Source organism: Acanthopagrus latus, chromosome 4, assembly GCF_904848185.1.
Source record: "Acanthopagrus latus isolate v.2019 chromosome 4, fAcaLat1.1, whole genome shotgun sequence".
In the NCBI taxonomy this organism is placed as follows: domain Eukaryota; kingdom Metazoa; phylum Chordata; class Actinopteri; order Spariformes; family Sparidae; genus Acanthopagrus; species Acanthopagrus latus.
Window position 1 is genome coordinate 29,455,778 of NC_051042.1, and position 144,179 is coordinate 29,599,956.

General features: G+C 44.2%; 1 protein-coding gene across 5 annotated transcripts; it reads right to left on the reverse strand.

Moving 5' to 3' along the window:
• Positions 1-4,722: 4,722 nt before the first annotated feature.
• Positions 4,723-106,964, reverse strand: zgc:158464 (uncharacterized protein LOC791139 homolog). Of its 5 annotated transcripts, XM_037095751.1 has the most exons (8): positions 105,863-106,962; positions 89,426-89,570; positions 35,257-35,475; positions 34,336-34,434; positions 23,051-23,197; positions 16,872-17,046; positions 16,570-16,689; positions 4,723-8,297 (listed from the first exon to the last, which is right to left on the reverse strand). In XM_037095751.1, exons 1-8 carry the CDS (start codon positions 106,292-106,294, stop codon positions 8,111-8,113), a joined length of 1,524 nt encoding a protein of 507 aa, XP_036951646.1. In that variant the 5' UTR covers positions 106,295-106,962; the 3' UTR covers positions 4,723-8,110. The 5 variants fall into 5 exon arrangements, with proteins under 5 accessions (XP_036951646.1, XP_036951647.1, XP_036951648.1 ...); XM_037095752.1 differs by lacking the exon at positions 34,336-34,434 and having other exon boundaries at positions 105,863-106,961; XM_037095753.1 differs by lacking the exon at positions 23,051-23,197 and having other exon boundaries at positions 105,863-106,960.
• Positions 106,965-144,179: the final 37,215 nt, after the last annotated feature.

A 144,179-nucleotide genomic window follows, 5' to 3' on the forward strand; every position in this document is an offset into this window, starting at 1 on the left:
CCGAGCCCCCCCCCCTCTACGTTCCCCCTCCCGGCCTTATTACAGAGGGCTACATTTGCTTTGTCTCGTTGTCTCCCATCAGGGTATTTTAGGGGAGGACATATTGAGCACCCCCCCAACACAGACACACACACACACACACACACACACCCTCCTGCCTCCACTACCTACTGTTCTCCATCTACAGTAATTGCCCTGCTTAGTTTTATTACTGCATCTGTGAATGTGACAGCTCAATCAGTGGATTGCCCTTTCATGAGCGCAGCACCCAAACAGCGCTTTGTGTCCGTCTGTCCCCATTACCATTTTATATGCATGCGCACCTGCGGGCAATTTCCACCTCCAACTGCCTCCAAGGGTATTTTAAAAGTGAAGCATTCGCGCTGCGCTGAAGGGAACGGCGTCGCAGCTTCAGCCAAACACAACAGTGACTAAAAGTGTCATCGACTTTCCTGCGAAATTATTTTGGAAAAAAGGGAGACAGTTGCTCTCACCCAGATGAAATGGTTTAATTTTAAGCCGATGCTGAATGGCTTTTACATCGATCTCCATTTAGACTTGTCATCATGTGCTTTCGTTTTGCTCCTGAAGTCAGATGTGGAATCCACAACCATTTCTTTTTTTTTTTTTTTTTTTTTTTCAGCTGCCATCACAGGCCTGATAACCGCAACCTTGAGTTCAACTTTGACAATCCACGGTGGGAAATCGTGTGAAGTTGTCATGGAGACACTCGACGGCTCGTGAAATGCCGTCACACGTGCGGTGTAGAAGACCAGTTATTGCTCCATGTGTAGATACCTTTTGTTGTCGGCCTTGAGAGAGTTATTGACTGCGCGTGATCTCTCAGGACCCCGCCTGATATTAAACCCTCTACATCCAGCTGAATGTCATAAGAGTGCTCAAATTACAGCTCGGGGGGTATGAACTGAACCCTTTCATCAGCTCTCCACCGATGTAAGCCATCCTAGAAACACCAAAAGAGTGTATTTAATCCACTAAAATTATAGGAATGAAGATGATGTTGTCATGGCAGCGAGTCCCAACACATAATTGCGAGGGAGAGGTGAAAAGCTCAAGAAGCAAACTGTCATCTCTTCCTCTGTCTAGCGCCTGCACTTCGACCTGCGGTCAGAGAGGTTTTGAACAGGTGTGAAGGTGTGTCACACACTGCTCTCTGCTTGTTCTTTTAATTTTAACACAGTGGTGGATGCATATCTGTGGGGGGGGAAAGAAGCCTCCTCTTAGCAGGAACAGGAAATGGCAATGACAAACTAGAAAGATGCCTTCCTAAGGAACAAATCAAGCCCCGGAGCTTTTGAAGCTGGCACAGATCTGCCCAATTACTCCCACAGTGACCCGGGATTCAGGTAATGAGCAAGGTTTTGCACCGTCTCATTATGGGCAATATGTTAAGCCAATAGAAATCACCAGCGCCAGACCTTTTGAGACGGTGTAAAAGCCCCCTCTAATCAAGTCTTCACAGACAAGAGGAACAATACCAACTCCATTCTCTCCAGATGAAATCCTCCGACGTGCCAGAGGAGAGGGGAAGGATGGAGTTGGTATAATGCCCTCCATCCGCTTTTGTCTTGCTGAAAGGAGGCAACCCACGTGTTATTAACATAAGGTCTGTTACCTGAGATTGCTTTCTGCCCGGCGTGACTGAGCGGAATATGAAATGAGGGTTTCTGATGGACACCGAGGCCATTTTATCCCCTCGTGGCCCATTCATTGCTTTCAGGCCATGCTTTTATTCTTCCCCTCTTCTTTTTTTTTTTCCGCCACTCTTTTCTGTCCACAAAAGCTTCTTTGATGCATTTCATCCCAGGTGCTTTAACCCTTGATGGAGCTTCTCTGGAGGCGAGCAGAGCCGCTGCAGCAGAGGGAGAGACAAAGATCGAGCACAAACCAGCGGAGGGAAACTTAAAATAGCAGCTTCACTCTCTGCGCTGTCTGAGGCTGTGGGTTTGATTCAGTCGGCCGAGATGAAACGAAAAACTTCTGTTAAATTCAAAGTGACTTTTGAAAGAGAAATTTTCAGAGTTAATTCTTGTCATAAATGTACAGAAGCCCTGAGGCACGTGAAGACATTGTTTAATCTCGTGATCCAGTTTCTAAGTCTGAGCTAATTGTTTTCTCCCGTGTTTGTGACTTCAGTATGGAAACCCTGAGCGGCAGGTGAAGAATTTTTCTTTTGGTGATCCGTAAACTAAGTTTTTTTTGTGTGTAATGTTTAATCTAATTGAAAAAATGTTTTACTTGTCTTCACACATAAACTCATATACAGTAGTAATCTTTTATTAACACCAGTTCTCAAGTCATGAACAGAGCAATTTAGAGCAAATCTCCCTTCCATCGTGGGGCTTCTGTACAAGTGAAAACTACTGATTTTTTCAGTTTTGTTTTTTTTTCCTGATTGTCAAAAAAATGGGAGAAAAAAATACACATGACACATTGACACATTTCACACATGAAAAAAAAAATTCTTGTCATGTTTTTCATGTTTGCACAGATGGGGGGGAAAAATGTTTGAAGTAAGATCATTCTGGAAAAACATTTCTTCACTCCCGTTCTAAAGTTATAAAAAACAGAGAAAACTATTTAGCTCAAACTTAGGTAATGGATCGAAAAAAAACCAAAAAGAAATCACAATTGCCCCTCAGGGCTTCCGTACCGTTTTCATCTGTTACTACCTTTGGAGGGGGGAAAAAAACCTAATGAAACCTAGTGATTTTTTTTTTTTTTTTCTTTTTAATTATGTAAAACCTGATTGACAAAACAGAACATATCAGGAGAAAAATACAATTCCACTTCATTTCACTCATGTTTTTTTTTTTTTTTCTCCTGGAAAACAAACTTGTGTGGTCAGTGCTGTTATGGAAAAATATTGTTGTTGTTGTTTTGTGCATGTTTTTTGTTTTTCTCTTTCAAAGTAGAATTCCTGAAGGAAAATGGCCAGTCAACAAACAAAATATCCCCCTCATGGTCATATCATACAAACGCTCTCAGTTGCACATAGACAAAGGAAGCTGAAAACTGTTTCTGTGTCGGGGCCTCACAGACAACGTCCTCACTGTCTGGCTGTCAGACACCGTACCAGCCAATCTCCAGGTGTGTGTGTTTTCAGATTCTTCTGCCTTCTATCAGACGAGTCAAGAGGCTGTGAATGTTCGACGTCTCTTTCCATCAGCGCCCTGCCCGAGCTCCTCCTGACTGCCCGCCACATGTTCTGTGGCTGAGATGAGCCGTGTGAAAACGTGTGTTTTTGCTGTCAAAATTTAACGGCTCTGAAAGAGACTTTAGAGATTTCAATACTGACTGCAGTTTAATTTACATGTAAAAGTATGACAGCTTAAAAGTATTTGTGTCTGGCTGAGAGGTGTCCAACACCAGAAAAGAAAAAGAACGTACACGTAAACTGACAAAAAGCTGGTTTAATACTGCACAGAGTACTGGAGAAGTGTAAGAAAAACAATTCAAATGAGAAACTGGAGCTTCTCTTGATGTTGTCGTGGCAAAGCATCCATGAAACATGGATTTGCTGGGGTTTTATTTTCTATGTCGACGAGGTGATGTAATTCAGCACTAATTATAGGGAAAACACTGACAGTTCAGTTGGTACACTTCCAATTAATTATTTCAGAATAATTGGTCGCAGTGCACAGCAGGTCATCTGAACATGGAAATGTAAAAGTTTGTCTACAGGCGAGCATACAAGCCATAAATATGGAGGATTACGTTTTCACAAAAACATTAATATTAAGTGCTTTGTTGTTCAACTGCATGATTTTAACAAATGCCACGGGACCTTGAGTACCTTGAGTGGAAGAATAAGATGTTTAAATAAAATGTTATTACTATTAAATTAAAGATGAAGTATGTGAAAATTTGCCACTAGTTAGAATTCTTCCTACAGAGGCGCCTATTAGCTCAGTTAGCAGAGCAGGCGTCCCGTGTAAAGAGAATTTGTCCTTACTGCAGCAGGACGTGGGTTTGAGTCCCAGCCTGGGGCTCTTCAAAGAAAAAAAAAAAAAATCATACCCTGAACAAATAGGCAGCTGCATATCCCCAGAGTAACCACTGATGGCCATACACTTATATATATATATATATATATATATATATATATATATATATATATATATATATATATATATATATATATATATATATCCCACTATTTACATTTACTTATGCTACTTATCTGTCTCCTCTTGGTTGGCACAGAAGTGTCCTCTAAATCATCTGTTGCCCGAGGCAAAGACTCTCTTCAAATGCCAAGAATCATTTCTGATTTACACCTTGTTAAGTTTACGGCGCAGACAAAACGCATTAAATGCTGCTATAAACTATAAGAGGGCCGCAGGCGTGATGACTGGAAGCAGTGGGACCCACGTGTAGGAAACGTGGTCCGGCGATCTTCCAGAAAAGATGTGCGTTGAGTGAACTCTGCCGGGACGTACAACAGAGCGAGAAAAAATATTGCAAGTCAAAGTGGATCAATAGGGGACAACAAGTGCTGGAGTACTGGTCTGATAATAGCTGCAGCGTTCTGTCCTTGACTCAAACAATGGCCGCTCTTCACTATTTATCGAAGGGCTTCACCATGGCAACCGGGGGGGATGGCGAAGATACAGACAGGAGCTCTTGTCTCTTGTTTCAAAAAGGTACCAGTTTGCGTTTGTTTTCTTTCGTGTCAGAAAAGATTCACAGAAACGGGACTCATAAACCCAATTTTTTATTTATTTTGAACCTTGATGCCTCTATGTCCCCATACAATACATTCAGTATATACATTTGGCCATGAGGGACTGTACAGAGATATGTTATAGTAGTGCATACATACGTGGCACGAAAATGTACACGAAAAGGAAAACTCACACATGCCACTTTACCACAAGTAAAGTGATACACAAGATACACACGGGGCAAGTCGATGGCTGATGGTTGCTTACACCAGTTCACGCACACGCACGCACGCACACACACACACACACACACACACACACACACACACACACTCACAACCACACACACAAACACTGTTTCATGCTTGCACAATATTTGCGTACACACACACACACGCACACTCTTTAAGACACTTCTGAGGGCGGAGAAGGGCTCTTTCAGGTTAAAGGTAATAGTAATATACGAACGCGGGGAGTGTGTCTGCTGATTGCAAGCGAACCCCCCCCTCACCCTGTCAGAACACCCTCCCCCTCCTTATTCTCATTTTTCCCTTTCCCCAGAGCTAAGGCCACTCTCTCTAGGCAGTGTGGCCATCACACGCAGGCTCTCTCCTGTGGCAGAGCAACACCCGTCAGCAGCAGCAGCAACCAAATACAAGAGCCTCTACTGTCAACATTTGATCTCTTCGACAGGGAACATTCTGAACATACATCACACATAATAGTTAATTTTTCACTTGCATCTCTTCTTAGGATATCTTCTCTCAAGGAAATACATAGGTCCACTTTCGACAACATGCTGTTTCCCCTAATAAAGCTGCAGAGGTCGCCTTATCACGAGGAACAGGCGTCCCGCGTACGACAGCGACGTCCGTCTGCTCCCTTACCGCCCCCCGGCAAAATAAAACATCTGTATACATCCCACTTTCTGAATACTAATCAGGTCATTCTGCTGATCACATCTCTTACCGGTAGACGTCTTTTTTTGTACCATCGCATTTGTCACCAACATTTGGTGGAGGCACACAATCATTTCCCCTTCAATGACTGCAGTTCATAGTTGCATAGCACTCGGCGGAGAGATATAGTCAAAACCAAACCATGTTTGACTTTGTATATTGAGCGGTTCTGCTCGTTTAATTCCTAGTGTCAGTCACTTTCAGCTTGGACGAAAAAAAGCCCCCCCGTAAATCTCCATTTTGTTTTGCTTGGATTTGCTCATTAAACCACACAATTTGGCCTCTCATAAGACTGACAAAGTTTCCTGTGAAGTGGCAGTCTGATCATACGCGCATTAGGCGCTCTCATTAGCACCAGCTCACGGCGTGGATACTGCTTCTTCTTCTTGCTGTAATTGGTCAGCGATATTAGATGCTGTCGGCGCGAATGTTATTGGGTCCGTTATATTAAACCACAGAGAGCATCATTCGTATGAGCTGCTAAAATCCAATGTGGTTCGACGAGTGAATGCAAGAAAGAAAATGAGAATTCGCGAGTCACGAGGCTGGATTCTTCTTTCTTGAATTCAAGGGAGAAATAAGAAAAAAAAACAAACAAAAAAAACATTTAAATTTAAAAAAAAAAAAAAAAAAAAAAAAAGGCGCTGACACCCAAAGAGGTTCAAGCGAGGGCCGTCACCAGTTTGTACCAGCACGGGTAAGAAAACACACATGTGCACACATAGTCACACACACACACTGTACACATGAACAGGCTGCACACATGCGTACTCACTCACACACACACGTATGCACATCTGGTAGTAAAGGGTAGATGACAGAGAGATTTGAATGCAAAGTGGAATCAGGCTGAAGGTACATGTAGGTGTTTATCCAGGTCAAACAGGCTGCGCCGTGATTGGTCCGGGGCAGGGGGGGGATATGCGATCGTCTCTCACGTGAGGCTTCACGATCCCCTGCTGGGTCAGGAGACGCCGTGACTCCCGCCCCGGAAGTCAGGCCACCGAGGCAAACGTGCATTTAGAAAGCCCAAAAAAAAAAAGAAAGAAAGAAAGCAAAGCACCACACTAAAAAGAGGCTGGAGTAGTCCCGAAAAAACACGATCACATCGGCACAGAACGATGAGGGCGAAGGGAGAGCCCGACGGGCCATCACGGAGGAGTAACACATCAGTAATAATCACCCCAGAATAAATTACAGTCACAGAACAATCGTTAAAAGCGGAATTGGAAATCGGCTGATCTAGCGGACAGATTTGAACCCATGCATTATAAGGCATTAACCAAACATTTTCTTACTGACATCACACAGTATCATATTAGTCACAATACATACAATTGCTGATCTGGAAAAATGCTTCTGTTTTCATTAAAAAGAATCTTGGATTAACTGTATTCAAAAATCATATTCCTAAAAAACAATGATGCAATTTTTAAGAGGATCGGGAATGTCAAAGGGAGGGCGGATCGATGTCTGCAATTCCATTGTACCTATCGATCTGCAGATGGGCGAATGAAATTGATTTTTCTGAGGTAGACAATGCAGGCGTATTTCATTCTCCCGATGCAAAGCCTCTCTAAGCAGGAGCAGCGGGGGCTAATTTGGTCCATTTGGACAGGCTCTGGTCTCCAGCCTCAGCCAATTGTGCTGTGTCGGATAGGTTGACCCATCCATCATGCTTTCCTGCCTGTCTCACCACCACGCTACTTACACTGTCATTGGTTTGATACGACCGCTCAGTGATGGATAGCAGACAGCATGCGCTATGACAAGATAGAGAGATCAGTCTGCGCTGTTCACAGGCCTGTTATTTCTGCGCAGCTGGGGACACACCATTCATACAAGGCCGGTTTATTCAATATCCCGGCGACTGAACGGGGCCCACATGGACAATATCCCTCAGCATGCCTCATAAATGTCTCTTCCCTCACACGGCTCCTACAATCTTCAAGTTCCCCTTGCAAACAATTACAGTAACAGCAGAGCCTTAACCAAATGAGCGAAGCGTGTTCCTGCACAGTTTTCATGACGTGCACCGTGAAGGAAAAAAGGTACAACATTTAAAGAGAGAAGCGACGTATGTCACAATGTTGTACCTTTCTTTTTTTCTTTGACTGTTAAGTGCTAAGGGGAATCTGCTCAAGATATCAATGAAATGATCATCAGATAGTCAGTCTGTGATGGAGTGAAGTGGGTGTGAGTCATAAATAAAATAAAATAAAATAAAATAATCAAGATTTCTGCAACATTGAGTCTGTATGTCTAAGTATGCAGTAGGCCTTCGCAACAGGTCTGGAATCTGTCGGCCAGTGAGGTGAGACGGGATCAGCAGTTTTTTGGACGCCACCGTTCATCTTCCCATGAGTCTACTGGGCTCTGTCCAGACGGACAGGGAGCGTGGGGGGCCTCAGGGTGGCCCGGCGAGTGCTGCAGGGGGCCGACGTCTGCAGGTGACCCGGAGCACTATAGTGTCCTGATGGCTACAGGGTAGAGCAGGGACATGTGTTCAGCACCTTTGATTGGCAGCTTGCGGCTGGAGTAGTAATGGATGATCTCAGGCACGCTGTCAAAAGGGCAACTGTTCTGGCCCAGGATGTACTTGTTCTCCTTCGTCCGCGACAGCTTCATGTGCATGAAGCCCTGGCTGCTCCTGGGAACACACGACAACACAAGAGAGGGACAGAAAACATGTTGTTAGTTCAATCAAACAAACAAGACTTTGCAATTTAAATGATATTTTTTGAAGCGACAATATACAGAAAAAAAAGACCAAGAGGCTTCAGCCACACTGATGTCTCCAAGCTAAATGCTTTTGTCAGCATCATGGATGTATTAAAAGAGCTGGATACAGCGCAGCCTCCCAAAAAGCATTTTACCCAGAAAATATTAGAAAATAGAATTGTATGAAACTTTTGACGGAGTAAACAGAATTGCAAAGAAGATTGATTAATATTCTTTGTTTAGAATATAGTGTGCACTAAATCATGACCTCGGTTGAGTGCTTTACAACGCTTATATTTGCAAAATAATGTTGTATAAAATAGCAGAGGAAGCTGGTGAAGTCATTCATTTTGCGGGTCTTCATTAACACTAAACTACACTACAGGCACTACAGGAAGAGTCAAGGGGCCATTCGGGATGACAAGACATCATATGGGAACCATGAATGTATCAACAATAATTGAGTGCCAATCCATTATGTAGATGTTAAGTTATTTCCCTTGATAAACCAAAACTTTGACCTGCTATAGACGCTACATGAAGGGTTTGTGAAAGTCATTAGACCAAACGACTGTCACCGGTGAGCCTGGAGCCACGTCACCAGCACGGCTAAGAACTAATTTGAAGAGAAAAGTACATTAGAAGCCTGAATATATGGGGGAAAAAAAAACTCAACAAATCAGCTGCCCTGACAGCCCCTTTCTCATTTACTCCTGCTGTAGTTGCTCCCTACAGTGCATGACAGCGCTCTGAAAGCTGGATTACCTCTGATAACTTTGGAGCTGTCTGGGGAGGAGACTAAAAGGCAGGTTGCTTAAGGTGCTGAGTTTCACATGCGGAGCATGAGGATGAGGCTAATGAACCCCCAGGATAAATCACTTAAGCTACAGCAATAAATGCGCTGCAAATTAAAAGCTCCCTGTGTGTTCCAAGGAGCCGCCGATCGATACATTTTACAGCTTGCCAGTAATCTTCTGCTTTAAAATAGAAAATTACTTTTTTTTTTGTTTGTTTGGAGTTAAGTGATGCTACAGTAAGTTTTGGCAAGGAGCCTATACAAAACTAATGGCACCTATATTCTGCTGTAAATATACTGTTTTGATACTTTGTCTTTATGAAAAGACATTAGCATAATAGCTTCTTCAATCAGCAGCTAATGCTCATTGTAAGTTATGATTGCTGTAGGCTCAAATAGTATCCGCTCGCTTCGCAGCAAGTGGGCATTACGGCCCGTCATCAACATAATGTGCATCACTTGTTTCTGGCTCACTGAGCTCCAACCTATTCTATTCTGTGTCATATGTTATTATACGTCCCTGATATAAAAATGTAACCCCCCTGTTGCTGAAATGAAAAAGAAACGGCGAGGAGGATAACAGTGCATGTTCCATTACACTTGGAGAAAAGAAGGAGAAATACCCTCAAGGATTACGATTTCCCTACAACCCTTTCTGCGACATCAGGCAAGTATAAGAGCTTCGGATCCATCGGCTTGTGGGGCCGGTTAATGTTATCTGCACTATGCATTCTGTTTGTGTCAAAGATGGTGTGGAAAACAGGATTCTCGTGAGGACGATGCTTGTGGAGGGTAAGTGTGTACGAGGTGTTAAGTGGAAGAGATATAACAGGGTTCCCCGCGGCTCCAATAAAAGCCTTAAAAGGCCTTAAAATAAAATCAAGGGCGTAATCGTCTTTAATTTACCGCAAGTTTGCTTTAGGTATTAGATCAGCAGATGGTGCATTTGAGGCTGATAAGAAATCTGTCACACGGTAAATACACAGTAAGTGTTATTAGACAACTTGTGGCTCAACCATTAATGCAAGTTCTATTCTCATGTTTTTGTTACATTAGCTAGCTACAGATGTTGGCATCTGGCTGCAGGTTATTTTTTTCATTGTCGTGAATTATGATTGCTTGCTCGCTAAAGCAAGACACGAGCCATGGTGGGAGGAAGAAGAGTTTTGGAGAATATCTGCAACAGCAGGCAATGAAGTGTAATTTATGAAGACTTGTTCCCATGAGGGACCATAGTGGTGGAAGTCATTGAATCCCACATGATATCTGAAAAACACCAGTGTTATGCATCCACAGCTAACAGAGCTATGCTAATGCTTGAATCGCTTCCATGTAGCGTCGGAAAAATTCTTCTGACACCTTCACAATTTCTTATCGTATCACCGCAGGAGACACAACCGGCTGAAGTGCCGTGAGATCCTCACATGATGAGCTAGCTCCATTCTTGTGGGTTGAACTAGTCTACAATATACAGGAGGAATGAACTGGTGCTGTATAGATACATTTGATTTGACTCCATACATTGTCTCTCTTCCATCAAAGATCTTTAAGATCTTAAATGCTATTTGTTGAGGTCTTAAACATACATCAATGCGCTTTTTTAATTTGACTTGACAAAATCTGCATGAACCTGGTTTCAATCATTCATAAACAAAAACATTTATATTTGGATTAGATGCAGTGAGAACAGGATGGTCATGAGCACCGATGACGTTCCAAACCATGCTCCTCTTTCTCACTTCTATCCACTACTGATCATTTTATGAGTCCACGACAGTCACACAGACCAATGAAGCAACTACCATGAACAAAACATATATTCCTGAGGTCGTTGAATATATCCCCAGTGTAAATATATGCACATATTTGTGGATGCACCCATTATCTGTGATGAACAGGAGCCAGAACTGGGGCTTTAGGCACCTTTAAACATCAGGCCATTCTTTAGTTATCTGGTAATTGCATGTGTAAAGCCTGCGGATGCGTTCTCTCCATGATGCACAGAGATCCTCCCGGCACATAGATAACACTGAAGTGGGTGGAAAAAAAAAAAAAAAAAGCTAAGAATGCACAGGGTTCAATTGAGGGACATCCGCCAAGAATGGGAATAGATTCAAGCAGATAAGTGGTGGATCCTTCCTGTGCGATTACGCTCAGGGAACCTATTGTTATTTTAAATATTATCGTCATTATAATGGGTATTAGAGAAAATCAAATTAGGAAATCTGTGAGATTTTGGAGTCCTCAACAGCGTGTATGCCAGGTGACGGGGCCAAATGCAAACATAATCTTTTATAAGCGAGGGGAGGTGAAGAGCTGCCAGCTTGCAGAGCTACAAAACTGAAGTAAACACAACTATCAGACTTCTCCACCACCCTGCCTGTGGCCTCGATATCTGAGCATGTCATTAACAAGTTCATCGGGATTTGAGACCAATTTGCCTTGCCACGGGTCTCTACGTTTCTGCAAGTGATGCCAGGAGAGCTAATTTAAAAAAAACAACAAAAAAAAGGAGGATGAAGAAGAAGAAGAAAAAAGAAACAAAAATCCTCCCTGCAAAGTGCATTTGATGAATCTTCACGCGGGGCGCTGGGAGACGGGTGTCAGGTTACACAGAGCCACACTTAAAAAGCCAAACACATCAATAGCATCATTTTTAGATTCCCGGCTGATTTTCCAGTCGGTGTTCAGGGCTGCTTATCACGTTACGGTCCTGCAGAGACCAAAATCAGGACAGCAGAGCAATACGGCTGGGCTGATGATAAAAATGAAATCGGGGTTTCTTTCTCTCTTTTTTTTTTCTTTGAGGAGACAGGCCTTTGTGGTGTTATCATATCCGTGTTTGTGGGGCTTCTGTAAGTCTAATCAGGATTAATCTCGCATGGGGAGGTCTCCTGTCCTGTGTACTGAGGTTTATGACTTTGATTTGAACCCTGTAGTCCCTCAGAGCAGGAACAGCCCTGACAGCAATCACGGCTTATCTCCACCTTCAACATATTGGTTTGCTCCGTGAATGATGCTCTCTCAGCGTTATGAATCTGTGGCACCAGAAAAGGCAAAGTCATCCGCCAAAGTGATAATGATCCTTGGCAGAAGCAATGACCCTTTTTTTCAGCATTAGTGGGCATCAGATATCCTGATCATGCCCATTATTTCATGCGAGTGCTAACTGAATGAGCCCATCTGGGATGAGCTCTACCGTTCTGTAAGGAGCAGCTGATGGAAAAAAAGGAAAGTTTAGCTTCAATTTGGCTAAAAACGTTGCAAAAACATGGTCTTGTGTCTCGTCTGTGTCAATTAAAGGAAATCTGATCTCTTCCATCTAAATATGATCAAAGACAGCATACAAAATGTGATGTGTCTTTCGTCTGACTCAAATTTCAGGCGTAAAGAATTTTCGGTTGTTTTATCAAGTGGCCATTTATATGTCTAGTTCTTTGTTTACTGGCTTCAAACAGATTGTGGTTGGGTGCATTTTTCTCCTTTCACCAACAGTTTCTCGGCTCAGCCAGAGGAAACATGCCGTGCAGGGCTCTGTCGCGAGGTGAGAAACAGGATGACACAGTGCTCTGAGAGACTTGTGAAGGGTTTAATATGTTTCAAATACCTCTCCACAGAGAGAGGGGAAAGAAACGGTGGGGGGTGAGGGGGAGGGGAACAGAAAAAAGAAGGGTTAGGAGGGCAAAACTGACTGAAAACGCTTTTCCATCAGGCCGGAGGACTCCTGAGGCTGGAGGTCTCGGCGATGGCTGTCTTTATCAATAATGCAATACACATACGTGCCACCTCATGGCCTTATACATTTTTCAGCAACCTCAGACATGGAGGATCTTCACCTCGGGTTTCCACTCATTTTCAGTGGCAGCAGGGGGGACAGCCAGGCTGAACTCACGAGTTAACCCTGCCTGCAGTGCTGCGGCACCTGTCATTCCCCTCAATTGGCCGGCTGACTGTTTTTGTTGGGCTTGATGTGATCGACGCCAGAGGCACAGGATCCGATGTTCTGTGACAGGAGGCGACCGGCACAAATACACATGTGGCTGTCTGCGCTAACACAAAACACATAAAGCTTCGAGGAACAAGCTCTATGTTGCTGATTCTGCTCACAGGTGCTTTTCACTGCCAGCTAGAATGGAAAATGATGAACAGTTTGATGTTTTATTACAACATTGTACAATTTGCCATGCCAAGAAAAGAAAGGAGGAAAATCTAACCAGGTCCATTGTCCTTGATGCCAACATTTATCTCTGAAACTCTCTGATACCTGACACCTTTTTCTATAGCGAGTGAGTTGTTTCAATGAAAATGATATCTGGCCCAATGACTGTACTGACATGTACTTCCTACTGTGATGAGTCCCATGTTAAAGGTGATATATGTAAGAACAGGCCACCTGTCAAATTCATACTTAAAACAAATAGGGGGAAACATATCAGAGTTACAGTTAATGACACGACTGTCAAAACTGTCATTAAACTAAAACGTGAACATGTCGCACCTTTAAAACTAATAATTTCATCCAGTCAAGAGTGCTCACCAGCTGAGAGTTCTGGGCTTTCCTGTCTGAAACAGATGAAATCATTTGTTGCAAAGCTTCCACTTTTTCAGAGGCAAATCAGACTTCAGCTCTTACCTCCAATGCCAACATTTGTATGACAACAGGGGAAACATGTGAAGCCGCTGTCTTATTGCTGAGCCCAGAGGTTAACCTGTGCTTTCAAGATTTTGCAGCCACTGAGGAGGACATGATCCTGCTCTCAAACCCCGTTCTCTCTCTTCATGTGGAAGGAGTAAGGGGAGGCGGTTGCGGTTGGAGCTTACTGAAATGCGATGTGATTACACTCTCTGAAGTCTCCACCAGCAGCTCCCACCATCGGCGGCTGTCTACAGGTGTCTGGGAAACATTTCCACGAGTGATGTGGCGTGACAAACAGATCCTGGGGTTATCTCCGTGGATCACAGTGCTGTGCACTTTTTTGAAGGTCGTCACCGAAAGTTCATACATATTGCACCTAAAACAGTCTGAACAGGGTGTACTTTATTCTTTGTGTTGCCCCCAGCATAAAAAAAAAGGCTTTGACACCCCTCCCTTAGTGGCTCCTTTCTTTATAACTTTGACCTTATCAACTATGAGTTTTTTCCCTGAGGCATAAGCAAGCCAACAGTCTGCTCAGGGACAAATCTCACTCCGCTCAACTCCCCAAAAACCTTAAGAAGAGTAACCTCTGCTGGTCATGGCCACAACATGAGAGATTAAACATCGATAGTAACACGATCTCCTCAGCATTCTCTTTTCCTCATCTCTCTGGACGTCATCCAACAACTTGCTTTTTGGGGGGTTGTAGACAGAAGCCTTTAGGTCGGTAGTAGCAGGTTTTTGCGGCAAGTGTGGTTTGAATTAATCAGCATAAATAATCATGGCAATAAACTACCTTAAGTATAGCTTCCTTCTGCCTCACCAACCGAGCTGCCCATTCGTGAAACACTTTACCAACTGCAGTCCTCCATCATCAGCTCTAATAGTGCAGCTTATTATGGAGGGTGGAGGAGGTGGAGGGAGGGAGGGGTGGCTGGACAGCTGCAGGATGTGAATCAGCGTGAATACATGAATGAAGGTTAAAACCATCTTTTCACCAGAGAAATCAAATAAACGCGGTTATTCAAGATGAAATGCCCTGCTGCTATTATTACCATGGTGAGAAAAAAAAAAAAGAAAAGAAAAAAGAAAAGAAAAGAAAGAAATCTTGGTTTTTCATTCAATTGATCTAGCTATTTCATTTGCGGAGTAAAACCTCCAGCATTAGGCAATCTCCGTTTTTGGCTTCTAACAGGGAGATGGATGGATTAATTCTCACAAGCTTCACTTAAAAAATATCATTAAAGGATCTCGCCCCAAATTTGAACTAGTGCTTATTGGAGGTGCATTCATCAACGTCTCTCTCTGAATTATCACTCCCTCCTTTCGGCTAAAAACCCTTTTTTCTTCTACATACATTTGAGATATGGGTCTATTCCACTCCAGGTCTTACTTTCTAAGCTCTTATAAATCTGTTAATACATTCTGGCATTCTACAGATATCGATCACGTATCCTCTTTTTATGAGCGCTAAATGATGTACTCCTACTCGACGCTATTTAAAGCGATGTTATTGGACTGCATTTACATCCCTTTTAGCTCCAAGGAAAATGTATTTGGCTTTCTCTGCTACTTCACATTTCATACAATACAAACAGTCCCTTAGACTACTTTAAGAACAGAATAAATACACGGTGTTTAGTACTCAACCAGTCATTCAGCCGTTTACACTGTTTGGTTTATAGTCACTCGGTTTGGTTTGGCGGTCCAACAGTTAGTAAGTCAGGCTTTTTTGTCAATCGGTGGGGCAGAAAAAGACGCGGCCGCACAAGCGTAAGCAGATGATCAGTCAGTCGGGGAAGTTAGACTGGCAGTCAGCTACATTTGGCATCAAGAGAACTGGAGCAGTGGAAAGCATCATGTTTCCCCGCCAAGATATGCAAGCCTGCAGCAAGATGAGCTCTGCCGTAATAACGCTGGGCTAATCAATGTCTCTGAGCATATTAAGAGTTTCATCTCATGTGATGGTTGCCACGGTCGAAGAGATTTCTGTAAATGTCACGTCGGTTGAGTCGACATTGGACTGTACACAAAGGGAAGATGAAGAGCTTAAACCTGATGGCCTGGAGAACGCTACATGTATCTGGTTATGATCGACTCCGTTGCCATGACTCCAACAAGTAAAAATCCTTGATCTGACACCCGTCAAAGGCGCACATTCCCATCAAAAGAATGGGGAGTGACTGCACCGTGGGCCTTCAGGATAAAGTAACCTCCACCTCCACCTCCACCAAATGCCAGACTACACTAAACCAATCAGAGTGGCTCCCTCTGAACCCCTCTGCTGGACACGACAGGGATCAGGGGTCGTTGATGGAGGCCACCATTAACTGAGTTGTGGGCACATCAGCGGATCGAGCGAGACGACGGTGTCAGAGGGGTTACTGGGGAGGGTGGAGGATGAGGGACGGGCAGGATGTAGGTGGGAGATAGAGGTCTGAAAGGTGAGAATTATTACCATAATGGAAAGGCAGAGTCAGCAGGCTAGTGGGGCGCAGGTAGACAGGGACCTTTGTAAGCAAAGATGTTTGATTCTCTACTCCACCAGTGAGCATATGCAGCTGCTACACTTTGTCTTTGGTGTGTGTGTGTACGGAAAAATAAAATGTATGTATAGAATCTACTTAAAAAATGTATTCTCAGATGCTTTAAGAGGCTAAATCATACGGGGCAGTTGCGATTACTCTTTCGCCCAGCTGTCATGTGCACTTGTGTGTGTGACAACAGTGTCTGTGGCTTTGTATCTACGAAAGAAGAGAGTTGTCTTACTTGAGGGAGAGGGAGTAGTCGTTCTTGCTGGTCTCGCTGTTTCTCACCAGGTAGCTCGCCTCCTTGCACAGCCTGAGCAGAGACTCTGCATCTGTCCGGCTGATCGCTCCGTGGTACCAGCTACAGAAAAAAAAACAAAAAAAACCCAACAGGAAATAAAAATGAGAAAGGAGAAGAAATAAAGGAAAGCAGAGCAGAGGAAATGAAACAACACGGGTCAAATCAACACATGAAAACAGAATGACACAAGTGGTGCATCTCAAATGAAATGCAGTCATAATAATGAAACAACTCTGACTCACAACTGGCTTTCTAGGGGCATGGTGGGGTCAATGCGCTCCCCGAGAGAGGAGCTGCAGTGGTCCAGTGAGGTCATTTTGGTGTTGACCAGACATCCACTGGAGTGCCGCTGAAGCGGGCGGGTTTTCCCCTCCTTGGTCGGGGACATCCGAGACTTCTCCACACCATCAAACTGGACTGTAAAAGAAAGAAAAATGCAACAGCTGAAACAGCTTATACTGGAGTATGATGGATATTCTAAAACAGTGAGACCATTCACAGCTCATAGTAACACAACATAGTCCTGTACAGTTAGTATACTTCAGCTAGACTTCAGGTTAAGGTCACTTGGGAAAAGCTAGTGTGCTTAACAGGAAGTAGAAATGTTGAGTCCAAGTTAAACTGTAGTTAAACTAGAGAAGTGCAATGAGGTGTGTGGGAACATAAATCCATACACACATACACACACACACACACACACACACACACACACACACACACACACACACACACTCTGTATCACTTTGTTTAACTCATTCAACTGAAGGACATGCACACACAGTTGAGGAGGCATAAATCAATCCCTCCACACTGTGTACACATTCCAGTGAAAGAAAACACACACACACACAAACTTCCTCCAAACCACTAAAACAAGCATGCTTGTAAAATTCATTTGCCCACTCACACTTGCGTACACACACACACACGCGTGCAGACACACAAGCAACTCTGTGTTAAAAATTAAACTGGCTTTCCAAAAACTCTCACGGTCGACTGTGGACCTGATAAGCTGTCTTGGCAGCCTCACAGGGAAGTGTTTGATGGTGTGTGGGGGGGGCTGGAGGTGACCTGCACTCATGACATGACTGGCAGAGGTCAGTGAGAGAATTCACAGCCAATCGGCACACAGAAAAAAAAAACAAAACAACAAAAAAAATGTGCCGTCATTGACATAAGCTAACAGGGGAAGAGAAGATAATGTCGGCGAGGACGAATGAAAGTGAATTCTCACTTCTGTCCGAGGGCTGCGGAGGGTAAAACAAAGAAACACTGGCTGGAGTAGCGGTGAGGTCACGTTGTGTGTGTGTTTTAGCTGTTTTTCGCTCCCTCATCCATCACTATAATGGATGTCGCAGGCACTTGGCTTTGGAAAGGCCTATTTAGAGCTACCGGCAAGCTTCTCGAGTAATAACAGGAGCAACGTATGCAACGTATGACGAGCTTTAACTGGAGATCGTTGGCTGCTCAAAAGGTTCAAGATCAACACTTTTCACTGAGCCTTTGAGGGAAGGAGTTAATGTGGTATGAAGCCGGAGGATTAACTGATGGCCTGCCTCGCATCTGACGTTTAATTACCTCGGGTGAACACAGCAGGCAAGCGCAGAGACAGACAGGCACTGTGATCTTCACAACACGTCAATGGAGACGCGTCGACAACCGTCTGGACTCAGCATTCCAGTCACAGGCTTGCATTACGCTTTACAGTTTGTGAGCTCGCCAAGTGTTCCCTGCACCAGCCTGAGTGGAGGGGCTGACAGTATCAATCAATCAATGTGAACGACACGAGACAACACCGTGTCAACAAATTCTACTGGGCTTGTGGACGCCAGTAAGTGGGGATAAATAGTGAAAAGGGGCAGACTGGTTGAGATACTGTATGAGTGACAGTACAGAAACTGTTCGCCTGCATGGATGATGTGTCATCTTCCACATATGTTTACAGGAGAAGTGAGTGATGTGCTTTACTGCTCTACTGAGACAGTAAACCTTCACTGGTGCTGCATCCTCAGGTCTTGTAATCAGGGTTGTACTTTCACTCAAAATCTTGAAGTACTTTTATAATTTCATGTATGACATTTATTTTGCTTTAAGTACATCTAGCTCACAATACTTTTTTTAATTTAAATTTGGTTGCAAGAAAAATGCCTGTAATGGAGGGCTTTGTAGTTATTGTTGTGAAACGTTTAATGAACTAGAATAGTTGTTCCTCCTCTGCATGTGACGGAGTAATGGACAGTGGGCAGTGAGACGCTGTGCTGCTGTTTCCTCTCTGACCACTAGGGGCTCCCCTTCACCTCCACTCAGGTCCAGGTTGAACTCATTGGCCTTAAGCTCACTGATGCGTTTCCCCAAACATAAACTCATGGAAATGATTATTTCAAATGACAACTACGGTCGTTATCGTGGCCTCTGCACTTTTGTTAGTTATAGGGCTGCGGCTGAGTCTGAAGGCGAATGAGCAGAATTGTACCGCTGCATGACGGCTGGCTAAATTGTGGCTCCAACCCTCAGACCCGGAGGAAGGCTATGAGCTGTAGCATCGCTTCTTCAGGGTCTGATGATTATGCTCGGCAATAGGGAGTCAAACAATTCCCCTCCACCGCCGCCCCGTGTTGCATGTAAGTGCAAATGAAGACATTATTAGCACTCTACTTTTTCATACAGTCCATTTGAACGACATGCTGACTGCTGGGAATACAGCGCAAAGGAGGATGAACATACAGTGTACAGTATGTGTAAGGGTGAGAAATAGCGTTTCCATGGAAACTGACCAAGGGGACAAGGGAGATGCGTGTTTGCTCCGCTCATCCCCGTCAACGCTGACAGATCACAACACGAAGACGCGGCCAATTGCTCTCTCTGCCTCCCTCCTTCACTCTCAGTTTCTCTCCTCCTCTTTGCATATGTCTGGCCCGTCTTCTCTTTTTTTTCTCCTCCGGCCTGACCTTTTTCTTTTGATCTTTCCATCTCGCTCACTCCGGTCCTGTCGCTCTCAGTCTCTGTGTATTTTTTAGCCAAGGACAGAAAAAAAAAAAAAGATATTGAGGAAATGGACTGTGGAGGAATGTCTGCTCGTCTAGTGGTAGAAAAAGAAGAGGAGAGACGGAGGAGTAGCAAGTTATGATCTCTTATCTCCACTGTTTTCTGATGGTCTTATGTTGGGCGCTGATATTGTCTGCTCCTGCAACAACCATTTACGATGTATGTCCATATACACGTTGGATAAAAATGTACTTTCAAGATTATCTGAACGGTCTATCGGTGATCTGAGCTTGTGAGGCTGGAAAAAAAGTATCGGCTCATGTGGCATAAGGATGAATGTTGCTATCTCGGTTTTTCCACACAGTTCATCTCTCAGTGTATCTATAACCCACTCAGCCATCCGCCTGACCTCAGCTCTTTGCAATTTCTCCATTCTCTGTACGCCCGCGCTAATTCCTACCCTTCCCCGGATTCAGCACAATCAGTGCTTTATTTGACCTTGATTAAAACCCCCCCTTTTCTTTACTACACCTCCAAGAAAGGGCTTGAGTGGCTATTCTCAGTGGAGCTCACCCCATCAACCTTTCCTGTCAGAGCTGAGACTTTTCCACAGGCAGAGTGCATCGCTCTGCAAGGAGAGTATTCCGCTGAAGAGAGAGAGCCTCCAAACTAAACAAAAGCTACCGTTTTATTTGCTTGACAGTGAACGGACCCGTGCCTGCTCTGATTGACTGCCGTTTCACACAACGGCACCTTCACAACTGTTGCCGAATGATGTCTTAAGGGCTGAATAGCAATGGGAAGGAGCCAAACTCATTCCCCTTTAATTCCTGGGAGCACACGGACTGAGACATGGCCGACAGGAGATTGACGAGAAGATTGGACCAGAGGAGAACAAAAAAGCTCTGAGAGGCAGCTTGGGGTGAGCACACATGCGCACGTGCCTCCACGCACACTCACAAAAGGCACGTACGTAGATGTGCAGGGGCATCTGTGTGTGTGTGTGTTATCAGTAACTGTTGCTTGTAAAGCACCGCAAATGGAATCTGTGTATCAGATTGAACTGTCACTCAGATGGTGACTGATGGCTCTAAGACCTGCCCCCCTTTCAGATGAATATAGCTTCCTTAATAGAGAGCGCAGAGGAGGTGGAGTGGGTGAGAGAGGGAGCTGATTGGCTGGGACACAGATAAACACGGACGTTAAGATGACATTTCCATGATTGTACTCCGACAAAATAGTGCCACTGGAGGAGGGAGAGAGATATTTACAGTGGCAGCAAAAACATTTTAAAGAAGGAAAGACTATAAAACAAAATGAAAGATGATATCTACATGGTATAGCTAAATATTTAAAACATAAAGTAAGAGAAACATCAAAAACATATCTGCAGTAAAGCGCATCACTGAGGCAACCTGGCTCTCTCCTCCCCTCTCCGCATGCACTCAAGATGAAATTTCTCTAATTAAGCTGGCTAATTAATTCTCATTTACTAATGGTGCTCCTATCGAAAAGGATGACTAGTCAGAGGGCGAAGTGGTGCCATCGACCACTGCCACGTGGTGAAAATTAACTTTTTTCAGGAAGTGTGAAATGATTAACAGGTCTGCATCTCATCAGAATGTGTGGCACACTGAAAATACAGCTCAGAGTGTTTTTAATACCACGGGAGCTTTAAAAAATAAATAATTAACCAACTCAATCATTTTTATGTTGGTATCAAATGTGTGCAACTTGGAAAAAAAAATGATTTGTTTGATGGCTTTTCCGAAGATATTTTTAAGAGTTTCCATTATCCAGGATTAAGGTTTTCTTATATGTAAATCTAAAAAAGAAACTAATTAGGTTTTTCCAAGACAAAGGAATGACCCTCCAAAGTGTCAGCTAGTGAATTGATTTAAATTGAAATATTTTAATGATATCTTTTAATTACTCAGCTTTTTCTTCTTTAAGTCCTCTTTAATAAAAGGGAACGAGAAAGGTAAGAGACGTGCTTCAGAGTGAAGATAATTAATTCATGTCAAAGAAACAAAAGGCGAAAAGCTTGTCATTATACTCGGACAAAAGTGCCCTCCATTTATATGTAGATGTAATATCTACCCTGTCAAGCTGCATTTACATTTTGATAATGAGGCCGGACGGATATGGCAGATTTCCCTGAGCTGTAATGGATCATGCAAAACCACAAAAGCCTTCACAAACACATACAGGGGCTTTAACTCTTCACCCTGACTGAGCCAATCTGGAGAATGTAAGCAATCCTGCGCACGCATAGATGACTAATGTCTCGGTGTGTGACCGAGGGGTCTGCCTGAGTGCTGGGGTCAAGAGAGTGCATTGTAACTGTATTCACAGGGGTCGCAGAGGCCATCACCCCCTCCCCCCCCAAGTCTGCCACACTGACCTTTGACCCCCCAGAGATGTAGAGTGGCTCAGACAGAGAGAGGATCGCTTTACAGCTGGACGCCAATCTTAAACCCGCTCACATCACAGAGGGGAACCAGAACCTTTCCCATGGATTTATGGGCATAAATCAACTCCTTGCCCTGTCCTCGCCTACAGCGTGCGGCGGTGTCCTCTTACACGGCCTCACTCTCAGTCTTCCCACTCTGTCAGGGGAAATCCCATTCCTGGCATTAGTTCTGCTACATGTCCTTCTTTTCCCCGGGTAATTACAGCAGTCATAGTGTGAGTCTGCAGAAGGGGCTTCAAAAACCAACTGGAGGCTCTACTGGTTGAGCAGAGATGAATGAATGGTAAATATGGCTAAACCTGAGGTGAAAAGATTCCAGTCAAGAACTCAAAAATTGCATCAAATTAGTTTGATTTTTCAAATCCGTGTAAGCCACTTGTGGAGAACAGAGGGCCAGAGGGACATCTGGGATGGTTATGAGAATGTTGACAAGAGGAAATGGGGGTCACGGCGAATGGCAATTACGCATGCAGAAGGCAGTTCGGCACAATTAAAACTAATGAGCCTTCAGCCCTAAAACCTGCACACGAATTAGTGATTTTCTGCCACATGTAATCCAGATGGGCAAAGTGCAGTGATTAGTGCACTAATACCTAAAGTCATATCATATAGTGCTTCTAGAAAGATGTGGAGTTGTTCAGTAAGTCATCGCTGACAAGTTAAGCGTGAGGCGACACTTTCAGTTTGTTGCAAAGGAAATACAGTATGTTGTTTGTTTTTTTTGTATACTTGTACTGTCAAAGTGTGTGAATGATTGGGTGTTTGTATTCACACTCACTGCTCACACTGTTACTTAATTAACTCATATAGACAGATAGATACATAAAGACATTAAAGGAAATCGATGATGAAATCGAAGGATGGTTGGATGGATGGATGGATGGATGGATGGATAGACGAACGGAAGGGGATGGGGGTAGCTGATGGGGAAAGACGCCGGACAATGTGAACACCAACACCCACCATGGTGGTGCTGGTCACAGCTCGTCTGTCCCGGCGAGGGCTGAGCTGTCTGGGAGGGAGACTCAGGCTCCTCCACCACGGGAGGGCTGGTGTTGAGCTGCCCGACAGGAGGGGGCCACGGTAGGTCCTTGATCACTTTAATCTCTACTGCAAGTGTCGCCCAAGTCGTCAGAGGAGAGATGGAAGGAAGGAGGGGACGGCAGCGAGAGGCACAAATGGACAACGACAAAGGGAGTGAGGAAGGGGAAGTAATGACAGGAAACATAGAGGAGAAAAGAGAACAGGAAGAAGGGGTAAGTGAAAAATAGATAACGGCAGCAGACGCCATCATTTGGGGAGAACTGGTTGTTTGTGATCCAACAATCAGCAAAAGCTGTGGGCTGGAAAAGGAAAGTGAGGCAACAGGACTGGAAAAAAAGGGAAGTTAGTTCGCTTGGAAGTAGGGTTGGGTTCTGATAGCAGGTGACATTTTGGATTTGGTTGCAACTCCTGAATTTCTAAAGTAATTGATGGGTAAAAAGCTACTTACAAACATTAATAGCTCAACCTCAATAAAGGATTTGGATGGATTTAGACTCAAAAAGTTAATTACATACCAGATCTGGATTGTATAAAAATGCTATCGAACACCAACCCTACCTGATGAGTCAGGCCCTCTGGCCTCTCAATCCAGAAACAGAACCAATTCAATCAAGTCAAAGATTTAGAAAGACTTTACAAGAAGTCATGAATTAGGGCTGCAACGAACAATTGTTTCATTATCACGTGATAAAAGTGGTGAAAAAAGCTCACCACAAAGTAAAGTCCTACACATGACTTTAGGCCCAAACCCCAAAATACACTTCATTTAGCAGCAAGTCTTTACATTTAAGATGCTGGAACCAGCAAATGTTTGGCCCTTTTCCTTACAATTAAAAAATTAATCAATTATCAAAATAGTTTGCAACTTCCTTTAACTAATAAATCAATTGACTAATTGTTCCAGCTCTTTAATGCAAGACATGCTGCATGACACTAGAGAGTCAGGCCCAGATTACACAATGCTACACTCTGAAAGTGTAGTCGATAAAACACAAAAGGTGCCTCGAGCTCAGCTACACACACTGCTCCAGCATACATACTGCAGTTCCTCTGAGTGCTGAGTTCGAGAAAAAGACTCGAGGCCTCTACATTAAGACAAACAACAATGTAGACAATATCCTTCTCTTTATAGATGTGTTTCAGAGCAATACATCCAGTCGGTGGACACTGCCCCGGCTTTGCCCCTTAAATAACGTACGCCTCGGGTCCATGCGGGGGTAACACCAGGGCAAATCGAGCACCGCTGCTAATGCATATCTGTCACCGAGCAAGAGCAAGTTGTTAAACATATGTGGACACGTTTTTTCATCATTTAAGAGGAAGCTCGTGTTGGAAACAAAGACTAATAAAGAAACATCACCAGCAGCGGCTTTGGAAAGGCATTGTATGTCACTCTGGAAGTAACGAGTGTTGCGTTTCATATTTATGGCTGCTTTTACATAAATCTTCAGACACATGTCTTCCAATGAGGCAACTCAAAATTCTATTAAGAACATTTTAATGTCACTGTCCATGGTGCTGGAGATGTTACTGCAGTAGATGAAGTACAAAGTAGTATGATATGTATTTGGTTGTAACTTATGGTAGACAACAGCGTTTAACATGCAACAAGTGACACATGTTGCACATTAAAATGGCTCACGCAGAACACCCGCCAAGAGCCGAAAAACAAAAGAAACAAAAATTCACTCAAATAGAGAGAATAAAATATTACGTTTTGTTTTCAAACTTACAATAATACGTCAGGAAGATGATATCAAACTTAAAATTTCAGTCCACCTTCCTCATTAAAACACAGATTGAAAATAATTGAATTTGGCAAAAAAAAAAAAAAAAGTCTAGAGCGAAACACTTCCTACACTTCTATTGATCAAAGCGCTCTGAAATCATCAGTGTGACAGCTGTACTGCACATCATCAGTCACCGTCAGTCACATGAGGGGGATGACGGCCTTATTTGACTCAGGAGTGACGTGGGTGAGAGAAAGAGAATCGCTGGTAGATTGGTAGGTGAAAAAAACAGCCAGTAGATACCGAATGCAGGGTCACTTTGGGACACGTCAATAAGTTGTTGAAAACTACAAGTAAAAGACGTTTTAGTCTCTTCAGCCGGGACCTTATTTTGTAGTTTTTGCATATTGTTAGATAGAATAACTGTACCACAGTTACCTCTGGATGGAGAAAATGTTTATAACTTTTAGCTAAGGGCTCAAGATTCTAATACGTCAACATCCGAGACACATTTTAATGAGAGTTGACAGAATGCTGCATTAGCTGCATAAGAGGAGGATTCAGCTGTTTTCATCGAACATTAGTGTGTCACTGTCTTGTACCGGTGATTCACAGGCTTGTTTTCAGTGGGAGGATGAGTAAAATGTTATGGACTTGTCTGTCTCCCCCCCCACAAGCAACCACAGCTGTGGTGGTACAGGACATACTAATGAGTAGCAATATCTGCGAGCTAGATGAAGGGTTGGGGGGGACTGGAGAACATTCAATCCGACAAGCAATTAAATAGCTGAGCCTGTGGTGTCAGGGGGCTAATCTAGAGAAAGGTGGCTGGAAGGAGGAGCTGCTTGCTGCCTCCCCTGATGGAGGGAGAGAGGTGTGGGGTGGCTGACCGGCAGGGCTGGAAGGAGCATGGGGACTGGAGAGAGAAGGTCAGAAAACTCTGGGAGATAATATAACTTCAGCTACTTTGGGGTGAAGTAGGGGACTCTCTTCCTATGAGATTAAAAAGCCTAATACTCATTTCACATTGCAGATTAGCGTGTAATTGTTTGGGGAGCAGAAGGCTGCCTGCGCGCCTGCAGCCTCGCTGCGAGGACGGGGGGACGATTTGGGGCCGAGTGTGGCTCAGATTTGCTCGGCTGCACAGCTGAATAATGGCATTTAGCACTGTGAAAATTGAGGTAAACTGATTGAATAGGCAGGTGTTTTGTTTTTTTTTTCCCCTCGGGGGTGACTGAGGTCTCCCTCACCTTCCAGCGTATTCAGAAAATGCTGCCACTCCCAAGGCGCTCTTGAATAATCATCGATGTCATGTCGCTGCATGGATGAGCGCACCTTTACACCTTGTAGCATTCTTCAAATTTCATATTCAAGACTGAGGTGACAACAGCAGTTGCCTTCACACAGTTGAGCTGATTTACACGTCAACCCTGAAGGCTCATGATTCGTATCTGGCTCCATCCCAATGCCCTCGGTACACACACCCATCCTGACCGATGCAGATCTTGACTGATTATCAGCGCTATGCATGGCGCTGAACAAGAGGTTCAGGGTTTTAGATTGTGGAGGTAAACATCAGGCAGAAATTATAAGTTACACTCACTGTGATGTCTAAACGATGCCATTTTATTTTTGTTAATTGGCTGTTATTTCCATTAGCGAGACTGCTCATTAGGAAAAGCTTGTGTAGAACAACACAGAGGGTTGCTGTCCAAATATATAATTATTAAATACAATTTGGAGGTCCTGATTTTCTAATTACTGGCTGGAAAAGCTAAATATTGCACACAGCCAAGTGATGGTGGGCTGTTTCTGAAGGAATATGTAAATGCATTAAAAGATTATCAAGTCTTTGTCCTGCATTTGGATCAATAAGCCGTTTCTAATTTCCATAATCCTTGATCCAATCCATACACATGTGCAGTTGACACAGGGACAGAGGCTTTCAACGATTTTAAATCGACAAAGTCACCCATCAGTCAGGTTAACCACACAAAATCTCCATGCTCCGAGCTTCATGTGTCCATCACGTGTCCTGCTTTCTTTAGAAATGTGTGTTGTTGGCAGGGTGTCGTGCAGACTGGACACAGCCAGGTTCAGCACCAGTCTGAGGGCGGACATTCAGTAAATGCTACAGCTGAATTACTCGTCTCACAGCTCCACTGACAGCACGGTACATTAAAAGCACCACAGAGTCTTGAACAATGGTGAAGGCCACCCCCCCTTTTTTATATTTATCGGTGTTTACCTTCTCTTTGTTCTTCTAGGAGCAGATCCATTTTTAGAGCCAGGTATTTGTTTACCCGGGCTATTCATTAGCCCGAGGCACTTCATCACTGTAAACAGTGCAGCGCTATAAATCACCAGCTATGCTTGTTTCCACCGACGCCATTTAATTTAGTTCTGCTTAATTTGGTTGGCTAATTGCATGCATATTCAAAACAAGCTGGAAGATTGCAATGTTTATGCTGCACGTTACGAGCGGAAGAGCTCAGAACACGAAAAGCTAGCCTCTTCTGAAGACACGTTTGTTCCACTGGCACCCAAATCATTACAGATAACAACTGTGTAATGCTCCGGGGGAACTGAAATGCCACCTCATAATTCTCTGCGTATGGGATCCAGCACATTTTACGGTCTGCTCTCTTTCAAAGTCTTTGAAAATCTTTGCTTTTGCGTTAAGCACAAAAAAAAAATGATGAGGTGATGGAGATGAGATGACAGCAATGCCTTTTCTCTGCCCTTCTATCGCGTAAGAGAAGGAAGAGATGCGTCGGTGACAGCCGGCCAGCAGGAGCTTCCAAGCAGGCTTGCTGGAGGAGAAACTGCTTCTATACTCGGCGAGGAAGTGTTTACAGTGCTGTTGTGTGTGGCCAATGTGTGTGAGTGTAGATAAGACCTGTGGCAGCGCTCAGTGAAAGATGGGCAGGACACATTTGGGGCTCATGAAAGAGGGCTGTCAGGAAGGTTATCAGCAGGGTGTTGCAGCAGAGGCCAGGAGGACGAGACGGAGCTGAGGAGTGACAGACGGCGTGGGGGGAAAACCAGATCAGCCAAGCAGAGAGATGAAAAAAAACAAAACAAAACAAAAAAAAACAAAAAACGTGGCACCCACAAAACAGCTGGACAGACCAGCGCTGGACTGTAACTGAATCAATTATTTATTTTAGGACATTAGACTTGAGCCTCAGATTTCTGGGTCGTTAAGCCCGTGAAGATTCATTAAAAAACCATAAAGCTCCTCAAGACCTCGGGGAGCAAGCGACAGCGCCTTCTCTTATCTCCCGTGTTAAATGCATGGCACCCCACTGGCCGGGAGCCAAGCGAAAAGGAGTTAGTAGCAGGTAACAGAGGGCAGGGAGATTAAGTAACAATGCCTCTCGATCCTGCTCCTGCTGCGACGAGGCTCGGATTTCCGATGGCGGCGTGTCCGTGTCTGGGTCGTGTGAGTGAGCGCGCCATATGCAGAGTCAAAGCTTAAACCGATGGACATGTGAGCACGCTTTTCTGGCTCCTTCAGATGGTCAAACTGTAATGTGTCTTCCTCACTCCTCACCCTCGGGCTCATCCACCACCTCCTCAGCAGCCAGGAGGGAAGTAAGGACGGAGGCCATGGCGAGTCTAGAGAATGTGAAGGGGGGGGTGGGGGGGGGAGGCCACTGCGGATGACTGATTAACCAAACCGCAAGTACACAGCCTCCCAACACCCTAACAAGGCAGGGAATTTACATTCCATTGCCTACCTGTCAGGAGATAGCCCAACAGTGAATAATAACAGAGCGAGTGTTGTGAAGAGACGAGCATGCAGGCAGTGATAGGGACAGCTGAGAGAGAAAGGGCTGCAGCAGGGAGCATTAGTCTGCCCTCCGTCCCCTGTCATTAATGAAGACAAATAGTCTTTTATGCAGATTGCATTATCATGTTATACCATGGTGGGAAGGCGAACGCAGCACTAGTACTTATTTAATACCTCCGCCTCTTCTCTCTTTTTAAACACCCACTCACGTTTTCAGTCGGGTTGTGCATCTTTTTTCATTATCTGTTAATACTTTGTTTGCAGACACTTTCATTTCCCACATAATTGTCGGAATATAAACTGTGAAGGTTTTGATGAGCGAGGGAAAGTGCCTCTGAAATCCAAATGCTGAACAGTGTCATTAGTCAGTGATATTGCACAGCCAGCCACAGTGCTCCAGTGACGGCAGAAATATAACCGAGGGAAAATTGCTCTCTAGAAACCGAACGGTGCTAACCCGACGCCGTCGCCAGCTGACTTTAAAAGCAGGCCGTCCGCCCACAGCGGTGCTTGAAAACTAACTTAAATGCTGACACCTGGGAACACAACAACATCCCGAACAACATGAGCAAAAGCATAATCACAAAGGTCGTTGCAATTTATAAGAAATAAACTGTGTACGTAATGTAAAAACTATAATAATGTTCTGTCATCTGCTGCAGCAGGCCAATGGTACATTTAATTGATATTTACAAAGGGCAGTTGAATATCACCAAACATGCAAGAATAAATATGAGACCCAGGCTGGAAACAATATGAACATTTTCTTTTAAATGCATGTTTGCTATTCATATATTTACAAATTCATACACTCTTTTGATTTGTCCTCAGTTTTGCACCTCAGTGTGATGCCTTAAAACTACACCTTTTTTTTCCTACCAAAGCAAATTCACATCGAGTATTTCTTCACTTCTCTCCAGCAACAACAACAAAAAAAAACTGTTCCTGGAATGAACCTCTGATAATGCTGTTACCACCAAACCCACACGACCCTGGTTTCAGAGACCAAAAATATCTAGTTACAGATTCAGCTGGAGAAAGTAAAAATATATATATAAAATGAGACCCTTAACCAGCCATGAAATCCAATCCCGACCTGGATTCCACAACTACTTGAGCAAACATGTCCAGACGTCTCACGCTCTGACTTACAGTAAGCCCGCGACCTTGTGACTCCAGTCTTAAGTTTCGTAAACCCAGAGTAACTCTGCTTTGAATACGGTCGCAACACGACCCAAAACTGCCACTATGAGAAATGTGATAGCAAAGATTCTAAAGTTTTATGGCACTGGAAAATTGATTGGATCTAAAAACAAAACAAAACAAAAAAAAAACGCATCAGCCTCAGTGTTGTGAGACACCTGTTCAGCTTGCCCATTTATATACATGTTTAAAGGGGCAGTTCACACCAAAATAAAAAAATACATACTGTCCACGTACTTGTTTGATTGTTTTGTTTTGAGTGTGATGATATGGGCCATAGAGATGTCTGCTTTCTCTTGACAATGATGGAACAAGATGGCGCTCGTCTTTCGATGCTCAAAGTCCCCCAAAAAATAAATCTGAAGTTTTACATTTGAAAAAACTCCTCAGCGATGTCTTTTTCACGTAGGAACTATTTTCTACCAAACTACTCTGTAACACTGCACAGATGGAAACACGCATCTCTTCGAGGACGAAAGGCTTGTGAAGTCGACAGCATGGGACGTAAACATTAAAGGCATCTTTGGCGTCCTCTGTGCCCGAGTGTTGACGTTAGCAGCTAGCCTCTCGTTCATGAGTAGTGACACTGAAAGAAAACAGTTCCTACATGAAGCGGTGCGCAGGAGCCGCAACTCACACCAAAACAACTTGGATGGATATGTTCATAAACCGTAAGAGGAAAAAAATGCGTGTTTTTTTTGTTTTTTGTTTTTTCAATTTTGGGGGTGAACCGCCCCTTTAAGACGGGAGTTCCAGGAAAAGACCATGGTTACCTGGAAACATCTGACAACAGGATCTTAAAGTACTGCCAGGAGGGATGAGACGGGGATGCCTGGTAGGAGCGGGAATGACAGCAGTTCTGAAGAACCGGCGCACAAGTGGACTTAAATACTTAAATAGTATATAATTTCTTGAGATTGCAGGTAAGCCGGTTGCAGAGATCAGAGCCTTGGGTGCAGGCACATAAGCTCAAGCCTTGAAAGGTGGGAAACTTTCTCTAAGCCCATTGATGTCTGGATCCAAGACCAGTACCCGTCAACTGCGACACCAAACAAGCCCGTGTTGACGGGGCTTGTCCCGGCGACGTCTCTCTCATCATTCTTCCCTTTTCTGTTGTCCAAACGGCGAGGAAATTATTTCTGCCTGAATTAAACATAACACAGAATGAAGACGTGTAATAAATCAAAGAACTGTCTGGAGCTGCAGCTTTCTTCTTTGAAAGACAACTTAAAGACTTATCTATCCGGTTCCCAGCCAACACTTTGACATCCACTGGAAATTAAATTAATCATCATCAAAAGGGGGGACGCTGTCTATAAAGGGGGGAGTTGAAAGAGGGAGCGTGTTAGTAAACAGCGTCCTGAACAAACTCTTCTGAGCGCTGCTTGACAGAAGAATAACGAGGGAGAGAAGGAAAGTGATTAAGAATGCAGCATCCCATATTTAACTAATCACTTGCAGAGGCAGAGCAGCGTGACTCCTATGAAGACCTCAGCGCCTGGAATACACAGAAGTAAACAAGAAACAGGCAAGCCAAAAAAACAAACAAACTGGGAAACGATTATCTGTATCTACGTACAGACGGAGTTTGAGCCTGCTCTGTCCGTCAGAACTGCGACCACGCTGTGAAATAAAGGCATCTGAACATGTCAGTGGTTACATTACTGAGTTTTAAAGTCTCAAAACAAACCATTCATCCACTCCGAGTCGGGATAATATCTTTAAGTCAGGATGTTCAGTAGGTCGGTACAGCGGGGTAAGCTCATCAGCTGCAGGTTCACACTAAATACTCCCTCGAGCCTCATCTCATTTTTGTCCACAAATGAGATTCATGAGTTTGCTGCCTTTTAATGCCACATAAGAGACTTAACACACACTTAAAGATCCCCTCCACACATCTATTAAATCTCAAATGTGTGTCTGACATGGTTTTTGCAGACAGAAAGGGATAATTACCATGTTAAAATACTTAAAATGGCGCCTACTCAGTCTGATTAAAATGTCCAGAACATATGAATATGTAAGAATCTGCAACTGCTGGACACAAGATGTCTCTGAAATCCAAATGCCTCTTGTCTCTTCTTTCTACACAGAGAAGCCGAAACATTCAACCACAGGCACAACACATTTTTGTCTACAGGGAAAATCAATTATTTCAGACTCTACAGCGAAGTTTAGTTCAGCACCATCTCCGTCTCACTACACACCTGTCAACCAACTATTAAGTATCATTGTAATGTGAATATTTACAAACATAAGACAACTGGAATATTAGTAAAAAAATAAAATAATAATTTAATTGATGATGTCATCAGAAAAGACATTGTTTGAGTCATTAAAATCTAATTTTATGTAATTTCAATATGGGGGGAACAGGTGAGAATCAGAAAATGTCCTTACATGGAAATAAATCCACTGCTGCCAAACCGTCCCTGGATTTGTTCTATAATTCACAGTCTATTAAGGTGGCTTCACGATGTTGGACATTAAAGCTTCCTATATGAATAAAAAGCCTTATTATGGCTCAAATGTTTCTGTAAACTTGTAAAGGACAGTCATGTGAAGGCAGTTTGGGGATATTAATGATTTCTACCACTCTTCTTTTATTGTGAGAGAATGACTGAATGTCTCTTTGTCTCAATCACAAAACAAAATAACAAAAAACAGACAAAAGACATTTTTTACCCTTCTACATTTTTTTGCATGTGAAAACAAGATTTGATGATGACAGCTATTCTTCCATGTAAATGAACCCGGTTGTTTTTTTTTGGGGGGGATGGCTATTTTCAAACTGAAATTATTTTTTGAAATGGTCTTCCAAATGTCCTGGCATTAACCCCGCTGAAAATATGTGGACCGTGAAAAGAGAGAACACAATTTGGCAGAATTCATGTTGATGGCTTCCAAAGCGGCTGATTTGAGATGAAAAAAAGGGGCTGCAGGACATGCAACCATTGACTAGCTGATTGCATTAGATTTTCAGAAGAACCACAAAAAAGTCATTTGTGTTTTTGTGACGAACAAAAAGACAAAAAAAACATTTCCAAATCATCCTGTCACAGAAAAAGAACAGTTGCAGAAATTAAAATCTCCAAACCGCCTCAACATTAATATTCTGTTTGACAGCCTGCAGCTGTACAGTAAGTGAACTACATGTTAGAAGGTTCTTTATCTGTGTGAAAATCTTGTGATCTGCCTCCAAATCTCTAACCGAGTCCGCCGTGAGTCCATCTTTAACAGCCATCGACAGCAGCGCACCGTCAGGGATCATTTCCCTCACGCTCTCCACTTCTAATCAATTTCTGCTTCACTGTAATGTCATGCAAATGCATCGCAGTGTTTTTCCACCGCAGCGTGAAGGGAAATTAAAAGACGACTAGAAAAGAGGAATGCAGGGAAATAAAATGCGTAACATTAAGATCGAATCATTAAGAAGGAAATGTCTGTTATTTTCATTTAGCTGTGCGTGATTACATTTACACATGTATAAAGTTCAATTACAGTTCCAATAAAACAAATGACAAACTTGGTGAGTTTGCTTTTCCAGCTGTAGAGCAAAAATATCATTCAGCTGTACTTACGGAGAGAGCAACTCATTCATCGATTATTCACTCATCCTGATTTTGTTGTAGGAGAAACAACGCGTGAATTAGTGAATTTCTGAGCTTTAAACCAAAGAAAGCTCTGCAAAAAATATTTACAGGTCAGATATTAAAGGCGACGTAAGACGTACTAGCTATTATTAGTTATTCAGATGTTTGTGAAAGCACCTCAGCAGGAGCCAGGCGGTGTGTGTGTGTGTGTGTGTGTGTGTGTGTGTTCACCGGGTGGTTGGTTTGTATATTTGTGTGTTTTTAAGCAGTGGGGGAGGGACACAGTGTGTGCTCACACACCAGGCAGTACAGCAGAAATCTCTTTACAATGAGTCATGATAGAGTTGGTGTGCAAAACGTCCCAAAGAAGGAAATACTGTATCAAGTGATTTTTTCTCAAGTCATAGTTAATCATTCTCTTTCCACCACACCTTGAGAGGTGGAGGAATCAACTTGGATTCACTCACTTCATCCCTTCTTCTCACACGCAACAAGTGCTGCTGCGAAATATTGTACTCGTTACAATCAGGCTGATTTGAAGAGTATTTCTGCAGTTGCTGTACGTCCACTTCAATCACACTGGCAGCTTTCTTGATAATGTTATTCAAATCAAGAACATTTTCAAAGAAACGTAATTTGCATTTTACGGTAGATGGGTGACCTGAACACAGGGGTGCATTTGCTTTTGTTCATTTCTGCATTGTCAAGGAAATCCTTTCAACCGCTAATGACCTGCAAAACATGCTAACAACAAACTTGATCTATTGTTTGTGAGAAAATAAATCCCCCAAACGTAAAGATTCAGTGAAATAAGGTTCAGACATCAAATTTTGAGATGAATATACAGAAAGAGACAAACCCCCGCCCCATCTTCAATGGTACCTGTGAGAGATTTAGAGGTGCAGTCCTTTCCTCCGTGGGGACCTGATCCAGTGTCACTTACAGAGCCCTCGTAGCTAATGCAGTCATAACAAAGCAGAGCTGTTCAAGGATAAAAAAAAGAAAAATATAAAGACAAAAAAGGGCGATGAAAAATAGAGTCAAGGGTTGGTGAGTTTCCTTTTTTTTGCATCAGTTGAAAGGCTTGGCTTTTTCTTTCTTTCTTTGAAAATTTGGGTTGCATATTTATATTCCAAAGCCATATTCTCTCCAGGAACAGCCCTGTTTGATGTTATGGCTGTGTTAGCCGTGCTGAAGCCCTCAAACCACAATGACTACCTGCACCTACATGCACCTGCAACAACCAATCATGCCTTCCTGAGCAGCACAGGTATCATCTTAGTTTAAACAGGCAGCAGCTGGATCAAAAACAGCAAACAGTAGACAGGACACCTGCAAGTAAACTTGGCGGGTGATTTAACAGAGGAGGAAGAAAAGAATAGTTAAAAGAGAGTTTTAAAGAAGCAGCAGCGGCAGAGCCTTTAAAACCTGATAGAAGCCGTCACCTGGGTTAGTTAAGCAGAAGATAAACAGTTGAAGATGCTATCGTGTTAGAGCTTGAAATTTAAATAAGGCAACCCTTACAGAAACGCAGTCATGACTACACTAGTTTCGTTCACCTGGTCAGATTCATTGGATCAGCGCTAACAGTACGTAACAGGAAGCTGAAGAGAGCTTGTTTTTGTGTCTGTGTCAAGAACAAATTCTCATTCTGCAACAAAGAGCGAAGCAGGGAGTTTTTCCCACAGAGGTCCCTTCATATCTCTGCAGTATGTTACTGATTTGTTCTCGCAAGCTCTCCTTGTGTCACACATTAAGTTGATAATACATAATCTGGTGTCTCGGTGTGTCGGGCTGTCGTACCTGCAAAGGCTTTGGAAATCCTCTCCTTCTTCCACTCCCAGGGCTGGTCATACTCCTCAGGGGGTCGCTCGTCATCCTGAGGCAGCCGGCTCTCTCGGGGGCAGCGCAGGCGCTCGGGGTCCGAGTCCCCGCCGTTCTCGGCCGGCTCGTACGGCGTGTCGTACAGGGGCAGCTGCCTCACCGATCCCTCCTTGGGTGCTCTTCCGCTGGATCGTATTTCTACAAACGGGGGAGAATGACCGGTCGTTAATGCTGGGCTTCTGGAATAAAACTTTATAGATGAAAACGGCTCGGAGGGGCAGAACACCGTCAGCATATGAGAGATGAGGATTTACGACTGTAGATGCCTCTTACAAAACACAATAGCAACAAATTTTGAAAACCCTGACGTGCTGTTTCTCGTAAAAAGCAAATGATGAATGTGTGGCGACATTTCAACATATTCTACTGAGAGACGGGAAAAAAACCCCTGATATTCACAGTTTCTTGCATTCTTGTTATAATAACGCTGAATTCACTGCAAATGACATTAGTTTGCAGGCTAAAGGGCACTAATAACGCCGTCTATCAGGCTAAAGAGTTGAATTTATTTTGTTAGTTCTTAAAATGAGAAAGCAGCTCTAAGACAAGCAACCCTGAGAGCTTTCATGGCACGTAATAAACAATTTCTGGGCATCTGTAGAATATATGGACAAAAAAGGAGAAACAGGGTTAAAAAAAACAAATAATTTGCTTAAAATTTGTGCTGTTTCTTGAATGCATCCCAGTCAAATTAGCCTAAACGCACACTAACAACATTCAACAAGTGATTGCCAGACTCAGTGATAACATAAGGTGGCTACAGATGCTACAGATGCCATACCAACAGGTTCACAGGAGTCTCAGCGTCAGTCTGTGCTGGCCACTCCATCGCTCACCCTCAAGTTTATAGCTCAAGTGTAAAGCCCCCCCCCCTCCAAAACGCCCGACAATAGTTAAAAAAAGAAGATTTCTGCATGCTGATAGGATGTCTGAGTGGTTAAGAAGGGGATGGAGACAGTTGTTGCTGAACTGATGACAGAAGTGGGAGGCAGAAGAGAGAACTGAAATAAGGGGGAGAGAACACGGGCGGCCTGGGAGGCTGAGCACCTGCGAAAGCACACAGTGTTAACCTCCCCGAGCACAGCGAAATCACACAACAGAGCTGCAGCAGCGTCGCCCCGGGCTGCACACGCCTGATCCGTCAGAACTCAGGAGGAGAGACGGCGCCCATTTTCTTCCTCACATTGTTTCCCCTATGAAATGTCTCTTTCAAACAGGGCTGAACGACATGCAGACAAATAAATAATAGTGCGATGACTGTGACAGATATGAGGATAGTGATATGAGTCACAATTTGGATGATTATAGAATGATTAAGTATGTTTTGCCTACAGACACATGTCCCTCATGAGCCACTACAAATCCAAAGGACCTTCTCTAGAGTCTGAGCTATAGCTGTAGGAATAAAAGGTTCAGACTAAGGTAATGTAAACACTCAGTTTCACTAATTATACACTAATGAAAACAAAATTAGGATTGTTATATTCTATTCCTGCCAATAGGTCCTCTGAAATGGACCCAAGGTTTCTTACTGAACCTTTAAAATTGGTCTTTTCTTACAAACAACATTTGGAAAGTAAGTCAGCCCTGAAAGAAGTCTAAAATTGGAACTCAACTCAAAGTCTTAAAAATCCACGCGCAGTCCCTGAACGCTGCAGTTTCCATTAGAATCAAGCGTAATGTTCAAGTGTTAGAAAAACAATATGCTGATGACGAAGCCGTTCTGAAGCAGTGGTCAGACTGAACGTGTTTGCCCTGAGGGTGCCTGTTAGAAAAACAGCCTTCCTGTTTGTGGAAAGACTTCATAGCAATCTGTGAAATAGTCGTCAAGTTGGCCTGATCTGGACTAACGCCTTGAATGTGGTATACGCAGACCACTGACGAGTTTCAGTATCAGCGAATACCCTCAAATGAACACTTTTCACATAACTTCACAACCTCAAATGGAGGTTAGAGATTCCCTCAACAGTAAAATACCTGCTTCAAGTTCAACCTTTCAAAAGCAGGTACTTGTGCAGCATGTGCCAATCATCCAAAGATGTACTAGAGAGAGGACTTACAGTGCCAGAGAAGAAGTCGTTGGACCAAAACGCTACTAGTCTCTAAATGTGGTGGGGATTTTATCTCTAATAGTATTTGGGCGAAGAAGACATGGTATTCCACCTTCAATCTTCGCACAATGCCGAGGGGAACTCACTCGATTTGAGCTGGGGAATAGTACGACCTGCATGTACCAGTAAATACTTGTAGGAACATTTCCAGATGACTGGTGTTTCTGCAGTTGGAGTTTTGACGTGTCAATACTATCTACTTTAGACATATAACATCTAGGATAACACAGAGACTGCCTCGAGGGAAGCATGGCCTCGACTTATCTCAAACATTTGAAAGCTACTTTGAGAATCACATCTCAAGTAAGACATTACAATTCAGAAATAAACAGTAATGCCTGAATATGATTTTCTACACATACATGTTGTGCGTAAAGGTCAGAATCATGAATTCAGTGCTTACACTCTTTTCTTTTATTTTGTAAATCTGCTAAACATCACCTAACCTGAACTAAGATGCATGCACGCCCTCTTACTCTGCATGAGCAGGTGAAACTGACCTGACTCCTAATGAAGCACCGTGCCCTTGAGAACTCTCCTCTTCTCCCCCTTTCTCCCCCTCCTCCTCCTCCTCCCTGCTTCAATCTCTACTCACATGAAGTTGTTAGCAGCTTGCACCCTTCCTCCTGGGCCACATGAAGCTGTTAGTGGCCAGCACCACCGTAGAGTGATGCAATGTGAAGAGAATGAAATATTATGCCACACTACTGCATAATTGCCTCTTAGCCCAAGGGAGCTCTTGCGGAAAAAATGAGCAATGTGTTGAGCCTAATGGAGCTACCCGCCGGTGGTGAGGGTGGAAGTGGAAGGGTGGTGTGAGGGTGAGACTGCCGGGTCCTGCATCTCAGTGTAATCCTGCATTAGGCAAAAATCGCGCTCTTTGATCTAGCAGTTAAAAGACTCGGTATTACGAGATCCTGGCGTGATTGGGTCCTACCTCCCGTGCAGCAGAACAAATAGCTGTGGAAGATGGCGAAAGAAGCAAAGGGAGGTTTCCAGAGGGGGTTAAATGAGAGTGAGAGGGGAGGAGGGCGGCGGGGTGGTGAGTAAACCTTGTGGGAAGAGCCCTTTAATTGGAGGCACGCTGCCTTCGATAAACTCCTGCGGTGGATTGAGACCCAGTGCTCGCTCCCAAGAATGAGTTCTCGTGTGTTGAGATAGGGGGCCCTGTTGACCTTCCTTCCACTGACTTCTTTCGTTTTCTAACTTCGTTCAAACCGCTCCCTTCCTTCCTTGTTTCCTTCTGTCCTTCCTACTTTGTGTTTTCTCTGTCAGCTCCTGTCAAGGCATGCTTGGTAAAGTGGGTGGGGACACGTCTGTCTAGGCAAATTACAGTGATTGGCATGACAGTGGGGTTGCATGTTGCAACACAGCTGCAGCCTATCTTCTGTCTTTGACCTCTACCCTCCCTCAAGGATCAGAGGTCAGGCACCACACCCTCCCTTGATGTACCTCTTGCCTCCCCCCTCCCCGGATATCGGAGTTCCTGTCCACATGCTGCACTTCCTCTCTTTTCTTTTCGCCCCTCGACCACTTGGCTTTCACAGCCTCTACATTCAGACCTTGAAAAGCTCGCACCATTTGATTCATTGTCCCATTTCTACACAAGAAATTCCTAGATCATCTACGCAGCTACACAGAATGTGTTGCTGCACCAAAGTTTGGAGCACAGCAAGTATTTTAGGAAACAAGAAACAATTAAATTTCTAGAGAGCACTCAGCCGGGTTTCAACAGCCTTGTAGCGGCAGCAGCAGCGCTGACCACAACCATCTGTTTAGTGCCACGAATAAAGACGTGTGGGGGGGCAGCAGGGCATGCTGCTGGAAACCCAACAGCTGCATTCCTGTTTCAAACCATTTTTCCCTAATGAGGAAAGACATGGATACCGACTGGCTCAAAGCCCACCAGTCAGTTGAATGTAGGCTCCCACATGCGAGTAAGACGAGAAACATGCGACAGTTCCAGTCTTTGTTATCATCTTCCACTCTGGTTCATGAACTACAGAGATTAATCCTATGGGAGAGAGAGGAATATGTTCCTCGCAATAAATCTGGGGAGGCTCCTGTTCCACTTACTCCAGGAGGGGCCCGCTGGGTATATTACCATGGCGGCGCATGGGCAGGAAGAGAGCTCTGGATTTAATCAGAAAACATTAACTGCAACCAACCTGGCAGCCGCATCCTGCTGCACATCAAGTACTGACCGGGCCCATCTAGCCCTCATCACCGGGACCACTCCAGTCTGAGCCGTCCTCCTTCTCCATTATTGCTGAACAGTGAAAGTGATTGCATTTGCAAGAAAGTAGCAAACAAATCCATGAGTGTGCTTTGATTGCAAGGCTCCAGCTTCAAATATGTAAAGGAACAAACACATTTATCTGCCTCTCTGGTTGACTGCTGCCCACCCACTCCTATTGAGCCGGAGAGAATTCGCTGCTGCGCGGCGCTCGCAGCAGCACGGTGAATATCTGGATTTGATTGAGGGGATCTCTTGTGCACTAGTGAGGGATTAAATGCAATTGACTTTACACCCCAGGAAAACAATGGACAGAGAATACCCGGGCTTCAAGGATTTGCTCTGGTTTCTCTGCCAGCTCAAGTCACTCTTAAAGAAATCCTAAACATGTGCATCTATTATCATTTCAAAGAGCTCGGTTATAAGCACAGCAGATCCACAGAGTTTACCTGAACAATATGAGAAAAATATCAGTGAAGGGAATTACTGAATATAGCTTGTCACCATATTTGCGCTGTCAACTTATTGTACATCTCATCAACTTTGTGATGTATGTTAATTACCTTTATTATTCTAGTTGACCTTGTGTTGACATGCGTGTTTGTTAAGGCTGCCACCAACCTGACGCCAGAGCAACGGGCAGGTGTCGACCACTTGGGTGCAGCGTTTTTAATTTAATTGTTCTGTATGCAGTAACATCATCATTATATCAGTGGCTTAAAATGTACTTAAAGAGCTGAGAAAAAGTAGTTATCATAACTACCGACTACTAACTACTGAATATACATTATGGAACCTCTGCACTGTTCAGTATATTAAAAGAGATAAATGACATAGCAGATGCTTTCTGATTAACTATTAAACTCATGCCTTGGTGCCGAGCTGCTCATGATTACTCATGCTAAAATGTATTTTAGTAAACTTTGCCATCTGTGATACCGTCGCAGCTAAGCTCGTTCCATGACAAAGACGTATCAGAAGGCTTCTGGGTTGATTAACAAACCCCCTGCAGCACGGCTCACACGCAGCAGTGAGACTTTTCTCGACCTTTGATTTCATTCTGTTTGATTGCTCTGGTCTGCGAAGAGCAAACAGGGCTGATCTCATGCCGGCAGTCAGGGATTTGAGCTATACTGGGGGCCACCCACAGGTATTGTGTGTCAGTCAGAGAGCCGGCTGACAAGTGAAGGTGTTTGCTCCTTGACCCGTGGCGGCCTGCTGTTAAGTGTCATTCCGCTTAGCGAGCGGAGCTGAGAGGAGGCTCTCGTCGCCGACTGTCGCGCGGACCTCTGGGAGAACGGTTTCGATAAGCGGAGGCAAAACAACCCTGTCGGCTTTGTGCTCACATCTCGCCCCGTTTTCAATTTTAATTTTCACGTCTCGTGGTGTTTTGAAGGAACAAAAGCGGTAAAGACAAAAGGAATAAATTAGCATTTACACTTCTGTTTCATGTCTTTTTTACAGCCCTCACAATTTCAACATTCCTGACTCGGTTTGATATTTAGAAACAATTTGTGTATGCAATCAATAAGCTTTGATTTTTATAATCAGGCTCCCGTCTTGGTGTAACCATGACAGCCTTGTCCATCTGCAAGGGGTGTGTGTGTGTGTGTGTGTGTGTGTGTGTGCGCGCGTGTGTGTGCTGCTGCATCTTCACAGCCTCCTGTAGACAGAACAAAAGCAGCCATGCTGTTTGTTCTCTCCGTCTCCTTCTTTCTCTTGGCTCACACTGTGCCAGACTTGTGGTTGGTACATTGTGAGGCCTCTGCCTGCCTGTCAGACACACACACACACACACACACATGTATGCTTTTGGGAAGCCTGGAGGCCAAGGCTCCGACAGAGTCTCTTCATGCTTGGCCCTGAGAGGCGAGTATTTTGGGTGTTTCTGCACTATTTTCGGTTTCTGCTTTCTTATGATGCCTTTCTGCTTCAGCTGGAAGCCAGAGTTTTTGACAGACAAATGACACATGGTGAAAGGGACCCACAGCGCCGCGTTGCCTTTGTTATCTAACGTTAGGAAAACTATCTTAAGTGTATTTCAGACGAAAGCCACAGAAGCATATACGTTTGTTTATGGACAGCATGGAAGCAGTTTTGAACTGTCGGTGCAGCCAGTCACATGTAGTGAAGGCATGCCTGTGTGGGTGTGAGCACCCGTGTATGTGCAAATTTGCCGTTCCCCCAGATGGCCAGAGGGAATAGAAGCTGAGGACCGTCTTCCACACCATGCTGACATGTCTATGGATTCATTCCCTCACTGGAACGGGAGAGTAAGCCCAAAGAGACAACAAACACAGAGCAGAAAACAAGAGGGAGGCGGGTGATGACGGAAGTAAGCCAGACAAACTAACAGAGACAGAGGGGGGGGAGGAAGAGAGGGGAGTGTCAGCGGGAGACAGTGGGGACGCAGGGAAAAAAGAAAAGACGGAGACAAAGAGCGACGGCGAGTGAATAGAGACAGGGAGGGGAAAATGGAAAATTAGAGACAGGCAGGTGATGCAAGTTTGTCACAGAGGGAGAAATAAACAAAGAGACTGCGACAGGAAGTCGAGGAGAGTGATGGGAAGAGAGAGAGAGTGGGAGAGGCAGACAGAAGAGGGCGAGTGGCAAGAATAATAAATACGCACATCAGTGAAGGGCTCTCCACATCCAGCAGCTAATGAACATGCATCACTTCAAAGCTCACTGCCGATGAAAATAACTGTTAGGTGACTTGTGAGTTACAGTATTATTAACAGGCCGCTGCTTATGAGTGCTGGAAACCTGGATTAGAACAGGAGGAGCTTTCGTAATCATTTTTTTCACCTGAGAACACTTCAACCTGGCTCCTTGGTTGCTGGCGTAATCGCTGGTGCTCGTGTTTCCGGCTGCCTGTCTTCACAGCAGGAGGAAAGACACACTGAACTTATTATACACACTCCAACCGTCCTTGAGGCTGAGTGTAAGCACAACGGAGCTTTGAGGTAAATGTTCGAGTCAGCATGCTAAGAATAATAGAAAACGCTTGCATGCTGATGCTTCGCAGGTGTAATGTTTATCATCTTAGTTTTGCATGATCTCATGTTAACCATTAAATGTCAGACAGGGTTTCTACTCATTCATTTCCAGGCCACGTTGACAACCTCGCACCCCAGAGAAAGACGTGAGTTGGCTGCCGGGCCTGACGGCTTTCCAATTCCGGTTCAGGGGATCAGAGTTTCATATGAATAACTTTATGAAATGTCACCGTAATCCTCGCTACAGCTGTTGAAATATTTCAATAAAAGCTATTTAAAGAAAAAAAAAAAATCTTCTGTGAATGTCTAAAGGATGAACTGATGTGAATCCACCAAGTTAATGTCAAGACATTTCGCAAGCTATGTGAAAAACTTTGACCTGCTGGTGGCACTGGAAGACAAGGGGCTCATTCCAGCCGATCCGCCACGAAATGTCATGGCAATCCATCTTCCAGATGTCAAGATATTTCATAGATGTCATCCTCATTGTGGCACTGATGGAGGAGTCAGGGGATCATCCCCGCTGACAGACAGACATGACCATCCCCAGTGCCATTAGGGTTCATGTTCAGAACAGGACAGACACAGGAGCTGAATTCAACCTTTCAGAAACAGCATGAGGTTGAGTCCTGCAGACAGGCGAGCTTAATGAAACTGAGTTTCCTGTTATCATCGAAAAGAATGCTAACTAACAAAGTCTGGCGTCCGGTAACGAGCTATCAATTGGATTTGCTGTGTAACATGGCATGATGTAACGCCCCTGACAGACTCCTGTTGATTTGATGCTGCCGCGCTGGGTTACGATGCCAGTGCCTAACCTATGTAATGCCTTTCCATTTGTCCTTTTCTGCAGGGCTACTGCATGGACGCTAGCTCCTGTGCAGGGCGTTATAGCAATAACAGCTGGTTAGGACCGAGGTGAAAGCTCATTAATAGAAGATGAATGAGAACAGCGTCCTGGAGAGCTGCCCGTCTACCTACATGAATCACAAAGTAAGCCCTCGCAGCTAACTTACGCAGCTCCACAGTGAACAAACAAAAAGACGAGCAGTAGATCAGCACACTGACAAGGCGACACCAAGTACAGATGCGATTAGTCATTCGGCTGCGCCGTCGATTACACTGCAGTAATAGAAATTCCATTTGGACGACAGTCAAACACACAGAAGCTGGAATCTTTTCTCGACACGCCGTGAGGAGGATTTAATGTGAAGCAGTGACAGGCTGCTTGGCTGACGCCGTTGGATGCGGAGGGTCCCGCAGTCTTGTGGGAGCGCAGCTATTTTTCTGCAGGCTGCGGCTCTGAGCTGTGCCCGTTCTGTGGCTATTGTTCCTGAGCTGAGATAAGACTGCCAGTGGATTAGAGGAGAGTGCACCTAGAGTTCAGGTTGTGTATGGCTTCCTGGAAGGAGAAGACAGCATGGGAATGGGATTGGTTCTGGGAATGGGCGAGGGGACAAACAGAGGAGAAAGGAAAGGAAAAGAAAGGGAAGAGGAGTCGGCAGTGCAGGTGAGTGCCTCTTGTCATGATGCCTAATCTGCGTGTGTGGTCGCAGAGGAAGGGGGAAAGGAGAGTTTCATGACACGAGGACGTGGGTATGATGAATAGTCACTTCATGCCCCCTCCTCACAGGGGGTAATAGCCCATTTATTGTGATAGGCCTCAAGCAAAGGCCCACTTGCACCCCCCCACCACCACACTGCTTCAACCTTCAACCGGCTCACATCCCTCTGGGGGATGTCAAAGCTGCTCATCTACTTCTCTCTGTTGGAAAGAGAATAGAATTGAAAAAGGGATGACATCGGAGTGAGGAGTCCTATTTGTGGCAGGGGGAACGCTGCAGTAAAAGCTTTGGTATAATAAAACAAGGGTCAGACAGAGGTCATGTATGCAGGATGTACATTTTAGCTTTTTGAATGTCGGTGCAACAAAGACGAAGCCAAGCGGCTCAGTTAAGGATGCTTTTTAACTTGAATGATCACGTCGGGGGAGCCTGGAGGGAATCGAACTTGCAAGCACGACATCGTCCTGCTGCCTGGATCGCTAACGAATTTTCTCAAGCTCCATCTGCGAGGCTCAGACTCAAACGAAGCCAACACACAGCTGCACACTTAAACCGGCGCCTCGCTGCGCTTAGGAAGAATCTCGTACTTTCAAAACCATCCACTTTTTTTTTGACGTCTTTCCTTATTGTGCGATAATCCGATAATCTCTCCCCGCAGCACAACAATGCAGACAGAAGCCGCAGCCGAGAAATCCGCGGGAAATTAAGTTCTATCACTTCCACGCTGAGTGGAGCTGACAGACACTGTACTCTCCTTGGGCTGTCTCTCATTAGCGGGGAGACGGATGTGTGCTGAAACGCAGACATGTTTTACTCAGAAAACTGGGTTACACACAGGGAACAGCAGAAAATCGTTTCTTGTGGCAACATTACACAACTTGAACTGTGCACGACCCCTGTTTTACTATTCACAATACGCCCACGCATCTAAACTCTAGAGGCTCTCACAAATACACCCCGCGAGCACTTAAAAAATAAAGCATAATGCCACTCATACCGTTCCTGAACTTCAAAGTCAAGCCTCATTATGAGGCATATCAGGCAGAAAATGAAGATGAAACTGCTGCAAATTAGAAAAAAAATGATGTTACTAGTTCAATGGAGTGAAATAATTATTAATTATGTCCAAAAAAAAAAAGCAGTTGAATATTTGGGCTGAAATGGAAACAGATAGGAGAGACGCTGCCGGAACGCTCGGTATTGATTTGTTCCCTTTATCCGAGACGGCGACTTCTGCTGGAGCAGCGCTGTGACCTGTTTACCAATCCTCCCAGTCCAGAGGACGTGCACGTCATCTGGGAAGCGTGCGTTAGCCGGGCCCTGGCAATGCAAATAGTTACACAGCAGTGACCGCGCTGTCTCTCTACGTGTGTGCTGTTTTGACCTTCAGATGAGTGGCCCGCCTCTTGGTAGGCGCTCGCCACATGACCGTAACGTGGAGCAGGTAAATACAGTGAGGGTGGATTACCACGGTAAGCTGCTAACACTGTGTACATGATTGTGTGCGATCTGATCCCTGTCGCCCGGCGTTTGAGTGAATATAAAAACACAACATGACCACACACAGATTAAACAATGGGAAACATTAACGGCCTTTCATATGACAGGAGAGGTTAAGCCCCAACGCAATGTTGAATCAGCCAACACGGACTGATTCGTGCGAGTGGCAGTCTCCAACAATATGTTCACTGAGTTTTCAATGTTTTACGTACGTCAACATGTTTACTTACAAATATCCAGCATAATAAAATGTCATTGGCAAACGGCAACATGTGTCCTTGGCTCCCAAAATGATTAAATCCAGGCTGGACCCTCTTGAAAATACAGATATAATGAATGAAGTGTATTTTGCCAAAATGAAATTTGCAGCGTGGAACATTAACTTATCATTTGAGGGCAGCAGCAATTTAAAGCTTAATCAGAAAAAACATTCTCTCCTGCTGAATGATTATTTTTCCCTGCATAAAAAGTAGGAAAAACATGCAGCCAGACATGTGGCTCCAAGTCGTTAATGTGCCACTGGACAATGTTCATTTGTTTTCCGTGTTTTTATGTTCCTCCACAGAAAACACACATGCACGCAAGATGATACTACATGACTAAAGGTCTGACATCCACTGTGTGCAGTCCAACGATCAGATATGAGACACTGCAATTACCCAGAGTGTAATTAAAGCCTTGTGTAGAAGTGTCCGGCTGAGGCTTGAGGCAGTATTGTTGTTTACTGCAGCTTAGCTTTCTGTGCACATTGCAAAAAAACCAAAACAAAACATGAAAGCCCCTCTCTGTGCATAATGACGAATATGATACGATTCACAATGTCCTCCCTCTTTGGTCCTCAGCTCTGTGTTTCAGTACTGTACCCAGGAAGTGTGCAGTGCTGCTGTTGGTGTGTTTGTGCCTCTACTGTCCTCTTCAGCTTCCATTAGATCAGACATTGGTGAACCTGGAGAGAAGCTTCTGGAGTCCAGTCAGCTCCGTCCAACCTGATTCCCTCTGACAGGGCAGACGGACCAGTGCAGGAGGAGGTACGTGAAATATGATCTAGTTGTAACGCCACGACTTTACAAACACAGCTGAGGTAAGCAGACACAACATCAAGGCCATTTCACACTCTGATATGTGCGAGCCAACGTGCATGTATGCATCTAATTTTTTCCTTGCAACCAAAACAAACGCACAAAAAAAACCTCCATTGTTCATTGACTTCACCCATATGCCAACCAGTTGGCATAAATATGCTAACCAAGCTCCACGCTGGTGCAGATGAGTGCAGTTCTGTCCACGTACAGCCGAGACTGGAAGAACGAGCACAGAGCAGCAGATGGTCATTTGCATTATTTTCTTCTGCACCGTTGTGAGTCTGAGGATGTGGGGGATAATGCAGAGGAGGGCTTTCTGGCACAACTTAAAAGTACACTCAGTCTTTACTAGTAGGAGTAAAGGTACTTGACTGGTAAAAGTAGAAATACTGATTCAACTTCTTTACTCAAGTAAAACATTAAAAAGTTCAGGCTCTGAAACATACTCAAAGAATGAAAGTTAAAAATATTGTTTCTAGGAGGCAAAAACTCCAAACAGTTAATGTTGATGAAGGTTCTCAGTCGACCAGCTCATCGAAGAGGCTTCTTCAGGTCTAACTAACTGGAGGGGATTTGCAGTCTTTTAACAGTTTACTTAAACAGTTCACTTAAGTAAGGCCATGGTTTGGGAATGTCCTGCTTCTCAGAATCTGCTCTGGTGTTGTCAGCAATTTTGCCTGGTTCATTTTCATCCATGCTGCTGCCTTTATCAATACACACCTTTTCTCTGCATCTGAGTCTCATCTCTTTTCTTGCATGTCTTGTACAGTCTTTTGTCTTGCTATGTCTGTGTGGAATGCACTGATGTTGGCAAGGCGGCGTGCAAAGACGCAAAATAAAAATGATAATATAAATAATATCTCCCTCAAAAATCTTAAAAGTAAAGTAACAAGCTTGTTTTGGAGATGAAAATATAGAAAGTAATAAGATTTGTGTCAAATGTTGGGAGTAAATGTGAAAAAGTACTTGTAAAGGTAGTTGTTTTTTCTACTACAGCTATCACAAAACAGGAGTTGTCAGACATGACAGCTATGGAAAACCTTTACATTCTAGATGGGAACGATTTTAGCCTGTGTGAGAAGCTTATCTTATTATTTCATGTAAAAAAAAAAATCACATTAGACAAAAGATATTTCAGCATTTTGTTTCTCTAGAAATTCCTGCTTGCTCTGGTTATTACCTCTTCTTTGTTTATTGGCCATAAACCTGTCATAAATACTGCAGCAGGCATGTGACAGGCATGTATTGACTTTTGTTTTTATTAAACCTCTTTCAGTTGTCGTTCATGTTATTTTATTACATTGTCTCACCCCTGACATTTCGTGGCTCTCAATCAGAATCAAAATTCTAGCTCCCTTGTTGACATTTAAGTCAATATTTGACAACGCAGCGCGGGATGATGCATAATTCTTACGGGGGATGCACTTCTGAGATTTCATTAGCTTTTTCACTTGGCTCACTGTTAATCAACAGGCTTTAATATTCATGGCTAGAAGCTTACATATCAATACTGCTGAGCACCTGCCTCCGAGGAGTCAGCGAGACAAAACACAACAGCAAGCAGAAAGAAAAGACGGGAAACTTATACATACTGATGCAAATTCATCTTGTTTGGCCAAGTGAGGCTGAAACTAATTTAACAGGGATGTGTACTTTGAGCGACATGAAACAAAGACAATCAAACTCAACACAAATCGTGCCAGCAGGTGTTCTGTGTGCATTGTGACGGCATGTAAATAAAACTCGAACATCAGTTCAGCCTCGCTCCGAATTAAATTCCTCATTCAAATCTTCTTCAAATTTGCTTTATTCGTACTCTGCAAAGAGCCGTCCCATAAAGGCGAGCTCATTTTCCTTAACGAGTCAAACACACAACAAAAAACTACACAAGACTGAACAACGGATGCAAATCAACCCCGTGGGTGCACTGTGGAAAATGAGCTCTTGTAAACAAAACTGATTACCCATGAAAAAAAAAACAAAAAAAACAAGCTGCAATGTAAACCTTGACTAAGCTAGTTCCATTACTGGCTAATGAGCAAAGCCTGTAACACCTCCGGCTATACTGCCAGTCTTACATTTCACATACTGTAGTTCATAGACTGCAGGAGCGGGACTGGTTTAGATGCAGCTGATTGATGGTGTCTGGGAATTAGTGTTAAAGATTTTTGGCTTATTCCGCAGCGACCTCAGGTTAAAGCACTGCGATGCCAATATAAACTCATAATGGAAAAGTCATTGGCATTAACATATTTAATATGTGAAGGCTGGATCGCTGTGATTGCCTCTGGATATATGATACATCTGCAGCACAAGTTGGATTTCTCTCTTCTCTTCCTGTCAAAGCCGCTAATTTACACACAGACAATCCCTTAAGATAAGATTTTCATGTAATGTGATAAAGACGTTTTTTTTTGTCGCTCAGCTTTGTCCCCGCGTGAAAATGTTAACACCAGAAACACTCACTGGAGTTGGGACTGATCCAATCCAATGTCCGTATCAGGTGCCAGTGCTGGTTTAATTTACTTATCGGATATCAGATTGAGGTCATTGATCCAGATTCCATAGTCTGACTGTTCGTCAATTTTCCATTTGCACCTCTTATTACTTTTGAACTGATGTGTAGAAAGCTACTTTCCAGGGGTTTCACAGAAAAATAGACCATTCATCTTCCTGACTAGTCAATGTTGTGCATAGCTGTAGACTAATACCAAATTGCATCGTTGTGGACTATTAGGAGATTTTGCGATGGCCTTCCAAAGATGAAAGATGGACATAACTTTAGTTGCTGCAGCCTTTCAGAGCCAATTAGGACTTTGTTTTGTTACCCACACTCAGGTTGGTCCTGGTCCCCTATTATTTAGCCACTTACTGGTTGTATTTGAGGCGTTTTTGATGGGAATCGATTGTTTTTATTGGTTGAAAACTGTAATCTAGTCGTTTGTGTTTACTACTAAAATGAAGCAATTATGAAAACCCCACTGCTGTGTGCTTTAAAAAGAAAAAAAGCATTTTCTAGCGCTGAGCGGTTTTCCACCGCTTTATTTAACTTTACAAATAATACCAGCACCGCAACAAACAGTATTCAAGGAAAAAGGTTCTTGTATCAGTATCACGTCTGTCAGACAGATTCTGATCGTGACAGAAACTGATAATATCACAAGACAATATGCAAATAATTATCCTAAAAAAGGTAGTAAACACTTAAAAATGGCAGTAAAAGCAAAAAAAAGATGTTTATCACATAAGATGACGTAAAGATAAATACAGCTGCCTTCATTAGTGCTCTCTGCTGAACAACGACTACACAGTAATAACAGGACTGTGTCAGTGGCTGCTGTGTAAGGCCACATACCTGAGTTTTATGATGCCTCTCTGTTGGCTGGGCCCCAGACATGTGGCTGCAGCGTGCCACGTGGGCCTCTCCACCAACCTCGCCAGCAGCAACAGCAGCACCACTAGTCGCTCGGGAACCTCTGCCAAACATCAGTCAGCATGCCACTGACTTTTATAGCCCGAGTCCCAAAAAAGCCCTGCTAATGAAACTACGGCTTTGAGAGGGATCTCTGCCAGAGCAGTGTTTTGGGAAAAGCAATGTCACTACTGCAGAATAGTTATTAACATCTGACTGGGATCGAGCTCGGGAGCTGCATGGCAATGTCCCACGGAGTATCTTTGTACCCGGCAGTTAAAAGTCAATGGCAATCCCACAAAAACACTCATGGCAATAAAAATGGATGATGCCGAGTGAGTAATCTTTGCCTCATCCACTTTCCCGGATCCAATAACGTGCTACTGCCATTGTGGAAAAATCACAGCAGGAGGCTGACAAGAGTGCCAAGCTATGGATCACACCGCTGACGCAGAGGCACGAGTTGATGTGACAATGCAAGTTTGTGGCCATGCGGCTGCAAAGTTAAGAAACAAGATGCCTGTACGTGTTAGGAAAGCTGTTCTTTGATGACTTAAAAAAACAAGCATAGTGATCGAAACACAGGGTATTCAAACAGGCACCACAATTAACCTTTTTTTAATCATGGTTAAAAGTAGGTAAGGGTGGTAAGCGCAGGCAGTAAACATGCAGTGCTGATGTGCCCGACTAGGTTTCATTCTCCCACTGCATCCGCTGTTTCCCTCAGGAGTGTAATCATCCTGCGTGTGGTTTGGCCGCCTCCTTCAACCCCAGCAGGAATGCCTTTCTTCGCTGCCAAAATCCCTCTCACAAAATGTGGATGCAAGCAAAACACAGAGAGCCCGACTGTTGAGCAGGGTGAAGCTCATTCTGTCACTGGGGCAGGGAGCGTGTTATCACAGGGTTATGAGCAGCTGCCGCGCATGTTTCGTAAAGGAATGCCAATGTTGATTTAAGCCATCTCCCTCTATACGTCATGCTATCCGGAAGGAATACCACACCACCCATTTTCCTACCATAATTATTCACACACTCAAAACGTACGCACATCACACAAAGGCACACACATACACGCTAAAATCTCCACCTCGTAGGCTAAAACCATCTATTACGAGGTCTAAAATACCACGTCAGGGCCTCTCGGGGCTGCATATCTGCTGTTAGCCTGGTATTCGGTAAATGGAAGACTTCTGGATTGCTGGATCTCCTCCTCCAGCTGTGTGGCCGACTGCGCTCGTACAGACCTATGTTGAAGAAAAGGTCAGCTTGCTCACACACAAATACAGTAACATGAACACATCTAAGGGGAGCAGATTACCGGCGCGAATGCACGTACGGCACACACAAGGCGCATACCAACAGGTGCCAACCTGTGCGCACACCCATGGACGTACGTCACGCCGTCCCAATCATACGCCCCCTTCCCCTCCTCCAAGGGTGGGCTGACAGGACCCATCGAGCTCAGAGCAGCTAACACATTCTTGCACCTGCTGCCTCCCACCCGACTGCTGCGCATCCGCTCTCTACAGGGAGCGCACACACACACACACACACACACACACACACACACACACATCGGATTCCACACTGGTGAGGTGGCTGAATGTCGAGCAGTCATAATCTCTCTGCCGGGCACAGTTGTGCTGTTAACCTCTGACAAGTGTAATTCTAACTTGGCTTCTCTGTTTTCTCCAATGAATAAAACATATTTTAGCTGAGAAAGAGTCTCAAAGGGACTGACAGGAAATTAGGCAGATGAAGAAACGTTAGCTTGGGGGGGAGCAAACTCCAGTGTTAGAGAGTTAGAGACCTTTGATTTATGCAGAGTGGGAGTTTGGAGCCTATGCTGTGTCTGTTTGGCTATACGTGTCTATGTGTATGTGAAATGTGAGGCCAACACAAGAAGACAGACAAACTGACAAACATGAAGGCGGTGTATTCCGCCAGTGTACGACAAGAAATACTAAACATATATGGAGGCAGCGGTCTCCAGTCCTTTGGGCGTGGAGATGAAAGACTAAGAAGTCTGACTTCTCGCACTTCCTGCTGAGACATAGGAAGCTACCAGAATCCTGTCAGGAACAGGAGGGGCTGATTTCTTCTGGCTCGGATTCTCCAGAACATGTCACTCTTTCCTTCACACATAACAGCCAAAGAAAAGTGCACAAGTGACATTATATCCTGTCCCTGTGTATCTACAGGAGCGCAACACGATTCATCAACGCGCCACGCTACGTTTGCCGAGAGGCTGCTCTGCTAATTCGTCTAAATCACAGCACAGTAGACAGGAATAATGTCGGAGGCGGCTTATCGCCATGCTCTCTATGTACTGACATTTTCTACCGCTGTTGTGTAAATTCTTGTGGACACGCTGCGGAGGATGTGGCACCGGCAAACTCATTCTCCGCTGGCTAAATGATGGCTGACCTTTCCACTGGCAGTCTGCGAAAACGGGGAGCCCGGCTCACGAGGACACAAGGAGTGGAGCGGCAGATGCGGCTGAAAAATATCGACGACTCCAAGAGCTCATGAATAAAAACATGAATGGGTGAAATAGATAATGCAGTTTTTGTGTGTGTGTGGGGGGGGATTATTCCATCGTATCGGTTTGGTTCCCCTGAAACTGTTAAATCTGAATGGCTGTCTGCTTGCATTAGCAGGCTTCATTAATAACCTTCATTAGCCATTCGAGGTCTGTTTGAACAGACCACCGAGATTCTTCAGCCTCCCTGGCTCCAGTCTTGATACACTTACATGGGCCGTGTAATGCCCACAGGACAATTCAATTAGGAAAGAGGCATTTTATCACTATTAAGACTTAAGACTCGCGTCCTAAAAGCATAATTTATCACCATCAAGGTCTATTGTATGACAATGGCAGATTAGTTGTCCCGAACATTTTCTAGAAGGTGACACATCGCTTCCTAGAAACGAGCGCGGTAAACGAGATTAGCCTTGTACGCGTCTCTGCTTAAAATGGGCCACAGTAGAACTAATCGCACAGACTAGGTTGTTTGTATTGTTTTTCCTACAATAGGTTCTGGTTGAACACGGGCCATTTGTCAGCCTTCTCATCATAATTGCACCGCTTCCCGCAGGTAGCAACAAAGGGAGATGATATCAATCAAAATAAGAGCCATCTGCAGACTTCACTTTAAATCATCCTCAAATCAAGGCCGCGAAACAATCCCCACCTAAACAAAGAAGGAGAACTGTGTTGAAACAAAAGCCCTCCAAAATGTGTTTGTGCTGACTCTGCCAAGTGGGAGAGAGGATCGAGTGAGAGGAGACAGTGAAAAATGGGAACGAAAGGGAAAGCGGGGGAAAGATGAAGACGCCAGGAAGTGAGACAGAGCTACTGTGGGAGCAGCCCTCGGTGCCAGCTGACCCACTGTTGGCAGGTCTGGTTGCTGGGCCCTCTTGCTGCTCTCAACAGTGGCCAGGCACAGAGGGGAATCCGAGGTAATTTGTCCGCTTGTTTGGATAATCCACCATCTGCCACACTGCGAAAGGCCCCGGGCCCATCCACAAGCCTTCATGTTGGACCCAAAACACTGAACATATGGGGGCAAGCGAAAAATGGAGTCACAATAAAAATGAGGGCACAATAATTGCAAAACAAGACTCGATCAGGAAGCTATGAAGGAATATGAATATCAAAAAAATGCACTTACTATACAAATAGAGGTTGCATTTGTCATTCCTGTAACATTTGAGGTGTTACAGATGCTGAGTTTAGGATTGTTTTATATTCACAACAAACTTTTTCTTCAAGGATCCACCTGCTGGACAAAAAAATATTACACCTTGACAAATGCGCTTGTTTTCTCCACTTGACTTAAAGTAATAAAGCGGTGCAGTAAAGTGCAATAACCCAACCACTAAGCAGAGTTTATTGGACATCTCCATCTGCGCCGAACATCTCAGTCGAAGGGTAATAGGTAATCTCCACTGGTGCAGAAACAGACAGATAACTGTGACTGTGAATAATTCAGCTCTCTGCAAAAAAAATATCAATTCTCAGCATCGTATACGGAAGAATTAACTGTGAGATCCAATGGTGTGGTCCTGTGTGCAATTTCAAACCAAATTGCAGTTTCTCCAACAGTGGACAATCAACAAACAGGCTGCCTCTTCAGCGCACTCCCCCCGGATCAAAGACTAATCCAGATTCTCTGATGTTGTAAAATAAAACAGCTCGGTGCTTTGCCTTCTCTGATGAGAAATGCAACGCACTCTGCAATGAATGAATCATATTCAAATTCAGATTGTACAACAAGTCTGTGCCACCCACATGAGCACAGCAGAAATGATATTTGCAGGAGCGAAAAGAAGCGTGAGGACAGCAAATGATGCTCAAATGTCATGGAAAACCCATCTCAGACAGGTTTGCCATCCTGTCAAGAATTATTACTTTCCATTTCCTGGTTGTTTATAGGGACAGGAAACCCAGGCACATGATAAACTCTATCTTTTACATGACTGGGTTCTCAAATGACCTTTCAGGAATGGGAAAATTACTTTCCAGATCCTTTCAGGGTGAGAGCAGGATCAGGGCAAATGCCGCACAGTCGGGAAGGAGATATTCCAAGCAATTGCTGGATGCCAGCACTCGTGACAAACATGAAACATGATATCATAAATAAATAATGTAAGTATTTCTATCTTTCTATGTCGTTGAGTCTATATGTGCTATGAATACTGTGGGGGCTTCTTTGGTAGTGTTTAATTTGAGCTGAAAGCGCTCAAGTGTATCATGAAAAAAATATATTCAAATAATCTTTGTGTAAAAAAGAAAAAAAAAAAGAAGAGGAGAATGGACATCACCTGTTGAAAGGGATTTCTAATTTAATGCTTCAACCATCTTCATCCTGACGCAGCTGAGTTATTGTAACAGCAAAAGAGAAATGAAGAGATGAAATGACAGGAGAGGAGTGGTGCAGTGGGCGAGACTTGACAGAGAGATTAGCAGGGTGACTCACTTTGTTGTATGCCTAAGATTGCACTTCAAACTATTCTTCTGCTGTATTCCCTTTGGACAACAGTGTGCTGCTGCACAGTCGCTGCTTTGAAGTGCTGTGAGATGACACAATAAGCACTTTCATAAGAGGATGTATTGAGTCACCGGGCCAGTAGTGTGACTTGGTCTGGAGATGACTGCTGAGGCCATGAGGTGAAATGTTTGGATGCAGGGGTCCGGCTGTTTGGCCCTTGAACTTGCTGCATGGCTGAGCGCTACGAAGGTGCGCCACTATTTTAATCTCACCGACTGAGATTTATGGCCTATCATGATAATCAAAGATGGGGTTTTCCCTCGAGTCATCAGCACCTGCTGGCCTTACACCAACATTTTTCCCTGGAGGACACATCACCGTGTTTGTGTTTAACGATTTGATAATTTATGATGACTCACTAAGCGCTAGTTAGAAAATCGAACCAATACTGCAAAGTGCACTGAGAACATGGCAATAAAGTAGCATGTCTGTCTCAGAGAAACAACGGAGGGGAATTCTCTGGAGATTTTCTGCAACATTTACATAATATTTATGTAAAAGAAGGTCAAATGCACTTTTCCACAGAAGCATTGTATGTTTTTTACTGCATCTGAGAGCAGAAAAAAGCAAATGTACAACATTTATATACCACTTTTACTCCTCGCTGACCTAACAATCGTGCTATGGTTCAAAAGCCAGCATACGAACAGTGTAGTTGAGGAAATTCAGCAGCCATTTTAGTTTCGTATCAGACTAAGCTGAGAGAAATACTATGAGCACCAACCACAGTGTTACACTGACTAAACAAGTGGACACTTGGATTGTGCTGTGAAGGTACCTCTTTCTGTACATTGTCTTGCTGTTGCTATAATCATCATCAGGCCAGAAATGGCTACTGCTTTAGGGATCTGTCTTCTTCTGTGAAGGCAGGTAAGTGCACACTTTTCTGTATAGCAGCCCAGACCACAGGGCTGAGTTAACACACAGGGCAAGGCTGACTGAGAAAATGGTGTTCTGTGAACGTGTGCTGCAGTTTTTAACTGAAATATGTGTTTCAGCGTATACGTTTCTAAGACAGAAGGCAGCTCATTACAGTCATTACATAGTCAGTCCCTGGACTGTGCCTGATGGAGCCGGTGAAGATGTTATGTTGGTGTTCATATGGATGTTGATCATCAGGTAAATGCAGCCAAACTAACACTTACTGTCTGAATAAAAAGTTTGAAATGTCTTAGCATGTCTTGAAAAGTTTTAGCACAAAAAGCCTTCGAAGATCTGCCTCCCTATCTTTTTTCCTTCTACCTGAGGTATTTCTTTAATGTTGGGGCAAAGGTTATGGGTTTATAGGTAAGAGGATAGGGACCGAATCTTGCCTGAAGACAGACTCCCAATAGCTTATAGAGATCCACTGCTCATGACACTTCACAACACTTCATTTCATAGGAAGGATGGTGCTTTGAGCACTGAGGCAATGCGACGTGGCTGTGAGAAAATTCAGCCGATTGTCACTCCCAACACATCAAACACAGCAGCCTCTTCACTGGCCTACACTTCTACATTTGACACTGTATGTACGGCCTCTGGCGCCATGTCTGCTGCCCTCGTGGTGCAGTACAAGGGGATGGTCAGGGTGGGTGGATGGATCAAAGACCTTACAAGAGTGATCTCTTTTTTTAAGTTAATATATAATATATAGACGTAACATATGTGATGTACATCCCAACTTATGTAAATTGCGAAGGTCATCATGTCACAATATGTGAACTGTATGTCAGCAAGCTTTATTTTGAAAGTCTACATATTATTGCTAAATTGACCTTGGAGACCTTCACGTGTAAAACTGACACTACAGGAGTGTGTTGAACATCACAGATTGAAGTTTTTGAACAAGTTAGGAGAGAGAACATGTCCAATTTTGAAAACCGTTCATTTTTTGAGCAGATGCGGTTAAATTACATGTTACTTTGCAACAGACAACTGATCACTGACAAGAATCTGTGAAAGATTCATTTACAGGTATTTTCGACCTCCTTTTGGACATCATCTTTCTAAACCACAATCTACCGTGCTTGTCTCGGCGCTTTTGTCTCGGAGAGGATGATCCACGCCGGTTGCTGTAATATGTAATTTGACAAACACATTAAGGTTAATTTCTCAGTGTCATCTGAATGACTGTTGTGTTTCTTTGAGTAGTGGGACTGGCTCATTTTCTCGATGCTTACCGGTGCAACTTGAGCATCTGCATCCTCTCCCGGAATGCTGAATGAGTGCAAATTGCTGTAATGAAGCTATTTCATTATGGGGATGAGCAGTGCTGAATAAACAGGAACAACAAGGCAGAGTGCTTCATTGAGCCATCTGTGGAAGTACTTTGGCAAAGAGTGCTGCTGTGTTTACAACTCTGATGGCTGGCAGGAGGACACAGATGACTTCTAGCTAAGTGGAACAACAGTCATCTCCGACTTCCAGTGATCTACAAACAAAACTGATGAACAGCAGGAGAGTCTGATGAAAGCTGGAGGGAGGGACTCCATACCATAGGTTGTTAAGTTTCAGCTACAGAGCTGTTGGTGTCATCCTTAGTATAGACATCAATGTATTAAATTTACTGAGGAAATCAAGCTTGTGATTTACAAAATTAGCCCTCCACCATCAAAATGTCCATGTGACTTAAATCAACACACACACAGAGAAAGTACAGATATTCAAGATGAAAGAGAAAAAGAGAGAGAACAGCAGCAGGAGCTTCTTTCAAGCCGAGCTGTTTTGATAATAAACATAAAAAATATATATATTTTCCTCACTCCCCTCACACTGAGAGGTTTGAGATGACAAGACACGAGGTAAAGCTAAAGAAACGCAGTGAAAAGAGCCCACTTCTGCTGACTTCAGGGAGTATACAGGAAGCTGAAAATAGGCCAGGGGCAATTTCAGCATGTTTTACAGACAGCCAGGACAAAACAGAATAAGACACTGAATAAGATAGAGATAGAGAGAGAGAGAGAGAGAGAGAGAGAGAGAGAGAGAGAGAGAGAGAGAGAGAGAGAGAGAGAGAGAGAGAGGGAGGAAAAACGGAAAGTATTAGCGTTCCAATCCATTGGCTATGAATACTGTTATGTTCAAACTGATTTCACAAATGTGCGTTGCATTTGTATTATCGGTTGCAGCAGTGTGAGAGATCATTCTTTGAATTCAGAACACTTCATGTGCTCTTTGGACATCCACAGTAAAAATATTTTTTGTTGTCACACTAAGTGCTTGAAGGGAAGGACACAAAGCCTGATGAAGCAAAAGACAAACACAAAAGCATGCCAAGAGCGAGCCAGTTTACATCTACGACTTTAGACAAGAAAATTCAGTGTGGGAACTGCTCTCATGAAGACAAAATTAGAATATAGTTTTTGAAATGCAAAACAAAGCAACTGCAGTTCGACTATGCTGAATCCACATAACTGCATCTGATTCTGAATAACAAGTAGCGTAATTTTTGTCACATGCATATAAAAATGATGTATGAAATTCCAGTAAGGCGCTTTTTACTGTTCTGTAGCAAAAAGAAATTCCGGCGGTCAAACCTGCGACCTTCTGCTTAAAAGGTTCCCCTCTCTAATTGCCATCATACTCTGCTGTAACAGACACTGTATAAATCAGCCAATTTCCATCCGCCGGTCATGCTCCACAGATGGGTAACATGTTAAGGACGACTATATCCCCCCCATCGCATAAAATTCTCACTAATGTGCCGGTCCGGATCGTCTCATTTTCATGCGGCAGTCACATTCTGCAGACATGTCATAATTACTTGTCTCCTGACATTCATTAGGCAACATGCTGATTTCCCTCCTTCCCTCAATTGGGCTTAATTGACCGCTTTTAAAAGCCAAGCCAGTTCTTCCATTAGAACAAAGGCCAGACAGCGAAATGTGTCAGAAATTGAAACTGTGTGTGTGTGTGTGTGTGAGCGCATATTCACAGCACTGTTGATTGCAGTAATGGGCCGGGGCAGCTGGTCTCAGATTTACTGTCATCCTCGTCACAGTGATGGCGACTTGATAGTCGGCCAAACAGCAGCGTGTCGCTTGCCACTCAGCCCTGTGTCTCATTCTCCTGTTGCAGTATTAATGAACACAAGTCGCTAAATGAGCGGTGCATCATGGGAGGTTCTCAGACAATCCCAAAATTGCTCAGGAATAGGAAAATACATTAAAAATGTTTAAAACCTTCGATGCAGCTGCACATAACACTCCAGTAATTAGTAAGCGCGCATCTCATCTCATACCGCTCGATATAAGGAGTCTCATCACATAAATGCAGCCGCTTCATTAGCATTGTGTTTTTCAAAACAATGGATGAAGTGCTTCAGAACTAATGGTTGCAAATGTCCTCGGGGTGCGGAGGAGAGCGCAGCACCTGCAGGGTGAGATGTTTCCGCGAGAGTTGATTCGTCCACTTTGCAGCGGCGACATGCTGTTTCTCTCGCCATGGCAAGCGAAATAAAACAAACATTAAATATTCCTCTTAACAGCCCTCTTAATGGAAGGAACCAGATGGGGTTAACCCACACGGCATCCGTCTAAGGTCTGAACAGTTACCAAAGTGACAAAATCAGAGGTAACCGAGCTTGTCGAATCTCTCGTTTTCCTGCCATTTAAACACAGTTTACCATCAGACTGCTGACTGTGGGCCGCGTCTCAATTATACCTGCCCTCGCCCAGATGATGTTAATGCCCTTAATTCTTCATAATGCCACTCGATGTCACAGCCAATCATCCCATCACACATGAATTCAGGTTCAAGAGAGCAGAACAATCTCATTACAGCCTCTTCCATTTGTTTAGCATTCTGCTGCCCGTGGTAGCAGCACATTTTAATATCTTTGCACGGTTGTACAATCGAGGACATTTTAATGTGTGTCTTGACTGAAAAGGTGCGCGCTGTTAGAATCAAGACTGACAGCAAGAGCTCCAGGCTCTGTCAGTCGGCATAATTGCAGTATAACTTTGGCAGAGATTGTGCCGGCAGGTGGTGGACAAAAGAGGCGGAGAGAGCGACTGGTAATTGAAAGGTGGCTGGTTGGATTCTTAGCAGCAATAAGAGGGTGTGTTCCTACTGTGAGCTGGTGAGTGGAGGGTGCCACTTACCCTCAAGCTGCACCTGGGGTGGAGGAACAGTAATTAGGAGATGCTGTATGAGGGAGGACCAACTGACCACTTGATAAACTCCACCCCTGAACAGTGTTACCCATCATCACAATCACAGTGTAGTCATAGTACCATAACTTGGCATGGCAGGCTCTTCATCCTTTGTGTTGGTTGAATCGCAGTCGACAGTAAAGTAACTCCATCTTAACTCCTTACCCCAACAGTGTTTCATTTACCAAACTCACTGATCAGACCTCATACTCCAGGCTTTTTCTTTCGTGAAGGTGAAAATTAAACAATGAAGCATGAATCTGACGTCTATGGCGTCTCCAAGTATGTTTTTCATTATACACAAATACTCATCAACTGGTGAGGATGCTGACATTACTTCCTGGGATACGTAGCTTCAGCCCCATTCTTTAAGCATCGTATCATGTATTAGAAGAAATTAGAAGCATGCTTTTGTTAACCTTTGTCTGTAATCGACAGCTTTTATGCAGGAGTTAAGAGCTCAGCAAGCACAGCAACAGTATGAAAAGCTGACAGATATTTTCAGTTGATGTTCAACAGCGCGGCTCTCTAATCATTTGAACGTTTCAACTCTGGCTTGTGTTTGTACAGTTCAGGGTAAACAGATAAAATAAGTCAAGCTGATCTTCACCACACTTGACCTCAGGATTGTTTCCTCATCGTATCACCCTGCGAGGCCCAGTGGTGCCGTCCTGTGGTCCATTTGTTTGTTTTAACAAGCACTTGAGCAATCCAGAACTGGCATTGCCAAACTCTGTGAGGAAGGGCTGCATGAACAGTTTCTGTGAGTGTGAAAGTCGCTGTAAGCAAAGGGAGGCGTTCTGGTTCCTGCCCTTCCATTGAAGACCGATACAGATTTCTCCTGTGGTGTCAGTTGAGACACAGTCTTTCACAAGTTCTCAGATCCATAACCTCTGGCAGAGTGCAGTGAGATGTCAAATCCTAAAAGCTTTCACAGGCTCCTAACTGCGAAGTCTGACTCGCAGGATGTTTTTTCTCAGGAAATGACAGGTTTCTCTTCATTACTAGTGCTCCGAGGGGTGACTACGAACCAGCGCGATAGTTGTTTGCCATCACCTCAGATGTCATCTGTACAACTGATATTTTTTTTCACATCACGTCTTGTCTGCAAAACCCTCGGCTGTACCTGATAACAGTGTTGAAAATGGAAGCATAAACACAGCAATTACATTATCTCAATTCGCCTTTCCTGGGGCGGTTGCATTACATTGTGTTTTTAAATGAATTAGAAAATTAGATTCCGACAAGTTTACTTTCAACTGGATGGAAATTCACATCAGATCGGGGCATGCAGCGTTAGGGGACTAATTACCATGAGGAAACACACAGAGCGTATGCCTTATTAATATGACTGCTACATCAACGTCCATGTGGGAGCACTGCCCTAACCGCGTTTATCAAGCACAGGGATCAGCGGGCTGCCTCTCTACAACAGGGACAATCGGATGTTGAAATGTAAGGTCAGGTCAGGGCCGTGCAGAACAAACTCTATGAATACAAATCAGCTGTGAAGGAGAGCTGCCAATCCAGAAGCAGAGATTTGGCCGCTACACAATAAGCCAGATGGGAGACGGACACACAAACTCCGATGTGTCTAATAATAGCACAATGTTGCACTTCTGACCTCTGGTTAAAAAGTCATCAGAGGAGAACAGAAATCAACACAGAAGAACCACGATCATTCAAAATGTTCTCTTAAAGAAGATACTGCCACGTTTTACTGGAAAATAACTAATCCCCATTGGGCTCGACCCTCCACAGAGCGCTGTGTTCTGGCCGGTGTTGTCAACAATATGTTTTCACCATTTCCCCGTCCACGTCCCCTGTTGTTGAAAATATTGCTCATTAAAATTGCTAATTAAAACTGTCCTTATGTAATCCACTCGAGCACCTACACCAAACAAGAGGAAAAAGCAAAAGGGTAACATTACCACCGATGTGCGGTAATGTCTTTGGCAGTGCGTGAGTGTAAATTACAGGAAGTGTGTATTTTTGTCAGTGTATGGGTGAGTGCTCCATCACCTCAGCCTAGCACCAGTGCATCCATTACCTCAGGTACAAATTACTGTAAGCCTCAACTGCAGACGGTGAATACAAAAATGCACCTGTGATGTTTGGAATGATGTGAGTAGGATGCTTCAGGAGGACACAGAGACATCCTTCTCAAAATAAAAACAAAAACTCGTGTGGATGATTTAATTGGAGAAGATGTTAAATTACCCTTTTTTCCCCAAATGTCAACATGAACATTTGTATGTTAATTGATGTAAAAGTTGTTTTTACATTGTTGCTGTTTTTAGTGTGTACTTTAGTTGCCTCACATTTTGCAGCAAATCCACTTATATCAGCAAAAAGGTTCAAGTACCTTAATAAAAAAACACTTTTATCTTACAGATGATGACTGATTAATGAACGTGAACTTGAGGGCAGTGACAATATAACGGTTTTAGAAGTACCGGGGTAAATAATGACAACTTAAGTCAAAGGAAGAACCTACAATAGAATATATATTGTAGTGTTGCTTAGTAAGTAATAAGAAAACTACGTGCAAGAAAATGGCAGAAAATCAAATCAATTTTATTTATGTAGCCCAAAAGAAGCCCAACAGAAAATGACTGCATCACAAAGAAAATTTATTTAAAAAAAAAACAAAAACCTTGATCCATTTTCTTTGCTGTCACACATGCATTGTTTCAGCAATAAACAGCGTCAATTGCAGTTCAGTTTGAGTTACAGTTGCAAATTCTGGCACCTACAATAAGAGAGGAAACAAGAATGCGTAGCTCTCAGTATGAGGACACTTGACAGCTCATTTTCAACCATGTAGATGTGTGTGATGCTGACTCAGCTGCAGGAGAATCCACTCGAGTTAAGGAGCTTCTACACAGCAACAATCAACCCAAGGACAATGTTTCTACAGTAATTGTTGATTGACCTTTTTTTATGCAAAACAAATGTGAATCTTTTATCTAATATTGGACTTTGGAACCATTCATATCATTCAAGTAATGCAACCCTTGCCTCAGATTCAGACCCGACTACCTCGGACATGACACCATTTTCTTCATGCCATCCACTGAAATGTATGGCTTTTAATCAAAGGTTTTAAATCCACAAACCTTCTACTGCATACAAGCTTTTCTCACACACACTCTGTGATCCGCACTCTACTGTAAATCAAAAATGAAGAGTAAGGGAAACAATTTAAAGAACTCTTTAATTCCCAGCTCCCTGTGAACACATCTTATCAGGCCCACCGCGGCAGAAGTGGGAGCATATTTGCACGGTTCTTGTTCGCAGAGTGACTTTGCCAAATGGACTCTTTGCCCCGCATCCGAAGGGGATGGTCTGAACTTCAATACACGCCTGAAGACTGCTCAGAAGTTAGGATGAATCAGTCTTAAGGCCCATATACTCACTGAAGTGAATATATAACGCTCACACCAGCAGCAATAGTCTGTGTTATAATACAGTATATGTGTGATTGTGGCCCCTTGATGGAACATCTATTGTCTGTCCAAGAAGGAACACTATTCTTAGGTAAAGACAAAGGTCATTTTATAAATAAAGAATAAACGCCTGCAGCCACCTGCCTGTCTCACATCTCAACTCTCTTCATGCGCTGGCAGGATTTCAGCAAGGCAAGCATTCAGATGTTGCTCTCTGCCACCCTATGTCTCTGATTCAACACTTTCTTAGCTCACTTAGGCTATTTTAATTATGCATCAACTACTGATCAAAGGCAATTAATAGGCAGAGCAGCCTTTTGACTCTGTGGCTCTTAACCTTGTGCGGCCTTCAGTTCTGCTGAATAAATTATCATCCAAAGGGATCCTGTGTTTGCATAGCGTCGTTTGTAGATTGAAAGGTCTGCTGTGTGGATAGCAGTGCACACTTATCTTTTTTTAGACTTATTCAGCTCTCCCGGGTACATCTACAAGACTTAGTAGATCTGCAGCCTCGGCAATACCTCAGCTTGTAAGAAAACATTGATAACCATCAGCTGATCCAGTCCCACCTCCGTCTGTGGACAACCAATCCCGCTGGTAAACATCATCAGTATGCTGACAGAGGTACGAGGATCAGGGCATCAGGGCTGAACAATAGGGAGGGAGATTTAAGCACAAGAAGCTCTGACAAACAGGTTGGTATTCTCAGAGGAGAGACAGCTGGAGAAGCAGATGCTTTGTTTATTTGTGCAAGAAAGCACACATGCCCTTTGTCAGCACGACCTTGCCTCACATTCACATACACATCCGACCAGCCCGGAACAGCTAGTATTTAACCACTGAATAAAGAGCAGCTCCACTGAGGCAAGTCGAGGTTCAACGTACAGGACCGTGGGCCATGAATGGTAGTCAGAAACGTATTGCTGTATTGGTGTGCCTGTGTCAGTGGGGGAGGGGCGTCGGTAGCTAGGGACATGTGAATGGGACCTCAAAAAACAACTCGCTCTCTTTAGAGTAACTATAGAAGAAAAATAACTCCTCAGATTTTGGATATTTTCTCGCTTAATTCAGTTCTTAAAACAGCTTATTGGTTATTTTGTAGCCTATGGCAACCAACATGGTAACAAAGGACACTGCAGCAACCAGGTGCACTTTAAGGCTTGTATGAAAACAACAGCACAAGTATGCCAACATGTGGGCCAACAACAGGGCAGGTCACATCACAATCAGTGAATACACAATGGGTTGCAAAAATATCCTTAGTCGGCCATTAATATACCTGTGCGGCCCGCCCAAGTAAAGTCTTTGTGTGGGAAAACACTGCACATGAATCTGGATTGGTGAAACCGGTCCAATATCTGATGAGTGAATCATGTCAAGAGAGGAAATTGATATCAATATTGGGTCAAATCAGTCTCATTTCTAATCGAACCCATTAAAATTTCTCTGAAGCTATTAGGGAACAGGCTTTAGTGTACTTTAAACTCAAGTCAGATTCACCAGCAGATACTCATCTATCACTGTAAGACTTCCTAAAAGTAACAATGAACTCAAACCAAATAATTCATGGCCCACTTCCCAAAGGGTTTCCTGTAATATTGTTTTATTGCAAAAAAATAACGGTTCAGTGCATCCTTTATATTATTCTTTACACAAGAGACTGTTGCACTTTATTGCAGAAAATGTCAGACTTTTCTCTGGACAGAACAGTATGCTGAATATGATCTGTTTGAGAGACTCAATTAAGAAAAGAAGAAGGAAAAAAAAAAATCCAGGATCATTATAGGTAGAGCAGAGACAGGCGGGATGTCAGACTAGCTCCATTTCATTTTGTTTTAAGAACATGACCCATTTCTTTCGCCGACTCCCTGTACATTTCGTCTTCTTTCCCCTGGTACATTTCCGTGCTTTCACAGAACAGAGGTCTGAAAAGGAATGGGAGTTTTCATTCCGGATCTCCTTTTCAATTAAAGTCCCTCGCTTGCCAGGAGGAAAAGCAGTCCAGCTCTTATGCAATCCCCCTCCAAACACTGAGGCTAAGTGGCAGAGGGAAGAGAGAGTCAGACGGAGTGAAAGGAGGGAAGAGAGACAGGGAGGAATGAAAGGAGTGCAGGAGGGGCGATCCTTACGAGTGTCTGGCACCATCTGACCCAGTGAGTGGCTTTCCTTTGTCAGGATATGGAGAGCGTGGGTGGGAGGGAAGGAGGGCGCTTCCGTCTCCAATCACACGCTTACTTCACAGACACGGCCACTCTGTCGCCACACGCCTCCACACAGCTCTCTTAATCGTGCCAGGCAGTAGGTAAACACACAATCAGCCCACCTGACGTCACAGGCCCCTGCCTCTGACCAGGTCCCCAACAGATCAATTACAGAAGTAGCAGTTTCAACCGAAGGGGGCTGCAGCGCAAAAAAGCTGGCATGGCTGGAGCCGCAGAGAAACTTTGATAAATATAGGGGGTGATAATAAAACTCCCCAGGGTGCAGGCGAGAAGGCTAGGATGAGAAATGGAGAACAAAGGCAAGCCGCAAGGTTTCCGAAAAGTAAAACTGCTGCGGTGGCTGTGCACAAAACCCCCCTACCCTTCTTCCAAACCCCCCAGCAGCCCCTGTGTGCAACCTCAGAGTGCACAGCCGCTGCTGGAAATACTAGTCCGGACTCGTCTGGGTAAAGCTGCAGGGCTGCTCTTGCTGGGATCTGAAAGTCCAACGAGTCCAATAACTAAAGATGAATCTGCAAACAGACTCCAGTATGCGGATCAGCATTACACTGACATCACCAATTAGACTTGCGTGAACAAAACAAACGTGTTGGTGTATCCATGAAAATGCTGACATCCTTGAGCTTGTGCCTTGATGGAAGCAGGCATGACTAACCTTTGCTGAACCTTTACATCCATAAACATGCCACTTTTTATGAGGCACTCTGGCAGGCTGATCACTCTGTTTACACACACCGAAGTGTATACACTGTCTCACTTTACAATGCCTGCAGTAGCTTGCATAATCACTACCTGCATGCATAAATGTAATATGCACAGCAAACAACCCCCATGGACTTCCACTTATAGACGAGGAGAGGCTCAAAGAAGAAATGGCCTCTTAAAATTCAATGCATCTTTCAAGTAATAAGGAAAATGCCTGCTAGTTGTTTCCTTGGGATGCAAGTGGGGTGGAGGAGCTCTGCTGCACAGAAATGTGAAACCAAAGACATAACAAATGCCTCCAGAGTACTGGAGTAAAGTCCGTGGAAAAAATACACTAAATTGAAAATATTTTGCATCCATTTATCTATTCATCAATCCATTTTCTGCTCCTCATACCGTTTTAGGTTTAGCCAGTAGCAGGCTTAGCAAGGAAGAAGCAAGGAACCACAGATCCTCCTTTCCATTCTGTTTCCAGCTCCTTCTTAGGGATCCTGTGGTGTTTGACTCCCAAATGGGAGACATTATCTCTTCGTCATATTATGGTTCAGCACTAGGGTCTCCTTTCAGTTGCATGGGGTAACTTGAAAGTGAAGTATCCAAGGGACTTTCCAATCAGATGTCCGAGCCACATTTAGCATTTAGTAAGGTAAATATTTCCTACCATCAATGTGTAGGAAACGTAGCTTGTATCTGCAATTTTATTCTGTGAGCCACTTTGTAAGACTAATAACCAGGTAAGTGGTAGGTTCACTGGGAAACCAACAGATTCCCCTAAGGCTCCTTTTTCACCACATCAGTTGCAATGCTTGTTTGACTGCTGACGCTTCTCCAATTTTCTTTTTAATCTCACGGCCCATGATACTGTCACCCGTGAAACAAGTCCCAGAGATGCCTGAACCCCTCGTTGGGTTTGTAACTTCTTCCCTGCCAGAAAATCTCGTCCATACAAATACTCGAAGCCAATACTGATTCTCATCCTGACTGCTTCACACTGATGGCTACAAATTGCCCCCAGAGTGTGCCAGAGGCCACAGGTCAATAGATACCATTTTGGAATACTAAAATGAGACATTTGTATCTTTGTGTTTATGTAACTCAGCTCAGTCCTTTGAGTTTGAATAAACTACAATCCATCCATCTCACTTAGTCTCCACATTATCCTCTCACCATTTTCTTAAAGGAATTCAAAATCTCTAAGATCAAATCTCTCTTGTTGCTTACTCCCCTTAATCACATTTCCTTGATGCCATTCGAAGATGGCTTTGCTATTGTAACCACTCGCAGCGTGTTCTGAGTGAAAGACTAATACAGGATGAGAAGGGCCCATTGTTATTCTGATAGCCCTGCAGATTCCTCACTCTGCCTTTCTCTGGTCAGGAAATGACCCACCTGGTGCAATCAAACCATAGGGGCTTTACAGCTCAAGTGTTTTGTTGTGCTGAATACCGCCTCTTAACACGGAGGGAGCAATGGCCACTAAGCAGAGGCTGAAGAGGGTAAGGGTCCCTTCAAATAACTCCTGAGGAGCCTTGGTATGTTTCCTGTCTGAGGAATTCATCAGAGCCTTATACATCAATGCACTGGCACAGCTGTGAGAGCATATGACTCAGGTATGGTGGAAACCTGGCTGAAGATGACAAAGAAAGTGAGAGCAGTAAACAGCGGTGCAATGCACACCATGCACAGTACATGTGTGTGTATCATGAACACTTGCATGAGCACACACACAACCTGAGGGAAAGCAGTATTGGCTAGAAATGAGACTTCCTTGGCCAAATGCTTTAATTATGTTTCCAAGAACCACATGAGAAGGAGTTTGCTGTCAGTCTCTCTTCTTGTTTGATGAGTGTAATCGCATTAGCCTGCTTCATTTCTTCACACATTGAGAAGAGAATCTGAGCTAACACACTGCCTGACTAATTAACAACAACACATACAAGATGCATTGTCCACAACCTCACCCTCTCCCTCAGTGATTATCAGAAGCTCTCTGATTAACACAGAGACCATTTCTATAGGCCGAAATCACACACATTTTTGCAAGTACTTGCACATGAATGGGAATTATTATACATTACACAGTTTTGGTGTTGAGAACTATGGAGAATCGTTTTGACTGAAGTTATCCGCTTCGGGCCGCTTTATCTGTCCCGTTTATTCTGTTTACTAAATCCAAACTGAGAAGCCAGCCAGAGGACACAAAGCCAGCGAAAAAAGAGGGAAGAGCGAAGAGGAGGACAGCAAGCCAAGTCTCCTCCGTGTGTTTGTGGGTGCTGATGAGCTAGGCTCGAAGGATACAGAGAGGGTTTCCTGCAGGGCAGCAGTCTGCTCTGAATGGGCCAGCTGTTCTCTGCTCATTCTGGTGTCCCAGAACCCGCTGAGCAGTCAGGCTCTGCCAAAAAGAAGGACAGGCACAGCCTCACTACATTGCACACAGCGACAAAGCCTGCTTTTACGAGGGGGTCCCATTCAGAGGTGACCAACAGGCTCCAGGATAACTGGGGAGACCATATGCTGTAATCAGGGCAGAGCTTCTGCTACTTCGTCAGTGTTTTTTCCTCGGGACACAGTCCACCTTCATTCAACCCCACGACTGGACCGTCCTGACCCGGCACGGCTAGCTTTTGGGCAACCTCGGGAGCCCCTGGGGAGGTGTTGATGGGCTTGGTGTCCCAGCCTGGATGCCCTGCGAGCGGCCTGCTGACAGTGACATGTGGGCTTGCTGACGGAGCACCGAGGGGGAGCTGAGGAGCACGGTGAAGCAATGTAGCCAGACATCTGTGGGGCAGCAGAGGGTCAACCCCAAGGCGGAGGGGTGGAGAGTTACGGATGCCTCTACTTGGTCTGTCAGCTAGTGCAAAGACAGGTGCACACGGACAGAGCATAAGGACATAATGGAGCAATTGAGTGCAGTCAGTTAATCATTCACTCCTGCTACTGGCTCTTCAATTTCTGAGAGTGGCAGATCCTGAATGTTTTCACTCTGCTGGGAGCCAATTCACTCTCGCAGAATGCAAAAAGAGGTTCGAACTGAAGCTGAATCACCTTTGGAAACTCTGACGGAAAAGCGTGATGGTTTTTAAATTAACCTTGGTTGCTTATCTCGTTGAAATTATAGCGTGATAAAGAGCATATATTGATGACTAAGATACTCTGCCATCGTCATGAATAACAACATGGTCCCAATCACCCCACACAATCAGGGCACAAAAGAAAAAAAATAGGCATGGGAATTGTCCTGAGAAAACAAAGTGATTGATTACATTCATAAGGCAATAATCACTGGATGTAATTACTCTTTAATCTCACTTCCAAATGATCTCATGGCAGAATCCATTTTTCATCAGAGAGAAATTACACGCTGCTCATGCCATTTTACAAAAAATTATGCTTGAACAAAACATTTTCATATGTGCAGAAATACTCCAACACTGTCCAGACTACATGAGAGATAGTGTCCTGTATTCATTAACAGTCTTGTGATTTTAGCATTTGATTTTTTGCAGCATGATCAAGCACCCTGATAATTTTGTGTATTATTTTTTTTCATGTTCTGATCTATCCTTATCCTGAGCACAATTAAATACACAGTGTCTAAATAACACTGTAGACTATGAAAAAGTGGTCACATGTCTTTGATTGGACATTAGCTCTGGCTCAAACGCAGGTTCCCCTGTTGAATCAGTACCAGAAATCCCAGCATGCAAGTCAAAAAGGGTAAATTTGAATCGCTGAGCCTAATATTCTGAAAGTGATGTGATGCATGGTCATGCGGATATTCTTTGCTTTCAAAAAGCAATTTTAAACTCTCCTGAAAATGTGCTTTCATCCTTCTATATCTAATTTTCAATATTTTTACTTTTGCTATGTAAAATTGACCAGAACAGTTATTAACTCTGCAAAGGACATTATGCTTTCGTCTGGTTTGTCAGCTGCATTTATCTAAAATGACAAAACAGATTTCAAAGACACTTGGATGGAGGATGGGTCTCAGCCCAGAATAGACCCCGTAAACAACCGGTGTGGACCCAGAAAAAGGGACATCTGGGAAATGTTCTTACTTTCTTAAAAAGGGGATTTTTTTTTTCAACCTTTACTCAGAAGCTAATGCATTGATCCAGATGAGAAAAAAACATGCATATTAAGATGCTTGGTATCTATGAATGAGAGTAATTTGATGCTAATCCTAATAAAGATCCAGATCCAGCAGATTGAAAATGAAGCTTGACCGAAAATTTCAGTAACATAATTCTCATATTTAGGAGATATTTCCCTGGTCAGTCACGGAGAACACTGGTGTATGTGAGAGAGTTAGCTCTGTGGCACACACAGAGGCAAACAAAGACATGTACAGACACACAGTCACAGAGACGGGGCATAAAGCCATAGAGACAAGCAACACAACCAATATAATAACCAGCAACACCACCAGCACAAGGCTTCAGAGAGAGTCATTCACAGACCAGTTGTATCATCTCCACCACCACAACGCAAAGCACTTGCCTCTCTAATTCACCTGCTGCCTTGTGTAAGCAACACATCTCTTTGTCTGCCACATCTGCTTGGGCTTAATGAGCTCTGAGGCCTGATAATGATATTACTGCCTGCAGAGAACAGCACTGAGAAGAGCTTTACTTCCTCTGTGTGCGTAGGGGACAAACCAAAAACAGACGTTCATATGCTGTCAGTAGTCATTACCGTGACTGCGATGCTGATGTGCCCGCATATGTGGGAAAAAAAGACAATATGTATGTGGACATGTAGACATGTTGTCAGCCATCTTGTCCGCAGTAATTACCCAAAATACTCTGACGTGTGTACATGCAAATAGATGCTTGTGCCCAGGATGTTGTTTCTACCACACATGTTGCCACACTGGACGCGTCTCTTGGGTCCCAGCCGACCGGTGAGGTCCATGACAGAGACCGTTCCGCCGTAGATTCGCCCTTAACAGGACGGAGGATCTCCTGTGGCTGTCAGTGAGGCCTGAAGAGCGGAAATGTCACTAGTCGAGATTCTTCGATATGCACTGCCATTCTCATCACTTGCACTCCTTCACCCCAAAGCTTTAGATGCTTGTCAGGGCAACCCGGGTCTGAGTCACGCACAAGTCCAAATGTAATGCAAACTGACAGCGCTCAACACAAATATGCTTTGATGCTGAGGCAGGACATGATGTAGTGGTCCATGTTTGATATGTTGTGTATGTCTGCGGGTGTGATGCACAAGATTGTACTGTGTCAAAACTTTTGTCTTCATTTCTTTAAGCTCCATTTAGAATTAAACTGTAGACACATTGTCATTTGTGGCGCATTAATACATCCACATTAGCTGGCAGATGCTACATTTAGCTTAAAAACTTTCCACTTTTGTACGTGCTTTCTTGAGTCTGGCTCTTATTACAAAGCAGGAAGCTCACACTAACATCTGCGTAGGTGGACAGCACATTAATGCTCAAAGAACTGTCACTTCCTTATAACGTCATCAGCTACTCTCAGACGATAAGATGCTACAGGGCTGGATCAGGTATAAACACTGATCTCTCACGCTGTCAGGAGGATGAAACGGATCTCAGTGCCTCGAATAGATGTATCCTCACACGGTGACAGTTTACCTTCACAACTCCCAGAACTAATCTAATCAGGCAGATTATGGCTGGTACTAATGTTTTTGAGAATGTAAACAAGTGCAGTGATCACGTGACTGATCATCTGTGACGCCGCGTGTCTAGATCTGATAGCTGAGCAGTCAGTGTCACTCACAGCGAGTGACGCCAAGAAGGTGAAAAGACATTTTAGGAATTACGTGAGAATGTGCTGTGAATGTGCGTGTGTGTGTGTGCGTGCGCGCAGACGTGCTTGCTCAGCGGATGTCTACAGTCAAGTGACAGGGGTGCCATGTTTCTTCAGAGGATGAGTCAGACCACAGATGACATGTCTGGCTGGTTAAACAAGGACACACACTGGTTGAATGTCATACTTGTGTCATTTACATCCAAACCACCAATTACATAAGCTCACAGTGGAAGGCAGTTTGGCTGTTGAGTCGCATGTGTGTGGGACACAAGCTTGTGATTAGTGTGGCACTAGTTCAAACACCTGAACTAACATTAATAATTCTGGATTAGGAAAATAAAATTAACCACAACCCACTTTATAAGCGGGCGGCTGGAATACCCGCTGGGTTTATAACTGTGGACTGACCAGTGGAGCTTGGCTCTGTGGATTATGTGGTTGTAGTGAACTCCTATGATGTGGGCTGAAGTAAATGTATAAATGTCAAGTCAGGTTTTATGTCTTTTTGATATCCATCAGTAGTGACTGATTTCTCAGACATGAGCACAATTTGCGAATTCTGCTGAAGTTTTTGATCAGAGCTTCAGTTTACTGAAGGATAATGACAGTTCTGTCAGTTCCTCTGCCAGTTAAAGTCACCTAAGTTGCCAAGTGTAGCCTTAGTTATGCATTTAGTGATACTCTTCTTTTGTAAGGTTGATGATTTTCATGTAGCAGCTGGGCTTTTCAAAATAGTTTTTCAGTCTTGGTTTCACCAAAAAGTCCAACTAACTGGGTCCACTTTCCCTACTCAGGGTTTTCCACGGTTTTTAAATTTCATGACAGTCATCTAAAAGCTAAGAGTGGACCTTGAGTTGAAATTGTTTTTGTCAAACTGCTATGCCCGAGCTCAAGAATGAACTCAGATGCTGATCTTTTCCGCCAACGCGGGGTGAGACGTCCAGAAAGTGCAGCTACTCAGCTCACAGGTCAACAAATCAAAACCAGCTGAGAAAACTCCATTTGCTGATCGAGGCGGAGTGCTGTGGGTGAAAGCTCTCAAAAAGACCTAGTTAGTGGACTGTGACATGTAATTGTTTTGTCAGTCTACTATTTCTAAGGTCGAGAGCTGAACGTCCACGCTTCACCAGTATGTACACTTGGCACTGCAGGCAGTAGTCAGTTTTAATACACTTCAAATAGAAAACAAAAACTGTGTTTCTTGAAGTTCTGAAATGTTGTCACAGATCTGTTCATTTCAAACATGTAGGCAAAAGTGTTTAAGTCTGGAAAATCGGAGCACAACAGAACAACTCGTTTCCTCTGACCAAGGTGACCAGCCAACTCCTGTTGTGTCACTCTGTAAAAACACTCGCCTACGCCTCCAAAACTCAAACAGGCCACTGTCCTTCACGCTCGTCTGTCCCCTGAAAAAAATCAATACCGGCTCTGTATTCAGGACGGCATGAATCAGCGCAATCAAACAGCCACCGCTGAGGCTCCAGGTCCAGGTCAGGCAGTCTGCGCTTCATCCCCTGCGGTGATCCCCTGAAGTCCCACATGAGCAGAGGTCACCTTACTGCCGGATTTCTCTTCACCACCTTCACACTCCACTGAAAACCCCCAAGTCTCACTGACTTTACTTTCCTCATTCTTCCCTAACTTTTGTTTATCCATTTTTCACCCATTCCACCATCTCCCTCTGCGCTGTAAGTGTCGAACATCCAGCTTGTCCTTCGATTCAACGCTCGTCTCTCATACGCGCTGACTGACAGTAGGGAAGTGGACAGAGAATGAAAGACAAAGACAGAGGGTGTGTGTCCTTCAAATCAGGGGTTATTCTTTAAGAAGTTTACAAAACAAAATGCGCATCAGTGCATTTCTATTAACTGCTGCCCAAAGAATTTCCATTCTGGAAAAAGGTTGTGACTGTCAACATTATCCACATCTTATCTTTATTATTATACCAACATTTGAGCAAGTAAGCTCAAACATAAAACACTGAAATTGAGTTAAATCCAAAGTTCCCAGTTTGCTTCCCATTGCTTGCTGTAGATTCCACTGGGAAATTGAATGAAATCATCCCTCGACGGCTGAATGAGCTGACACAATAAACAGGAATAAAAGTGCAAAATGGCCAATAAAGCTGGTCTTATGACTTGCCAGAAGGAAATCAATCCATCTGCAGCAAAAAAAAAAGTTTGTGGACAGCAATCTGCTGTACCCAGACTTAAGAGATGTCTTTTTTTCCAAATCAGCCAATTCTCTTTGAAGCCTCGGCTCCCTATAAAAGCTGCATACAGACAGGAAGTGTGAGAAGACAAGGCAAGACGGCATTAGAGGCAAAAGTAAGCAACGGAAGAAAACACCAGTCCAGTCGGCTCTTCAGTAGCTCTCAGCATCCACTGTTCCGCATCAATAAAGCGATCAGTACTTTCCAGATCACTGAGCTGGGGGTTAACCACTGCTCTGTGCTCCGGACAAAGATCACCCAGGATAGGCTTTCTGTGAGGTCCAGTGACCCGCCCCGAAGGAGCCAGACTCCGGGCTCCATGTCTGGCCCGTGCTCCCTTAATCACCACCACCAAGAAAGTCGATACTGCGCACGAGTCAATTACCCGGGGAGGAGAACTCATGCCGCCACATGATCCTGGGGTTTCCCTTATCCGGGCCACCAATCTCTCTGACAGCCAAATCATAGGCAACTTATTGGATTCGGTGGGGAAGGAGATCTTAACATTAATAATTCACTCCGTCCGCGGCTGCATCTCATCTCGCCCGGTGCCACCGGGAGGGAGGCCACGCTGATGCGTACAGCAGGTGAGAAAAATGCAATGCCGGAATGGAAATGAAGCTCTCTCTCGCTGAACCATCTCATTCTCTTATTTGTTTCTCCATTCTTTTGTTCTCCTCTCCACCTCTTCTTGCCCATTCTGGTCGACTGGTGATGGGATTCCTGTGCGGTTTCTCTTCGCTGTCACACATCCTCAGCCTCCCCACACTCACTCTCCCAGAGTTGAAAATAAAAACAGTGGATAAACGACGGCCTTGACGATACTTTCTGACTTGTGCATTAAATAGGTGTATGACAATCTAAAACAGTAGGTAAACTATTCAGGGAAGAAATCTTCTTAAAGTTTATATAATGGAGAAAAAAGTTATCCGCCTGTTTCATGTCTATTGTTAATGGTTTCCTGGGGCTCCTTTCCAACTGTCCTCATTCCCTTCTCCACTGACCCATGCTGACAGACACGTATTCTCCCCTCCTTCACTTTCATCCGCTCTCCAAATTATCTCCTCCCGTCCTCCATCCCCTTCCTCTCCCCTCTGCCGCCATCCCATTTCGCTCTTGCCAGTGGTGTCCTCGCGGTGATGGAAAGCCTGGCCTCCCTCTGTGAGCTGCTGTCCCTAATGAGGCTCCTCAGCCACACGGCGTATCAAATTAACAGGCTGCACCGACCTATTACAACCCAAACCCACCAGCCCAGGGCCCCCCAACGCAGAACCAGAGCTCCACCTCATTGCACCGGCGGTCGTCGTTTGTGATTGATGGGATGTGATGCAAGCAAGGACAGTAGGGCTGGAGACAGAGGCAGAGGTACAGATACAGAGGACAGACAGTTAAAAAGGTATACACATCTGAATTTTTCCTGCGAGGCAGGCCTTTTGCGATGAGTAATTATCCTCTTGATGGAATAAGTAATGAGGTGGGAAAAGGTCACAGATTGCCTCAGTGAGGAATATAATAGAAAATATTTCTATTTGTCGAAGCAAGACTGATTTTTTAATTTTTTTGCCAACAGACCCTCAAGGCTTTTTCTCGAGCACTCGACTAACAACACACAGGTCATCTGCCAACTGGTGTCTTCAGATGCCTCCTTCAAAGTTATCTATTTTAGTGATTCTAAATTCTTGGCAGCAAATTCTTAGTCTGTGTCCGTTCACCATCAGGCTTAAAATACTACACTTGTAGGGAGAAAGTATGCACAGGAGAGTGTGTAATGCTGTAACCATCCATCTGGCTAATTGGATCTTGAATCTTGGAAGGCACACTTGACATGCTCTGATAAGGTTATAATCTCCCATGTGCCTTTCTGGTGCTAGATCACTATTTTAATTAATTAGTCACCTCAAGTTTAAGCATGACATCCACTTTATAACTGCGAAGAGGGAGGGAAGCCAGACGGCTGGTGTTCGCGAGCAAGCGGAGGCACTGGAGTCAAAATTACAGTTGGATGATACAGTTTTAATTGATAGGCTAGTACACATGCTTTCGTTGTAGCGCAGGGATGTATATAGACTTTAAAAAAGAAAAGGGTAAATGTTTAAATCAAGCTACAATAATGGTTGGATTACCCTGCAAGGGGAGATAACGCTGTGTGTCTCTGGGAAGACAAACCCAGAGAAGGTCACTCCTGAATAAATGCCACCAATAAATTGGTTCCCAGAGAGAGAAAAAAAAGACCCCTGGGCTATTTTACAAGACAACAAGACTCCTATAAAAGAGCTTAGTCCAGAGTCTATCACAGTGAAAACAGGGACGTCCCTGACTACTGCCTCGTGGCTAGAGCCATAGACCAGAAACCCAGTGATGGAAAGACAGATGGAGGCGGAGAAGGAAAAAAGAAATGATTCAATGTTTATGAAATAAATGGAGCCGGGGGGAAGTGGACAGATAGAGGGAGACACAAAATGGAGATGTGATTAAGATAGAAGAAAGGAAAAAGGGAGACCAAACAGAAATGGTTGTGAAGAGGCTACATACAAGAGATGAAGTCAGAAAAACCCTGACAAGCTCTGCGGACAGAGACGCGGCGCCGGCTTCCAGATGACGGCTTCATCACTGCGCGCCGCCTCTTCAAACCCTCCTCATCCAACCCGGTTGTCAACAGGCTCGCCGTGCTACATTACTCAGACTGCAGTGGCAGATCCCGGTTACTCTCCTCTGATCGCTCTGTGCCAGTTCACACAGACAAACACAGACAGACACACACATCACCTGTTTCCACTTACCTACCAGCTAAAGTTGTAGCTGCATATGAATTATGAATCATGTATAATTTGCAGCATCATTTCACAGTTTCTAATCTGACATACTGTGATTTAGCAACATAATATGCTCAGAAAAGTCCCTCTTACAAAGACACAAGCCAACAAAAGTACTAAGCACAAGTTTCTGGTCTCTCAAATGACATTTATCAAATGTGATTTCCCCAACTAGATTTCTGAGGTGATTCTAGAAAACATTAATTCAATGGTCGTGTATTTCTAAATGTCATGTACCCACGAACAGAATTAAAGCTAACAGTGTTGGAACGGAAGGAGAGATCCTACTGCAGATAACTGAGCAGTCAGACTGAAACTAAAATGATCCAAATAGCTTCTAGAAGTTCATTTTTGATTTTCTGTTTCGTTTTCACAGACAGGAAGAAGCAGCTTTTGTCATTGCAAGTTAAAATAAATAAGCTACGCCTCCAAAATAAAATCTGGTCACTAACGTGCTGCTGCTTGTACACACAGATTTCCAGGTCACATGGGGCTGATCACATCAATAACCTGGTTTCACTCGGCAACCTGGATTCTTGTGTACGTGTAAACAGTCCTAGTGACCTGCCAGAGTTCTCTCCGTCCTTAATCTCTCTCTCACACATGCCCAACACAAAAAGAGTCCAAAACAAGCCTCCCTCAGTGAGAGAGGATCAGTCCTGAGTTATGATTGAAAAGCCTCATCAAACACCACAAGGACAAGGTGAATCCAGAGATTCTGACGTGCTTTGACTGCTGATGCATGTCCCAAAGATGTAAGGTTACTGGCAAGGTCTGCTCCAACACTGGCTCTGAGCCTGGACTCCAGCCTATCTGACCTATTAGAACCTATTTTAAGTTTTTACACCATTTACCCAGCAGGATACAATAGTTTCCTCTTTTTACGGGTGTCTTTTCCACTGATTTCTTGACAATGCAGCCTCAAAAATCCTGCCGTTGGCTCTGCATGTAAGGCCGTCTTGACAACGTAATTGAAGGGGCTCGACTATGTATTTTTAGAGCACTCTGCAGTTTTAATAAGGGCATAATAAAAACTGCTGAAAAACTGAATAAACAAGCTGTTCACTGAGGGAAATAAGGTCCCAAGATCACTGTGTGAAGCTAGAAAGGTGGCAGGGTCCGCCAAATAGCTACTAGTTGAACAATTATGAAACTGTGTTGTCCTTTAATGTCAATTTCATTAATTATTTTTAGTTTATTTAGGCATTAAAAAAAATTGATGAACGATGATGTCGATGAACGTTTTTTCTCTTCTGATTCAAATTTCTTTCCCAAAAACCACGTAGTGCACCTTTAAATGAAGCACGTTTCCTTTTCTCACACACACTACCACACAGCCCAGTGCTCTCTGGTATGCTTCGTACTGGTTTCGATGGATTGTACATTTGTGTTTGTCTAGTGTTCCTGTGTCGCTCTTTTTTTTTTTTTCTTTCTTTTTGGTTGCCCATCTGTTCCTGTCGTGTCCTTCAACAGCTGCAGAGTGCTCGCCGCCCACTCTCTCTCTCTCTCAAACACACACACACACACACACACACACACACACACACACACACACACACACACACTCGCACCTAAAAGCTCTCTGTCGCACCAGAGTGTCAACAGGCCAGATTTCCTCTCCAGCTCGACTGTAGTCACCGCAAAAAAAACACGGGGCTGCAATGAGATTGGTGCCAGCCACGTCTCCGTATATCACTGATTCACTAAGACTGTCCTTCTCTCTCTCTTTCTCTCTCGCTCCCTCTTGCAGCAGCCAGTAAAATCAGACCAATAACCTCCATCAAGTAACTGCCTGCAACCAAGATACAAGCCACAGCCTCAAGTTTCATCTCCACTTGAGGCCAAATGGATACTTGACATATCAAATGACCCAGAGGAAAGTGTGTCTGTGTGCACGGCAGCCGTGTACACCTCCGTCTGTGTGTATGTGTGTGCGTGTTAACACGCGTCGTGCGTGTGTGTGCTGCTGCGGGTCCTTAGTAGCCCAGCAGCGGGTATGAGTTCTGCCCCGTCCTCCTCTGCAGTGGCCCAGACACGGATTAATGGTGTCATTAATCTTACCTTTAAAATGAATGACTTCAGCACCTCCAACCTGTGCCAGAGTGGCTGCCTGGTGCCCAGCATCCTCCCCCACCACTCCCTGCGTTCCCACCCCTCCCTACGCGCTCAGCTGTAACGGATGGATAGCGGGCCTGCCATCCTATCCATCCATGGCTTGGCACAGTGTTGCCACAGCGGGATATCAGAGGCCAGCAGACGGCTCTCGCCAGTGGACTCCACTTCCCATCCTCTCACTGTGTGTCTATGTGCACTCAGCTTGTAGAAAGTATCCACTCACAGATATGTTTTTATGAGCAAATGCACATATTTCACAGACTCAAGGTCTCTGTTTGATGATAGGAACTTATATCAGATCTACAGACATCACACGGTCTCCTTAGTTTCCATTACACCAACCTGCACGGCCCCAGGAACTAGCTGTTCCAAACTTTAGACTTGTGTGATGTTGGGTGAATTACAGCTTGATCAAGTTGCGGCGAAAAGAAAAAAGAACCTGTCTAGATCTGTTGCTGTAATGTTAGTCATCCGTTGCAGAGCCTCAGTGGAGGGAGCTTCACGGAGAACTCACAGAGGAAATCATAAGAACTATGGCAGGAATATATTGAAAACAGCTTTGCATGATTGTGCACCTTCAAGATGAATACATTCGGGAAAATATAAATAGTTGAATAAAATGACAAGTAGCGCGGCAGCTCTAACCACAAGGTGTCAGCATCCAGTGGAAATGTCAGATTTATCGACAACTGAGTTGCCGGCGCTTCGGTGCGGGGCGGCATTCATCAAATGAGGGGGGAAGCGGTCATCACGCCAGAGCTGGAGACTTCTCATTTAACAATAAATCGTCTGTCTTCCTGCTCTTCCCCTCTCCTCCCACACCTTCCACCCTTCAGCGTCGCCAAATGACCCTCTGCATGGACAGAGGCTGCTGGCCATCATCCAGCAGGCCAAACACACACCAGCACACACTGAGCCACGACCCTTTGGACAGCGTGTCGGCGTCAAAGTCAAGGAATTACACCAAACTATTTTCTGGCGCGTCTGTACGTCCAGGACAATGTTTTGCTGAGCATATGTTCAGTTTGTCGGCACAATAGATGAATTACGCAGCTCAGCACAACCTCAATCTTCTCGTTCTGGCCACTGAGCATCACACACACACACACACACACACACACACACACACACACACACACGACGTACAGCTATTTTCTGTGAAGTGGATACTGGTGCAGCACAGTACAACAATCGCACAAAGCCTCCACACAGTTCTCTGAAACCGCTTCACTGGTTTTCAGTTCCTCCCACAAAACAGTTAATGAGGTGAGATTTGTTGCTGTGTCGCTTGTTATAACCAAGGGAAACAGGAAAACTGCGCTCGTTTACAGAATGAGCTGCTTTTTCTTTTTTTTTCTTAAGCTAATTATTTAGCACCGCCGTTGCTTCACAACTTCAGCGTTAAATGCCCTCTGTGCAAGATTCTGCTCTCACACTGAATTGGTGGAGAGCAGAAGAGAATCTGAGAGCTCGACAAAAGGAACAACACATCTGCAAGTAACTCCAAGGAAAACGTTTAATTGTAAGCCTGATTGTTTTATCAACTAGTTCATACTGTTTCTATCTCACATTTTGAAAAGAACCAACAGTGAACAAGATATTAGGCTACACCTACACCCATTATCTTGTGTATAATATAATAATACATTTGGGTCGAATCTGCATCTTTTTGCTCTGCTCTCATTACATTGTGCATTTTGTCGACGAGACCATTTTTAAGAGTTACAATAACACGGCTCCAACAATAGCGCCGAGCTTAAAAAAGATTGTGAGGAAAGAAAAAAAAAAAGAAGAAAAAAAGACCACCTGACTCCAGCTCCGGCACTGAGGAGCTCTGGTTCTGCATCACTCAGTACCGCCCTGTCAGATCAGCGCGTAATAACTGTCAGTCATTCCTCATGGGATCATGTAGATGTGACAAGTGGGTAGCTCGCTTCTGACAAAATCTGGCAACCGCTGAGCAGGGCACAGGCGTAATGACTAGTCAGGGAGAGGGCTGGAACAGTGGACTGGTTTCTGTTAAATAAGTGGACACCCTGTAGTGAAGAGGACATTTTTTTTTTAAATAAGTAGAACTAGGCCGTGTTTTTGGACCTGAGAGGAGGCTTGGGTTCAGAAAACAAACCTCCATTAGCTCAACATCATCATTATCAACCTGCTGTGCTGCAGGGTCATGTGGTCGTAAAGCCCCTGCAGCAGAGCCTGAGTGTGTTTTCACCACTTTTTTTGGGGGGTCTTGACATGGATCATCACTCTCCTCAGTAAACTAAAAAAATCATCACTCTCAAAATATCGAATAATCTTGAACACAGCCCGAGCTCGTGAAATAAATATGGATCTTACAGTTAGACTATAGCCTGATCGTTTTACAGCTCAACATCTCCACTGTTTGTCCTCGAGCTGATAAATGAGATTTCTTTAGGATTATGGGTTTTGTTTTTTTTTTTCATCTATTTTCAATGTGATTTCAAGTTTTACAGTCAATCCTTGGTTATGTTTGTTAGTTTTGTGAATGCTGGGAACTCAAGTAATTCAAACGCTGTGTGTGTCGGCGCCCTCGATGACCTCACAAGGAAAACTTCCTGTTCAACGCAGTGACTCTTACATGGAAACTGCTCCCAGGTCTTTATCCTCATCGCGTCTGTCATGACTTGTCGGTGCCATGCTGTAACAGCAGAATAACACTTTAACCCTTTACATTTCATTATAATTCTGTGACTTGACAGTATTTATTAACTTGTTTTCATAAGATATTTATTCTAATTTAAGCATCATTAATAAGCTGCGTGAATGTCACAAGGTGCCTGTCTGTAGGCAGTTCATAACGAAGAAAAAACAAAGGTGGAGTCATTTCTACAGTTTTTAATTACTGGTAAAAACAGCAGCGGCGAGCCGATTGCATGGCCCAAAAACCTCTTAGACAGTAGTTGTTGTGTGGTGTGAGAGGAAGGAGGAGGAGAAGGAGGAGGAGAGGGAGGAGGAGGAGGAAGAGGAGGAGGAGGAGGGTGTTAATTATTCACTTCCCTGTCCAGTTCTCAGCTAGTGGCCTTGCAGTCCATGCTTATTTATAGCTGCCTATAATCAGCTGGGGTAATGCATGAATGTGTTTGCTGAGGTAATTCTTAAGCCATCCTTCAAACGTGGCAAGGCAGACGAGACGGTAAACAAAACCAGCGACGAGAGGATAACTGCAGAATCATCGTGTGCTAAACAGACAAAACACTGAACCACAATTCAAAAATTCTCACAAAAAAAAAAAAACATTTAAAAATGCACAGATTTCCGGACTCGCTCAAAACCAGAATTCCAGTTTGAGAAGCGCCACCATCAGTGCACGCTCCGGATGCTCCGCGTGTTGCAGCTCGGGGCAATAAAAGCAGGGTTACAGGCCAGGAAATGTGCCGCCACATGTACCTGCCATCGCCTCAGGTGAGTGTTCACTCCTGCGACCGAGTGAGGGAGGAGATGGAAACTGTTCTGCACATCATGTCTCCACTCTTTTCTCTTAAATTGTCTCCATAAAGTGATCCAGGGGTGCTGTGATATGAATTTGTTCCCACTGTCTCTGTCTCCGGTCAGTCTCTTTACCTTTCCGTTTGGCGTCTGGGTTGCTCTCTCTCATGTAACCCTCCCACTCTCTCTTTGGTCTCGTGTTACCACTTTCCCTTTTTCTCCTTTTCCCCCCACCGCCGAACATGTTTCTCCACTCACCCCTATGCCAAGCTGGTAATGTCTCTGGCATTTATACAGCAGAGCCAACAGGGGGCTTAGCAGCACACTATCATGAGTAATTGAAATAATCAACTCTGTTGCTAATGACTCATCTCCTTGGCACTGGATGCTAGTCTCCACATCATTGGGAGCGCAGTGCAGGAGGTGCCAGTGCCGGGAGACATTTCCCAGCACATTTCTCAGAGAGGGAGAGAAAGGGGGGGGGGGGGCAGCGTACACCCATCTACCGTGAGTCAACCATTATGGAAAACATCAGGGTTTTTTCCCCGCAGGCGTTCTGGCCCTGTTGCACAACTCTCCTGCCGCTAAATGACTGAGCATGACCTGAGAGATGGGATGAGGAGACAAATTGAGGTTACAACTTTGACACGGCGTGTAATAAATTCACCACTGGTTTAAAATATTTCACACCGGAGGGGTTATTTCTGTCTGATTTACCCGTAGACACATTCTCACACACTTCCAACACACACACAAACACACACACACACACACACACACTGTTGGACCAGCCATGGCTTGAGGAGAGGCCGAGTGGTCCGGACTGGACCATGTTTGTTCGGGAGAGCTCAATCATGCAGGCTGTTTGCACAACAGGCCTCCTCTGCACTGTGGGAAAACTCACATGGCCGTCTGACGGGGGAGTGTGACGATGAGTGTGTGTGTGTTCAGTGAGAAATAGCTTGACGCAGGTTGCCCCGCAGTATCAGCCCAGCCTCTTGTACCTGTGAGTGTAACAAGTCTCAACAGCTACAACAATGTACGAGGGCACACAGACGAGTGGGGAAGATCAAGTAACGTTGCAGAAGTTGATACGAGCCGCTCTTCCGACAGCTCCTCTGGTGATTAGGTGCTGCTGCTTGCGTTGAGGTATGCAGGGAATGGCCCCCGCTGACAGCTGAGGAGGTGTGTGTGTGTGTATTTGTAAGGGTTGCTGCGAACATATCTGTGTGTATTTACATGTGCGAAAGAGACAACAAGGTAGAGAAAGGGTGTGCGAAATCTGTCCCGAGCTCGCACAAATTCAAAAAACACACACACCCACGTACAAGATACACACCTTCAATACAGCAGCTCGACATGCCGGAACACCAGCTGACAATGAAGGGGGGGTAATAAACTCCCCTCTCCCAGGTTCACACGCATGCGTTCGACTTACTTACACGGATACAAAGATAGCACATGTAATAGCTGACGCGTGTGGACATGACAAACATTCGAGGCACTCTGGAGGCGCAGGAGACGTAGTAAAGACGGAGTGGCTGTGCACATGTCTTCACATAACTGCAGGCGGTGCAGCGAGCCTCGGCCCCGGCAGCCACTTCGGAGCAGCTTCTGAGGGGGTGGGGCCGGCTTTTCAGGTTAAGGAAGTCATGACATGCCCCTCCAGCAGGCCCATAAATCAACCGGCTCAACGTTACTAAGGATGGCTCTTGGGAGAGGAAGGCATGGAGCACACACACACACACACAAACACACACACACGCACACACCAGCCAGTCACGTACACATGCGCGACGGCGTGCGTGCCAACAAACACGCTCGCAGACAGCAGGAGAGCACACTGTGTTATGTAAACGGCTGTGGCACTTTTGGCCCTCGGGTCGCTGCACGCCACACCTCCCACTGTGTGGTCGAGTGTGCGTGTTTTTGTTCAAGGTGTGAATGTTGTGTAATTAAGGGATTATAGTTGTGTCTTTAAACAGCACATCCGGTTTTCACAGAGTTTAACTTTACTCCAAAAAAAAAAATAAAAACAGGTGAATGGAGCTTATCATTCATTTTTAATAACACTTTCTAATGCGGCGTGGTTAATTGGAGTTGGGGCCTCGGGTCTGATGCGTTCGTGCAGCAATCTCATTTTGGTTCTTCAAGTATTTTTCGAGCTAATTAAATTCAAGTTGTGGGAGTGAAAAGCAATGGAGGAAGTGCTACTTGGAACACAAAGCAGGTGCACTTCAATGAAGCGGCGTGCATTGAAATTCATTTCCCCTCTTGTGGACAGGCGGTGGTTGGTGACTAGACGCTCCGTTTTTTGTTCGATCTTTATAGAAAAAGTATTCCTGCGACTTGAAGACGACAGGGATAAGACTGATTATCAGCCTGGAGAATATTTGGCATTCTTCCAATTATTAGTATCGGTATTTCTGAGAGCGATTGCTGAGAAAATAAGCTGATTTGAAAATGAGCTCCGTTTGCTGTGATGGAGCATCAGTCTTCTGTCTGTAGTCACGGCTCTGTGGTCTCGATCAATGACTCGCCTACAGCTCTCTCTGACACATCACATCAGAAGTAACAGCCAGTCAACACTGAATAATATAAATCTGCAAAGTAACTAGTAACTAGAGTTATTAAATAAATGTAGTGGAGAGAAGCAGAAAATGAAACCTTGAATTTGTACTTCTCCTCACTGGATACTAAGATGTTTATTGGTTCCAATTTCAGATGTCGGTTTACATGATTACTTCTAGCTGGTATCTTTATCGGCCCGGGAGAGAGGAGATGCATCGAGAGCCTCTTCTGATCAGCATGTGAGAACACACAGACAGTATGACAGAGTCATTGTAAAAATGTTGCAAATTAACATTTAGGTTTGGAAATAAAATCCTTACACTTAGACACAACATGTTTAGCTAATCTTCTGAAAGCAGTAATATTACCTGTAGTTTAATTCAATATCCAGCATTATGGGGTCTAAAATGAGAATAATCTTGTGACACACAGGAAGCGATTTGCCTTATGATGTCAGAAAAACCAGGATTTACTGTATAGCACTGTAAGCTGTGCTTTAAAAAGTTGCTCAGGACATACGTACAGACTTGCTAAATGATTTTTGTTTTTTTTGTTTGTTTTTTTTTTAATAAGCTCCACTCCCACAATTTCCTCTGGGTACTTGCCATAAGCACTTCATGCAAATGAGATTGTTATGGAGACACTTTTTTTTTCAATCCATGGGATCCTTTATGGAACAGCTTAGTCACACTGTTGCCTTACAGAGCACCTACTGTCTGATCACCCTCATAATCTCTAAGTGCAGCATAAAACCACAAGTGATTACTCAACACAAAAGATACTAATCGGAGGTGGCCGGTGTGAAAGAGGTTACGACATGCAAGTGTTTCTGCATGTGTCGGGGAAACATGGAAATGTGAGTCACAAACGGGAGCGTCCCAAGATGATGGCCAAGATTGATATCAAGGCCTCGCATGTAGGAAATTATGAATATCAGTATCAGCAGATACCGGGTATTAAATTACTGTGAATGATCGGGGAATTAAAAATCGGCACAGCAACAGTGTGTGTGTGTGTGTGTGTGTGTTTAAGATTCAAGCCAACAGCAGCTCAAGGTAAACCTGAAATCTAAAGATCGCCTGTGAAGAAAAGGACTGATTTATTTATAACACTCTGCTTCTTAAGATTAATTGGAAACACTTTTTATAAGAAACTGTTCCACACCTTTGCATTTTTACAAGTCGAGGCAGTTAAGGCCTGTTTTATGGGGGAAGAACCGGTTTTTATAGATGACATACATTTGGCTGGTGGTAAATCAGAAAGCTCGCTCCGACAGCCATAAATAGCAAAGTTTTCTGTTGTGTTGTCATGTTCGGGGCTTTTGTGTCCATCTGCACCCATCTGTGAACGACGCGAGTGCTGAGAAGAGGAGGAGGCTGTTCGAGCTGCAGCTCTTCTACAACAAACAGTCTGCGGGGCTGACGAAAAAAAAACTCAAGTATTGTTAACAGTGCGGGTCGAGTAGGAAAAAAGAAATTGGTGCCTCGCCTGGAGAGTGAAAGAGAAAGGAGATGAGAGCGAGCACTAGTGGCAGAGGGAGAGAGAGGGAGATGCAAGCCTCCAGCTTCACATGGTCCTTTCTTTGCTTCGGTGCTGCGGCTCATTCAACAGATCCCCTCTCTCCTCTTTTTAGCTAAAATCTGAGTGTGCAGTTCCGCCAGGCCGACATGCTGTCCGAATGAGAGACGTGGCAATTACTCTATATCCACTGTCAGTGTGCTGATGTGGTGGTGCATGCGTCTGGCCTTGCGCAGTGAGCGAGAGAAAGTGAGAGCACGGTGCCTGACCACTCATTACATCGCTGAGGTACCCCTTGGGCAAGGCACTTAACCCACATCTGCACCGGTGGGGCTGAACTGGGCAGCATCCAGCTGGTGCAGGTGTGCAGGGGTGCAGGTTTGGAGCAGAGTGTTGCTCAAAAGGAGCATTTTATATGGAAATATGGTTCCAATAATGAACTAGTGACAGGCAAACTTTTGTTTTTGTTGCAGTTAAATTTTCTACATCATTACTATGCATTATGGGAGCTTTAAGTATGATTACTTACCCAACTTACTTACTTATCCAATTTACTTCCTCCTGACATTAGATGGAACTATTCTGCATGATTTTTGTAAGAAAATCTAGTATGTGTTAAATTCCTCCTCCTTAATTGATGGTTTTTTGTGCTGCATGTTTGAGCAATGTGCATTATTTAATGCCCGCGAAATCAGCTGCCTAAAGGAATAAATCCACAGATCACCCTAAATATTAAAAAGGATGACAGCAGAGTCAGAGAGATCCACTAACAGCTCTATTCAAAAACAAACACCCTGCCAGCTCAGTCAAAACAGCAGAGGGGAAAAACTAAGAAAAGGCAATCAATAGATATGATGGATAAAAGGCGCGGAGCCTGAAAACAACACCACTCCAGGTTTTTAAAGACGAGAGCAACCAGAAACAACAAAGACTTCATCAGACAAACATGGTTTGTCAATACAGCCGAACGGAGAACTGTGTCGGGTTGAGTTTAAAGAGCGCAGAAAAAAAACTTGGACTTAGTTCAAGATTCGAGTGATACCGCAAAAAGCCGTGCTCAGGTTGTTGTTGTATTTCTTTTTTTTTTTTTTTTTTCCTTTACAGCTTCCTCCACCTGAGAAAGGCGATAAATCTTGAGTTTTTGTACTCAGCTGAGGCAACGACTGGGCCAGAGGTCAAACCAGTAAGACAGATGAAAACAAGAGATTGTCTGGGGGCCCATTAAAAGAAAATTGCTGAGGAGGGACTGAGACGTTCATGTCCTGACTTTGTTGGAGCAAATGGAAGTGAGTGAGAGTGTGTTTGTAGGAGTACAGTGTGTGCAGGAGGGTGAGAGGTGTCGGTATATTGTGGATGATATGACTGTCAAAGTCATATCAGGGCCTCAGCGCTGACATCTCCCGAGTCTCAAAAACATCCGTTTGAGGTCTGAAACTCACACAAACATTTTTCTGTGACATTCCTTCCTTAGGTACTAAGGTCTGTTCGGAGAGGAAAACAGCTGCCACATGTTTTGTTTTTCTCCACATTTTTCATCATGTCTCTTCTCTCTCTCTCTCTCTCTGCACATTCTTTGTTCTTTGTCATCGCTGTGCGCCCTTAGCCACAGAATGAATGTGCGCTGTGACAAAGCCGTGCGGAGAATGTGGTTCGGCCGAATTCTTATGTGAGCACACGGCTATTGTTGTCACATTTAAAAACAAAAAAAAAAAAAAAAATGGAAAGGAACAACAGCCTTCCTGGAAATCCCTGCGAGTGGACGTTTCCACATGCACATAAGTTTATCCCTCCTATGCCTCTGAGCTGTGTGTGTGTTTGTTTAATCACGTATGGGCTCGTGTGACTTCTGAGGGGTCAAAGTCAACCGCTTTTTGAGAAATGTTTTGACATCTTTCATGACACACAGGTCATGTTTTTTTGCTCCGCTGCACCTGTCATGTGGAGCGGCGTCGGGCCACGTGAGGCTTCTTTCATTAATTCCCCCAGCTTTGTAACATATGGCCAAATCACACCGCATACTAATTAATAATCCACCAGAGCGCAGTCATAGCAGAGACACAAATCAATTATTTGTCACTTAACCCCGCAATTAATCACAGTGTGAAGGTGGGTAGAGGTGGCCGAGTGAGAAAGTCTTGATTTACCTGCCATCATCTTCTGGGCCTCGTATGGCTCCATGTAGCCATCGTTCTCGGTCGTCACTTTCTCCGTGCTGGTCTGAGTGACGCCGCCGCCACCGCCGGCCTGCTCGGCATCAAAGGGGTCCGCGTAGTCTTCAAGGATAATGAGCTGCGGGGGGGGAAACAAGACAAAAAAAAAACAAGGAAAAAAGGTGAGATGGAGGGAGGGAGGGAAAGAAGTGAAGTAGCCAAAGAGAGGAGAATTCATTTTGCTGCTCTGCTGAACACCACGACACGGGTTAGGTGTCGGGAGAGTTGTATGACAGATACTGCGGCGGCCCAGGACAGGGCCGGGCGATATCCACCGGGGCCGGACGGAGAGATAAAGGGGAGAAACACATAAATAACCCCCCCACCTCTGTATGCCTCGGCACACCACCACAATGCCTCAGCTTTCAGCCTTGCAGCATGCTCCCTGCTACTGCCTGGTCTGCCTAATTATATGATAGCCCAGTGACAGGCCTACATTTCAAAAAGTAGAGGAAAGGAAGACCACAACTGCTCAACTTTCTTAAGAGAAACAATTTGGCAGATTTATGCCGAGCTGGCAGTGAGCCACGGCTAATTGCAGTCTTGCTCTTTTGCTGAGTATTTTGCGCAGTAGATGGCAATTAGGTGGATGTCCCGAGACCCAGAAATACAGCTGAAACCTTTAGGGAGCGGAGAAGCAGTCCGCGTCTATGGTGCCTTGGGGGGATATTTGTTTTCTCAAAATGTCTGATTCGCCTGCCAGGGACGGCGCTTCAAAAGTAAATATCTTCCATTTGAAAGGGAATCAACTCCCATGTGAGCCATCGCTCCTCTTGGACACTGGATCTAATGAGGGGGGTGTGACTGCAGGGGTTTTGAGCCAGCTGTTAGAAAAATTGACTTTTCTCGAGTATAGTCCTGCCAATCAGTGGGCAGAGGAGAGCGGCGCCGCATGTTCTGTAATGTTTTTAGGCAAAGGGTTTCAATGCTCGGGCATACACCTAAGGGAGCATGTAAACACGTCCATGAGTGGCACTACACCCCTGTGAGTCATGTGTAGCAGGAAGGGATTTGGTCTCATTATAAACAAGCTCATCACTCATCTGCTGGACGGGGCCGGGCGCGGCAGGCTGGAGGTGGGCCGAGCCTCATGCCCGCCATGCTGTGCCTCCACCTAGCCAGCTTTTTTTTTTTTCTTGAGAAACAACCACTGTCCGTCTTTGCCACAGAGGGAGCACGCTTCCCAGAAGCTAAGTGCACAGGCAGGCCACCCGTGAGAGTGCCACAGACACACACACACCTGCCAAGCCTCAGGGAAGCAAGTAAAATGTACAGATATACCCTTCCAACTCTGGGATTTCTCTTCGGCTGGGAAAGCACCGACATTTATACGGTAGGGATCGAGGTCAAGTGTCGTTTAAGTCCGCCAGAAAGGTTCGAAAAGATGAGAATAAAGAAAAGTTTGCGTGTTAAAGGAGAGAAAGTTTACGAGGGATCACTCGTAAGCTGCTTAGCGACAAAGGAACGCTGCAGGTATATTCCTCATGATCATCTTCACTATACGCGGATTAGCAATGAAAGCAGAGGAAGTAAGAACCACGGATGTGTTTCATGGCAGCTACTGTGTGTTAAATCTGACTTCTTCAATATTCCCTCTCCATCTGTTTTGGGAAAAATAGCTTTCTTTTTTTTCTGCCACAGCATAATTATGGGTTCCTCGAATGTTTTGCTTCTGTGAATTCAAGCCGGGGGAAAAATCCAATACAAACATTGTCCCGGTTTGTTTTTTTGTGCCGAACAAATATACATATTTCACTCGCAAATGTAATCAAAATTCAGCGATTCAGATGAGCTACATCTTCGCAGGCCCCAGAGGACCCCCACCAAAAAAACTATTTGCAAATGATGCATTATACAGCCATGGTGTCATTACCATCTCGCACCTTGTTGCATGGAAACTCAGCCCATCAGTAATCACAGCGTGTGCCAAACCCACCTCAGATACAGTCACTGCGAACACAGCCCAAACCTAAGAATAAATAACCCTCGCTAAAAAAACATGTGAATCACCTAAATGGGAGGGACGGAGGCCAGTGCCCGTTGGACTGCGGTGCACACGCTGCAGCAGAGTGGCTCGAGGTTTGAGACCGAAGCACCACAACTGTGATGGAACAATTCCCTCCAGCAGCTTAACATGACAGCAGAAGCTCATAGGTTCCCCCCAGAGCTCACACCTTAAACTTCTACCCACCGCACCACTTGCATGCATGCACCTTCGCAAGCCAACGGATGTTTGGGCATGTTTCAGGAAATAAAGGCAATCAGTTATTGAGTTATGTGAGTGGAGCCACTCCAAATGCATGACATCATCTTTCGCCTTTCCTGTTGACATAATCGGGGACAAATAAAGGGCGGGGTCGCGCGATGAAAACTTCTGATAGCGTCAGACGGAGCAATCTCGGGGGATTAATTCAATCATGGATACAAAAAAATTAAAAATAAACAGCTTGGACTCGAGACTCAGACACAAATACTCTGCTTGGCCTTTAGTGCGGGCCTGATACGCTACAGCTTTGCTGTCCAGACGTTGTTAATATTTATGGCTTTGACATTTTGGTTTGGTAATATCTAAAGCAGCATGGTACTACAAGGCAGAGGAGGTAAAACACTTCACTTGACATATAATGTACTTGTCTTTTTGCTGTCCCAAACAATCAAAATCAGGCTAAATCAAAGTGTAATAGGCCTGTTGGTCCTCGGAAAGCAAAACAGTGATCAGCAATCAGTCACAAGTGGCTCTTGGTTGTTCTGCTGTTTTAACATTCTGCAGAGGCCGGGGCCAGTATTTTGTAATACCCCTTTTTAATGACTTTAAATACAGATATTCACCTTTGAAAGAACAAGTCAATACAAGATGCAATTTGAGCACATTAGAGAGCGTTAAAGTCGAGTTGACTCACTTTAAATGCTGTTTGTTTGATTTAAGGAACACAGTTTGGGGCTGTTGAACACTGTGAACATCTTAATTATAGCCCCATGCCCAGATACACTTAAAGAAGGTTGCAAAGGCTTGTCATCAAACAGCTTACACTACCAAACAAAAAAAAACATTTACATTTTACAGGCATGTGTATATTTAGCTCCAAGTCGGGCAGTAAAAGCTTTTTTTCAGCACCTGGCTCACGTTCTCCTTCCCGTCAGCCGGGACAGTCGAGGTTTCTTTTCTCGTCAGAAGCTAATTTTAAGCTGATGACAAACCCAGCCTGACTATACCTTTGAGTGAAAATGAAATGAAAAGACGTTAGTCACGGCATGATGAAGTGGTGAAATGTATTACAACACAGCTCAACATTATTGCTGTAATGCAGATGACTAATGGCAGTCGTTTGTTTACGAAGTTTCATTTTTGTCAAGGGGGGGAATTTCTGAGCCGCATTCGACATTTTGAGCTGCATCCAGTGAACCAGATTCATATCTTTGCAAAGCAGTGATGTGTTCAACTGCAGTATTCTAGCGTCATCCGTTAGCACACAACAATGTTGTTCATTTTCAGCCTACGCAGATCCTTCCCTGGGCATCTGGGGATTTGAACCATCGACTATTTAGATCAACAACGTCCATAAGGCGCCATCGCACAGCCGTTGCAGCCGAGCTCATGTTCTGGTGGGAGGAGGAGGAGGTGGTTAATATTTCCAAATTGTTCCAATGTGTCCTTCCTGTCCCACTGCACTAATGACTACTCGACAGCAGGAGGAGCCTGGGGTTGTGAGGAGAGGGGTGCGAGAGAGCGGCGGCGTCGCCTGGGGACTCACCATCTGCCTTGTGGCACGCCAGGGTGTGTCAGGACCGCAGCCAAGCCACACTTGTCATGAAAGCAAAATTCCCCCTCAGCACAAGACTGCACTTCCTCGATATATCAGGTCCTTGCTAAGCCGCGCGCTGTAAGCCCTGTATGAATCTCACATCAGGCTTAGGCCATGTCCCCGCAGTGGCTGGGCACTTTACGGGTCTACCGCATAGAGAGAGAACTCACTCAATTACTTTCATTTTTCAGCTCAGATCCCAGGTTGGCCATGTTGTACACCTGCCAGAGCGCTGGCAGCTCGCAGCAGACTTCTTGAAATGCACTGCGGCTCTCAGGCGATGAAGCTGACTTCAAATCAGCAGGAACAGAGAGGGAACATTAGCGAGGGAGGGAGACTATAACAGGCACCTGCCACTTTGGCTCAATGTTCGACGATGCTGGAGGTTGCGGGATTACATTTCGATCGGGTCCCAATGTTCCATTAGAGGTGAGAAAATACGGGCTACAATTCTCCTCCTGCACTCTAAATGGAGAGTGATTGTGTTCGGCTGGATCATCAAATAATCAGGAGCGACAGAATCAAAATTTCAGAGAGATTCCATTAGTTGAAACCTGAGCACGGCTGGAAATTTGGTTATAATAGTGAGAAAATAGGCTGCTGCAATTCCTTTTTTTTTTTTTTTTTTTTTCAGATTTCAAGCAAGATAAGTGTTGGCATATTAGAGCCATCAACAACCAGAGGCAAATACCACATGAGAGCAAACTAATGATTTCGCCAGGTGATGACCAGATAAACACCTTTAGACACACACAAAAGAAAAAGAAATCCTGCTGAGTGAGTGACGACAGGAATATGATATTAATGTCATGGCTGATCCGGGAAGGATTGAATGCGTCAAGGTTGAAGCCCCCCTGAGACCGCCAGAAAAGTCAGCAGGCTGGAGAAAGAGGGAGGAGGACTGACGGATGTGATTTATGTCTCACGCCACCAGGGATTTCAGCCACTGATAACCTAATACAACTCAGTGCTTAGCAGCTCGATTGCATTAACGCATTTTCAAAAGGATTTTTTTTTTGTTTTGTTTTTGCTGCCACCGCTCTTTTGTTCTTCGGTGAAACAAAAGAAAGAAAACGGCGCCATTGTGAGGACTGAAGGCCATTTAAAGAGGAGGGGGAGTGACAAACGAGGGGACGCTGTTCTTTTATATCTTTTTTGACAGAAGAGAGCTGCCATGCATAAAGTATGTTTACTCCTGATGGATGGAAAAACCCTCAAATGTTCATGTAAAAGCCGACCTCAGCAAACTGAGCATCACTGAAGTGCCTCTGCCGACAGCTCCTCCACCTTATCTTTGTCTGCACTGCGCAGTCATCCTGAGATAACTTGGCCGCAGTTTTCTAGAAAAGAACATAGAGGCAAGCAAACACTCAACTTAAGGCAGTTTATTTAAGAAAACTGATCACAGCTCCTCGGTGGACATAATGCAGTTACTATCAATAAGATACTTTCATGTTTTCTAAGAAGCGAGCGCAAATCTGGTTACAATTCATCGAAGGATGCTCGTGAAGACTGAGCCCTGCTGGGTTTCTGTATCTCCCAAACAGATTAGCTTGACGGAAAAAAACTGGCTTCACTAAAGAAGGGATGGTGTGTGTGGGGGCGGCATTTCCCACCATACAGGCCCGGCATTAAAGAATCTTTGTTGAAATGCTTCCTAATGCTGCCTCTCTGTGAGCTCGGAAGAGTAATGTGCCTCCGCTAAAGGCCTACTTAGGAGTCTGCAAACGTAGCTTAATCAAAATTACTATATTTGGCGTAAAGACGCCTCTTCACAATCAGTCACAAGCTACTGCGGACCACGCACCAACGGGGAGCGCTCCACTTTGAACGACAGAGGTTCTGTCTCTTTCAAGGTACGTTCATTGTGCTGGGCTTTTAATCTAATTGGAGAATCAGTCAAGCGCTACGATTCAGTTTTAGTGAGCGCGATCAGTCTTGTGAATTAATACAACAAACAGAGACTTCCCAGACGAGATAAAAGCAGGCATACACACCCTCAGAACACGCATGTTATGATGATCAGTGGAAACAGACGCACGGCTTATGAAAACACATCCCGTCCATCCTCCTCGCCAACCACTCTGCCTCAAACCACCGGCAGGCTCAGGATTTATAAGGAGTTCATACGTGACATGTACTTTCCTATATATGTTCTGAGGATTAGATTTACCATTCCCCTTTACACATCAATGTGCTCAGCCATCAGTTACACATGTGTCTCCTTCAGCGACATCTGCGCTGTTCAAAGAACGACTCACTTCTGGCTGCAGACTTATTTATTACACACACACACACACACACACACACACACACACACACACACACACACACACACACACACACACACACACACACACACACACACACACACACACACACACACACACACACACACCCATTTAGGATTCAGACCACATTAAATGTTGGTTCTTCAGATCTCTGCACTCTTACCCATGTGGGGCGGCTTTTTTGCACGTCAGCCGGGGTGAAGCCGGTTCTTTTGGCAACAACTGATTTAGCCCTGTTGTTGATCATGGTTTGCAGCGGGAATGCTTCCAGATGCAGCAACAGCACCATGACAGCATGCACCACACTTCAGCGGGATAAACATCGGCAATGCATGAAATGGTGGATTCAGAAACACCTATGAATGGGAAGGGGCGTTAAAAAATGCATAACGCGCACCTGGATAAACCCCGCATCACCAGCGCGAGGATGTGCATCAATGGATTTTGAGGCTTTTATGGCACCTATAGCTCAGCATACTGTACGCTACAGCTATTCATGCACATATGCACTCGCAAATGAGGTATGTATCTATATGGGTTGCACACAAGAAAGGGGGGGGCTCGGTCTCAGTCATCGCTGGAGTAGTACGTCTAGTGTTCATAAGCCTGTCTGTACAAATGAAGGTTCCAGGCCCAACACATTTTCCTGAGAGGTCCTTAGAGTGCGTTTTTTACTTGCTGTCATGATAGTTGTCTTTCTCTCTCACAATGATCAACAATCTTCGTGTCAGTGCAACTAAATGCCTACAATTCATTAAACATCTCTTATATATTGCCATGACAGCATCACGTCGAGAAAGGAAACCACATGCAACTGCAAGAAGAATTTAAATCATATTTTCAATGACATCCTCCGAAGACTCTTTTGCCTCTAAGCTCCAGAGGACTTACATGTTTCTCTGTCTCCCACAGCTTTTAGACACCAATATGCGGTTGAACAGAACGGTATCACATAATATCTGCAGAGGCCTTCTGTGGATGTTATTTGTCCTCCTTTGAGAGCCATTAAGAGTACATCGTAGCATCCCAGAATGCTCGTTTATCCCTCAGACACAGAACGATAACATCATACTGAAGTCTAGTTATACCACACGACAACCAAAATGAAATTACGGGTTGTACGTTGCTTAGACATTAAACCGAAGCTTACTTTGTATAATAATTCAATTCCAATAAGTAGCGATCACTTTTGGTTACTGAAATAACAGCACAGAACCATTTTTTGTCAGAACTTAACTGATTTTACCTGAAAGACAAACATTTTGAGTATCCTAAAAAGGTCAAAGGTCACAACTACCATACCTTCAATCCACATGAGCTGCTTAATGATCTCTTCAGCAATCAATACACTGTCGGGCTATAAAGTGAACAGATAAGAAGAGGCTTAACTGGAGAAAACTAGACACGCTGCTCATCTGTACATGAGCAAATCACCCTGGTGTCTCCTACAGTTCTCAGTAGCTAAACGTGTGACCTTACTTTTCGATAAATCCCATCGCCTCCTGATGAATGGCTGCATGTTCTTTCAGCACCCAAGGCGCTGGAGCACAAAAACGAACCCCAACTTGTCCCCAAGGACCTCTCTCGCTGAAACGCACTCCACACAGCCACTTAAGGCCTCCGGTGGAGAAAAAGGGGGAGGAGGCCGTGGGTCTCACCCCTATGAAGGTGCTCTTAATATGCGACAGATATTCAAGATAGAGTACTTGACGACACGCTCCACAAAATCCAATTTCCTTCCTATTCCCCCCCTCGCCCCCGTCCCTCTGCGATAGATTTATTGGCAGTGTTTCTGCTACATACAGTTAGCAGTGCGGCGCAAGAGTTGATGGTAATTCAGGTGCTACAACGGAATGTAATTTTTTAAATAAAAATATGGTAATCCTGTGTCCGTGTGAATGAGGGATTTGTCTCCAACACCACCTACGCCAATCCCCGTCGTCACCAAAGTTACAGTTATTATGGAAACACTGATTTGTTTTTTCGTTTTTTTAATTTGAGAGAGCGAGGTGTTCGGCTGCAACAAGGAAAGAAGTGCTGACACATACTGTAAGACACACAGTTCACTCCCATGTGACGCTGCTACCAGAGCGCACAGGCTGAAAAACACACTATTGTTCATCGTGGCTCCTCTAAGATTAAAAAAAAACTGACACGATTATGGAAGTAGGGCTTCATGAAACAACATGGGGAGATCCGCTGGGATGGAGGCTTTGATTTATGGAGCGAAGGTGGGGGGGGGGGACAAGCCGCAGTCAGGCTGTAAACAAAGCTACAGATTTTGATGCGAGGACGTCTTGATTGAGGCTGGAAGCTCTGTGGCCTCAGATAACCTCCCTGTGGTGAGGATGCACTGAGGTCCCTGCACGTCGCCTGCGCTGACAAAAAGGGCGAGCGCGGGGTGGAGTCTCGCAGCGCTGCCATTGCTACGTGGCTTCCCACCTCTCCGGGCTGGACAGAAGCAGGCTGCGGAGGCTCAGGAGGGGGGGTGAGGGACAATCACCGCGTCCGCCCTCGGTGGAGCATGCAACAGCTATGTGCCCATCAACATTTGTCACTATTCCCGACATCCAGACTGCTCATGTCGAAACCTTAACCCTGGTTACATTTTAGCATGCGAGCGGCAGCCACAATACCCAGCCTACACAGAGGGGCGAGCACAGACTTGTCAAGTTAAAAAGGGAATGTCACCAAGTTGTAAACACTTCCTGTCAGGAAGGGAGCACTTCCTTAATCCTGGAGCAACCAAGCCATTCCTTATTTTTCCACCAAACAACTGCAGATAGCAGCTTTGTTTTTGCCCCCCTATCACAAGAACAGCTAATTATAACTGTGAACATTTGAAGACAGTGAAATGTGATCAGAGATCTAAGCAGCAATAATCTGACAGAGATTTGGTAGACTCGGCTCTCATTCACAGAATGAAATGGAAGGGGAAAAAAAAAAAAACTGGATTCCTCCAAAGAAGAAATGGAAGTGTTCGGCTTCCTGGTGGGCACTCAGATCACAGGCCAGCTCTGTTGTCAAGACGGAAGTCTGGCTGCCTCCTGCAGCGCGACACAAAAACAACAGCCTGCATTCACAAGCAGGAGATAAACGGGCAAATCAGTTCTGTGTTGTCTACACTATACTGTATTTTGATTCAGGAACAACCCTTTCATTACCGCTGAAATCAGCATCGTGTTTTTTTACTACGGGAGGGCAGAGCTACTGATTTTGCAAAAGAAAAGTCAATGTGTGATGCAGATTCCCACTCTGTGCCATGGATTGCATGCAGGCGAGGGGCTCAATTTGTTTCCTTTTAATCGGTGTGTGACGATCGTCTGCCCACCAGGACTCCCCTTTCTATAGACTCACGCACACACACATACACACACTGTCATTAAACAAAACAGAGCCATGTGTCTACAACTCCCCGGCGGCCGGCACTGCAGCGATAGTCTGCAGGCTAATTGTGACCTGGTGGAATCATGTGACTGATGTTCCGGTGCGAAGCTAGAAAAAGCAAATTGAGCAACAAACACACCGGACCCCGTTGGGACTCTTTAAGCTAGAACGAAGGCTCCCAGATGGAGGGGAAGGAGAAAATAAGCAAACAATGGCTGAAGGCCATCATTTCCAAGACCTATATCCTTCAAGCACATGTGGTCGGATGGTTGTATATAAAACCTGACGAGGACTTTGTGTTTCACTCAGCGGTGCTGGATTAAAGCACTGCCACGAAAAAGTAATAGGATTTGTGAATTTACCAAAATGATATCTGGAAGAGAAGTCAACCTTTCACAGCGCTTGTGAGTGAATGAGCATTACAGCGTATCCTCCACTACAGGATGACTTCATCCATGCCCTGCAGAGGCGGGGCTTAAACATGTGCGCTGTTCGTCTCTGTGCTCCTTCCTTCCTTTTCAAAGTGCCCTTTCAGGATTCTTATTCAGGTCACAGGAATCTGCGAGGAGCTCTTTTGACAGAGATATTAAAAAAATCCTTAAAAAAAAAAAGAAAAAGAAAAAAGAGCAATGTGTTTTGTTCTGAACAGTGGGTGATTAAAACTGAATATGTTGTAGTCTTGAACCAGCCTTGGGGCGACATTGAGAAAAACAATTTGGATGCTTTGAATAGTTCAGGAAATGCACAGCATTCTTTGACACCTCAGAGAAGAGCGGGTCAGAGATCTGGCAAACCGTGCCCGGCCACTTCATGACAACAATATCACAGTCTAGACTGTACTTTCATGACTCAAGGGTAGCCATAGCAACACATTTGTCTTAAGTTTATTTTACACAATTGATCACCATTGTCAAAATAAATTATCTCACTTAAGAAAGATGTGAGTCACAATCTGCCCACCGCTGACGGTAAGAAATCTGTCATTACACCGAAAGCGTGATTAACAAAAACAACAGCTGCATCATCCGAGTGATGCACAAACCAATCTGTTGATTATTTTAACCACCGTCACAGCAGTGGAAAATTACTTTAAATCATTACCATTAAGGCTATTATTCACACATGCCAGAGGTGGAAAGTAGTCTTAAATAATATGAGTAAGAAAATGTCCAACACTGTGACATTTACTCAGCCAGGGGAGCACAAATTGACAGGTTTGTGTAGCTACAGAGCAACAAGGGGCACATCCTGCACCACTCTCACGTCGCTATCCACCTCGCCAGCCTCCGTCTGATTCAGAAAGGTGGAGAACTGCACTTTAAAGGGGCGGCTGTAACAAAACATGATGGGTTCTGATGTTTTTTTTTTTCGCCAATTTTCTGGCTTCCCGAAGAAAACCACTCTGGCAGACCCAGGTGATATTGACGTCCGCGCTTGACATTTCTCCTATCACTGGCAGAGATGAGAGCGCGAAAAGGCCGGTCGGGATGCATTTGTAAAACTCCACTGATGTCTGGAGTGCCGGGGTGAAAGGCCAAGCGAAGATATTCAGGTTGTTTGGGAAATGAAGCCGAGTCGAGTTCAGCCACGCTCTACAGACTGCTGTAAATCCGCAGGCCGGCCAAACAAGCCCACGCTGCTGCAGACTGTAGCGAGGAAGGTGTGGCTGCTGAGGACGTAATTCAGTCCTTTCACTTGCACAACTCGAATCTGATCATTACACATGTGAATGGACTCAGAAGTATGCACGAGACAAAAGGAGGGAAACTGACATCCATTCAGAGAAAGCCTCCATTCAAGCGTCACGTCGATGTCTGATCGTTACCGCCAAGACAGGCAGCAACATGTTCCTGATTTATTTAGATGGCTAGAGCTCAAGTCATTAAGTTGATTATTAGTTTAACTTGTATGTTTGGAGTTAATGACGGCACATTTGCTTGACTTGGACACGCTCTCCACAATTACTCAGAAATGTTGATCAGATTAAAATGGGTCACACCTGTACTGTCCTCTTTACTTCAGTAATACTGTATTCAAATCCATATTTCAAAAAGGTTGCGCAGGTAAAAGTGGAATATAAGATTTATAATTGTGTTTTAATTTGCGTATAATGACCTGAAACTAAGAATAGCTGTGCTTTCATAACATTACAACGGGATTTTCTTGTATTTACAAAATGAAGCAGGTCCTTTTCCACAAAGTCTGCCGAGTTTCACCGCCGTGTTTCTAGGGTAACAAACAAACACTTCCCCGCGAGAGGGGCTCTTGTTTTTTTAGCTGCCACGGTGGGTCAGGGTGAGACGAGGGGTGATCGGTTGGTCGTGAACTGCAACCTAACGGCTAGATGCCACAAAATCCTACACACTGGACCAATGGAGTAATGGACAAATGCAGTCTTTACTATATCTCTTACCTGCATGTAGGATTTTGTAATGGGTATAAAGGGTATTTTGTTTGAAGGACTCACATAAGGACCCTTTTTAAAAAAGGCACTTGTCTTTAAAATTGACCCCATAGAGAAGTTAAGATCTGCGAACTAATTAGCTCAAAAACAGTCATCTGACGAGGATTTTCCACCTCCAGAATAAATCAGTCAAAATGCTGAGCATGGTCTTGTAAAACAGTGCAAGAGAAAAAAAGAAAAAACACAGTGATGCTTCTTTTGGCAGCACAACAAGTGTCTGCGCTTCTGATCCAACTGCAGCTTTCTGCAGACGGATAAGCTGGCTCGTGGGATCACTGAGTCAAAAGGGACCCCAGGCCCTGCAGGGAGTCGCAGCTAGATTGGAACAGCAGTTTCCCCAGCGCACTGACAGATACTGATGATGACGAGGCGCACTCCATAAGGACTGCCGCAGCCTGTCAGCTCCGCGCCACTGCTTTTGTTTACAGGTTTGCCCGTCATCACTTTTTTTTTGCGTGTCCTTGAGAGAAGTTGGGTTAGTGCTGAGTGGAGCGATGAGCCGGGAGATGAGGCCTTTAATTAGCTCCAAGGCAGGATGATAATTGATCATCTCCCTCAACTCGCTCTACCATGAAGAGCCTGGCATCATTAAAAACACAACACATCACAATGCCTCGAAAAGCTCCCAACTACAAGTAACAGTCAGCATCAAAAAATACAACTCCATACGATCAGCGCAACTGTCAACCAGAGAAGAAAAAAAATCCTCTGAATAACCCCACACTTCTCTGACGATGATTGGCACTAAAAATAAAACGAGAATTGGAACGCTGTCAGATGAAATGGGACGCCTATGTGAAGGCAGCAGATACTTTACAGTTTGTGGAACGGATGCACAGAAACGTCGCTGCATAGCGAAACATCTCTATCTTGTTTGTTTTCCCCACACAGGAGCCCGGTGAACAGAAACAGACTGGACGCCGATATTGGCATTTCAGGCATTAGGTAAGCGGTGATATAATTAGCATTCATGAGTCAAGTAATTAAAACATCAATGTAACCAAGCACTGCCGTTAAGACACTTGTGCTCTTCGCTCGGTCTCTGGCACTCAGCGTTTAGTCTCTGCACTTAGACTCAATTTACCATCACTCTGATGGTGTGTGTGTGTGTGTGTGTGTGTGTGTGTGTGTGTGTGTGTGTGTGTGTGTGACTATGTGCGAGCTGCAAAAAAAATACACTTCCTTTTCGTCAAAATGTGTCTTGCAGTTTTTTGGAGTTTGAACATGAATCTTCACCAAACAAGAAACACATTGCGCCCGTCATACACTCTCAACCTTTCAACACCGGCCTGAAGACGGAGTGTGTCAGACGCACACTGCAAACAGGGCGTCCCTCCCAGAAACAGACGAAAAACAAGTGTCAATACAGCGGGAAAATGCTCACATTAACATCTGTATCTTTTTTTAAAAAATCACCTGGAGAGTCCCTCTAACAAGGATTTATAAACGATCACAGCCGACTGCAGTCAGAGAGAAAATCCCGAGCATCCTGACACGCTGTAATCCTCAGTGAAGTTCGAACACAAAGCCTCGCGACACGCAGGCAACAGTGTAGTTAGTGACGAGCACAGTACATTATTAGAAGGGTATTTTACTCGTGACCTTTTGACAGTTGAGAGAAGCTTAACATTAAAACTACGGCAGCAATGATGAGTCAGTTAATTGATGGAAGAGATTCAACGCCCCTCGACCGCTTCACATAGAGTTACAGCCTGTCGCTGCTTTCAGATTAGAGTGTTCTTCATCAACACATCAGGATCACAGGCCGGCGTATACTGGAGCACATATATTAAATAAAAGGTCCACTTGTAAGAATGTTGATTTTTGAGTCTCGTTCCAAACTGGTGAAGAGCTGACACATTTGGGATGGCGGCTAACTGGACCTACAATGTCAGAGCGTTAGTGTTTGATGAGTTGGGACTCAAAAATCAACTTTCTTACAAATTGGACCTTTAAAGCAAACAAACTTTATGAACTGTCTAAATGTGTCTTAGTCATCACAGTCAAACAATACAAAGACCCACTGAGTTTGTTGCCTTATTCCATCTTCTCCAGTACACTCTGGATGTTTTTCCTGATATTTAATGAAGACTTACTGCGTTTTGGCTTGTTGGTTGGACAAAAGAAGTAACCTGAAGATGTCACAATTTTATAGACTAAGCAGCTCACAATGGAAACAGTTAACTGATTGTGAAAATGTCCAGTTAGTTGCAGCCCTAATTAAAACAGAAAAATTCAACAAAGACAGTAATTTGTCTTGTTTTTTGGAAGGTTTTCCTGCGTGCAGACCTCCCCGTCCTCCTGTCAGGTGCGCCATGCAGGGAAAGCACTCTCTACTCAGCACAGTGTGGTAAGTGTTACAGCCAATTTGAGGCTAACTGATCACTATGATGGATTACACGGCACATATGATATCAAAGTCTGCGGCATCTTTTCTCGGCAAGACAGATGGCAGCGGACTCTTATCGGTGGGCACATCTCTGCAGTGTGCGGAATGAATACAGAGATGACGCAGGTAAAACAAACAAAACAAAAAAAGACAAATCCACCATCTCCATCACTATATCGTTTTCATTTAACCTTCAGCACTCGACAAGAAACCCTTAAACCCTTCTCTCGACACCGCCGGTTAAGCCCGCCAGCTGTCAGTACTGATTTAGCACGTCCAGAACATCACTCATACCGGTAGTTGCGAGTTATTTCAACCATCCTATACGATCATCTGCCTGTCTGTTAAAGCCATATGTGCACACGAGGGGGGGGGGTGAGAAGGAGGAGGTGGCAGGGGCGACTGTATTCTGACTGCAGGGCGATCCAAATAAGCCTCAATTAACATGAGACAACAATAATCTGTTTAATCAGCTTGAGCAGCTGCTGGCTGGTTGAGGGTGGTAAATTCAGGTTCCCTGCTTGTTTTCCCGATAACGAATAGCTGTATGATTATTAAACCTGTACGCCGAGTTCGTGACGGGCCGCTGAAAACAGAGGCTGGGAAAACAAACAAAAAAGGGCACAGAGGATAGGTGTTTTTGTTTTTTGTTTTTATAGGCGTCACATGCTTTTCTGATCTTTGGCATTTGAGGGGGCATGTGGGAAAATATAGATGACAGTCACGGTTGTGTTTTTTGTGTGATCACAACTGGGCCTCCTCCTCCTCCTCCACGCAACACTCCGGTGACAAGCTGCAGACACTGTGGAATAAAAATAAGAGTGTTGAACCAAAAACCAAACTGCGAACGCGCCACGCGGCACGAGGACAGGTGCGAAAGCAAACGACACACGAGGAGGAGAAGGAAGTAACGTCAAGGTTAAACCAAGATGACCACAAGAAAAAAAAAAAATGTCAGGACACAGGAGGAAAAAAACACAGTGTGGGTTTTCGCCAGGCCGTGCTTTCTCCTCCGTACACGACACTTAAACATTCCTCCGCAGGATCGCACTCATTGCCAGGCACGTCCTTAACCTCGCCGACACCGAGCATCTCACGTTTCTCCAAATGAACCCCCGGTGTGTATGGATTCCTGAGAAGCCTGACATGACATGTGTGCATTCCCCCCCCCTCCTCCTCCTCCCTGATCCCTGTTTGTCTGTCTCCACATTCACTTGGTGCTGATGGGAGTGTGTAAGCACAAGACGTTATGTTGCATTCAGGGAACTGTGCCAGGAGACGCTCAAATTAGAGCCCATATGTCCATAAACACATGTACATTTTCAGGGCATTTACCAGACTTACAGTAATTCGTACATTCATACACTGGTGGCGGCGTCAACCAACCAACACATCAGGAGGAGTTTGGGCTCGACAAGCAGTTCAAGTCAAGCAGTTTGGGGGTTGAGTATCTTGTCCAACGACACTTCAACAAGACCGCTGAGCATGGGGGTGCATCACAAGCAGGGTTAGGCGGCAAAAAGAACATTTGCTAAATGTATCCATCTAAGTTTAACAAAATAAAAGAGTGGATGAAAGTTCAGCTGGCAGTAATGAATGAGTCTAGATCACACTGTTGCTCGGGGATGACGCACAGCAGAGTTTGACTGCAAGTTCACTGTGACAAAGTGAAGAAATAAAACAGGTAAATTCGCAGTTTTTCAGTGTGAGCCCTGGTGTGTGTGTGTGTGTGTGTGTGTGTGGAGCCATGTGTGAGCTCAGCACACAGGCTGCTCCCTCCACAGCACTCCCTGTGCTGCAGGTTAGTGATTAGACAGGAGCTGGATGTCGCAACAACATGTGGACGGCCGTTTGTGCCGCTTGTGATAACAAGTTCTGCCGGTTGTAACGATTCACTCCTCTCAGGAGCGGGTCAGGTTCTCCACAAAACACACCGTGACACGACAGCAACCCCCGTTTGACCTACTTCTTCAGGTGTAGTCAACTGAGAAAGTTATAAAGTTTTGTATATTTTAGGCTGAAATGAACTTCACCCACCTTCTCCTTGTTGTCGTGGTCCGACGGAGGGGAGGTCGGAGACTTCACGCTCCCCACGGCAACAGCCTGTGTGACCGTGACGCCGCCGCCCGGAGCCGGGCTGCTCTTTTCGATTGTTTCCACCTTGATGAGTCGGTGTTTCGGGGACACATACTTGATATCCGGCGACCCCACAGTGTTCAAGCTCGAGCCGAACGAAATATTTCCACCTGGAGTGTACGGGTCCTCGAAGTCCAGCTCCTTTTGTAGTTTGTAGGCAGCGAGGATGTCCGGCTGAGCCGGGCTCGGGAAAGTGGCCCCGGAGCTCGCTTGCTGGTAGCCAGGCGTGCCGGGCACACCGGTGTGACAGTGTCTGTAGTCCGGTTTCGGAGGCGCCGGAGGGGGTGCTTTGGTAGTTTTGAATCCTAGGTGCTCCTTGAACCACTTGGCCATGCTGCCAGTGCATCGCTCTCAAGTCACCGACTGTAGTTTGGTTCCAGCTTCCCTGCCAGCGGAGCCCGAGTGTGTGTGTGTCGGTGCCGAGCGCGGATCCTCGGGTCAGCCGCGGCCAGCAGACCGCTGTCGGAGCGCGTCGCCAGTCTCGTTGCGCGGCCGGAGGCACTTTGGTTGATCCGCCGCGGCTCCCGTCAACTCTCTGCTCAGGCTGCTCCTCCACCTTCAGCTCTCTCCACCTTCAGCTCTCTCCACCTTCAGGTCTCCCACGCTACGCAACATGGGAGCGTTTGTGGAAGAGCAACACACGCCCCCCCGCACACAGGCGCGCGCACACACACACACACACAACCTGCCCTGCCTACCTGAGAACATTCACTGCCACCTACCGGACTTGTGAAACTCTCACTGACTTCTGTACAGACCAGTCACAGCGGCATCTCCGACCGAGCCTCAAGCTGCCGGGCGGCTCGTCTCACGGATCCCCCGGGTGGAGACTCGGTGTGGGCTGCGAGATGTGAGAGGATGAAGAGCAAAATGACGACATCTTTAAGATTCATGGGACAATTGTTGGTCCCTGACTCCACTTTGGGGCGCCGGCAAGCGCCACAGGATGGTTTGAAATCCTCAGGAACGTTGGGTGGTTTAAAGGAGCAGTATGTAGTTTTGGAAAAGACATTTTAATTGGAAGAGAAAGATCTTCATTCTGTTTCCATGACTGAATAAGCAGGATAAACAAACTGACCGTTTTACTTTGTTTATATGTGGCGGACCCTGCCATTTTTTAGCTTCAAACAATGTTCTGGGGAGTGTTTCCTCTGTGAACTGCTTGTAATGGAAAAAATACATATTTCTGAGTTTGTATTATCAGCTCAATAATATCCATCCATCCATCCATTATCTGTACATTATATGTACGCCGCTTAATCCTCTGCAGGGTCGCGGGGAGCTCAATAATATTGCAAATAAAACATTTTTAGAATTAGAGTTTGAAAATGACAGTGCCCCTTTAAGTCACATAAATGTAGGCAGTTACATTTAGCAGACACTTTGCATACATTATATCCTTCATACACTGATGGCGGTGGCTGCCATGCAAGTTACCAACCAGCACATCAGGAGCAGTTTGGAGATCAGTATCTTGCCCAGGGACACTTCAGCATGCAGACTCAGGGGAATCAAACCAGCGACCTTCCCATAACATGACGCTGAACCACAGTAGGCTTTTATTTTCCATTTCTCTTGTAAACTCTGCCTTAAATTTCCAGAAATGATGACGTTTGATAAGTAATAACACTGCTTGCATAAAAGCCCTTCAGGTTAACATCCTCTCCACCAGTAGGACTCAAGGGCAACGTGCCCTTTGTTCATTCTCAGTGCTCTCGTGTCCAGATGGCCACTGCAGACTGTTTTAATTGCAAAATTGCATTGCAAATGACCGGTGGAGAGGGATGCTGGACTCTGCGTATAAACACCGGGCACTGTTCTGGCTAAGTTCATTACACTAACCCACGAGCAGACGAGGAGATATGTTCAAAGCACCAGTACCAACAAAACATCTCTACTCTAAGGTGTCGTTCGATCCCTTTGACGCAGGCCGTCACGGGTTCACGTGCCGAACACTAATTGCCTTTTTGCGATCAGAGGACGGATGGAAAAAAGAATCCCCCACAGAGACGCACTCCAGCAAACAGTCTGCATTAACTGGAGTCATTGCTTCAGCACAGTGGTGTTTTTTTTTTTCTTTGTGAAGCAATATTTCTTTTTAATAACGTCGCGCACTTAGCCTTGAGCAAGTCACAGTGTACAGATCAGAGTTTAACCCTGGCAGGCCCACAGGGGAGAGACAACCCCGCGCTCCAGAGATCAAAACAAAATCTATTACTTCCGTCCTGAAAAAATCCTGCCGTCGCTGCACTTTGAGGCGCGCTGAAGGGAAATTTGACCGTTGCAATTTCCCCCCCCGCACTTTATAGGAATAATTTCACCCTGCAGCCGGGACATTAATCCGTTTAACTAGTGCATTATACATAAAAGCTTTAAAGGACAACAAAACAAGCAAAATGGGTTCAGAAGGGCCTTTTTGTTTATAGCTGCACTGGTTGTTTTTGTTGCCAGTTCTGGGAAAAACAATCTCTCAGAACAAAACAGGAAAAGGTTCCAGCTCACGTGTTACGTCGTACACAGAACTGTGATATATACATATACCTTAGGTGTACTCTCATGTATACAGGATGTGATATAAATATTGCCGTAGCTGCAGGGTATCAGTCTGTCTCACGGTGCAGGTATTACAGGATCTGTGGCAGGTGGGAGTACGTGTGTCATTCAGGTCGCCGAGCTCGACTCACGTCACAGATCTTTTATTTGCGTCGCCACAGTCGCATTCGCCAGTTTTTCCTCCAGCTGCCATCACACCGACACCCTTATAAGAAATGCAAATCCTGTAATCCAGCACCTCATAGGGACACAAATAGTCTCTCAAGGAGCCTACGCAGGAGGATCGCTCGCCAGGAGGAATTCATGTAGAATCGCACATGATTTAAGTTTACATGTGTTAGACGATACGAGAGACGATGGTGGCATATTAGCACGAGGTATCAATAACTCTTTTATAAAAATAGAAATAAAGTGGGAAAATGTTCACTGGAGGCAGGTGGGCGAGGGCTGGTACGATGCATGACTGTCAGGTACATCAGCAGTCTTTGAATGAAACCCCCCAAAAAGTCAGAAGGGGCCAATGAAAATCTTGGGCTGGCGGGTGAAACAACTGGCTATGCATTTCTTCATGGAACCCCCCGGCCCACCCTTGGGGGCACCACTACATCCCCAGAATTTGCCAAATGCAACTTGTTATTTTCTCTCTGACCAAGCTAAATAATCTATAACTAATAGCTTACGGAGTCTGAGCAAACGTTCTTGTTCATGTTCTGCGCATTTCAATTGTGGGGATGTTGGCATGTACTCTATATAGGAGGAGGAATTTCTTCTTCTGGCAAGGATGACAGCTTAGGTTTGCCATACATGAATGTTAATGCCTTCAGCAGTTGCTGCACAGCTCAGACGTTTGACATGCTGTGCAAGACATGGCACAGGTTTACTTTCCCATATTAATCTCTCGATTCTGGCGTTTCTCAAGCTGCTGGAAATTATTCAACAGCAGGACCAGGTAGTGCCGTGATTAGTGCCACGGAAATCAGCGGAGCAGTCTATAGGAATATATCAGCCCCATAATTAAGGATAACTTCAATGTTTTGAATGCCTCCTAGCCAGAATATGAGCTGTATTCCTCTCTGCAGTCCTTGTTTAAATATCTACTCCTCTCATTTATATCATCGCTGTATTGGTAAGTCCAGTCACGTCACGATGTGGACAGTTGTTGCACACTCTAAGCTCTCACAGCCTACATTATTATCATGTCTTGTTCTCTTACCTCAGCAGCTCAGCTGTAAATGCACACCATTCTGTGCAGAAGGCCCCTGAATGTCAAAATACTTCAGCAAAACAGTATTCATGGGTTGTATAACTGCAATCGTGTCTGTGCCAGGCCGGGCTAGAAGTGCCAACTGGAATTTTAACAGCTTTCCTCCATCGCAGTTTCTCTTCTCGTGTTTTAAAACAAACTGATGGACTTTCACACTTTTGAGTTTTTCTCGGGCTATAACTGAGTCAGAGGAGGACGCAGTGCAGAAGAGAAATTACTGTCTGTGAAATCATGATGTGCAATCTACTGAAGCACTTTGTACCAATTTGGATTTTTATGATGGGTTCCATCTAATACATTTCCTGGAGGATACGCACAAAGCTCCCATATTATAACGCGGTGATTGACTGCCGAGAAAACAACTCACAATGGGAATTTGAAATACATTTGTTTGCAAATGACACGCAGCTTTAAAACGCTGAATCCAGAGCGTCCTCTTTAAAAGGTGCAGTATGTAAGAATTGGTTAAATGTTGAATTCACTCTCAAACTAAGAGGCTGGGTAATCTATTTAGCTTCGTTAGCCGTGCAGCTAGCAGTCTGCACTATGAACAGGGGGAGTGTTATGGTTTACATCACAAGCTGGGAAGGACTAGCAGCTGGTTAGCATGCTAACCTCTGTAGATATCTCTGCAACACAATACGTAGATGCCATAAAATGTCATTTCTACCCATTTTGTTGACAATTTAAGCTAATTTTTTGCATGTTTTCAACTTAAATTCTTACATATTACAACTTTAAACAGATCTCTAAACGCACTTTATTTCCCATGTAACATTTTTCCCCCAGCATCTTACGCTAAAGTTGGTTGGCCCAAATGTTAAAAGCCACTCACCAAAATCATAATATATAACATGTTGTTGTAGCAGCAAGCAATACATCTTCTCTCCCTCTGCTTTCTTCTCTTTCCATCATTCCCACACACATTTGAACACACACACATCCTTCACCACCATGAGTTGTTTTAATGTGTTATATTTCCAGCGCAATTCTGAGTCTTCGAGTCTTATAAATCATCCAAATGTGTTTTATAACGGCTCTTTCGTACACATCAATTATTTATCCAGACACTTACGTGGTAAACATACATACATTACGCTCCATGGTCTCCATGGAAACATAGTTAAATGACTTAGGCAGCAGCTGGACATTAAGAAGTCAGTCAAGATGTGTGCTTTGCATCAGATGCTTTTTCTCCCTGTCAGTCAAGCAGGTGTTTTTTTGTTTTTTTATTTGGTTCTCCGCGGACCGGCTGGGTGAAACATCTGTGGAGGTGTAACCATCTCCTGTCTGTCAACAACTATATCGCCAAGGTCCTCAAGCAAGAAAATCAATATCTAATTGCTCAAGAAGACAGCAGGAGACTCTTGGTGAGGCTCCTGCTGTGAATGTATAGTGTGGACATAAGGTGAGATAAACAAGGAAGCAACACCTGACAACACTTCCTGCATTAATGAAGGTTACATGACCATGAATTTCCCATCGATTGGTGTCACGTCGTATTAATGGCTCAATATGTGAGAATGTGCCACCTGTCAAATACTTACTCAAAACAAATAGGCCACTTATCACAGGAGTAACTGCTAACTGCCTCATTCTGTCGCTGTGGTTAGCTAGTTAGCTCAGTTAGCTTTGCAGGTAGCAGACCGGACAGGGAGCTGGGTGCTAGCACGGGAGCTTTGGACCAGGCCGGAGCAGGGGCTAGCTGGCTAGCATGCTGACTTCAGTAGATATTCCTGCAACACACTAGATCAAAAAAGTCAAAGTCAAAAACGTTTTCTTTTTTTCTCTTTCTTGTGAATTGAATCAGTCAGGCTGGTGTAGAAATATATAGAAATATATAACTGTTATGGCACATATAGATTGTTACAAAGGAGTCTGGTAGTTTAGGAAAAAGTCTGCAATGTCTAAAACCTGGGTCACACCTTTGTTTGAAAAACCACAGCAGAAGTGCCCTCTTGGATGAATCTATGGTGGAAGAAAACCCGATGTAGAGCGCTCTGTAATTAACCCGTCTTCTACGTGTTATCTACACCTCCACCTCATGACTTACATGGGCATCTAAAGGATTAATGGATCTGAAAGCATTTACTCTAATCACTCTATCTCATCGAAAGTGTGTGCATGACATTTTAAACACGCGTGCATCGCCAAAGCAAACAGAGGAAGTCAGTGTGAATTTGATATACAGTGGAGGATTGAGCTCTATATAATGTTTTGCCTGCCGTTCCCCATTAAAGCCATGTCACCCTGTGGGGTTTCATCCCCTGTGTTTGAGCCTGCGTGTGGATCAATCCTCCCCATTTCTTCATTCTGGCTGCACAGCATTCACAGCTTTCCCATGACTGTCAATCACGGTGCAGGCTGGGACCTTAAAAGCCAGCTCCCTGAGCTGCTCATCCAGTAACTGTGTGGCTGTCACCCCTGGTTGTTCCAGGAAAGCTCGCCACTGCAGAAATGAAATGAAGTATTAATGGGCGCCTCTGCTGTGAAGGAGGACAAGGACAGATTACAAATCTGATTTATGTGTGTGGTCCCCTCTACTGCTAAGATGCAGGTGCGCATAGATATGAGCTAAACGTTCATGCACTGTTTTATTGCAGACTTTGATGGGGACAGTGGAAACAGGTGCAGTATATTGCAGTGTACTGAAGTCTGACCTCTGTCTAGTGGAGCTCTGCATGTGTCTTCTACCTGAAATGGTAGTTCTGTTTGCCTGAGGAATTCATTAAAACAACACTGCACTGTATCTGTACCTGGCTGACAGTCAGTGGTGGAAGTATTGAGATATATAACCCAAGAAAAAAGTACAAACAACATCAAATCTTCTGGCATTAGAGTAATAACATAAACAATGCTAATGCTATTGCTGTGGTCAGTCCCTCTTCAAACAAGTTTGGCCAGTTGGCACTAAAGTATCACTGCCAGTATGTTCAAGTCATTCAAGGAGAAGTTGCAAGTTGCTCGTCTGCAGGCAGCCATGACTTTGGAAATAAATCCCTGCTTGCATTTCCTTGAGGTAAACTCTTGTCCCACTCTTTCCACCGTTGTTTTCCTACAACAACCTTCAGCAAGATTTCAGAGTGAGGCTTCTCCTTAAATGAGAAACCTTAAGTGTTTCTGGTTAAAAAAAAAGGTTCTTATCATTTTACAAAAAGCTCCATCTCTGTAGGAATCATCTCCATTATGTTGTCAGACACTCATTAGAACAACCTCATCAACAATGTTCGAACCCATTTGGTAATGACTTGAATGTACCGGATGTTCATTCAAATGTATAATATCCCTCATCGCAGGTTCAATTATCAGATCCATTTTCCGGGTGCATTTCTTAGAGGATGGATGTTCAGAATGTGATCTTCCATGAAATGGATGCCGAAAAATCAATAGTATTGACGAGTATTCGCACCAAACTTGTGTCGATAGTGATACTTTAGGTATTGATCCGTTCACCCCGGCAGCAGAGATGGCCCTGCTGGCGGTGGTGGATCCCGACAGAGGAGAAAACATTTTGTGCTTTCACTGGTAAGATGTCTCATAAATTGTCTGTATTCACACCAACATGTGTGGAGAGAGAGTCGTTCATTAAATATTCCTGAGAACATGCCATGATCTTCCAGTCACACTCTTTCCCTGCTGTTTAAGTTTACAGTATATATTAAGACTAGAACTTCTGGCAATTAATCACATTCCAGGGCTTGTCTGAGCTTTTAAGTTTAGAGCTGATTCTGTCCTCTATATTATGAAATCAGCACCTCTGTGAGATCTTTCTCCCCCTGGTTTTCATACTCAGTGAGAGTGGAGCCGCTGCAACCTGAAATCACTCGGATATTTACTTTTCTGATTTATATGTCAGACCTATAGCACAGGCTCAGGCTGAGATGGCCTACTTTTCAGGAAATTATTCAAGGCATCTCCTCTGGTCTCCTAAAAAACACATCCCTCACACTATTGCACAAATCCTGAAGTGCTGTTATTGGAGGATAAACAGAGTATCTGCAGACCAGCTCAGAGAGGGAACAGATCTAATCTCGGCTGTTTGATGTCGCACGAATGTGGCCCTTCGTCGGTGACAGCTTCTCTTCTTCTTTTGGGAGTCCCTGCGCCGGGGCAGTCCTCTGATGCAATCACAGCTCGCTGGACTCTCCCACTTGTATGCTTTTGCATGTGACAGTGAAACTTGAACCCATATCAATTATTTATGGGCTGCTTCTTTAAATCCTTCTGAATATTTACCGCTGATCATAGCTTAATGAATCTTCCGTCACTCTCCGGTGAAAGCCTCAAATTTGTTGGCAGGAGAGGCACTCCAGTCGACACGTTACCTTTTCAACCCGGATAAGTGTGTAACCTATTTTGATAGAATCCCCACTGGCAAACTGTGCAAAATAAAGATTTACTGCACATTAACTGGGATGCAAGTGTGTAGTTGGAATGTGTGCACCCAGCATTTTAGGCGCATGTGCTCAGTGATTAACAGCCGTGACGAAGAACATGAGAGGATGGGGCACAAACGAAATGCCGATGTGCAATTTCTAAAGATGGATAAGTGTAAGTCATGTTTATGCTGAACACAGACACATTTTTCCAGCCTTTTCTTTCTGCGTTAGCTGAAGTTGCATTCTTCGGGATGACTCTTGGTGGGCGTGAGGGTGACAGTTGTTTAGTGCCGTAGTTAGGGGCGTGAGTGTGCCGCGTGCGACTGTGATGGATCAGAGCAGCACGGTTCACGAGCCTCTTCACTCAGCGCGACACAGTCACTGGCCTCTGACGAATGAGAATTTACTGCTCACGCTCGTCTCTCGTCGCGGTCCCTTTGTGATGCACCGCTGGTGGGCAACGCCATATTTAGACACCTCGTGCAAGAATTCCTCAGAAGCTCGCTGCTAATAGAGTAATGTGAAAGGATTTGGATAATGCTACAGTTAGGCCAAAAGCTTGCCTGTCAAATTTAGTTCTTTTTTTTTTCTAAAGAAATGCCAATTGTCGTTGGCTTTATAGGGTCATTAAGTCCCTTGAAAGTGAAGTTGTATTTCTCATTTTTTAAAGTGAAGTGTAATATTTCTAAAATGCAAGAATTACCAGGAATAATCATCTACGTATCTAGGTTTTTCCCTCTGGTTCTTTGCATCAACAAAATGATTATAATGGCAGTCATGCTTCACCTTGAATACGATTTCATTATTCCAAAGCACAATTACCAAAGTGAGAATTACCAACAGTTAAACTCATATTGATTGCCTTGCTGGCGGGGACGGTGATTGGATCCCTCCCCATTGCAGCCATCCTCATTTTCTTTTTCAGTTTAATTTTAATTTTAATTTCAAATGTATTTCTCCATCAAAGAAAAGTCTCCAACTGTGCAGGTAAACTGTGGCTGGTGTACGATAAGGTGGATATGGTGATCTTAAAAGCCGGTCTCATAGCAACCTATTAGTGCCAGTCTTGTGGCTGATGGTGAAACAGGCTCCGGGGCTCTGGGCATATACACTGTAGAAGGGGGGGGAGTTTTTGCTTAATGGTGGAGCAGCAGAGAGCTGTAAAGTGCCACTGAGAGTCTCTGGGGTGTTTCTCACTGAAATACTCTCTACTGCAATTTTGGGGGGCCGTAAAAGATGAGAAATGTTACCCGGCGGCTTCTTGCATTACCGCCATTGTCATGCTAATGCATCGGCAGTGACTGGCTGTGCATGTGTCAAAACCAATAACAGGATGATTGGGGTTCTGTGCCATGTCAGAGCCAAAATGGAAAGATGAGTGTGCCCTCAATTCTGTCTTGACTGACATCTTTTCACCCTAATGGCAGCTTATTCCATTTCTTTCCCAATGTGCTAAAGTGCATAGCTCCAAAGTGAGTGCTCAACAGTAAAGGCACTGCGCGCCCCTCCCCTTGCTCTACCCGGAGATGGATGTAGGCTGCCAGGAATCAAGTCAAGATAAAGAATATTGACAGGCTTTCTTGATAATTAATTGTTAAACTGATACACAGATTGCTTTGCTGTGTTTCAGGGTTGGAGGTTAAGAGCTGAACCAGGAAAGGTTCTATAATGAAAAACAAGCTTGGACTGGCACCAAGGTCGAAGCTGACTCTCATCATCCAGAGCTCTATTGTATTCTAATATCATAGTTTTCTACGTGTTAGGGAGCAGTGAACTACTTAGTAGTAGTAGGATATTCGACTGCATTCATATGCATGTTGACTGAAGTAGCTGAATGACTTTCCCCAGCTTTTTGTTTATGTAACTACTGAAACTACAAACAATGTTGAGCCATAACAATAAAAGCATTCATTTGTTGTATCATCATTTTATCATTATCTGGGTTTTTGGTTCAGTTATATATTGTTTTATTTCATAGATTACATCTGGTGGTTTCTGGTCTAGCATTGTACTCATCATCAAAACTGATACAGCAGAACCAGAGATATCGCCCTTTTTTATTCCATGCATTCTTCTTCCTTTTAAAAAACCTGGTTCCTACATTACCCACAATGCATTTTAGCTACAGGGTGACATCACTGGAGGCAATTTATCATATCATAAATCAGATAACATGAAGCTACCTAGGGGGTCACAAAAAGTTTTATGCTACTTTCTTCACATAGGCTAACATACTTTAATGTGCAAAATTGGTGGAGTTACCCTTTAACGGTATTTTGTGGAAAGGTACTCTTCTTAGATTTTAAGTTTGGAAACTTTGGATGTTATTGTGACAGTTGTATGTTTTACTTGTAGTTTTACTATGACTTAACTATATCTGTGACTCTCTGCGGTATAACATCTGCGCCGCCACTATGAGTGTATTAATTATATATTGATCCCTGGCTTGGTTTTTAATGTTGTGGTTGACTTGCTCTCCTGAATCTTTAGCATATCAATATCTTGTTTGTCTTGTAATTGCATATCGATTCAGCAAACCCAATGCGGCTGTTAGCGAAACTTTATTTTTTTATTTTCGGGGAGAATTCCATTTAAAACAGACCCAAAATCCCTGCAGCCTGACACCATCTTCATTTGCTTTTTTTTTCAGACGTTTACAAAAACATTTATTCGCCATCCAGCTGCATAATAACTTTCATTAGCATACCTCTGGAGTTTGTCGAGCGCCGGGGGGACACGGACAGTTTACAGTTTACATGCGAGAAACAATGCCCGAGTTGTGGGGAAATGCAGGTGTTGCAAAGAGTCCGCCGTGAGATTTTCACATGCCACTAAACATGAACATCCAGCATTCCTGAGTACCTCTTTAACACCTTCCCAGACAAATTAGACACAGCTCAGTAGCACTCAATGGGCTTCACCCATGGGAAATTATCGCAAGACAATGGGCTTCTCATCTTCGTTTTATGTTCTGAGGGGGAAAATGGATAGGGGGAGAAAAAAAAAAAGAGTTTTGAGATTTTCCCCCCTTTTAAAAAACAGGAGAGACTGGCAGTATTCGACAATCAGGCAGCTGTGAATGATAAGTAATTTCCTCGCGGGTTTGTCAATGCACAGGAGCCGGTTCCCTGAGACTCCATAGAAGTGCTGTTTTCAGAGGGATGATTACATCCTGAAGATGATGGATGTGCGCTGGGTAATGTGGGAGACAGGAGGATGTCCAGGCTGCTCGATGGCTGATGATTTGCCACCGGCAGCCATAACCGCAGCCTCATTTCACACAAAGCGCGAGCTAAACTCTTTATCCCGTGGCATGAACAGTAGACAGGCAATCTCAATAATCTTGCTCAATTAAGCAGCAGGATTCACACCCATGTCTTTTGAGGTGGGAGTCTGTTAAAGGCCTCCAAACTATAAACAAGGATACTATGAAAAGTGCCTAGAATCTATTGCCAAGGCTGCAGCTTACCTCACGCCCTGAGGTGCACGGGCAAAAAAGAAAAAAGAAAAAAAATCAATGAATTTCCCACTTGGGAGATGTTAAAATGGCGTAATGATATTCAACACCTTACAAAAGTGAGACTCATCTTCCTTCGGAGGATATCTTACCGCAGCTCATCCCCGGTGTGAGCTTACAAAAGGTCTTATTTGCATACGATTTTGGAACGGAGCAAGCAGGCGGCGTCAAACCCTGTTATCCAGATGCACTGACCTGTTTCAAGCTGTTGACCCAAACAATCCCGAGCACATTTCCTCAGCTACCACGGTTCAGTGACGGGATGGAGGAGACAGTTTGAGTACTGAGTCAGAGGAAGCCTATAAAAACAAAAAATGTCAGAACGTGTAAAATGTTACTGTCGAACAGAGAGGAAAGGAATATGGGTACATTTTTTATGAAAACCCTCTTTAAATCTTTTGATCAGCGTACCTTTATGGACTAAAAGAACATAAATGGTCGAAGAAAAGACACAAATTAGGACTTTATGACCGTCTCTTTTGCAAACCGTGCTGAGAAATCTGAGTGAAAAATTCTTCGGTTCTACTTGTTTTCCGTTGAATGAACTGAGCGACTAACTGTGGAGAGTCTAACAGATCTAACCTGTATAGCATATCCATAGGCTATTGACAAAAGTCCAAACTATTATATAGTCACACTAACATCTCTTCTGTGAATGAGCCTTAACGGGCACCAAATCCTATTAGAAACGTGTTAAATTACTCTGTTAATGCTTACAGGATCATTGTGCCGTTACAGCCCTGGTGTTGTGGCCGTGTTTGTGTTGTGCTTTTGTGTTTTTGTGCTTCCACTCAGGTGTCTTCTCCCTCCCTCCTGGTCCTGCTTGCCACTTAGGCTGGGCGATATAAAGTGCTGCTGGTGCCGGTGAGCTGGGCGGCTGTGGTGTGCAGGAGCCAGAGTGACTGAGCTACAGGCTGCACATTTTCTTTTGGAGACCAATCTTTCATGTTTCGTCACGTTGCTCCCCTCACCCTCAGGCCTCACGGGGATGTTACCCCCACACTGGAAATAAGCATCCAAGCATGCTCACAATGACACTGTCAGCTGTCGCTGATGTTAACCCTGACCATGTTCTCCATCTTCGTATAGCAATGTTACCAAATGGGCAAGAATTTGGTCATAAAATATTTGAATTTAATGATGATAAATTTTAATTAAGGGTTAAGTTACTGCAATCATTCCAGTTAAAGGGGAATAAGTGATTCCAAGGCAATCCATCTAACGGTTGTTGAGCTGTAGGTCTAGACCAACTGAACGACTGAACTGTCGTGTCACTAAAAATATCAACACACAAAAAGTTGAGCAATTTGCAGTCATCCGAGGTATCCAGACGTCTCAGCACAGTAGCACTGTGATCTGTTGTGCTACACGGGCAGGGAATATTACACAGACGCTGCCGGGCTGGTTTGTGTCTCTCTCGGGGGGCCTTGTTCTAAAACGTGGACTCCTGGATACTGTTATCTGCATGGGGAAAAATGTATATGACATCCAATACGCACACTCGCCTCCCCAGTGACCACCTCTCCACTGATTAAATCAGCGGGTCTGTTAAGCTGACGGCAAAGCACACACAAGACAAACATCATATATTTCCGACTGAAAGACCCAGACTTGTTTTTTTTTTCCCCTCTGTGAAACAGCCACCTTGGCAATAACCAGCCGTGGCTTATTAGATGTATCTTTATGTGCTGTGAAACCTGGGAGAGCTCCAGGTAGTTGTCTCTGCCCTTCCTTTTTCTCTCCGACTGTTGTCTCAGAGCAGCTGTAATTCTGGGCCCTGTTAGGCTGATAGCAGCTGTCTGAAAAGCCCGCAATGAGTCTGAGCAATGCGGACGGAGAGCACAATGTCGCCAGTGTAACATCTGACAGGTGTCATCAGCAGAGAGCATCACCGCCGACTACACTCTTGTTACGAGCAGGTCTGAGTACATCCTGGTGTGCAGTGAATTCCTCGGGTTATTTTAACCCCTGCGTCGTTTCTCACACTTCTCAACATGATCACGTTTGTATCTTCTTTGTTTCATACAGCACACAATCCAAACCAGAGATTCCATTTATAAGTCCATTACAAGCGATCCGTTCAGACACATTTCTGTGGAATTCGGCGTGACGTGTGCGCTATCTTTGGAAACCTCGGAACCTCGACTAGAATTTGAAATGAGCTTCTGCACATTTGAACAGAACTTGGCCACACAACATGGCTTTGAGCGATGGACCGGAAAGGTTAAGCAACACACAGCTGGACGGCTCGTAATGATTTTTGATGCAACCAAGCCTCTGCAAGAGTTTGATAAAATTGCCACATTTTAATTACTTCGTAGCTCAGAACATACTTGGAAATACTGAAAGGGAAAAGGCTTTCTTGAATACTTGAATTATAGCGGTACAGTTGGTCTGTTCTCCACAGTGTCCAGCTAATGACATTTGAAAAGCTGTTTCCTGTGAAGGAATAACTTAAATCCCCAACTGTCCTCATCCAGCACGGCTACCTCAGATCAGGGCTTTAATCAGATCCGGCTGGGCGGTAATAGGCTGATGGCAAGACAATTGAGTTTGTGACCAGAAGATCACCAAACTGAGGCTGACTGGTAAAGTGAACGAGTTATGCCTACTGACAAAAACAAATCAAGGTCAACAGCGCTCCGGTTGTTTCAGTGTGGGGATGTTTTAGATTAAAAACCCGCAAAGAGTCTTGAAGACATTAAAGAGGTCATACTATGCTAATTTTCAGGTTCGTACTCTTATTTGGGGGTTTAAATGCTTTCATTTTCAAAAAACACATCATTTTTCTCATATGGTACATTGCTGCAGCACCCCTTTTCACACTGTGCTTTGAATGCTGTTTTTGCTACAGATAGATAGATAGATAGATAGATAGATAGATAGATAGATAGATAGATAGATAGATAGATAGATAGATAGATAGATAGATAGATAGATCTATCTATCTATCCATCCATCCATCCACCTACCTACCTACCTACCTCCCCCCGGTGCTCCAGCCTCTGGACTGCTAGTAAGCTAACGTCAGCCACATTTAGATGGTTACTCTGGAGATACGCTGCCTCCCTGTCTGCTTGTATGAATTCAACAGGTGGCCAATTCTTACATATTTTAAAATATAAATGAAAAGTGTCCTGCACATTTACGACCCTCTTTGTCCGTTGCTGCAACATCAACTCTGCACCGCTACAGTATGTAAGAAACCACGTGATCTCAAAACTGAAGAGCTTTTGAGGGCGTTTTAAGAAATCATTCAACTCAGCAGGTTCTAAGTGCGGAAAAAAAGTTTTTTTTTAAAAAGCTGAGGGTTATTTTGCACGTGTGCTGACTAGCTTTAGCATGGCAGAAATTGAGTTCTAAATGGAGCGGCGCACCTTTTTTTTCTGTTCCCCTCAGGATACAACCTCGGTGACAGCTCCTCCCCTGAGAGAACAGTCCTCGTCTACACGGTGAGAAAGTTCTGGGAGCAGCGAGAGAGACAGACAAGAGATGGGGAGGAAACTAGGTTGACTGCACTCAGAGTATCCCCACGCACCAATAATCCACTTTATACGACAAGATTGTGACCTCTGCACTCTCTTTAATGGCTTGGATTAAAAAACTGTGACAGAAACGGTTCATCCCTGTATGTTTCCTCTTCTGTTCTTTCATAGTGAAGCTGTAAATCAGGGTGACACATTTCCCAAAGGAGATAGAAGTGCTGATACTGCAATTGCCAGTACACGCAGTCACGTGACCAGACAATAACCTACAGGACCGGAGGGATGTAGCGACCGAATTGTACATTTGGCGTCACATGAAGCGGCCTATTCTTCCCACGCAGAGCTCCGCTTTATCAGTCCCTCAGATGGATTCAAGCCATGTCCCATCTGAGTGGGCATAATTAACACTCGGTGATAAAAACCGAGCCCCGGGGGAGCTGTCCACTCACAATATATTTAATTGAAGTAAATGATATAAAAGGATAAATTGTGAGTTATATCGAGCTGCCTTGACCAAAGGGTTCAACCATAAACTATTACACAAGGCACACTCATTTTCTGCGGCGAATTCATTAAATAAAAATGGTTCCGGGCGGCGAAAACCAGACGAGGGGCGGGCGCTCACTCATCTCGCTCTGCTGCCTCCTTCCCTAACAATAATGTGTCCGTGGAAGTGCAGGGATATGCGCTCGATATGCGCCGTCCCTGTATAGTATCTGCCTGATGTGCGCGCGTGTGTGTGTGTGTGTGTGCACATTTCTTCATGCTAATAAGTCGCTTCTGAGGATCAGTGCTCACCTTCTCTGCCCTCCGGGTCTGACAGATCACCACAGAGGTCGCAGCCTTTTCCAGACAGGCCCGCCTCGCCTCTGATCCACTCACTTCATCGGCATGCACACACACACACACACGAACACATGCAGATTCAAGTGAGCGCTTACAACACGCACTAAAAACAAGAAGCCGGTACTGGTCGACTGTTCATCAAACAGATGCATGCAAGGAAGAGTCGTGTAGGTGTATCATGCTTTTATCTCACAGCTCTAACAGTCATTTTCAGCTTAATGTGGGTTTTTTTTTGTCACCAATTATGACGACAGTGTGAGAGCTTAGGACCAAATGGCTCTCTGTGGTCTTTGTTTCAGAGAAGAGCAGCTGGACTACATATCTGTGTAAATGTTTCAGGGCTGCAGGAGGCTGGGGTCACAGTTGGGGCTGCCGAGGGGTCAGATTATAGAATGACGTCACTGTAGATGAATTTGAAGGTCCAGGATAACTTATATCTGATATTCTATTATGATTCACAGTGATTTGAGAGTGTCTTGCACCTCCAGACAGCAAACTTGAACATCAACATACTAACGGTCAAAACAGCCGCATCTACTACAGTAAACAGCAAGGAGATGAAGAGAGAGAGAAATTCCCCAGACACCCTCATAAAATCGCTCAATTTTGTGGGTTGTTGAGGTCGGAGAAACTTTCTGAGCTTTGTGGAATACCGTCAGTGACCAATTCATAGTGAGTTGGGTCCTCTTGTAAATTCAGCTTATGATACAGAAGTTCTTTCTGTCTTTGCGTACACGTGTGAAGATGCAGACATTTCGTAGAGGTCTGCCAGTCTGCCATCGTTCATACAGTTCATCAATAAACTGCAGAACTGTAGAGTAACATTAGGCTTCCTCATCAAACAGTGTTTTCACCTCCGGGTTACACTTTTGTTCACATTCTCTCTCTCTCTCTCTCTCTCTCTGTCTCTCTGCTGTGAGTCTGCATCACACCTTTATTATGAACTGAACGCCCTCAGCACCCCTCGTTCCCTCAACCATGAAATGTTCTCATCTTCACAGAATGCAGGCTGATGAAGATACAGCAGGAGTCACTGGGACAGGTTCCTTTCCTAAAGTCCACAGCAGACAGCGGTTACAGTGGACGGGTACACTTTAGGATAATGTGAGGATCACACTGGAGATGAGGAAAGTGCTGCGCGGCACATTACTTGGTCTGAAAGAGAATGAAAAGTTAATCATATTTTGAGATATGCAGTCACTGGCTCATAGAGCAGAACGTGGACAGAAAACGTATCAGTCGATTTGATAGAGACTTTGTGAATGAGAGGTTGTGGACACCAGAGGTATGTTTGAATGAAGACTGACAGCAGGCAGAGATTCAGTAGCAGAAGAACGAGAAACAGTCGCTCACAAAGGCTTCATCAAGAGAATATTATCTGAGTCATTTGAATGCACAGCCGGATTCCATTCTGCTGTGGAATTCAGACGGATGACATACAAGAGTGAGCAGGTAAAGGGCCAGTGGTGTGTTAAAGGCCATTCTGACAGGTGGATCCAATCTTTCACCCGTGACCTTTGGATGACAGGAAAGCTCGTCTACGTTCGCAGCTTCCTTCACGCTTAGAAAGGTACAGTAGTCTTCAATATGACCCGCTCCTGCAAGCCAGTGATCTCCTCCCTGCAGTGTGTAACAACATCTTTAAATACAGACACTTTACTGACACTGCAACTAATAATAATCCCCATTTATGACTAACTAGGTGTCGTTTCAACATTTCTACAATGCATTCAGACCGCAAGCATATAAGCTGACCTTCATGTCAGGAGGCTGAGAGGATGACTGTGGTGTGATCAGGATGGCATTTTAACATTTGCAAGCCCTCGACCGCTGGCCACATTTTTTATCGAGGCGCCGAGACATTCAGCAGCCATCTACCTGTCAACAACATGAGACATGATCTTCTCCCAGCCCTGACCAATTGGTTTCTGTGCCAAAAGCTCACCAGACCTGAAGAACAGCACTGAAACTTGAAATTGAAACGTAAAGAAACATGGTTTTGTCAAGACTCGTGCCATCGTACTATTAAAGCAATTTGGTAAACTTTTGGATGGAGTGTTATGAAATGTTGACGTTCCCATCAGTCACAACTGTATTTGTCCTTATCATACTAATTTGCAAATGTTAGCATGATAACACAACAAAAAAGACAACTATATTACTGACTAAACATCAATATGTCTGCATGTAAGCATGCTGATGCTGGTATTTAGATTAAGGCTCCACTGTGTCTAATGGCTGTGAGTGTTTGTGGCGTTACTGTAGTTAAAGTGTTGTTTCCAGAACCGCTGGCACTAGTTGGCCCGTGTGGGTGAACTTTTGGCCGGTTGAGCATGTCGAATCAGTGGTGCATCCCGTCAGAGAGAGAAATCACTCTAATTGGCTGTTCAGCTGAGCAAAAAGTCACTGTGGTATCCACGATTTCACCCACTTAGCGCAGTTTCTCCTTATTTATCCCCTTCGCCTCTTCGTCAGTGGCACCAGCAACTTATCATTATCAGACATATTCGCTATAAGAAGTGTCTATATTAATATAAAAAAAAGAAAAATGCTGTTTTATCATACACAGCTTGAGCAAGCATTATTTCCTCTAACGCAGGCACAGAATGTAGGTAGTTGGCTGTTGACTGTTGTCTTTGCAGTGAGGAGAAACTTTCTGGACGATATGAAGCGTCTGAACATTGAAGCTCATTGCCACTTGTGTCTGGGTTCTAAGAGAGCATTTACTCTATTCAATATAGAAAAAATAATAAATAATGCCAAATAATAATGGGAGACTAATGTTAATGTTTTGGGTTTTTTTTTCAAAAGTATCCTCAAAGGAATTAGAAAATAATGCAGCAATTACTAAATAAAGGAAAGTGAGCAAGTCATCACATTTGAGAAAAATGTTTCCAGCAAACTTTCTTACACAATAAATATATCAAACAATTAATAAATATAAAAATAATCGATTTTTCGTTGACTGACGAATTGGTCCATTTTCCTAATCATCACATCCATAAATCACACATTTACAGATGCCGTCCTTCATCATGTTACCAGTTCCTCCTCAGCTAATAACTCCTAAAGTGACGTGCCATCATTAGTCTACTGGCTGAGTGTATGTATATTTACATTAGTGTGCGTCGCATACATGCGTCTGTGCACGGGCGCACGTGTTTGTATGAAGAAAAGTGCACACTCAGGAGAATCCATTATGTTTACTAATGGTAAAATGATGTCAGAGAGGCTTTTTGAGCCACTTAGCTCTGCGACCAGATCAATAGAGCAGCTTTGGGATTATTTACACTGTCCACATCTCAATTTAGGGGCCTGCGTCTTGTTCATCACTCACAGATAAATGCATGTTTCTGTCTCGGGGAGCCGAACGGAGCAGTTGTTTGGGTCAAACAGCCATTTGGATGGACCTGATTAGGTATAGTGGGTGTCTATTAGAGTATTGATTTTTGAGTCATTCTGGTTGAGATCATCAGCTAAGTGCGGTGGCACACAGGACTGGACATAGACCTCAATCTGCTGGGAATTTATTGACCACGGAGGGAGGAACGAGAAGTGCGTGCTCACGTTTAGAGCGCGGTTCTGATAGCGAGCTGAGGTCAGTGTGGATTATTTACACTGATCGCATTTCCTTGAAAGAAAGGAAACAACAACATGCATGCACACACACACACACTGCAAAACACACCAGAATTTGTTATGGAACAGTGATCAGATATAGATGAGTGCATGATCCTAAAGCGCTACACTGTATCGATTCCTTATAAGTTTACAGTTTCCACCGGTTACAAATAGAACAGAGCGACAATGAGAACATTTTGCCAAAACTGACAGAGATATAAAAATCCAATGTTTGGTGGATATTTGGTTCGCCAGTGGTCTAAAAATATCCGCTCGGCAAAGCAATCTGAGAGGGATCGAGCTCTCCGGCGTGTTGTTTACTGCTCCTTCTCTTTCAATACTCCTTCTGGTGCGAGTCTGACATCTCATTGTTTATTTCAGACTCCCGGTGCCTGCCCGCAAAGGCCGAGCAGCGAGGAGGGACGGTTAGATCTTGTAACATTGCATCTTTGATTCCTGCACCTCTGCCACAGTCCTGCCAAAGCTCCCGCAGTGCTTTGCTCCCGCGTCTCCCCACCTTTCCCACCCCGTCACAGATGAGAGAGGAATACAAATGCCTGCGCTCCCTGAAGCCCTGCCCCCCCCCTCCCCTCTTCCTCCTCCTCCTCCTCCCACTGCCTCTCCCACATCTACACCACCCTCTGCCTGCCTCCCTCCATCCCTGACTGCTCTCCTCCAAGGACAGCCAAAGACATTCTCCCGAGCGAGATGAGAGTGATTTTAGCCGACACAACATGGTAGCGCTCGATCGGCGTTGCCAGTCGAAGCCACGCTGAGATCGAGCCTTTGAATGCATTATGTTTGACTTGAGGTGATGTGTCGCGCTGGAGAGCCATCCATATTTGTCTTTCTTCATCAGTGACAGGGAGGGAGAAGCAGCAATGTCAGAGCACAGCGATTCAAAGCCTGAGGAGCTTGTCCTGTGACAGATATGGTACATATGACCCAGGTTAAGAAGCCAAAGCCCTGCAGCGTGAATGATGAATGAATGGGACCTAATCTCAATTGTCTGCAAAGATGCAGTTTGATGCTTCCCCCATGTTCAGAAAACATAGAGCAAGTGCCCTCTTAGATGCCCCTATGGTAGATAAAATAGTAGACCCTCTAGGTGGCTTCTTCCAGTGGACAACACATGACAACGTGCCTACTAGGATGTCCTTCCAGTAGACAAAACGTGATAATATGCCATCTAAGGTGCCTTTCCAATGGAGAAAATGTGACAAAATGTCCTTCAGGGTGCCCTTTTTACCTTTACTGCCCCTCAACATCTTGAGTCCGACCCTACCATGCAATACATATTGTGCATGTGCTCTCTTTCGTTTGCTTTTTACCCCATAACACATCGATATTGAGTCTTAATCACTTGGTGTTTGCTGCCCACAGGAGGTCTCTTCGCTTTTCATTTTAATCGCACTGAAAACCAATAACTCATGTATTCGATGCTGCCGAGGGTATTGGTAAATTTTTTCTTTTTTTTGCCCACCTGTCAGAACAGTTCAGGGACCCAACAGCAGAAATAAATCGCAGCGTTTCACCATCCAGCTGGCTAAATTAACCAATCACCCGTCGACTTCTCCTAACTAATCGATGGAGCTGCATTTTGTGCGGTGACTCTTGAAACACCTGTGACTGTGAGAGGGCAGAAACGTGGTTAAAGCTGCAGCCGGTGACGACGCAGAGCCCATTCATTCGTATTTGTGCGCGCACGCAGTTCTTGACAGGGGGACGTATGGGTTTTATGACCGTCATCTATGGAGTTATTGTGCTGCAGAAGGACAAAGCAGGGAGAGGTGATTAAAAAAGCAGAATGGAATGTCACACCTAATAGATACAGAGCCGGTCAGAGGAAATGGGAAAGGAGAGCGAGGAGGAGGAGGAGGAAGGGACAGCAGAGGGGAGACGAAATGCAAAGGAAAAAGGTCTATTTAAGTTTACGGCGCTCATGTGGTTGTGCGTGCACGTGACAGAGCGTATCAGTGAGTGTGTGCGTGTGTGTCCATATGAAGGCCTGGAGAGAAATTGGAGAGTGTGTGACTCGAGGTGTTCTAGGCTCCCCCAATTTCAGGTGTAATTACCCAGACAGAAAATGAGAGGTAAGTGGAGTAGACAGAGCCTCCTCGAGTCCCCCCTTCTCTTAGATACAGCCTCCTCCTTCCTCCTCCTCCTCCTCCAACAAACACCAAGAGGACAATATTTATAGCCATGAAAGGTACAGTTTACTGCACGCCACCTCAGCTTTATACGACTCGGTAAAGTTGTTGTTGGAATCACCGGCTTGTCCTCTCAAACATGTAAAAGCTTGAAATGTTGTAATCCTGTCCTGTTCCTTTGATTAATTCACTTGCAAAAAAACTTGTTTGAGGTTTGAAGAGTCTTTAGAAAGGGATGGATTAAACAATTTACATCTATTAATCACCTTTTTATTGGCCATGTGTAAGCGAAGTGTAACATGGCATGATACAATGAGCCTATACAAGCCTTGGGGTGATGTGTTCAAGTGGTTTAATGCTGCTGGACTGCAGATTTCTTTGTGAATGACAGAAACATTTGACGAGCGTTCTGGAGCGCCTCGTCTCAGTGCCTCTCTCTGCTCTGCTAACGGAGCTAACGCTAGTTTAGAAATGTGAACGCAAACTTCCACCAAGCCATTAAGCCATAAGAATATAATCCTAGTCAGTGTTTATGGTAACTACTGATACTATTAATGCATTTCTAATATTATTACAGTTATTAAGTCCAGTAACACGTAATCACATGCAATCATGATCCAAGAAATATTTAAACTTTTGTTGATGTGGACATGTTAAGGGTCAACTGACCAAAAAAAATCAAAAAGGTTTTTTCATCAAATGAATCCAAGTTGTGAAAGAAGTCCATCGCTCACTGTCTGTTACCTTTTTTTATTTATAAGATAACCTCTACAGACTAGAGTGATATTTTCCATTCTTTCTGCCCGGTGTTGGTGAATATGTGTTTTATTTTCATGCTGCTGCCTACAACGTGAACATTTTCCCACCTTTCTCTGTTCTGTTTTCTCCTCAGGACGGCTCCCTGGAGTACTGCAAGCTAATCGACTCTGCCTGGTCAGACAGAGCACGGTTCGAGGCATCTTTTTCAGTTGTTTTCCACACATAGCTGAAGGCAAAACATAAGAGAAATGAGGATAAATAAAACATTTTGAACGATAGTGAGAGGTTTTATAGTCAACAGAGATCGGGTTAATCTGATGCTTTGGTAGCGAAGCAGTGTTAGCCTCCTGAAAGTCAAAAGTAGCGTAACGCAACTGCACGGACAGTAATATTGCAAAGAAACATTACTTTACATGGTTGTAACTAATACGTAATACACTATCTTTAGAAAGTAACTTGTCTGTGAGCAGTGGGTCGCTGCAAGAGAAGTTGACAGCACATTTTACAGTAATGTCAGGAATGCCCCAGAAACTCCAAAAATATAAGTATTGCACTATTTTCATCAGGATTATTCACCATTGTGTTACCTCAGTTGGTATCAGATGGTGTTTTAACAGACATTCCTTACAATGAAAGTCTTTGAAATTATTACTTGAACTGTTTCGAGTAATGGTAACCCTGTACAGTAAACCCGAACATTACTTTAAGCTGTGACATTGGTTTCATCGCTTTTTCCTTGACTGCTTCCCCATTGCCAACTACTATGAGCCTGTCTTCTGACCTAGTAAACACAGTTTCAAGCACACCTGTTCTGCCTCCAGCCTCTGGGCACCAGATCTGTGATTCAGTGTTTCAAATATTGTCTGGGTGACGGGCTGCCAACGAAGCGCAGAACCTGGAAGCTGCCCAGTCCTCCTACTCTCCTCCACATTTGGCTGCTGAGCTTTTCACTGAAGCAGTTCCAGGTTAAGGACATGCATGGATCCTGATCAACCCTGGATCTACCCTTCACATTCGTTATAGGGTACATTTACTGGCAGTTGAACATGTTGAGGTCCAGCGATTGTGGAAAACCGGCCAAACTGGCAATTCCCCGCATCGATCCTCTCCATAAAGGTACAGCATCCACGATCATCACTTGTCCTGGGCAAGATAAGAAAGGACCACCGGCATCCCGTCTCTTCAGTGGCAAACGTACAGGGGCTGACACCATCTGTGATATTGCTGAAGTATGAGTTGAGGCAACATCCGCGGTACACGGTACACCACGAACAGTGTCAGTCGGCAGCCGGAGTGGCAGAGGGACAGCTCAACTCCAAACGACAAAGTGTTTGTCTTTGTACTGCTGAAGTTGTTGCAGGACGTCGAACTCATCTCGACTCCGGGGGCAAAACTGATCAGTTCTTTATCGAGGCCTTCTGTGGACTGTATATGTCAGTATACACCTGCAGCTGTTATTTTCATCACTGATTAATTTGCTGATTATTTTCACAGTAAATTGATTATTGTTTTTTTGTCAAGGAAGGCACAGTCCAAAAACCCAAAGACTCTTTATTTACTATCACAACTAAGCAAAGAAAGCAGCAAATCACGCTAAATTCCACTGCGTGAAGTGATGACTCGTTATCAACATCCGGCAGTGGCTGGTATACACGGAAGGAATTTGGGATGCAGATCGCAGTTTATTCCGGAAAACCTTTGAATGTCACCCTTGGGTGTCTTTGTATTGTTCGCAGGCGTACCAACACACAGACACAACTCTCTCACCACAATGCTCATATAGCTTTGGCCTTTTCTATTCATGTAATTTTCTTTTTCCCTGAGACATCATCACCGAGAGGTGAAAGCTCACCCAAGGCTGTGTGATAGCACAGCTCTCTGTCAAATCTTTGAGCCCATAATATTCAGGTCTGTGGCATTTGTGCCACACAAGGTCTAAATGCAAAGAGGCATCTTTTATAGCGTGACCTTCTCAGCAGAAACCCCTCCCGTCGCTCCCCCTTCCCTCTGCAGCCCCGATACATCCTTGTTTGTAACACTTCCCCCACCTGGCTCGACGGGTGGTTTTGTTTACCTGAGATTTCTTTGAGCTTCCCTGCTTTCACCAACTGAAGAAGAGGACGGTCTCCTGAGTAATACAGAAACACAAAGAAGACAGGAAAAACCAGGGTAATGGATCTCATTTAAGAAAAGGCATGTTTTTAGTAAAGAGGCTATTTAAAGTTGGGAGAGAAAATAAGACAAAGAGATTTTCTGTCATCTTCTGTCATCATGCCCTATTCGTCAGTGAATATGAACCACAGGATGCAAATTGTGAATGTCAATTTTTTTTGTCTTGTTTTTTTTTTTTTTTTTTTCCATTGTCAGAATTTAATTTAGGAGCAGTGGAGGCTTGAGTAGAGTCAAACTAAATCTCTATCAGAGTCACGGACCACGAATCAGCCTTGGGCAAGGTGATGAAACCGGCTGGTAAAAATAAGAAACAGAATAATTTACACTGAAATGGGCACCAGGGAGAGAGCTATTGACAGGCTTCGGAGGGACATAACTCTCTAACCTGTAGCGTGGATGGAAAGATTGGAAATACGAAACACCTGTGGATAATCTTGGTACTGTTGGCGTGTGACGGTTGTGCAGGAGACGGCTTTGTGCATTTCCTGTCGTTACTTGCTTTCTCTTTCTTTAATGCAAGTAAACACCAGATACAGACACATTCTCACACGCAGTCTGCAGATGTGAATGTCAGCCGGCGATACGGAGCGGTAATGTTCAGTTTCGCTGCTACAGTGTTTTCACATGTTTGATAAATGTCAGCTTCATATTGAAGTTGCATTAAAGGCCTCTTATCACAGAAGCCAAGTCAAGGACACCACACAGCGAAACACACACACACACACACACACACACACACACACACACACACACACACACACACACACACACACACACACACACGTGACTTCGTAACAAGAAATTACTGGTTAATCATGTGACTGGTGTTTCATGTAAAAAACAGAAAAAAAAGAGCTTTCTTTAAATCCTACAATTTTATCATCCTATTGCTCTAAACTATCATTTTCTGATGAAATACTGACAGATCCGATGACTGAAAAACATGTTTCCCTGCTCCAGAGGAGTGACAGCTCGATTAGCTGAAACTCAAAACTGAGGGAAGCATCAGCGATGCATGTTAGCCTTCTCCTGCGATTCTGGCCTAACTGATGCGAAGCAACTTCCTTCTTCAAGCTTTGAGCTGATGCAATTCTTTGCAAAAGTCACACCAACATTGTTTGGAGACCAAATGAGGTTATCCATATGCATTGACAAATAAAAGGCACTGTGTTTATTCTCCGGGTGCTTACTGTGCTCCTCGTCACTCACTTGGTGCAGCTGGAGGTCCGCGGGCATCACACGAGCCACGAGTCTTTGTCCTCCCAGTCTGCGATGTGGAGAAGACATACGATGTAATTCTCTTAGTGACAGCCTCCATTTAACATCTGATTATTGGCAAAGGGAGGTCGATATACCGCAAGTCCAGGCTTACTCAACCACAGTGGTCACAGGGTGGGCTGGTTAGATGCTGACTGCTTGCCTGCCAGTAACCAGTTAGCTTGCAGCTACTTAAACATGTTTGAGGTTTTTGAATGTAGTGGCCTGTGTGTTATAGAAAACAGAATGAAGCTTTCAGTATATACAGTATATCTGCATTCTAGAGAAGAATGAGGCAGACAATCATGATTTTTGCATCTATATTTGGCAGATAAACCAACCTATTCATTCATTCATGTATCACGTGATTATGTATCTACCTAAACTTGCATGCGGTTACTCACTGGAAAGTCAGATTAATACAAATGTATATAGTGGGAAGAAATCCAAAATAAAAATATGGATGTAAAATGCAAGATAACGAACCATCGTGTTTTGGTTAGGATTCGGATAAACACATGGAGTTATTTTGTTCTTACTTTCTGTGAGTTATCCAAGATTTCATTCTCAGGGAATAATGTGTGAATCTTGATGTATACATATGGTGTATCTATGCTGCTGTTTGAGTACAATTTCATGCAGATCAAAATAGAAAACTGGATATAGTGGATTCAATTAATTTTCATTTGATATTTATATTGGATTAAACTTGACTGAATTAAATCCAATCTCCCCCCCAAACTTGAACGCGCATCTGGCAGTGTATATGTCTATGTTGGGACGGGGAGGAGGGGATGCCGGAGCACGACGCAGCAGTTCAGCTGAATTTAGCATGGAGCACACAGGAAGTCAAGCGCAGGAATAACAAACAACATCCGGTTACTTTTCAAAATAAAACACTCCGCGTTGACACCAGCACACAAATCTCAAATAAGAGACAAACACAAGCTCTTCTGTCGATCCATCGGTCGGGAACACTTCGTTTTGTGGTTTTTAATAACACAGACCTATAACTGCGGTCGCGAGTGATTACGTGATTATTGCGGGAACTCCTCAGCCAGCTGTCTATCATACTGCGCAGTGGCGGACTCAAACCGCAGCCGGTGGGGACTGCCGGAAGGCGGAGCAAAACCGGATCGGAGCCGCAACGCAGAGGACCGTATCGAGTGGAAACTGGGGCGACACATTAGCCATTCTCATGGCTAAAAACAACACACAAAGAAGCTAGCGTTAGCATTGGGCTAAAAAATGAAAATGTTGAATGAGCTAAAAACGTAGCCAAGTTGACAAACCTTACACATTTCATGAAAATAACAAATCCCCCCGAAACAAAACAAACAATTACCTGTCCAGTAGAAAGAGAGCAACCTCTGCATCACTTCTCAGGCCCTTCACATGCCCCAGTTGTCTCCACCACTCAAACGCCATACCAATGTTGTTGACTCCGACTTCTTTTTTTATCCAGAGCCTTTTCCTTGCAGCCTTTTTTGCCTCAGGCTCTCTTTGCCTTGCCTGTTTAGCGGAGGTGAGCTGTTACAAGTAACGCTGGCTGTATTTTCTCTGCCACTGTAACCAAATGAACTTCTTCTCCTGTTACTCCTATTTCTGCAGAGTGTGCTGAACACTTCCGGCATCAGTGAAACGTGACATGTGCGCGCGCAGAGGGGGGGGGGGCGCAGGTAGAACGAGACATGAAGGTATCTGACCAATCCGTGCTATTCTGGCCTAATAGCACGGATTGGTCAGATTTTACTCAGTCCTGCAGCTGCCACAGAAGTCTGATTATTTTTCGTTCTTTTTAGTCTGGTGTGATGGCAATTTCAGTTAAAGCTTCCATCAGCTTCTCTCTTACACACGACACACACTCACACATATTCAAACTCACAGATGTGTCAGTGTCAGCAGAATGCAGTTTTATAATCAATTGGGACTCGGCGGTGGAGTGGGTTGATGTTCCTTTACTGCAAAGTAAATCCCAGAGTGACTGTTGCTCAAATAGTGCAAGCGGGGCAATCAATTCCTACAGTCTGACCGCTGGAGAGCCGGCTGCTCAGAAAAAAAGCTTGAGTTCAGGCAGAGAATGACTGTTTTTTTCACGTTCCCTCGCAGATGGAGTGCACAGAGTTCTCCCCGTCCCCACGCAGATCCATATTTGACTTTTCAACGCCATAGGACACATCGCTAAGCTAGCTATCAAATCATATGACGATCCAGACTGCAATATAATGCTCTCCTCTCCCATTAATATTCATTGTTGGTATAAAATATGAATATGAACAGCTCAGTTATTCTAATCTAAGCTGCTTTCTATAAAACCCATGTCTCACTTGTCAGGAAAATCCCTTTTAATTGCGTCCCCACATGATGTGTTGGATTTAAAAGTGGAATAAATAAAAAGAATCTCAGGTTTTTCGACTCACTCCTGAATGAATAAATGCAAGGCAAGGAAAAGTTTAATCACAGCACCTTGTCATACACAGAGGTTAGTCAAAGATTAATAAAAGTACACATTTAAAATCAATATGAAAGTCCCATAAAACTGATTAACAAAGAGCAAATGATTCCCTTTCTTTTAGAGATGAGGCTGGCGGGTAAGCTCACCATGTTTGGAAATTAAAGGTGCATTCAGGGAACAAAAAGTCATTTATCTCTCATGCAGCGCTGCATTCCCGAATATCTGTCCTTTCCAATACAGTAATGTGCTCTTACAGGATATGCCAATGTGATGTAGATTCATCAGCGTCATTTGTATTCCTTTCAGGCCCTCCACTTTTATTAGCAATCTCATAAATGTGATTCTCTGAAACTGTAGGCTGCTTTAACAGTGGGGGCATCAGGTTTTTAATCTGGCTTAAAAGCCCATTAAAATCCATGAATCAGTTGGCACGATAAGGAACTGTGGAGGGACATCGTCGCCTTTCCCCCTTTAAGAACTGTGTAATTACTTCTCTCGTGTTTTATATAGATTAATGAGGACACAATTTTCCGGGAATGGTCTGCGAGCTGTATCTCATCTGTGCAGATGCAGAGGACAAATATCGCCTTTGTTGGCTGAAGTTCTCCCGGAGATGTTGTGACCTCAGAATGTCATTTTTTTATCGTCCACTGTGGATTTGTTAACTTCTTGCAGCACAACTTCTTCGGGTTTCAGCGACCCCACAAGGAAACCAAATTGGCTTGAGAAAACCATCCATCGTCCAATGTTGATCACTACAGGGAACCACGGTGGGTTCAGTCATGGACTCAAGAAGGCGGACATGAAATACATCTACAGGCTTGTGGGCCCAACTTGTAGCCCTCCTCGGTCCAATCATACCTTTAGAGACCCCTGTAGGAATGGAGGAAGATTCCTCAGATAGACCCCACACGGGCGCTATATGATCCCAAATGACTCAAATACCAGCCATCACCAACCCAGTGCACAGGACGACATGTTTTTCCAGGCAGTGCATCAATCAGCTTTATTTACTGTATATCACACCTCACAAACCAATAGAGTGCTATTCAGAGCACTTTACAGGTGACTGACAAAATGCAGAACAGAGAAAAGAAGGGAGGCTAATACACGCCAATGACAACAACAGAGCTCAACTGATACTTGAATTTAGGGGGCTGATACTGATATCAATTTTATGAAGTGAGGAATTCCGATTTTTAATCTTTTTTTTTGCAAAGATCTGTCAAATGATAATACACTGGCTATGATTAAAAGATAAAATGAAAGTGGATAAAAACGTGCAGCATATTGACATTGGGTGTTAAGTCAAACTTAAAGGAGCCATGTGAAGTTGTAAACAATCAAAAACTACCTTTCTGTGGGTCTTCGGGGTTTTGAGGGTTGTAAAATATTTCAAATGATACATCGTTTACATTCATGTTTCCTTGCGAGCTCTTCTTCTTCACTGACTGACTTTAGCTGTGACTGGCACATTACTGCATTTTGTTGCATGTTACCGCCATCAGCCGGTTATCAATGATAATATCATAAAACTGGTGTGTGTGTATGTCTGTGTTCTCTGGCAACAAACGAACATGGATCCGGTTCATAGACAACTGCTACTCAACATTTTCAGAGCTGTTATTAAACATGTAAATCCAAAACCTGTTAGCCGGAGCACACCTGTTGAGAGCCACTGGTCAGCCCACAATCCACCTCTTGAAAAGCACCCAGAGAAAAAGTCGGACTTTTTGCTTTCACCCAGCAGCCGCCACACTCCTCACCGCACCACTCGGGCCCACGCACACCTGTTCAAAGTGCTGCGCTCCTCTTCCTGTCATCTAATTTGTGATTCATATCAAACGGATGCATGGCTAATGTACAAACTGTTGGCTTGCTGCTTGATTCTGCATATTATCTGGCTATGTTCCACAACCTGGAAATGATGACAGGGTGTGTGTGTGTGTGTGTGCATGCGCGTGTGTAATAATGGTCCCTTGCTCCAATCACAGTTATTAATGAGGCTCGACAGTCATCTTTTACACCATCTGTTTCCTCGGCGCTGATGGAGCCGAGTTCAGTCATTCCTCCGCGTCAAAACTTTTCAGCTTCACACAATCTTTGGCCTCCTGTGAACCGCTGTGCTGTCAGAGACAAACCAAAGCCTCGGAAGGCAGCTCCAGCCCGGAGGGTTAGTCATTCCCATCAGTCATATTTAATCACATTTATGTCTGTCCGTCTATCTCCATCATAGTCGTTCGTCATTATTAATGATTGGAATCATTGATGAGACTATTTCCTAAACGAGGGCAGGACGTAGAAATTGGGGACCATTACCATGTCTTCATTCTTGGCAAAACTGCAATCTAAAGTCAGACAAAACTAGATACTAGGCAAAGCTAATATGTGATTTTTAGCAGTCTGGGACGGTCTGAGAACTTCCCTCTCATGTGTTTTCTCGCTGAGTCACAGCTGATAGCTGCAGTGTGGTTTCTGCTGAGACAAAGAGTGACAACTGTGGATTTTCGTCCCTTGGATTTCATTGGGAAAGAACGGCTTCAGGGCCAGTGAGGAGAAGAAGAGAGGAACTCGAAACAAATTCAAGCCTGTCCTTTCATGAATTGCTCATATTTCCTGAACTATGCAGCCATGAAACTGAGACAGGTGTCTTTTTTATTCACGAAATTGAGATTTTATTGAGGTTATTTACCTCCATGGCGTGTCTTCTGTCAGCGAGAAAATGTCCCAGAATCCACATGTGTGTGCTTTACATCAGATTTCTGTTATCTGTACAAATAAGCATGCTTTTGATTAGGGAGCCTCATTTGCATGTTCAAGCATAAAATATCAGAAAACATGTAATACAGAAAAAGTTTCTTCTTCTTTTTTTAGCTTGACTACCTGGACATCAGCTGTTAGTGAGCTAGCGGCACAAGCATGATCGAGAATTTGCAGCCAAAATGTCCAAACACTAGCAAACAAACTTGACAGCGTTGAGTACTAATAGTCGTATTTAAGTTCATTATGATTGTTCTTTTGAGACGTTTTGATTTAAACTTACACTGGATGATAACGGTCGGTGTTTTCTGACATGTTAGTGAGACGTGAGTGTTTGCTTTGGAAAGCAGCAACAGCCTTCTTCAGTGGGCAGCGTTAGCACACATAACCACACAGAAGTAACTGTGTGCCGGTAGTCTTTTCGGACTGTGTGTGAGCTTGTTGCTAACATATCTTCCCACTGGCCAGTGAGAACTTTGTGTCAGTCTTGTTGGTGTAGTCAGGCAGAGCATGTTCATGGGTTTTGGGGGAGTTTGTCTTAAGAGAGGCCTGAAGGGCGGACGCGGGATTTTATGGTTCGATACTTAACAAAATGTAGCTTGCTCTGGCTGCTTTTTTTACAATCTCCCTAACCCCAGCTTTAATAAACCATAATGTAATCATCAGATGCTGAAGATGTGAATTTACTGATTCCTGGGTATCTCTGAATCAGCCGCTGAGTGGTCACAAAACTACGCATCCCTGCTTTTGTGCATCCTAAAGTAGAATCTCAGCGAGTGGGCTATTCTTTCTCACTTTGTGATTACATTACCATTTTCCATGTCCCCTCAAGTAAAGTACAGGCATCATCTTACCAAACTGTCAAGCAGTTTTTCACTGGGAATAGACAGTTCAGAGCGCGCAGCTACAGCTAAGGCAAATCAAAGAAACAAAATACTTGGAGGAGATTTGTAATCAGGACGGCTTTTACACCTACATCAAATTATTCTCGTGGTTTCATGTCCCAGTCGCCCTTTCTCTCCCTGCTCTTGCCCACATTATCTCAAGTCTCTCCCCTCCTCCCCCTCTCCCCCTTTCTCGTCCTCTCGTTTTCTCCGTCTCTTTTTCCCTTCGGCTCTTTCTCTCCTCTCACTCCTCGTTTCTCCCTCCTTCAGTGTTATCACACAGCCGCACTGATGTAAACTGACATGTGAAATATAGCTAATCGGAGGGTCCGGTGCTACTTAATCCCATCTGACAAAAAAATCCATTTCTGCCTTCAATGCGGCATTCATCAACTCAGAAACAAACTTGTTGCTGGAGGTATTGTAAGAATCGATCATAAATGAGTCATGAGCTTCCGTCCTCAAAAAGGAGAATGAGCGAGTACTTTTCCTACAGTGTTTTTGAGACCACGGACCACACTGTTCCTGACATGAGTGACTGATTGTCATGATTAAATCTTTATGGATTTGGTGTGAATATAAACCATTTTACTGTGGATATACTGAAAGATTTTACCATCTATTTTATTTATTTATTTCATTTTTTGTTGTGTTGCAAACTCACTCGACTCTGTAAATCTCTCCAGGAAAACCATGATCCATTTTCTTCGGGCACGGCGAGAGCAGCAACCTCAGAGGTGCCCTCTTGTAAACAAATATATTTTGGTAGCATTCAGTGTTTTTACTCCCCAAAACTCATTGTGTGTATCCGTGAGGTCTATTTCACATGTTGAATGCATCTCCTTCCACATTTCCTTGCAGGTTGGATTTCTTTAAATGTCACTAATGGGCTCCTTGTTGCTCAGTGTGGCTCGTTGTGCGGGTACATGAGAGGGTACATGAAAATCATTTGTAATATATGTAACAGAATTGTCTGATCTGACTCCCTCTTTTTACACAAAAACAACTCTGGTAGTGTAGGTTATTGAGAGCGCAGGTATATGCACTGAACCTGACGGACAGCATGGCTCTGGCTCTGAAGAGACCAGGTTCATGTAGAGGCAGCTGAGGAGTCTGATGCTGAACAGGTGCGTCTCTGAAGCAGTAAGCCACTCCCACAAACGCAGACATTTTGCTGAAAATACTTCTCTACTCTCACCTCAGTGACGCTTTGAACTTACTTACTTGAAACTCAGTATTTCTAAATCATGATCTTATTTCATTTATTTAATAAAAGGATCTGAATATTTCTTCCATTATTGGGTTAGTGGTACTGCATTCTGAGGTAACATAAACTCTTACCGCTCTGAACGATTCCTTTACCACATTAATGTTAACAACCCTTTTGACCCCAACTTTTAAAATGATTCCCTTGTGCCAGAAAATTCATTCCTGCAATCAGAGCGAAGGCACTTCCGAGCTCCTCTTAGCATGTCATTTTGTCATCCGCCATTGTATAATCCTTCTCCACAGAGGGGTTCAGGGCGGTGAATTAATAATACTCTCTGAGGGCTCAAACCTCTCTCAAAAATGAGGTCTGACAAAGTCTCCGCTCTAATTGTATAAGCATTGCCACTTTTCGTCCGCTTCCAGGCACATCAGTGGAAGTGATGCTCGCAAGAGCTGCCCTCCTGGCCTCGGCACTGCTGTCATATCTCTGCCCTGCCAGCTACCCCCTCAGCGGGAAATCAAATACACTTAATGGAGAGGGGAAACATTACGACTGTAATCGAACCTGGAACGAGATAAGTGTGTCACCAATCACCACCTTCCTGCATATCGTCGCTGTAGTGGAAAAGCCTTTTACGGGAAGTCCAGGCGTCAGCGCTCTCGGTGATTTCACTTGAATGGTGGGATGACACGTTGCTTCATGCGCCGGATGTATTCAGTGACCTTCAGGCACATGAAACCTTTAAAAGAATTTCATCAATGCACAGCAGGAAAGCTGAAAATTCAGAGAAATTACCTTTCAAAACCATAATACACAGATGATGTGAAGGATTTGCTCTCGCCTAATATTTTTTTGTATTTGTAAGTATTTGTGTTTTTTATTCTTGCGTTTGCAGCTTACACAGTCACTCAGAAACACACACACACACACACACACACACACACACACACGTCCATCCACTGATGGTCAAACATCTCCTGCTGGGCTTCAGAGTGCACGGCCAGTGGATCAAGTTCTCCCTCTGATTGAGGTCAGTGTTCCTGAGAGCAGAGGCTCCATCGTGCTCGGTTCACCACAATCCAGCTCCTGTTTCAGGGGAAATGGGCGGCAGATCTGAGGGCAGCCTCAAGGTGAAAGGCATGATCGGCATAAGGAGCGCTGGAGGACTGATGCTGTGTCCACATTAAAGATGTGGATTGTTTCTGTGAGTCAGAGGGCTGAGGTTTCTGAGAGATGCTAACCGACATCGAAAGTAAAGTGACGACAGGCAGAAAAGTTTTGTGTGAATGTGGTTTAGATGGTTGGTAGAACTCAGGATCCAGAAGAGGGAACAACAGGCAAAAAGTTTACTCTTCATCACAGATAAAACATGAAGAAAAAAAACCCCATTTCATTTCATTTTAAATGCCAAATCTATTTTGCATGAAGAAACAACCTGTCATTCATCAGAAACTGCGTGAATATCAGAGTTTTCCCTTTTTACGGTGCAGAAAAAAAAACAGTTTTTCATTCATTCATTCATTCATTCATTCAGTGTACACCATTCAATTTTATTTGAACACAGCTGTCATATATGTTTTCTTTACTAAAGTAGATTTTTATTATTATATCTTAAGATACTGCAAAGGTGGCAAACAATATTTTTGTGTACCAAGAAATAGTACTCGTATCGCCCAAGAAAGTCACAACTGTGCAGAAAGTAGTCTTGAAGGCAATTTACTGAAGGGATTTCTAATAATAGTCAAATGTGAAAAACATGAACCAACAAGGCGACTTGAGAGGGCGACCACAACCACAACAGAGCAAGCAGCTGCTGGTCTCAGCCCTGTTCTGCAGCACAGAGAGAAGTGAGGGTTCTGTCACCTGCAGCACGTTTACACCTGAATGTACAAGTGTTAGTAAACAACACTTTGATGTCTGAGACTGAAACTGTTTGAACTCTGATCTTTGAAAGTTGTGTATGAGGTCGTGTAAAGGTGACGGTGCACCTGCATGAGAAAGTTTTTGATCTGTCTGAGATCAATCAATCAATCTGTGTGTGTGTGTGTGTGTGTGTGTGCGCGCGCGCGTGTGTGTGTGTGCGTGCGTGTGCGTGTCTGGTGTGCAGCTTCCATGGAAATAAGAATAAAGGTAATATTTCCCTTTTTCTAATCCTGGGGTCACTTTAGGAAAAGTCATAAAAATGTGACATTGTGGTGGGATCTCTGAGAAGACTCCTCTATTATTTCTTCAATTTTCCTTATGTGTGTTAAAAAACGTTTAATTTAAGCACTCTGTAAGCCTCTTTTTCAGTCTGACATTTTTGAAGTCATGGCTAAAAATGTGAACACTAACATTAAATACACATTAAATAATTTTCTCAAATTTCTCTCAATCAAATAAAAGAAAAGAGGTCGTTGACTACATTGTCAAATAACCCCCACTGCACCACGTAAATATTTACCCCACAATACCAACTCCCATAAAGCTGCCTTGTAGTTCAAACTGTCAAGCCCATTGCTCTGTGTCTCGCGTTCTTTCAGGGCAATATGGTGTCGAACCAACAGCCCTTCTCTCCCCATCAAGTCGGTACAGTAATACATTAACAATAAATAATGAAGAAATTCATCAGAAGAGACTTTGCATATAGATAGCCTACTTAAGCTGGAAGCAACCATTAACATAACTTGCGGGGAGTGGTGGATAATTAGAGCGGCTCTCCTTCTTCCCCTCCCTCTCTGTGACTAATAGAGAGGCCGCGGTGACAAGAGGAGGACCGAGGTCCACGTAACAGTTGGCAAACTGTCTGCAAAGCTGGGAGACCCTGAATGACTGCATACCTGCACATTACATCAACCAGAGAAATATTTTTTGGGGGGGAAAAAAAATAGAAAATCCAGTTTGATTGCAGAACATTTTAGTGGTCCACATTTATCACTTCATGGATCTTAACTTTTACGAGATAGTTCTAGAAGTTTTTAGTGTTTTTTTCTGCCATGGACTGCAAGACTACACTACTACGTGGGCTAGGGAATCTTTTAGAGGAGGTTAGAATATATAGTTATCCTCCTCATTACAGCCAGAGGATTTTAATTTACCTCCAGGTTCAAACATCTTGGGTTTTTTTAATCTATTTAACTCAACTTTAGGGACATTTAAGCCGGTGCCCCTCTGGCCAGGCTCAAGTGCCCCTTTGGTTTAAATTTTCCACCCTAATCCTTGACCTGCGCACACAAAAAGCTGGAGTGATTAGGTGGCAACCGTGACAGTTTCATGTCCACCCGCGGGCTTGTGTAGTTGGGACTCTAACGACCTGAGGACCTGCAAATCTTCACCTGATAGATGAAGCACTTTATCCCTGCTAGATCCCTGCCAGCACTCACCTCATTATACAAATCTCCTGGACCAGGTCATTAAATACAGGCTATATTAAATATCATCAGGCTTTAGACCTCAATCATCAAACATCCTGTCTGTTACCCCCATCGGCAGGACGGCTCTCAGGCACATCAATCAGAGCAGGTCTGTGTTATTTATATGACACAGGTGGAGGGTTTGAGGGGATATGCTGATGAGCTGGACCGAGCTCCAGAGTTGCAGCATGGACCGAAAACATTGCCTATTGTGTAATTAATGTTGGCAGTGCGATAGAAATGTTTAAATATGCATGCAACTGCTTCCCTCACAACCGTCCCAATCTGCTGTTTCCTGCTGTCAAAAGTCTCTCGCCGGCATTAACGACCTCAGTTGTTATGGAAACTCTGGCTTGTTAGGGATGTGAATGCTAACAAACCTAGTGTTTTAACACATGCTCCTGCTAACATACCGTATGAGTATACATTTTTTCCCCCCCTTAATACAGATAGAAAACAAAGGAAATAATGAATAGCTAATGGCACTCGGCTCTAGTTTGGATGGGCTTGCAAATTACGGAATGCAGCGCGCGCCGTAAATCTGCTGAGGCATCATTATTATGATGTATGAAACTCTCTAACAGGCACCACCTGCAGTGACAAGTGATATTTAAACAGCTGGAGATACCACTGCTATTATATCACAACATTTTTCACAACTTTGGATGGCAGATGCAAAATAATGCATTTTTTCCCAGGATTCCCATTACCACAAATAAACCTGCAGGTGTTCTTTCGGGGCATTAGCTAAAGAGAAAAATGCTGCGCCTGTGTTTTTTCCTGCTTGCATTTAAGCTACTATCACATTAATCACTGTGTCAAAAGTGTAACTCAACGAGGAATATTCTTGCTAAACTTGAGCCAAGACTAAAAGTAATGTATTATATTAATATTTACCTGTACCTATAAAGTTTGCTGTGACCAAAACCGCCATCCTGATGAAGTGTTCTGGTTCTAGTTCTTCAGTACATCAACGATATCATCCCTGCTGGCCTGGATCCTCACCAGCATGCTTTCAGAACCGACAGATCCACAGTGGATGCCATATCCACTGCCCCTCACTCAGTCTTCACGCACCTGGAGAATAGGAACAGTAACATCAGAATGCTGTTTATTGACGCTGATTGAAAACTCAACACTCTGAGCTTGAGAATCCTCAATTCATCAGTGACAATAACTTCACCTTGTAAATCTTTACAAGATACTTGTATCATTTCTTCACCTTGATAGTGGAAAATCCTCTTAGAAGATTATTAATTTGACACCACTGCAATGGCACGACCGGTATGTTAGTGCTGCCACCCATTGCTTTGAAAAGTGTCAAGTTGGGAACCTGAAAATTGATTCAAGGATGTGACTCAGTCTGAGTGCATTACTCATGTTCCTGACTGCTGCTCTCTTCAGGTCTGCTCAAGGCTGCCCGTCATGCATGCCAGTGCCAGGATGAGAGTGAGATGTCAGGCTGCAAAAACAACACATTAAGACAAAAATAATCAACATCTGTATCCTACACA

What these genes read in the sequence shown, in the direction of transcription:
- zgc:158464 (XM_037095751.1), bottom strand. Translation starts at nt 106,294, where the DNA reads ATGGCCAAGTGGTTCAAGGAGCACCTAGGATTCAAAACTACCAAAGCA. An exon ending in CTGTGACCAGCACCACCATG is followed by an intron (nt 17,047 to 23,050) that starts GTGGGTGTTGGT and finishes TTTCTTTTACAG; the next exon opens with TCCAGTTTGATGGTGTGGAG. An exon ending in ATGCCCCTAGAAAGCCAGTT is followed by an intron (nt 16,690 to 16,871) that starts GTGAGTCAGAGT and finishes TTTTTTCTGTAG; the next exon opens with CTGGTACCACGGAGCGATCA.